Source organism: Schistocerca piceifrons, chromosome 1 (assembly GCF_021461385.2).
Source record: "Schistocerca piceifrons isolate TAMUIC-IGC-003096 chromosome 1, iqSchPice1.1, whole genome shotgun sequence".
Classification (NCBI taxonomy): Eukaryota; Metazoa; Arthropoda; class Insecta; order Orthoptera; family Acrididae; genus Schistocerca; species Schistocerca piceifrons.
Window position 1 is genome coordinate 1,089,677,354 of NC_060138.1, and position 144,179 is coordinate 1,089,821,532.

The 144,179-nt window shown below is 39.8% G+C and overlaps 2 protein-coding genes across 6 annotated transcripts; one reads left to right on the forward strand and one right to left on the reverse strand.

The window, feature by feature from the left end:
* Positions 1-252: 252 nt before the first annotated feature.
* Positions 253-58,706, reverse strand: LOC124774961 (importin subunit alpha-7). 3 transcript variants are annotated; one of them, XM_047249689.1, is made up of 9 exons: positions 58,418-58,706; positions 57,797-57,973; positions 45,151-45,366; positions 39,508-39,728; positions 38,748-39,011; positions 18,738-18,942; positions 10,991-11,134; positions 6,838-6,997; positions 253-3,142 (listed from the first exon to the last, which is right to left on the reverse strand). In XM_047249689.1, exons 2-9 carry the CDS (start codon positions 57,971-57,973, stop codon positions 2,952-2,954), a joined length of 1,578 nt encoding a protein of 525 aa, XP_047105645.1. In that variant the 5' UTR covers positions 58,418-58,706; the 3' UTR covers positions 253-2,951. The 3 variants fall into 3 exon arrangements, with proteins under 3 accessions (XP_047105645.1, XP_047105663.1, XP_047105651.1); XM_047249707.1 differs by lacking the exon at positions 58,418-58,706 and adding an exon at positions 58,125-58,255; XM_047249695.1 differs by lacking the exon at positions 58,418-58,706 and adding an exon at positions 58,076-58,207.
* On the forward strand, positions 58,477-98,241 carry LOC124774976 (protein MIX23). 3 transcript variants are annotated; one of them, XM_047249727.1, is made up of 5 exons: positions 58,542-58,601; positions 83,060-83,188; positions 84,173-84,298; positions 84,376-84,522; positions 97,228-98,241. In XM_047249727.1, exons 3-5 carry the CDS (start codon positions 84,188-84,190, stop codon positions 97,339-97,341), a joined length of 372 nt encoding a protein of 123 aa, XP_047105683.1. In that variant the 5' UTR covers positions 58,542-58,601; positions 83,060-83,188; positions 84,173-84,187; the 3' UTR covers positions 97,342-98,241. The 3 variants fall into 3 exon arrangements, with proteins under 3 accessions (XP_047105675.1, XP_047105683.1, XP_047105691.1); XM_047249719.1 differs by lacking the exon at positions 83,060-83,188 and having other exon boundaries at positions 58,477-58,601; positions 97,228-98,240; XM_047249735.1 differs by lacking the exons at positions 58,542-58,601; positions 83,060-83,188 and adding an exon at positions 83,391-84,029.
* The last annotated feature ends 45,938 nt before the right edge of the window (positions 98,242-144,179 follow it).

Consider the following 144,179-nt stretch of genomic DNA (forward strand, 5'->3'; position numbering starts at 1 on the left):
TTCAAGAAATTAATCCGGTGCTAATAAAAAGAAGCAGAATAGATTTATAGCTTTTGCACAATGGGAAAGGAACTATCAGTTTACTTGCTTAGCAAACATACTTCCCAAATATTCTAACTACTGAAATCTCGTTAGCTTCTCCATGGAACAAACATAATATTTGATAAAAAAAACTTGTAACCTACTCCTTACCTTACATCGTCCTCATGGTTTAACAGAATACAAGCAGTTAAATTATTAAAACTATATCAATACAGTTTCAAATTTATTTCAAGCAACACAGTTCTCATTTTTATACACTTTTCCTTCTTCGCCAACTATATATTGTAACATCATCAGTATTAATATCAGTACCAGTCAAACAAAGGAGAATATTAAATATAATACATTTTTCTTACAAAGGGTTTTTATTAAATTTATAATTCAGTATGAGGTGGAAAGTTGACTAGCTCTGTTTTCAAGGCAGTTATGGAACATAAAACATGATTCACACACCCACTTTTTGCTTTCGACAGTTCATGTTTTGGCAGTCGTTTTTAGTCAAGAGTATTTGGGGGAGACCCCTACGCAGTCTTATCACATTCCATACCAATATCAGTCTGTACTTCTCAGCAAACATTCTAGAAGACCAAATTAATGAATTTCTTGTCATCTCGTTTTTCTTCCACATTTTTGATCTGCAAAAATTTACAAAGAGTTGGCATTTGTTTTATACTGATTGCTTTTTATGGAAAATACTGCCTTTATTTGAATGGATTTCTGTTACCTTTACAAAATATTCAACAAAAGTATTGCATACATAGTGTGCAAAGGCTCTCTTCTTCAACAAAGAAAAATCTGTGGGTTTTACAGAGACACTCTTGACTACAAATAAAATATACAGCACGAGTTCTCTGAAAACTTCATTTCATTTCAACAAATATGACATGCATTCTTACGTGGTAGCCATAACGTATCAGCTGCAACACATTTCAACAATGTATTACAAATGAATTAGAAACACAATTGTTTCTACCTCCTACTTTCAACACATTCTCTACAATTGGCTAAAAATACATGCTACCAGCCAAAGTAAAGAGAAACATGTCTCAAGTCTTAACACAATAAATATTCCATAAATAACATGACATCCCCTACTGGATGTGTCAGAGGGCACAATGTCAGAATACAAAACACTGAAATGACTGGGTGGTGCCACCAAATTCAAACAGCACTATAACATATCTTCCAGCTTTTCTATAACAGTGGACATCTTATATCAGATTATTTATCCTATTTACATTTTTAAAAATCCACTGAGAGCACCAAGCATTATCAATGTAATTTACACGAAATAATTTCTGTTGCTGATTGAACAATCTAATTCAGTTGCTCAATGCACAGTTCTTATTTTGATCACTTACAAAGTATTACAATATTGTAATTGTAAACATTTAAGGATCTAATGATGATGTCCTTTAAGTCATCACTTTTCACTTAACTTTTTCTGTAAGTCCAGTCAAATTTATTTCACTGTCATCTAACTATGGTCAGTCATCACGTCGTCATTTGTAATGCAAAGAATTATTAATTTTACGCATTTTTCATAGCTTCACCAAGTTTTACCATTAAAGACAGGCACAACATTGAATGCCTTTTAGAACCAAATTTACTTTGCGCAAAATGTTAACAATTCTTGGCGAGCAGGTAACAAAGTGGGGGCATGAACTACAAGGTTATCAGTAAAGAAACTGAGAATGTTGTTCATTACAGCTTCTGTATGAGAAATTAAAGAAACTATACAATTCAAAAAGTGAAAAGTTATCAGTTTCCACAATGTTTATGTTTCCTGTATTTTTCATGGCATGTCAAAAGAAAATGAAAAAGTAAACAGTGTACATCATTTATTATACATAACGTAGCATTCAGTGGAAAAATACTGGAACAACACAGACGTACTCTGAGGGATTCTGTTAATAAAGGTAGATATACAGATGCAAAGTAACAGGACTGGGAGTGGAACAGAAAGTAGTAGTGTGCGTTTTGAAAGGCATGAATGAAGCGAGGAAAAAATTATCATTTGCACTGACAGACTTTGTTGTGGGTTGTCAAAGCTTTTACAGCGTTCTTTACAGTAATTTCTATAGCATGTCGGGACAATATGAAACACTGTATCAGCATTTAAACACCCCAAATATTTATGAATTACCTCTGCATAACAACAAAATATGCCTGATATCAGTTCCTCTCCTTTTCATTAGAGAGATACTCTTTCAAGCTACAAACCAATTGAATACACACACATTCAAGAGGCCAGAAATGTCACAGCAAATTTTCACATTACAATATCATAAACTGCTGTATTTAGTTACACCTGCACAATGCTCTACACATGCAAGATATATTACAAACATTATTTAATTAAGAAAGTACTTCCACATAGCATTCATCTTTTAGGGTCCAGGCAAAAGAAACTGCATTATCCAGGCAGAGGAATGGAACAGAAATCTACCGTCAACTGTGAAAGCTAGACACAATTACTTCAAGTAACACAAAAGTGTGTCTTGCAAGTGGCAACTATTACTCTGCTCCTGAACATCACAGATTCTTACACCCAGGATTCAGTGACCCTGTTATGAACTTGGACCCACAAATATTCATTTTTGTTGTATTAATTCTATGATGTTTCACAACCGGAGAACAGGAGTTTTCAGTTCTGCAGAATAATAAACAGCAGCACACAAGGCATGAACTGAGACATTGTTGCAGAAAGAATATTAATTTTGTATTTCTTTTCTTCTCTGCACATCATTAGTTAGTGTTCTTATTTTCCGTGTTCCTTTTAAATGATCACAAAATTGCTCCATTTCTTTAAAATTTACAATTTTTGCCAGTTCAGTTCACTTCAATAAGAACGAAAATAAACTCCGAACTACTCACGAGGCGACTCTTGTGGCCCATCATCCAGAGTTTCAGAAATTGAAGCCACCCATTGGAACGCTCTGGTCAGCATTGAACTGATACTGTTGTGCCTCTGCATCGACTGCTGGAGCAACTCTCGCATCCTCCTCCTCACTTCCAAAGTAGTGCTCAATTATGTCAAATGCTTTTTGATAGATGTCCATATTTTCATGTGACTGCAAGAATTCTATCTTATCCAGACCTGAAACAATAATGAAGTAAAATATTTTCAGAAGTATGTATAATTGGGTTGGACATTTTTTCACTGGTCAAAAAGATTTCCAGTTCTTGCATCCTGCACAAGGAGCAGCATTCCAGAACATGCTGTTACTAATAGCAAGAATTTATGATGTAAACACCAGAGACACAAACATTACAAATTATCTTTGTACGACTATATTTGAGAACCAGCCATAAGTTATTTTTGTGTGTGTGTGTGTGTGTGTGTGTGTGTGTGAGAGAGAGAGAGAGAGAGAGAGAGAGAGAGAGAGAGAGAGAGAAGAGGTAAGAAACAAATTTAATAACTAAAATAACAAACTTCTTGGCAGATTAAATTAATGTGATAAAGCAGGACTAGGACCAGGACATTTAAAAACAGCGCACTCTACTGCTGAGTGTGCACTTGTGTTAACAACTGAACAAAATGTTCAGTATCTAAAATTGTGTGGGAAAAAAGGGTAATAAATTTTAACATACAAAACCATTTCAAATTATGAAAACACTTTGTTATTGTACTTTAGCACACTTTCCAGAGCCCTGTAATCGTGACAGATCATATTAATGGAAATGAAAGGATGCAAATGAAGAGAAGATGAAACTGTCTCCAAATAAATCACTGTGTACCAATGTACCAAATAATTCAGACTTATTAAAAAATTTAAACTGTGAGGAAAACTGCCTCAAGCCATCCTCTTTGTATTTCAAGGTCATTGCTCTTACAAAATAAACTGTTAACATCCATTTCACTACAAAAAGGTGGATGGTTGGAGCAGGTGAAAATTTCATAACAGTAACTGAACTCATGTAGGTAACAGAGTTGGAACTACTGACTGTCATGATGTCAGAGGCTATAACCAGGAGCAAAATTATGACTAGCTACTGATACTAGCATTAGCCACTTTACTTTTGTCAAATATTGAGTGATGATAATGGGCTTCAGGTCTCATCACTGGAATGTCATTTCAACAACACGACAAAGTGTATTCACTGTCTGGTGCCCCAAAGCTAAAATTTATTTTTGGCCAGATCGCTTCCTGAGGCCTGAGGAAATCAGCCCTGGGCACACGCTGTGGTTGATGTGTGCACTCTCACGGAGTGCTGCATTGAGGAGAGGTATCGTTGTCGGCCGGTGATGGCTGTCACAAGTCGGTGTTCCAGAACATCCCAAAGGTGTTCTACAGGATTCAGGGATGTTTTTGTCATGTAACCACTCTGCCACAGGCCGTGCATTATGAACAGGGGCTCGATTGTGTTGAAAGATGCAATCACCTTCCCCGAATTGCTCGTCAACAGTGGAAAGCATGAAGGTGCTTAAAACATCAATGTAGGCCTATGATGTGATAGTGCCACACAAAACAACAAGGGGTGGAAGCCCCCTCCATGAAAAACATGACCACACCATAAAACCGCTGCTTCTGATCACCAGGCATTTGCATACCCACACCCTGCCATCGGACCACCACATTGTGTACCACGATTTGTCACTCCACATGATGTTTTTCCACTGTTCAATCATCCAATGTTTATGCTCCTTACACCAAGTGAGGTGTCATTTGGCATTTACCGGGTTGATGGGTGGCTTATGAGCAGCCGCTCAACCATGAAATCGAAGTTTTCTCACCTCCCGCCTAACTGTCTTAGTATTTGCAGTGGATCCCGATGCAGTTCAGAATTCCTGTGTGATGGTCTGGATAGATGTCTGCCTATTACACATAACGACCCTCTTCAACTGCCGGCGGTCTCTGTCAGTCAACAGACAAGGTTGGCCCGTACATGTCCTTTCACGTTTACACTTCACCATCACATTGGAAACAGTCGGCTAGGGATGTTTAGGAGTGCGGAAATCTCGCGTACAGACATATGACACAAGTGACACCCAATCACCTGACCACATTTGAAATCCATGAGTTCCGCGGAGCACCCCATTCTGCTCTCTCATGATGTCTAATGAATACTGAGGTTGCTGATATTGAGTACCTGGCAGTAGGTGGCAGCACAATGCACCCAATATGAAAAACGTATATTTTTGGGGGGGGTCCGGATACTTTTGATCACATAGTGTATGTTCACTGACTGGCTAACACAACTGCCGGTGTTTCAGATTTTCCACCACACTGCACAGAAGAAGTGTCAAATTCAAATTACAATCTTGTCACTAAAATTTACATTCCCTTGCAGCACTAATCCATATCCTAGAGTGTTCAGGTGCCTTCCTCATATACATTGCACAAGTATTGTTCTATTAATTGCTAATATACAATCAACTTGCTGTTTAAAACTGTATAAAGAAGTAGTATATGGACATAAGAAAACTAATAGCAAACAAAAATACTTCAGATGACAATAAAGAAGACTAATGTCAAATGACAAAAACATTGGTGAAATACATGTTGATTTGAAGCCAGTGAAGAATACAGAAGTGAAGTAGCACTGGGAGCCTTATTACCAATTAAAGAAACGCAAACAAGTATCAAATCCAAACTGTGTATTCAGGGTAGCTGGAAAACATTCTTGAAAGAAACAGTATCACTGCAATTGTAACAGCTGCAACATACACGTAGCATAGAACTGATCCGAAGTATCCCATAATAAAGATGCTATCCTGTTGCGTACACCAATTCTCATTCAGAAAGCACTCTCAGGAAAAATGTGGAACATTATTTTAAAACAAGACTGGTGTATCAAAAACAAAAGTATGGGCAACATCACCACGGACCAATATCGCTTAGCAGACCATAGTTAACATTTAACGGTTCACTTGAATGTGAAGCAAACTGATCACTGGAAGTTCCCATCATAAAATCAACTAAATAAATACTATTAATATAGGAGATTATTACCCTTCTCCTCGAATTAAATGTGACTTTCATTGGCACAAATGCTTATCATCAATTATGGCTCTAGGATCTGCCACCAGATCCGGTTATTTTGTTAATCCTACAATAAATCCTTGCTTTCACATAGTGAATGTTCATTACTGCTGGCAATCAGAAGCTGTTGCTACTTGTCAGCAGAAAGCAACAGTTGCCTTGTGGGAATACTGTGGGATACTGAAAACATTATCCAGCAGCAGATCTGAGAGCCATATACTGAATATATCTGCTGAGAATACCTGAAGAGTCACAAGAAACGCTTATGTTTTTGCAACTGACTTATCTGCAGATTAATCAAGATTCTTTCTGGCCAATTAATCCGTGCACTATTCTATCCTCCTTATACAATTGTTTCTTTTGTTAAGTTATTTACATATGAATGATTATAATGTTACCACACAATTTTTTGCTTTCTTTGGGATAACTGTTTCGTATTCATGTGAAAGTTAAGTTTGATACTTTTACTTGTTATATATGACTACTGCTATCTTTTCATACGAGTGAATGTAACTTTTTTTGCAGTGTCTATAGAACACACTTACAGCTAGAGAAAACAGTGACAGATAGAAGTTTGCCCATAATTGCCAGCAAACTCCAGGTATTTTTAGTACAATGATACACAAAAATTCTCAGCCATACTAATTCACATGGAATTATACAAATTATGTATGATTAGGCAACAAAGCATTTTTCATTCGCAAGAAAAGTAATTCTAAATGCACTGTAGAGCATTTAATTTTACTGAAGTGTCATCACACAATACATTTGGGAGGAATTTTTGTAAATTTCCACAAAAAATATTTACCATAGCATTCTTCAATAAGCACTGCATACGGATTGATGCCTCCATGTGTCTTGGCATCTTGGTCACCTAGCCTGAGTATGTTTTCCAGACCATTCAGTGCCACCTGGACAATCTTGGCATCCATCACCGTCAATAGGTCACACAACGGATGTATGCACCCCTGAAACAAGAATCATTTTAATGGGTCTACCCCTGTTGAAATCATTAGATAAACACAAATTTACAAGGACAAAGAGCAGCTGGCCAATACAAGGAGACAGAGAGAGCACTGCCAATACACACGTGTAAAAACAGAGGAAACTACACACAACAAAAAAAGTTTTGCATCACCACAATTCCCAGAATTCCTGGAGATAGACGTTGACTGTGTATATTGTATCACAGACACAAACCCTTTGGCTGTTCAGAGATTTCCACGAAACCCGCCCAAAGATGTAAACAACCAAGCATGAGCAGTGCGTATTAGACGGAGGGGGTCCGACAACTGATCAGTTCCAGTCACTCCACTAGGAAGGAGGTACACTGCTCGTCTTGTCTGTAGTTCAACCATGCCTAGACAGTCAATACCGCGGTTCGATTGCATCCGCATTGTTACTTTGTTCCAGAAAAGGCTCTCAACAAGGGAACTGTCCAGGTGTCTCTGAGAGAACTAAAGTGATGTTCGAACATGGAGGAACTACAGAGACACAGGAACTATCGATGACATGCCTCACTCAGGCCGCTCAAGGGCTGCTACTGGAGTGGATGACGCAACCTACAGATTATGGCTCAGAGGTACCCTGACAGCAATGCCACCAGGTTGAATAATGCTGTTCATGCAGCCACAGGACAATGTGTTAGTAATAGGCTGCATGATGCGCAACTTCACTCCCGACGTCCATGGCGAGTTTCATCTTTGCAACCGCGACACCATGCAGCACAGTACCGATGGGCCCAACAACATGCCGAATGGACCGCTCAGGATTGGCATCACGTTCGCTTCACCGATCAGTGTTGCATATGCCTTCAACTGGACAATCGGAGACGTGTTTGGAGGCAACCCGTTCAAGCTGAACACCTTAGACACACTGTCCTGTGAGAGCAGCAAGGTGGAGGTTCCCTGCTGTTTTGGGGTGGCATTATGTGGGGCCGACGTACGCTGCTGGTGGTCATGGAAGGTGCCGTAACGGCTGTACGATAGGTGAATGCCATCCTCCAACCAATAGTGCAACCAAATCGGCAGCATATTGGCGAGGCATTTGTCTTCATGGATGACAATTCGCACCCCCACTGTGAATGACTACGTTCAGGATAACAACATCGCTTGACAAGAGTGGCCAGCATGTTCTCCAGACATGAACCGTGTTGAACATGCCTGGGATAGATTGAAAAGGGCTGTTTATGGATGACGTGATCCACTGACCACTGACGGATCTACGCCGAATTGCCGTTGAGGAGTGGGACAATCTGGACCAACAGTGCCTTGATGAACTTGTGCATAGTATAACATGACGAATACAGGCATGCATCAATGCAAGAGGATGTGCTACTGGGTATGAGGTACTAGTGTGTACAGAAATCTGGACCACCACCTCTGAAGGTCTCGCTGTATGGTGGTACAACATACAATATGTGGTTTTCATGATTAATAAAAAGAGCAGAAATGATGTTTATGTTGCTCTCTATTCCAATTTTCTGTACAGGTTCCAGAACTCTAGGAACCAAGGTGATGCAAAACTCTCAAGGAGGATAGGATAGGATTTGGAAGGCTGGGAAAAATAGGCAGCTCGATCAATGCCCATGCTGAGAGACCCGCTCATTGTGAAGGTGAACGGAGACGTGAACAATGTAAGGTTGTTCTTACAAGTTGTCTGAACATCAAAGTGTGCATAAGAGCCTAAGAGACAAAAGTGTGGGTGAGTAATGAGAATAAATGAAACCGCGTCTGCTTAAATGGGTTGTAGTGCTGCAGGAAGTAGTTCTCTATCAGCACAGTCTTGAAATGATCCATCTGTGGATGATAAGAGTGTTTCCTGAAATAGTAGTTGACAGCACGAGGTCCAAGATTTAATTTAACTGTTAATCAGACATTCAGTTAAATGCAGTGGCATATAGTATTCTGTGAAGTTTAATTACAGAGGAGAAGGCAATGAGTAGCAATGAAATGGTTATCATCCATCAGAAACCTCATGTGACACAGTGAAAGTCAATTTCCCGATCTATACTGCATCCTGCTTTAAGATGAGATAAAGAAAATATCTACAAGACAACATCCAACTAGAGTATAATTGCTGGGAAGGTATTGGTGAGAGAAGATCAAAGGTAGTACATTAGTAGGTGCTGTGTTAGCTTCAGTACAGAGATGACAGACAGAGAGGAGTAAAGATGTGTTAAGAGGAAGATATGAGAAGGTAAGAATATTATGGTTAAGACACAAGAAGAAATCAAACAAGGAGATCAGGGGGTGGGGGTGGGGGTGGGGGAATCAACAAAAGCAGCAGCTGCTACCTTCACAATTCTCTATTATTCAAATCTCGTATAGCACTCAGAAAGAATAAACACCTATATCTTTCCGTACGAGCTCTGATTTCCCTTATTTTATCATGGTGATCGTTCCGCCCTATGTAGGTCGGTGTCAACAAAATATTTTTGCATTCGGAGGAGAAATTTGGTGATTGGAATTTCGTGAGAAGATTCAGTCGCAACGAAAAACGCCTTTCTTTTAATGATTTCCAGCCCAAATCCCGTATCATTTCTGTGACACTCTCTCCCATATTTCGCGATAATACAAAACGCGCTGCCTTTCTTTGAACTTTTGCGATGTGTTCCGTCAGTCCTACCTGGTAAGGATCCCACACCACGCAGCAGTATTCTAAAAGTGGATGGACAAGCGTAGTGTACGCAGTCTCCTTAGTAGGTCTGTTACATTTTCTAAGTGTCCTGCCAATAAAACGCAGCCTTTGGTTAGCCTTCCCAACATTTTCTGTGTGTTCTTTCCAATTTAAGTTGCTCGTAATTATAATACCTAGGTATTTAGTGGAATTCACGGCTTTTAGATTAGACTGATTTATTGTGTAACCGAAGTTTAATGAGTTCCTTTTAGTACTCATGTGGATGACCTCGCACTTTTTGTTATTTAGGGTCAACTGCCACTTTTCGCACCATTCAGATATTTTTTCTAAATTGTTTTGCATTTTTTTTGTAATCTTCTGACTACTTTATTAGTCGATAAATGACAGCGTAATCTGCAAACAACCAAAGACGGCTGCTCAGATTGTCTCCCAAATCGTTCATATAGATAAGGAACAGCAAAGGGCCTATAACACTGCCTTGGGGAACGCCTGAAATCACTTCTGATTTATTCGATGACTTTCTGTCAATTATTATGAACTGTGACCTCTTTGACAGGAAATCGCAAATCCAGTCACATAACTGAGACGATATTCCATAAGAACGCAATTTTACTATGATCCGCTTGTGTGGTACAGTGCCAAAAGCCTTCCGGAAATCCAGGAATACAGACTCAATCTGAAATCCCTTGTCAACAGCACTCAGCATTTCATGTGAATGAAGAGCTAGTTGTGTTTCACAGGAACGATGTTTTCTAAGCCCATGTTGACTGTGTGTCAATAGACCGTTTCCTTCGAGGTAATTCATAATGTTCGAACACAATACATGTTCTAAAATCCTGCTGCATATCGATGTTAACGATATGGGCCTGTAATTTAGTGGATTAATCAATGATGGTGGATATAACAAGGGCTCTGCTTAGAATGTCATTAAGCAAAAAGTGTGCAGGTGCTAACTGCAGTACATCATAAAGGAAAGCAACGTATTTGGCATTTACACACTACTTAGGTGAAACAGCACGGTCTTCTACAGTGACATAAATAAAATACCATACATGCTGCTGAATCAGATGGTAAAAAGTAATAAATTATTGCTTCTATTGCGGCAGTAATGCTGAAGTGATTTCACCATTACCAGCACTGGAACTCAAACCTTGTCTAAGTGATCCTGTCTGGCATAAAGTCAAAGAGCCTCAGCAATAATTACTGTGATGAACAAGCCACAAACAGTATGAAAAAGTCACAGGTAACAATATAATTTAAACCCACAGTAACATGTCACATTAAATCACTGAAGTACTGAATGAACAACTGATTAGCCTTACCTGATCTACAAGATAACGTATCTGATCTGGAGTACCCCCAGACGTAGCATTAGTGATGGCCCAAGCTGCTTCTTTTCGAGTTTTGAATTCGGCTTTTCCCAGGATATCAATGAGAACAGGAAATATGTTGGCATCAATGACAGCCTGTAAACATATGGAGAAAGTGTGATGCAGTTAGGACAGTGATCAGACAATGATAAATTCCCACAATTGATCAAAAACAATTACATCAAAATTCCATGACCCATGCCTTAAGCTATAGCAAGTAATAATACTGTGCAAGAATCAGTAAATCAAATACACCTATATGCTTATTTATTTCAAACAATGGAAAATCCATCATGGAATGTAGCAATATTATGAAAAGGAAAGTTGTTACCACATAGCAGAGATGAGTGGCAGATAGGCACAACAAAAAGACTGTCATAAAAAGCTTTTGGCCAGTAACACCTTCGTGAAAAATAGACAACACAACACAACACAACACAACTCGCACACGCAAATGCAACTCGCACACGCAAATGCAACTCGCACACGCAAATGCAACTCGCACACGCAAATGCAACTCGCACACGCAAATGCAACTCGCACACGCAAATGCAACTCGCACACGCAAATGCAACTCGCACACGCAAATGCAACTCGCACACGCAAATGCAACTCGCACACGCAAATGCAACTCGCACACGCAAATGCAACTCGCACACGCAAATGCAACTCGCACACGCAAATGCAACTCGCACACGCAAATGCAACTCGCACACGCAAATGCAACTCGCACACGCAAATGCAACTCGCACACGCAAATGCAACTCGCACACGCAAATGCAACTCGCACACGCAAATGCAACTCGCACACGCAAATGCAACTCGCACACGCAAATGCAACTCGCACACGCAAATGCAACTCGCACACGCAAATGCAACTCGCACACGCAAATGCAACTCGCACACGCAAATGCAACTCGCACACGCAAATGCAACTCGCACACGCAAATGCAACTCGCACACGCAAATGCAACTCGCACACGCAAATGCAACTCGCACACGCAAATGCAGTCTCAGGAAACTGCAAGCAGCTGGACCAGCGCATGATGGGAGTGGCGATTAGGTGGGGGTAAGGAGGAGGCTGGGGAGGGGAGGGACAGTACGGTATGGGTGGCAGACAGTGACGTGCTGCTGGGGAGCACGCGGGAATGATGTGGAGACGGGTAGGGCCGCTAAGTGGAGTCGGGAGGTTAGACGGAGGGCAGGGAAGTGGCGGTGGTGGTGGTGGTGGGGGGGGGGGGGTGGGGGGGGGTGTAGTGGAAATTGAGAGATGTAAAAAAAACTGCATGCGGCTGTGGAATGTAGGCTGTGTAGTGGTGGAATGGGAACAGAGACAGGGCTGGATGGGAGAGGACAGGTGCTGCTGCTCGCAGTGTAGCTTCAGTTGCCTGAGACTGCAGTTGTGTGCGAGAGTTGCGTTTGAGTGTGTGTGTATGTATGTACGTGTCTGTAGTCTACTTTTGACGAAGACCTTACTGGCCAAAAGATTTAATTGTGACAGTCTTTGCGCTGTATTTATTTATTTCATTTTTAATCCATTAGAAAAAAGTGTCAATGGTGCAAGTTCATATGAGATTATACAACATATGCAGAACTTAATTAAAAAAAAAAAATAGATTAATACAAATCAAGATGGGTGGATTAGTTAAACAAGCACACTCATTATGCAAATGGTTTGTCATGTTTTTAAAGTGACTTAAGCATGTTACAATTTGCATAACACAATGACATAGACTTAATGTATGTACATACGTGTACACGTGGCAATTTTGTAAATTAGAGCAACTACTATATACACAAATTAACTTGACACTCTGCACAGTGGCTGATGGGAGCGACCATAAGTAATATATGCATTTAGGGTCGCTCCCATCAGCCAGCATGCTGAGTGTCAATTTAGTTTGTGTGTATATTAACACATGGAAAGCTCCACCAAATATACTGAGATAGGGGACAAAGGGCACTGTGAAGCTAGCTAAGGAATAGCAGTTTAAACATGCCTATAAGTAGTATCCTCTGCTGTACTGAACAATTCACTTAGTTTTTGCCTCTGCCTACTGTCTTTAAGGTAATCATGTCACACAAGATGTGTTACTAAATACTGACAGATCTTCAAAAGATCAACAGATCATTTAAATGTGAGTATTCACAGTCATCTCAGTGCTGAAGTTGTACTGGAAGATGAAGCCCTATTCCATAATCTTCAGGTCACCCACATCTCTATTTCTGATGGGAACATCTGAAGAAACTTATTCGTAAGAACATGGTGGCGCAACTACAAAATGGTAACAAACTTGAGGGTATCCAAAACACACAGCTCAATATGAGCTTTAGCTTTTCTCCAAATGTTGTGTGTCTAGAGTGGACATTATTTAAAGCAACTATTGAGTTACAAAATAATACGTTGTTACACCTGAGTTACAAGATTAAATAATAAATTAAAGTGCACTGTAACATAAATATGCATATGAAAAGCACATATTTTTATTCAACCACACAAGTCAGCAATTTACTTTTATGAAGAATTACTGTTATCCCTAAAGTGTAATTGTTCAGCTCCGATGTTGACAACTGTAAGTAGGATGTAGTGCAGAGCACGCTTTCTGAGGGAAGCAGAGAAGCAACTTGGATGAATGAAATTCTGCTTATGTCTCATAGCACTGGAGCTACACAGTCATTGTCCCCTGTACGAAAGTAGAAGTGGCACATGGAAGTACAGTTTCAATTACGATACTAACTTATTGCTGCAATTATGTATCAGTTCTCAAAAGCGGCTTTCAGCAAAACTTAATTATTTTTCTTGCTACACTCTACATTTTAACCAATCTTCACTCAGGGGAGAGAGAGCTCCTGCAATGGGAGCAGAACAGCTGTATCACAAATGATGAAATGAAAAGACCCTACAGAACAACACAATGTTCACTACATATTTTAATGACTGCTTTAAGGCTAAAAACAATACCGTTAGTGTTAGATATGTAATACTGGTAGCAGCTGGACACTAAACATCAACAATACAAAGTCTTCAGACTGTTACACAATCACAACTAGAGAGACCAGTACGAAGAAAATGTTCGACTAGTAGTACGTGCCTTGGATGGTGGAATGCCAAATGATTTATATTTTCAAAATGTTTTCCAATTATCACATATTGGATGCATGTTTAGTGATTTTTAGCATAACTTACTGAAACTTTTTCCACTATGGATATATTCCATTAAGGAAATGGCAGCAAGAGACAGGAAAGGACACCAGGTCCACTCAGTGTGTACGCCTGGCGCCGCATCAAACATGTTGAAGAGGCTATTCCAAGAGCCAATGAGGAAACAGGGTGCAATGAACTGCAGATTGTGGCGCACTTTGGAACAAATGATGCCTGTCATCCGGGCTCCAACATCATTCTTGGGCCATTCCAGTGAGAAAGTTGAGAAGACCAGCCTTGTGCATGGAGTTTCAACAAAGCTAACAATTTGTAGCATTGTCCCCAGAACTGATTGTGGCCATTTGATTCTCAGTCAAGTAGGAGGACTGAGTTAGAGACTTCGAAGGTTCTGTGACAAGCTAGGCTGCGACGTCCTGGATTTGTGCCAAAGGGATGAGAACTGTAGGGTCCCCCTAAATAGATGCGCACTACACATCAGAGGCTGCTACTCAGGTAGATGACTGTGTGTGTGGTGCACAAAAAGTTTTTTTTAGATTAGGCAACTCTCCATCCAATCCAGATAACAATAGCTGTAGGAAACAAAGAAGTATCTGTGCAAGATCAAAAGAAATGCCTGCCACAAGTGAGAGTATTAAAATCCTAATGGTAAACTGCCAAAGCAATTGCAACAAAGAGTCTCAAAGTTTGCACTGCTCATGAAAAGCAGTTAAACTTACATAATACTAAATACAGAATGCTGTTTGAAACCTGAAATTGGTAGCTGTGAGATTTTGGAGGAAAATATAAGTGTATATTGAAAGGATAGACAAATGGGAAATGGAAGTGGTCTATTTGTCGCAGTACACAAGAAACTCAAATCCGCCAAGATAGAAATTGAAGTTGCATTTGAGATTGTCTGGGCACAACTCTGTAACAGGAGTGGGCATAAAATGATAATTGGTCCTTCTATTGGCCAGAAAACTCATCTCCTGATGTAATTGAAAACTTAAGAGGAAACCACAGTTTACTTAACTTTAAACTTTCAGCACAGGTCAGGAGCATGTATAGGAACTCTAGCTGAAGTTTAGAAGAATACTTGACCACACAATGGATAGATATATACGAGTAGAACAGTTCATAATGGGAGGGATTCTCCTTGGCATACAGTCACAGTAAAGAAACTTCTAAAGAAACAGAGATTACTGCGAAACAGGTATAAAACAAAGCGTAGGGCTATAGATAGATGCTGAATCAAATGCCTTTGGTTGTCAAGAGAGCAATGCACCTTCAATGACTACCATAGCAGAATACTGTCAAATGACATTTCACAAAACCCAAAGAAATTCTGATCGTATTTAAAATCTGCTGGAGGCACCAAAGTTAGTGTCCAGTATCTAGCGAATGGGCGAACTGAAATTGAGCATAGCAAATCAAAAGCTGAAATGCTTAACTCCATTTTCAAATGTTCCTTTACAAAGCAAAAGTCATGACAACTGCCCCAATTTAATCCACATATCACTGAAAAGATGAATGAAATAAATATTAGTGTCAGCGGTGTTGAGAAATGGCTGAAATTGTTAAAACTGAACAAAGCACTAGGTCCCAATGAAATTCCTGTCAGATTCTATGCCGTATTTCTGGCTGAGTAAGCCTCTCTTGTAACTATAATCCACTGTGGATCCTTTGAACAAAAACTGTGCCCAGTTCTTGGAAAAAGGCACAGGTCACACCCGGCTACAAGAACAGTAGTAGAAGTTATCCACAAAACTAACATCCAATATTCTTGACATCGATTTGTTGGACAATCTTAGAACATATTATGAGCTCAAACACACTGAGATTAGGCAACTCCACCAAATGACCACCTCAGTGCCAACCAGCATGGATTTCGAAAACATCGATCATGTGAAACCCAACTCTCACTTTTCTCACATGACATGCTGAAAGCTTTGGATCAAGGCAACCGGGCAGATGCAGTGTTTCTTGGTTTCTGAAAAGCATTTGGCTAAGTACTGCACCTACGCTTATTGTCGAAAGTATGATCATACGGTCTATCAAGTGAAATTTGTGAGTGGACTGAGGACTTTTTGGTAGGCACAACACAGCATTTTATCTTGGATGTAGAACTGTCAGTTAAAAGTAATTTCAGGTTTGCCTCAGGGAAGTGTGTTGGGACACTTGCTGTTCATGTTGTATATTAACGACCTTGCAAACAATATTAACAGTAAAATCAGGCCTTTTAAAGATGATGCAGCTATCTACAATAAAGTACTATTTGAGAAAAACTGTATAAATATTAAGTCAGATTTTGATACAGTTGTGATGTGATACAGAGCTGGCAAATTGCTCCAAATGTTCAGAAAACTAAAACTGTGCACTTAAAAAAACAACACATAGTATACTATGATTATAATATCAATGAGTCACTGTTGGAATTGTCCAACTCATACAAATACCTGGGTAACACTTGTAGCGATATGAAATGGAATGATCACCCAGGTTCAGTTGTGGGTAAAGCAAGTGTAGACTTCAGTTTATGAGCAGAATACTGGTGAAGTGAAATCAGTCTACAAAAAGAGACTGTTTACAAATCAGTCATGTGATCCATCCTAGAATACTGTTAAAGTACGTGGGGCCCACACCGTATAGGACTAACAGGGAATATTGAATGTATACAGAGAAGGGCAGCACGAATGGTCACAGGTTTGTTTAATCCGTGGGAGAGTGTCACATTGGAGGAACGCAACTGACAAGATCTTGAAGACTGACATACTATCCCGAGAAAGTCTACTAACAAGGTTTTACAAACAAGCTTTGAATAATGAATCTACAAATAAACTACAACCCCTTATGTATTGCTCACACAGTGATAGTGAGGATAAGATTAGAATAATTACTGCACGCACAGTGGCATTCAAACAACCATTCTTCGTATGCTCCATATGCAAATGGAACTGGAAGAAACTCTAATAACTGGTACAATGGGACGTACCCTCTGCCATGCACCTCACGGTGGTTTGTAGAGTACAGGTGCAGATGTAAATTGATATTAATGTCACTTGAGCACATGGAACAAAATATTAACACTCCAGCTTTCTGTAATCCTATAGTTCAAGGAAATTCTGCAACATATGCTTATTACTTATTAAAATCACAATTTAAACCAAATCATTCAGAATTTCACAACACTTTCACATGTAGCACACAAAGCAACACTTCCACAACCCAAAGAGTACACTTGCTGTTAGACTTTAAAGGTACAAAATATTTTTTATTAGTCGTGTTCCGTAGTTTTAATAAACTGTAGAAATGACATCATGTAGCACCTTAAACTGATATTTTATTTAATCTTTGTTGTGCAACCAGTTTCAGTCAAAGTCCTTCATCCAGCACCTGTTGTACACATGATCATGGAGACATGAAACTTTCAGGTGAAAAGGTTGTATGAAAATTTTAGTAAAAATAAAGGCAGTACTTACATATATTTGTTAACAGCAAGAGTTACACATAAACACTAAAAATACTAAACTATTTGTAAATATTATATTTTGACTTTTTTTATGTATTTATGTATTCTAAATGTTGACTAAAATATTTAAGTCTTGCTTGTATTTTTACTACAATTTCCAAACATCCTCATCACCTGAAATTTTCCTGTATCCATGAAGTGTGTACAACAGGTACTACACAATGCTCTTTTACAGAAACCAGTCACACAATAAAGATTAATTTAAACAGTGGCTTAAGATGTTACATTATGTCATTTCTACATTTGAGGTAACACTTACAACTGTTAAGAGATACAACTGAAATCCCATTTGTCTATAGGATACAAAACTAACAAACATGGATATTTAAGAGCCATAGAATAAGGCTGCTTATTCACAGATTTTTAAATCTGTACATAATACGGAAAATTTGGGAAGTACATTGGGACTGCCACTGACTCTAGAGCACTGAAGTTCATTATAATTTTAACATTGACAACAAATATTTTTACCAATAATATAATAAACAAGATGCAATTCCAGCATAGATGCTCACACACTGTTCCCAACCTCAAACCATTCTATATGGCATTCCTCATTTTATTTTCTACAGCTTTACAAAATCACTTTGCATATCCCAGACAAATTAAGTAAGAGTAATGTTTATCTTAATATGCTCACTGAAGCAACAGTGATTTCTTCACATAGATAACAGAAACTATCCTTAAATAAAGTACTCCACGTCTGCAAAATGGCAAAAAAAGTAGAATAGTTTCATAGATACTATTCACACGAAACTTACATTTACAGCCACTCTCTGTATCACACCTTTTTATTGTGACATAAAATGTAGATGAAATACTTTAAGAAAATTTCAGAACACAGTGGAACGGTCATGTTAGTAGTATTTAGTAAATTATGAAAGGGGTTATTTTCCTTTGAATGTAAGCATCTAATTTACTAATTTATTCAGTGCATCATGAAGTAACATGCACAAAATTGAAAAGAAAAATTGCCTTACAGACTTCACTTATATAAGCTGTATTTGACAAAAATTTGAATCAGTAACCTGTATTTGTTGCCGATTTCCTGCAGTTATGTTGGAAATGGTCCAGCATGCCTCTTTCCTGATAGATTCCTTTTGTGATGCAAGCAGATGTAGAAGGCAAGGGAGGGCCGAGCAGTTAAGGATCACCTGCGTCTGAACATCGTCACCCGTGACAATGTTGCCCACGGCACGCAGTGCGGCAGACACAACATTGTGCTGATTGTGCCTGCAAGTTTTCCACAGAAGTAAGTGCATTACACATATAGTAACATATGTTCAACATCTCAATGGATAAACACAGTTTTACCTTTATATTAAAAATGAAACTAGTTTCAACTTGCTAGTCCAGAGCAATTTATTAACTATCATTTGTTTTTGTCTCAAAAGGAAAAGAGTAAATGCAAAATCTTACTGAAGAGCCAACATAGGCAAACAATAATTTAATGCTTAACCATACAACAGATTTAATTTTTCTTTTTCTTGAAGCTTCCAGACAGACTACAGCTTTGTGCCATACAAAGACTTGAACATACAAATTTGCCTTTTGTGGTTGTTCTTAATGATTGAGCTACCCTTTCATGCTCCATGGTCCAGATCAAAGTCTGAATCTACGAGTAATCCCCCTAACTTTGCAAGCTTATTTCCCATTTTCCTCAAATTTTGAAAATGAAACATTTGCTCACAAGACCTCATAGATATATACACTGCAGGTTTCCAGTTTCAATTGTGACCATGTTATCCTACAGAGCAACAAGCTTTACCCACAGGTCAACCAGAATTTTAATGTAAAATAACGTAGATTCTCCTCATGCTGCACCCCTGACTAAAGATCAAGAAAGTTTGGCTAATGTCAAGCTACGCAGTCTCTACGACTTGTCTCTTACCTGAACAAGCTGCTGCACCCTGAATCCCAATGTGAATGATTGCCACAGAATTTAAAACTTCCCTTTTCACCGTTGCATCACTTCTCCCACTTTTATAAAGCTCTTCAAAAAATTTGTTTCGATAATAGCCAGAAAGTACATTAGAAAACTAGAAATAAGAAAATTTGTACACATCCCAGTTGTTCTAGAATACTGGTGCAATGGTATTCATCCCAATAAATCAGAAAAAAATTTTGCAGTGAGCTCAAAAAGGATATCAGTCTGTTGTGACCTACTAATTGAGGATGCTTCTATCTTTGGTGATGCAAAACGTTGCAAATATCACGTTACGTGCGCTCCAGAAACAGCACTAAACCAAGTTTGCTCTTAATTATCTGACTTAGCTTCACTGTAGACTGATACATCTTTTTAGTATGTGCCAGAAGCAACAAGAAATCATTTGTACAAGAAAGATGAGGAAAGAGCTTGTAATAACTTCCAAGTACTTGCCCTACTTAATACAACTTGTAAACAGTGTGCCAGAATTATCAACAGCAGATTCGAGTCAATAGCTGGATATTTGCTTGCAGAAGAACCAATTGTTTTTAGACAATGGTGACAACAACTACTGACACTATTTTTACTTTATAAGTCGTGGAAAGACTTCTGCTTAATCAAGAAACACACTTACTATTTGTTTTCGTATGTCCATCCTTCTGATTGAAGGTTTGAGAAACTTTGGCTGTTCACTTACATAAAACGGAACACCTACAGCCGTTCACTTATGCAATAAAACAGAACACCTACAGCTGTCCTTTCTATGTTATTTATTATACGGCTATCAGTTTCAGTGATTCAATACACCATCTTCAGGCCATAACTGATGCTGAGGGGTGAACTCCAATCATATACACGATTCTATCAGTGGCCAACACCTACGAACTGGTTCCCATAGACTGTTACAATGATGATGTGTCTCCAACCATCAACTACCAACTGTTGGAATATTATGAAGTACTGTACAGAGCATATTCTTTATTTCTTTTATCACCAATTCAGAACATGCACAAGAACTCATTATGTGTGTCCAATACAGGTGTAAAAGTGATAGATCCAGGCCCATCAAAAAATGGCTGTAATTTATATCCACACCTATTAATCATCTAGGGGCAGTGTGGGGATCATTCTTTTTCAGGAATTTGCTCACTTAGCTCTTCAAACCATGGCAGCCCCTGAAGTGAAACATAATGTGGTTCAACTTGGTGAAGCTGTTTAAATCCAATGCTGTCCTAAGCATGTCAACAAAGTGTTTTCTACTGGAATGGGGGTTCATTGAATCGGGTCTGACTGAAATTACTAATTAAACTATACTCTTGGCTAAGAAATCTGTGCTGCATTCTAACTTCAGCAATACTCTTACCGCTACTAAGTTAGTGGCCATTCATTCTGGTTGACTACTGGTCGGTTGTCATATCAATGTAAAACACTGCAGTGGCTGCAGCAGAGCTGGTATATAACATGGCTGCTTTCACAGGTAGCCCAGCCTTTGATGGGGTAGGATAAGCCTGTGATGGGATTGGAGTAGGTGGTGCTGGTTGGGAGGCTAGGCATGCCAGGTTTTGTAACTGGGTCTTCCACAAGGGTATGATCCCTGTGGCAGGGGATTCAGGGTGGGAGTGGCACAGGGATGGACTAGGATGGTGGGCGGCAGAACACCACTTTGGGAAGGGGTGGAAGTATCTTGGGTAGGATGTCCCTCATTTCAGGGCAAGGTGAAGGACACGGTTCAGTCGTTCCAGTCCCAAGTGGTATTGGTATTCTTGGGATGGATGTGAGGATCAGGTGTGTGTGGGGATACGGCACAGGAGATCTGTCTGTGCATTAGGTCTGGGAGGGGGGTATTGCCTGTCTACGAAGGCTGTTGTAAGGCCTTCCGTAAACTGGGCGAGGGAGTCCTCATCACTGCAGATGCATTTGCCACAGGTGGCCAGGCTGTATGGGAGGAATATTTTGGTGTGGAAGGTTGTGGCAGCTGTCAAAGTGCAAGTCAGGGAGTTGCTTGTAATGAAAAGTTATAAAATGTAGGTTTTGGGTAAATTTCAGTATCTCAAATTATTTCTGGTGTAGACCTGAAACTTGTATAGCAATAAACTACTGTCAATCTGAAAGGCTACATAATGACTTTATTAATCCACAGTTTGTTGTGTCATTTATACAGTCTGGAAAGTTAAACACGCATGAGTAGGCCTGGAGCGTTCAAGGACTGGGATGAGAGCTGGTAACTTCTCGGCATGGGAACGCATTCTGTAGGACACTGGGCTACTGTGATAGCAAGAAGAATCTTACAGATTCCTAATCATCAATGCATGTCACTACGTCACAATATGTATTAAAAATGAAGTTTTAAAGTAAACAGGGGGTACGGCAGAAAAACAATGCTTTATGCCAATAATCTTACACTGATTTCTAAGGTAAATGATATGCACACAGCTGTTCATAAATGGCATAAATTGTGTTACAAATATTACCTCAAAATTTAAGTGCAGACAACTAACAGCACGGCTTTTACAAGTAAAAACCAACTCAGACTAAAATTGTTATTAACAATAAAATAATAGAATAAGACAAACTCTTCAAATTTCTGTGCTATTATATTAACATACAAAACATGCAAAATAATGTAAATAAGTTTAGAAATATTTATAGACAGCAGATAGCTGAAAAATAAAACTCTTGAATACACAGATTAAAGTTTTACGAGATGGTTGCACTAGGAAAACTATTAAATGGAAAAGAATACTGGGTAGTAAACAAGAAGTAGGAAATGCATATCCAGTGTTCAGAGATAAGGTTTCCAAGTATTGTCAAGAGATGTGAAAGGACAGATAGAATCAGAATGGTTGACGCATGATAAAGAAAAGAAGGTTAACTGAACATTAAAAAGGAATGGATCCTGAAAGATTACCTACAAAAATAAGGAAAGACAAACCAAAAAGAAATCAAGATTCTGGAAGCTTGGAACTGTAATAGGCAATAAATGGCTTAACATGGAAAGTGAAGAAAAAGAAGAAGAATAATGTGGCTTAGCACCTCTAAATTGCACCTATTTAGATGGGACATTACAGCAGTGATTAGACGTGTAGTACGAGTCATGCGCAGGACAGGTGACATCAGATTGCACGAGTGTATGCTGTTTCTACGTGAACTGATAGAGGTCACTAGCTGACGGACACTGTTTGCGCTGAGGTCAAAATACTGTCAGTTTTATTTCAGGTTCTGTTTGTTTAATTTTCTAATTGTTTATTAATTACAACTATAATTGTGTTTAGTTGTGAGAGTGAATGAAGGTTTGAATGCGAAATACTACACAGTGAAGTAATTGCTCACATGAAGAATGTTCGAAAATGACGCGTGTTACTCATTTGTACCGGGAAATTTGTTATAAAATATTTAGTCAGTTTATAGTACTGGATAAATGAGATTATGATTTCAGAAAAGTAGTTTTATTAAAAGGGAATTAATTTTATATTTGTGGGTTTTCAAAATTTATTTATGTTAATTTACTGCTCTGGTTCTGTTTAAATGCGTGATATTGAGCAGGCTTGATGCTGCTTTCTGATTGGCTGTGATGTTTCTCTGGCAATAAAAAATTAGCATATTTGTGCATTTTTTTTGGAGTAGAGAGATAAATAGAGTCGGGGCTTGGATCTCATAGGGATCAGACCAATTGAGATGTGCTCCGCTGAAAATAATTAATATTGAGATATTTTGGTACCAGAATGTTTGAAAGTGTCGTAAAGTGTGGAAGAGACTTTGATTTAATGCAAGGGTGAAATACTGAATTTTTTGTGATATTTAAAATACATAAATTCCGAATGGCATGTTGCTTACTTGCAAATGTGAACATTGTGTTATGAGAGATTGTTTATAACAACATTTGAGCGAGCTATTCTAACAGAAACAATTTGGGAAGTGTCATTGATAATTGCCATAAACTGGCTACAGTTATGAATTATGTTTGCATGTGGACTTGTGAAAAAGCAAGGTGGGATAATTTTACTTCCCCTTTTGTTTTGCATCTGTCTCCTTAAAATTCATTTTTTCACTTTTAACTCATAACCATTAATGCACGTGAATATAATCTGCCTTTCCATAAAAGTTTTAAAGAATACTACACCAGGTCTAATTTTGGGCTTAGTTGTGTGTGTGTAATTGATTTTCTAATTTACTTCAACTATTCCTAGTTAGTATCTTTTGTTATAGGGTGAAATCAGTAATTCTTTTGTAACTTAAATTCTATTGTTGACTTATAAACAAATATAAATTCTGTAATAATTGTAAACACTTGGAAGACAAAATGCTAGTAATCTTACAGTGTCTATTTAGCTCTATTTAAAAACATGTTAGCTAAGCCAGCCCTTCATTAATTCCAAAGGAATTAACAGCTTTGTTAAAAGTATTGTTTGCATGACTATATTTGTTAAGTTCACAATTTAAACAAATAATTCGGCCTAACTCTTGTAGTAAACGAAACTGTTAAAAAGACAGAAATTTTTTTCGATGTAGTCAGTTAATTTAATGAGTTAGGTTTTAATTGTAATTTCTGTAAATTTAACTTCAAACAACATGTAGTTTCGGCCCCTATTATTGTGAGGATATATAAGGGCCCGATTTTTGGTCACGAGACAAGTCAGTCCTTGGCCGAGTTTCAGACAAGAAACCTGTGTTGGTTAGAACATCAACAATGCTTCAACTTACCTGTGAAATAAGTGTTACACAATTAGGCAGCGTGTTGAAACAATGACAGTGTGTGTTCCATACACGCCTGATTATTCCAAAAGAACTGTGAATTATATGGTTATGTTTTTACTACTCACAGATATTCAACAGTAAACTATTGTAGCAGTATTTGGATGTTCACCTGAAAACTATTAATGAGGCTTATCAAGAATTAAATAATAGTGCACTGGCCATATTAAATGTGTATATGGGGGAGGGGGGGGGGGGTTGTGAAAAGAAAAGAAGTAAACAATTGTGGAACGCAAATGTGCACTTGTCACCTACATCATTTACAGCACACAGTACTGCAGTTTCACCCCATATTTTTCAGCCAGTATGTTGACACAGAGGACAAAAAACAAAGAAATAAAGAAGGTGAACCACCACATGTGGTGCCCTGACATGAGGAATATTGTACGCAGCCGCAATAAACAAGGACTCACGAATTTTGAGCAGTGAATATAACAGCGGTTCACAGTGCAGTGGTGCAACAGCCAATCAACGCATGGGTTTCATTGTCACAGTATGACAGCTACCAATCAGTGAGCGGGATCTATGAAGGCAGCCTTTTAGTACAGGAGCAGCCGATCAGCACACAGGTGAACACAGCTGAGCAGAGATAAACAAGATGCGTTGCTGAGAGAATTACTATTTGCTGCAGCCGTGCAGATCCAGATGACAACAGGAACTGCAGCAGTAGCAGGGCAGCAGAAGAAGAGTGAATGAGAATAAGGTAATTTCATAGCAAAGGCTGTTTCATATTAAGTTTTACATAATGAGTGGCCTTAACGAACAAGACAGTGTGACTGAGGACAAATCTGTAGAGGTTAAGTTATTAAATGAGCAGAAGGACGTAAGTGCGACGGGTTCTGAAGATGAATGTAACCTTGAAAGATGGAGACGAAAGTGCTATTGTAAAGAGCAAAGTGGACGAAAACAGTACTAAAGTGGATGAGGTCATTAAAGTTAAAAAGTTAAGGAGGAGGAACCTAGTAGTGAAAGTAGGCAAGGGCAAAAGTTCATGGCGGACGGAAATTTGGAAGCGACATTAAGGCAAATTTTTAGTAGTATGAGTAGGAAAGAAGACATTAGTAGTATGAAAAATGACGTTAGTATTATGAAAAAAAAAAAAAAAAAAAAAAAAAAAAAAAAAGACATTAGTAGTATGGAAAAAAAAAGACATTAGCAGTATGGATAAGAAAATTGATAGCATTAGAACTGACATGGTTAACTTAAAGGATGAACCTGAAGAAAGAAATTAAAAAGGAGATTAAGGTAGTCAGCTCTAATCTTTCAGAATTAAATAAGAAGGTTGAAGCAAAAGCTAAAGATTGTGATGGAAAGATAAATGCAGTAGTATAAACAGAGTGTATACGTGGACAAATAAAAAAAATTCCCAGATTTCCCGGTTAAAAATACACTTTCTCCCGGGTGAAAACATACTTTTTCCCTGTTAACTGACAGTAAATTTTCTCTCAGAACTTTGTAAGTCTTTTGAATGATTATGGTTTTATACGCGGGAGTAGAATTTCCCGGCGCTTTATAAAACTAAACACAGGGGAAAAAACGCGTTTTGGAAAGATCTTTGATGTGCAGCAACATGTACGCTGCATATTTTTTTTTTTTTTTTTTGCATTACGAAAGTATAAATTCGAATTCCACCAAACACCGCATGTTACTTTCCGAAGCATTGAAATCGAGATTGCAATGCGCTTTTGTAAGCCAGTCATAGCTCTTGTCAAGTGATCTAGCCAGCCGATGATAGCGGGTATTCAGAGCTTAGGACACGTCAGCCAATAGCAACATCACTGTCAAGTAGTGCGAATGCACAAACAGAGAAAGTTAATGGTTTAAATTAATATACATAGTGTTTCTACACGAAACGCAAAGTTTTCACGTATAATATTGGTCTGTAAGATTAATATGCTGCAAGAGAAGCTAAGCTTTCACATACAATGTTGGTCCTTCACGCGTGTATTACAATTTAAGATATATCACACAAATGAGATCGTAAAATTTTTAATAATGACTTAAATGTCTGATCTTCTGGTCTCTAAATTCATCTAAATCGCTCGTCATCAAAGAGTTGATTTTTAAATGAGAGTCAAATGCTCTGTGATTTAAGAAATTCATCGTACATTATCACCCATAGCTCCGCTGTAACTGCCAGAATGGTACTTTGATGGTAACGCTTTCCAAACCACCATTCGGAATATTCTCCCGGGACCTGTTAGAAATAGGTTCGCTTCCGCAGTTACCAGAGAGTGCCAGATGACAGGCGTCACCGCGATTGCGCAGTTACGATGTCTTAGGGAGCCCGTATGTTTGTACGTGTAAAACATTAAAAGATCGAACATTATGTCATAGAAGAAACAAGACATCAGAGGATACTCCAAGAGCATCGGAATTTCGAGACCCATACTAAAATGTGCACATTTAAAGTGCACATTTGGATGTCCATATTCCCAGTTAAGTAGGTTGACGGCCTTTTTGTAAAGACAGAATGTAATTCACGAAGTACCAGTATAAAACACCTATCAGGCCTACTACAAGCAAAAAGCCTTACGTTAGGAAATAGTTTCACACTTCATTCATACGCTCCAGTTTCTCAAGAATGAGATCGAAAAGTAGTAGTACGAAATTTTTATACAAATTTGGAATCGTCATATTGTTCCATAATTTATGTGATGTCCCCATTTCTTCTCCTTCCTCGTTCTAACAAACAGTCTTATTATCACTAATTCTGTAACTATTCCTGCCAATGTCAAAGCTTATTCGCAGGTTAACTCCACTAACTCTGCCAGAATCACCGGTTTAGTTATCCCGTGATTATTCTCCGGTTAGGCGTTGCTACATGTTCGTACAACGCGTTTTCCGCGCTTCTTCCAGAATAGAATTTAAAGCGACTTCTAGCCGGGGACTGCACAACTAGCCCTTACTAGTACAGCGATCTGGCCAAAAATTTTCTGTCAAAATTTCATTTTCTTAGATACACCGAGAAGGTAATACGTAATCTTTCTTACCTGTTATTTGTTTATTTCCACTCCTGCAGTCTGAATCTATGGATTTAGATAGTAATTATAACAATGCTCATCATTCGCAAACCCAATCAACCACACAATCAGACAGCAGTTGGCATTCATCTGTTCGGCCTTACTCCGCTCAGCTCGTATAGCCCCTTTTGTCTGTAGGAAAGTTTGTTTCTACATGCAATGAGGATTCCCCTGACAGAGACATCATGTACACTATGCACGCATTCACAAATCAACTTACGATTCATTCAGAAATCAACTTAGACTGTTTTCAAAAATGTTCAAAAACCGACAGGGGTGCGTTTCAAAGTCATGTGAATAATCTGGTTATAATAGAGGGAAACATTCCACGTAGGAAATATATATCTAAAAACAAAAAGATGATGTGACTTACCAAATGAAAGTGCTGGCAGGTCGACAGACACACAAACAAACACAAACATACACACAAAATTCAAGCTTTTGCAACAAACTGTTGCCTCACCAGGAAAGAGGGAAGGAGAGGGAAAGACAAAAGGATGTGGGTTTTAAGGGAGAGGGTAAGGAGTCATTCCAATCCCGTGAGCGGAAAGACTTACCTTAGGGGGAAAAAAGGACGGGTATACACTCGCGCACACACACACATATCCATCCACACATATACAGACACAAGCAGACATATTTAAAGACAAAGAGTTTGGGCAGAGATGTCAGTCGAGGCAGAAGTGCAGAGGCAAAGATGTTGTTGAATGACAGGTGAGGTATGAGTGGCGGCAACTTGAAATTAGCGGAGATTGAGGCCTGGTGGATAACGGGAAGAGAGGATATATTGAAGAGCAAGTTCCCATCTCCGGAGTTCGGATTGGTTGGTGTTAGTGGGAAGTATCCAGATAACCCGGACGGTGTAACACTGTGCCAAGATGTGCTGGCCGTGCACCAAGGCATGTTTAGCCACAGGGTGATCCTCATTACCAACAAACACTGTCTGCCTGTGTCCATTCATGCGAATGGACAGTTTGTTGCTGGTCATTCCCACATAGAATGCGTCACAGTGTAGGCAGGTCAGTTGGTAGATCACGTGGGTGCTTTCACACGTGGCTCTGCCTTTGATCGTGTACACCTTCCGGGTTACAGGACTGGACTAGGTGGTGGTGGGAGGGTGTATGGGACAGGTTTTGCACCGGGGGCGGTTACAAGGGTAGGAGCCAGAGGGTAGGGAAGGTGGTTTGGGGATTTCATAGGGATGAACTAAGAGGTTACGAAGGTTAGGTGGACGGCGGAAAGACACTCTTGGTGGAGTGGGGAGGATTTCATGAAGGATGGATCTCATTTCTGGGTAGGATTTGAGGAAGTCGTATCCCTGCTGGAGAGCCACATTCAGAATCTGATCCAGTCCCGGAAAGTATCCTGTCACAAGTGGGGCACTTTTGTGGTTCTTCTGTGGGAGGTTCTGGGTATGAGAGGATGAGGAAGTGGCTCTGGTTATTTGCTTCTGTACCAGGTCGGGAGGGTAGTTGCGGGATGCGAAAGCTGTTGTCAGGTTGTTGGTGTAATGCTTCAGGGATTCCGGACTGGAGCAGATTCGTTTGCCACGAAGACCTAGGCTGTAGGGAAGGGACCGTTTGATGTGGAATGGGTGGCAGCTGTCGTAATGGAGGTACTGCTGCTTGTTGGTGGGTTTGATGTGGACGGACGTGTGAAGCTGGCCATTGGACAGCTGGAGGTCAACATCAAGGAAAGTGGCATGGGATTTGGAGTAGGACCAGGTGAATCTGATGGAACCAAAGGAGTTGAGGTTGGAGAGGAAATTCTGGAGTTCTTCTTCACTGTGAGTCCAGATCATGAAGATGTCATCAATAAATCTGTACCAAACTTGGGGTAGGCAGGCCTGGGTAACCAAGAAGGCTTCCTCTAAGCGACCCATGAATAGGTTGGTGTACGAAGGGGCCATCCTGGTACCCATGGCTGTTCCCTTTAATTGTTGGTATGTCTGGCCTTCAAAAGTGAAGAAGTTGTGGGTCAGGATGAAGCTGGCTAAGGTAATGAGGAAAGAGGTTTTAGGTAGGGTGGCAGGTGATCGGCGTGAAAGGAAGTGCTCCATCGCAGCGAGGCCCTGGACGTGCGGGATATTTGTGTATAAGGAAGTGGCATCAATGGTTACAAGGATGGTTTCTGGGGGTAACGGATTGGGTAAGGATTCCAGGCGTTCGAGAAAGTGGTTGGTGTCTTTGATGAAGGATGGGAGACTGCACGTAATGGGTTGAAGGTGTTGATCTACGTAGGCAGAGATACGTTCTGTGGGAGCTTGGTAACCAGCTACAATGGGGCGGCCGGGATGATTGGGTTTGTGAATTTTAGGAAGAAGGTAGGGGTGTGGGGTGTCGGGGGGGTCAGGAGGTTGATGGAGTCAGGTGAAAGGTTTTGTAGGGGGCCTAAGGTTCTGAGGATTCCTTGAAGCTCCGCCTGGTTGTTTCATACATGAAAGCAGCTGTTATTGAACTAGAAACAGTGGATTTTATAGCAGCTAGTTTATAGCAGCTATAAAATCCACCATTTCTAGTTCAATAACAGCTGCTTTCACGTATTAAACAACCATTTCGGCTAGTTCTAATAACTTTTACTTTATTTCCACTTCCGTTTTTCGCACATCACTGATCATTTTTAGCCACTCCCCACAGGTTTTAACATCATTATTTACAATTGTTAGCCCCATTTTCGTAATCTTTCACCACAACACCACTCCTTTTAATACATTTACACGTTTTTTCGAAATTTTCCCGAATTTCTCCGTCCTTTAACGTGTTTTAGCGGCAACACAACCACCTAACCTTCATGCACATCGCTGTCTACCAACCCAAGTTCACCACAGGATCAACTTAACCAACACTTTTTCGCCTTTTTTCATACCAGATCTCCAGTTATTTTCTAGTTCAACCTTATCTCTCCCCATATATTTTTATTTTCATTTTCATTTCAGCCTCATGTTACACTTTCCACCTTCTAATACCATGTCACCCTCACAACACCTCCACAACGACCCCATTAAGTTTCATTTACATTCCCTCCGCAAACTGTCTGACATTTGGCATAAGCCCCAAAGGCCTCACACTTAAAGTTCCCATCTCTGGCTGCAACCCTTCTTTCCATCAGTCCCTATACCAGTTCCAAACTGAACAATCCATTGCCCTCACCCACCTAATCCTTCACCTACACATCAACTCAGCCAATGAACACACCCGTCAACTCCTATCCTTAATAAAAGTCCTCAATCTTTCCTCTCCCACATCCACACCGGCTATTCAGAGCATCCTCCTACAGGCCAACCACAAATTAGAGCAGCATGCCACCCTTCACCTCAAAAAACTATCCAATCTCTTGGTTTCCCACCTCCGGAAAGGCAACTCACTCACCCTTCACAACCTTTCCAGCAAACCTCAACCACCTCTCATTGCACACAAACCCAGTCTCTCCCACCTACTCAGTCTCCCACTTCCAGCTCCACTCCCTCCAAAATCTCAAAATTCCAAGCAACACAATCTGGCACCACAACACCCTAATTCAGTAAATAACCTTTCCTCCAAACCTCTCTCCGAATCCGAAACCTCTGTCCTATCCAAAGGCCTCACCTTCAGCCCCACTCCCAGATTCAACCAAACAGCCCTCGTCAAAGATTTACTGTCCTACACCCGTACACTTCCTCAAAATCACCCCCTCCAAACCTTCCAGGAATTTCTGACTTCCAGCCTTGCCTCTCAATCCTTCTCAAAAAACCTTAATCCTACTCCCAACATCACCACTGCTGAAGCCCAGGCTATCCGTGATCTGAAGGCTGACCGGTCCATCTTCATTCTTCCGGCAGACAAGGGTTCCACAACTGTGGTACTTGATCGTCGGGAGTATGTGGCTGAGGGACTGCGTCAGCTTTCGGACAACACCACATACAAAGTTTGCCAAGGTAATCCCATTCCTGATGTCCAGGCGGAGCTTCAAGGAATCCTCAGAACCTTAGGCCCCCTACAAAACCTTTCACCTGACTCCATCAACCTCCTGACCCCACCGACACCCCACACCCCTACCTTCTACCTTCTTCCTAAAATTCACAAACCCCAAAAGTGCCCCACTTGTGACAGGATACTTTCCGGGACTGGATCAGATTCTGAATGTGGCTCTCCAGCAGGGATACGACTTCCTCAAATCCTGCCCAGAAATGAGATCCATCCTTCATGAAATCCTCCCCACTCCACCAAGAGTGTCTTTCCGCCGTCCACCTAACCTTCGTAACCTCTTAGTTCATCCCTATGAAATCCCCAAACCACCTTCCCTACCCTCTGGCTCCTACCCTTGTAACCGCCCCCGGTGCAAAACCTGTCCCATGCACCCTCCCACCACCACCTACTCCAGTCCTGTAACCCGGAAGGTGTACACGATCAAAGGCAGAGCCACGTGTGAAAGCACCCACGTGATCTACCAACTGACCTGCCTACACTGTGACGCATTCTATGTGGGAATGACCAGCAACAAACTGTCCATTCGCATGAATGGACACAGGCAGACAGTGTTTGTTGGTAATGAGGATCACCCTGTGGCTAAACATGCCTTGGTGCACGGCCAGCACATCTTGGCACAGTGTTACACCGTCCGGGTTATCTGGATACTTCCCACTAACACCAACCAATCCGAACTCCGGAGATGGGAACTTGCTCTTCAATATATCCTCTCTTCCCATTATCCACCAGGCCTCAATCTCCGCTAATTTCAAGTTGCCGCCACTCATACCTCACCTGTCATTCAACAACATCTTTGCCTCTGCACTTCTGCCTCGACTGACATCTCTGCCCAAACTCTTTGTCTTTAAATATGTCTGCTTGTGTCTGTATATGTGTGGATGGATATGTGTGTGTGTGCGCGAGTGTATACCCGTCCTTTAAGGTAAGTCTTTCCGCTTCCCGGGATTGGAATGACTCCTTACCCTCTCCCTTAAAACCCACATCCTTTTGTCTTTCCCTCTCCTTCCCTCTTTCCTGGTGAGGCAACAGTTTGTTGCAAAAGCTTGAATTTTGTGTGTATGTTTGTGTTTGTTTGTGTGTCTGTCGACCTGCCAGCACTTTCATTTGGTAAGTCACATCATCTTTGTTTTTAGATATTCATATGAATAATCGATAGACTAACGTGCCCTGGATGCTAGTCGCTTTGTGAAGCAAGGCTTTTTCCCTCAATAGCATGAATTTTCCCCCCCACCCCCCTCCTAGAACTGGGCCTGATGCACATGCAATAATCTGTCAGCTTGGGCGCTCCAGTAAAATTTTTCCCGGTAGCATCTAGCTGCTTGCTGCGATTGCTTGCACAGCCAACAGCCATATTTCTGTAGCTATAAGCGGGAGAAGGTACCACTCAACTGTGCATGCGCATGATCCCGCAAGTAGCTGCTAAAACGAATATAATGTAAACAGTTGTGACGTCACGCTCATCAAAGGCAATTTGTTGTTACGGAACATTGCATAGACTTCCTAAAGCCTTTGACACATTTTGCTGTTGGAAGACGCTTGTATAAGCACTGTGTTTTGTTGCTGTATATGGTGCATTTCCTTTGCAGTTTAAGTTTTTATTTTCGTTTTTTCTCTTGTTCACGTTTTATTGTTGCAGTATTATTCTGTAATATCGGTATACAGTAATATCCTTTGTTAGAGTATCGGTTCTTGCCAGTCAAAATTACAAAAATTTAACTGAGAATAAAAACAATTAAAACTTCTCGGAAGTTTTTCCCGGTTTTCTCCCGGATGAAAAAATTCCCGGGTCTTTCCTGGATCTCCCAGGTCGTATACACCCTGATATAACACTGATGAGAAATTAACATTGATGAGTAGTAAATGTGTAGAAGAGAGAAAGAAGCTTTGTGATGACTGTAGTAGGAGGGTATGTAAAATTGAAGTCAAAGCTGCCACGATATTTTGTGCTGAAAACAGAGTTAAACCTGAGAACCAAATAGATCAGATTAAAAATGATTTTGAAACTGAGGTAGAAACCAATGGTGTAGTAGTGGCAGAGGAAAAACTGGTAAAAGTAAATAAAAATGTAAAATCAAAAGTGACTGAAATAGAGAAAACAGTGGAAGAGGTACAAAATCTAAAGCACAGAGAAAGTGAAAGTGTGTCTGATTTTAAAAGCAGTTGTAATGATGATAGCAATGACGAATCCAGTAGTGATGAGAATGATGTACAATATAGCCCCGATTTTGCGTGACCTCGATTTAGCGTAAACCCACATTTAACAGAAGAAATTTAAGGCCCGAAAATTATTCCACAAGTGCAATGCCATTTTATATTTGATTTAATGTAATTCACATTACGGCAAAACCCACATTTAGTGTCAGGAATATTAAATATTGAAAACAATACAATAGTGGCTTTTGCGGCCCGCATGCAAGCCACACTTTTTTCCGGTTTTCGAAATCTATAAAACCACCTGCAGTTTACATCTGGGTGCAATTGCGGCCTTTATTGCTGCTTTTTGCTGCTAGAAGCTGCCACAGAAGCTGTTGTGCTAGTTTTGAGTAATGAATGTTAGGTATTTTTTATCATGGGCGAATTCAGCAATTTTTCAAATATTCATAGCAATTAAAAAAACTCTTTACATATACACCATCAAAATGGATGTTTTGAAGAAACTTCACAAGCGTGGCTTTACATTTCGACAACTCCAGCTAATGAGAACAGTGCTCGCAAAAACATTTGTTTCAGTCCGCTTTTGAACTTCGGTAAGACATGGAGACAGCAAAAGTAACAACTTTCAGCTTGTTCCAGCAACAGAAAAGCATTTTCTGGACCAAAACATGGCTGCCACTATGAGTTGGAAGTCATAGTGAACCATTTTGTGAGAAAGTAGTAACTGTGCTTACCTGTAACTGCAGAAATAATTCAAGTAAAAGCACATCAGAAAATCCAGGATTTTAAAGGGAGCCACAATTGGGCCTGAAAAATACGGGGAAAAACTCGTCGCATTTCAGCGCTACATCATCAAACTGCACACCAGGAATTCATGCTGGCTTGTACAGCTGATTGCCATAAACTGCCACCATTCATTTCACACAGAAGACTTTACTGATGTCTGAAGTGCCTCCTAAAGATGTTACTGTACATGCTAACAAAATTGGCTGGTTCACGGAGGACACATTTTAGAGTGAATCAGACTTGTCTCGCAACATTGTCCTGGTACCTTGCTAGGTTTGCCATGCATGCTTGTATTAGATTTGTATGCAGGTCACTGTACACTAGCTGTGAAAAATAAATTAGCAGAGGGTAAAACGGACTTAGTTGTAATTCCAGAATGGATGGTGTCCTGCCTGCATCCATTAAATGTTTGTTTAAACAAATCTTTTATGGACAAGCAGAAAAATATGTATACACAGTGCTAAACGAAAGAAGATAGACAATTAACGCCTATAGCACATATAAAGTGTGCAAGCTCGTTTCAAGTGTGCGTGTGCATTAGTCAATCTTGGAAATGTGTATCAAGTGAAATTGTTCATCACGCATTTAAAAAATACTGTATTTCTAATGCACTTGATGGCACAGAGAATGATGCTTTGTATTAAAGTAGCGACAAGGGGTTGCTAGCGTTAATAATAAAACATTAAAAATCATGACTGTGTTCCGGTATGCAGTGCAGCAAGCTTGCCTGTGACGTCACTGCTCACAGCTCACGTGCGTGTAGGTATGGAATAACTGTATTTCGATAGATATTGTAAATTTTCACTGTTGTCAGTGTTTTGCGATGTAATCGTAATTTTAAGTGTCCCATATCCCTGACAGGTAGGGCCACTTAATACATTATGCATCATATGATGAGCCATATCTTTCACTTTTAAGTGTGGCTTGAAATCGGGGTAAAATTTATTTACTTAATCCCCCCCCCCCCCCCCCCGAATCTCTTTACTGGGGTGCGGCTCGCATTCGAGGTCAGCTAGCAACCAGGTAAATACAGTAACTATAGTACACTCCAGCATTTATATTGGATACGATTGATCATCTTCCATATCGATTCCTCGCTACATGTACGAACAAGCTCAAACTTAGCTGGCCGCAGCCAAAGGCTAACAATGTACAGCGTGCTAACACTCATGCCACTTTGCATGCTTACACGCGGCACAAGCTCTGTCCAAGTTTGTACGTTCGTAGCAGCATTACAGTATAGTGTCAGTTTACGCAAGTTTGCATCAGTTCGTGTATTGCATGGAGAATCCAGCTGTATATCAGTTTGCTCACTCACATTCGTTGCTGTAGTGCAGTAGACTATGGCAGCAAAAAGAAAAACTCTATCTGTCACGGAGAAAATGAACTTGATTCGGGAACTGGAGACTAACACAAATGTGCCCGGTAAGTGAAATGGCTCAACGCCTGGGACTTGCACAGTCTTTATTGTCAAGAGTATCTTCAATATTCAATATATCAATAAGGAGAAGATTCTGGATCAAGAAACACAGTGCAGTTCAAAAGCAGAGAAAAAATGTTAAAAAGTCGCCGTACGAAGAAATGGAATCGAAGCTAATGGAGTGCTTCAATGGAGCACATGCTGAAAATGGGGCATTGATAAAAATGAAAGCATCTAGGATATCAGAGAAACTTGGGCTAACAGAATTCAAAGCTTCGAATGGTTGGCTGGATAGGCTCAAAAAAACACTATGGAATTATTTGCAGAGCAGTATGTGGAGAGAGTGCTGCAGTTAGTGATGAAAGTGTTGAACACTTGAATGAAGAGGTGCTGCCACCCCTCTTTGAAGGTTTCGATCTCGAGATGTGTACAATGTAGATGAAAAAGGTCTGTTTTGGCAACGCATGCCCTCTAAAACCTTAAGTGTTAAAGGAGAAGCATGCCATGGAGGAAGAATGAGCAAGCAGAGAATTACTGTTCTCTTATGCAGCAATGCAGATGGCAGCGACAAGCTGGATCCCATAGTAATTGGAAAGTCCCACAAACCATGTTGCTTCAAGAACAGTGCTACGCTGTCATGTAAGTATTAACCGACAAAAGTGCTTGGATGCCTGCGGAATTGTTCAAAAAGTTCTTGCAAGCTTTTCATGCATGAATGGGTGCTAGAAGCACGAAGGTTGTTCTCTTTATGGACAAATGTCCTGCTCATCCAACAGACTTAGGATTTCTGCAGAATGTGAAAGTGCATTTCTTTCCTGCAAATTGCACTAGCTGACTCCAGCCCATGGATCTCGGGATTATTCATAGCCTCAAAAGCAAGTATTGGAAAGCTCTTGTCTTTAAGGCACTTGCCTTTATTGATAGAAATGAACTGTTTAAACTGAACATCCTGCAAATGGAAATTAAGGAAACCATCTAAAATTGCTTTCATAAGGCTGGATTTAATGAAATGAGCACTCACAACACAGACGGTGATGAATCAGTAGTGGACATGCGTGATTGGATGCAGGTATCTAACAATTTACCAATCACTTTTGATGAATTTGTGGCTTGTGATGATGATGCCATCACTACATGCATCCGAGATGTTGAGGAAATCTGCGAAGATGAAGTAAAGCAGAATGATGATATCGAAGAAGACGATGATGTTAGGGATGAAGAAATGCAAACACCGTCATTCAGTGAAGCTATTGCCAACATAGACATTATCCAGAGATTTGTCACAGCATTTAAAGTGGACAACCCTGTTATAGACAAGAGTAAATCAATTGGAAATAGACTTTTGAACCTAAAATCCAACAGTGCTAAAAAGCAGACTACCATTTTTTATTACAGGTATTTCAAAAAACGAGGCATTGTAAATATGTGTTGTACATAGGAAAAGTAACTCGATTTATTATATTACTGTAATTGTGTAAGTATTTTGTGGATGTTTTCATTTTGTAGTGTCCTGGGAAACTACGATCTTTGACTACTGTATTAGTGCTACAAAAAAAGTTGTAATTACAGTATAGTGTGTAGGGTAGGTATCTCCTTGTTTTATTGTTGTTATAGTGTAAATTATGTGTGTCGGTGCAATTCATGTCAATACAGTCAAAGAGTTTTGGAAAAGGTTTGCTTTCTATGATTAATAAGGTTTTGTTGTATGAAGAAGATCACTTGGTACGTAAAAAGAAGGTATGGTACCCTATAATAACAGCAAGTGTATACGAGATACATATTAAATGTTTACTGGACAGTGGTAGTGATTTGAATGGTATTTCACAGGCATTTTTTGAATCTATTAATAACACAGAGGGTATAGTAGTGATGCATGTTTCTGGAATAAAAATTATCGGTGCTACTGGTAAGCTACCATAGAGTGTGAAACAAGAGGTGCCATTAACTGTGAAATTGGAAGGACAGCTGTTGGAGTGCAGTTTCTTGGTCATTCAAAATCTTGGAATTGATGTAATATTTGGGACTAATTTCTTGTGCAATTAGCAAGTAGGAGGTTCAATATTCTGTGTTGGATTTATTACGTGCCGATAATGCTTACCCTAGCTGTCTGTCTCATTTTTCATGTTTCCTGAGGCAGTCAAACTCTTCTCCTATACTATCTGTAGTTCATAAGTGAATCAGAAAAATTCTTTCTTTGACTGTCATGTGATTTTGTACAGTAGAGTTCGTTAGTATAGAAATGTTTTAGAAAAAGTTTCTCATAGTGTTAGTTATAAGAAATGAAATCGTAAGGGGCGGAAGAAAGTAAACTGGTACAATGGTTAAAGAATTTCTGTCAAACAGGAAGGTAAGGTAAACAGAAATAAAAGGTGTCTGCATATGTTGAGGAGAAGGTGCAGCTTATCTGAAAACATTACCATCTGACCTAATCAGCTCATTGGTGTAGCAGCAGAGGCAATATCCAGTAAAAACAAATCTTACATACTAGATCTTAATATTAATTATGGTATAATAGAAGTTTTTGAGTTCAGTGCAGTCAGTATGTGTATATAACTATCTACCCATAGGGTACAGCCTTTTCTAAGAGTAAGGAATTACAACTTTAGATGTAGTTGCCTGGAGTAATGTGTGTGGAAAGAGGAAGCAAGATTTGTACATACAGACTTTTCAGGACTTTGTACAGTTTAGAGTAAGGCTTGGTAGTGACTGGTGCGTACGAGTTTATTGTAACAGAGTGAAATATTACACACATAAATACTTTTATGTAACTATTCCTTCCTCCGACAAAACAATTTTAGTAAAGCTTGTAGTCAGGATTGTAAAGAGCTGTTTTTTCTATAGCTTTTTACGCCTGATAACTGCATGTCAGTAACAAAGTAGGCGTGCATGTTAGAGGAGATTTACCATGAGGTGAGTGGAACTTTATACACTGTGCAATGCACTGTGCCACTGCAAGAAGAAGAAGAAGAAGAAGAAGAAGAAGAAGAAGAAATGTTAAAATTAGTACTCACATCAATAATTCCACTAGTCTGCGGCAGACACCAGCATCGATTACAGCCTGAATCTTATCATTAGGTCCATCTGACAGGTAGGAAAGTGCCCAGCAGGCATCAGCCAGAACATCACCATCAGAATGAAACAGTAAACGTGCCAGGATGGGCAGGCATGGGCTAACTTTAGCAAAGTCTGGTGGTGGATTCTTGCCACGGCAAAGATTAGACAGGGCCCACACAGCATTTCTTGTCATAGATAGTCGACAGGATTTACTCAAAAGCCTGAAAAAGAAGATGGCGTAACTTTTTATTTGCATCTACACATACTAATCCCACAAGTAAACTGAAATGGAGACAGGCTCTGAAGCAGATAACCGTGCAAGCACCACACACACACACACACACACACACACACACACACACACACACACACACACACACGGATACATAGTACCTGCTTCTAACTTTCTCTCACATGCTGATGTAATAGTTGTTACAATTCCTTCAGTTTGCTCTCAATAAAAACAGTAACGGCTGCCTTAGGCATACTAACACATAAAAGGAGAAGCAAGCTATAAGGATTTAAGACAATTTAAATATTTTGAACACTTGTCCCTCTAGGCTCTAAAATGCAAAGGTATCTCTGATGCTCAACCCTAATGACAAATGCTCATTCCAGTAAACGTAAAATTAGTAAAAGCAACAAAGTTTTCAAAACTTAATTCCAGTACTCACAGTCATATAAACCTGCTAATTCTCCCTGCATTTGTATACTTACTGCAACAGTGGAACTAGAATGCCAGAGTCCAGCACATGGTCACGGCACTCAGGAGAATCGCCAGCAATGTTACCCAGGGCCCAAACTGCCTGCTCTTGGACATCCTCGTATTCAGAACCGAGCAGTTGAATGAATATGGGAACTGCACCAGCTTCAATGACCATCTGTGTCTGTGCGGAAGTTCCTGAAGCAATATTCGTCAGTGCCCATGCTGCCTCAAACTGCAACAGAAGATATTACAATATTCTCAGCAGTGGGCAATGTGGCCTCCTCCATCCTTGCAAGTGTATGCAGAGATGTGCTTCAGCAGGGTAGGAGCAGAGGGGGCAGATGGGGTAGGGAAGATAAATCAAAAAATAAGGCTATGGCTTTTAGAACATTTTCAAAATGACAATTAATCCAAGTTTCAATGAGATGATTTACTCTTTCACTTGTCAACATTTGTGCAAATACACTGTGGAATCCAAATGAAATTCTTAGATAAGGATCTAGGTGTTTTTTACTTTTTAACTTGAGCAAGCAGTAAAGGAAACAAAAGAAAAATTCGGAGTTGGAATTAAAATCCATGGAGAAGATATAAAAACTTTGAGGTTCGCTGATGACATTGTAATTCTGTCAGAGACAGCAAAGGACCTGAAAGAGCAGCTGAACGGAATGAACAGTCTTGAAAGGAAGATATAAGATGAACATCAACGAAAGCAAAACGAGGATAATGCAATGTAGTCGAATTAAATCAGGTGATGCTGAGGGAATTAGATTAGGAAATGAGATGCTTAAAGTAGTAAATGAGTTTTGCTATTTGGGGAGCAAAATAACTGATGATGGTCAAAGTAGAGAGGATATAAAATGCCGACTGGCAAAGAAAGCGTTTCTGAATAAGAGAAATTTGTTAACATCGAGTATAGATTTAAGTGTCAGGAAGTCGTTTCTGAAAGTATCTGTATGGAGTGTAGCCATGTATGGAAGTGAAACATGGACAATAAATAATTTAGACAAGAAGAGAATAGAAGCTTTCGAAATGTGGTGCTACAGAAGAATGCTGAAGATTAGATGGGTAGATCACATAACTAATGAGGAGGTATTGAATAGAATTGGAGAGAAGAGAAATTTGTGGCACAATTTGACTAGAAGAAGGGATCGGGTGGTAGGGCATAATAATAATAATAATAATAATAATAATAATAATAATAAAGATTTTATTGTCTTTAGGTCATTACATCAATTGACAACATCAAATGAAGATACAATTTATAATACAATGTGATAAGGTATTGACTACTGAAATATTTTAGCTTAAATTACAATAAATGTACAGTGGGTCATCTGTTGGATTACTGCATTTTACAGTTGAAGAATTCATTGATATCATAGAACGGGTGGGCAACAAACCATTCATGCAGTCTTTCTTTGAATGTATGTTCAGGAAGATCCTGTATAGCATGTGGCAACTTATTAAATAGTTTATGCCCTGTGACTTCATAGCTATTTATTGATTTTGATAATCTGTGGTAAGGCATGTATATGTGTTTGATGCTTCTTGTGTTGTAACAATGTACATTTTCTCTACGTTTCACATCTTGTAGGTTCTTCTCCGTAAAGATTAAGACATTGTATATATAGAGGTTTATTACAGTCATAATTTTTTGTTTAGTAAATAAGGGTTTGCAGTGAGCCTTATGTGAAGCATTTGTAATTATCCTAATTGCTTTCTTCTGCAATAATAGGATGTCATGTATATGACTACAGTTACCCCACAAGATAATGCCATAGGATATTATACTTTGGAAAAATGCAAAATAAGATGATCTGATGTATGTTTCAGGTACACAATTTCTGAGTTGTCTTAATAAATAAATTACTCTAGATAGCTTACTACTAATATAGTTTACATGTTGGCCCCAGGATAACTTTTCGTCTAAATAAACTCCCAGGAATTTAACAGAACTAGGGTCATCAGATAGTGGCTTGTCTCTTAGAGTGAAGATTATCTGCTGAGTTTTATTTTCATTTAGCAGGAAACCATTTGCTCTGAACCAATATGCTGTGTGAGTGTATTTTCAGCACAGGTTTTAAGATAATTAAGATTGTTACTGCTATGAAGAAAAGTAATGTCATCTGCATACAATACAGTGGTGGATCTAATAAACAAGGGAAGGTCATTGATCATTATCAGAAACAGGAAGGGGCCTAGTACAGATCCCTGAAGCACACCTACTTTAACATTTTCTATGTTTGACATATCCTTACCAACACAAACTACCTGTTTACGGTTGTTGAGATAAGCTTTTAATAGTCAGAGACTGTTTCCTTTGATACCGCAGAATTCTAGTTTCTCTGGTAGTGGCGTGTGCTCAACAGTCGAAGGCCTTGCTTAGGTCACAGAATGAGATCTGAGCATAGCCTTTGTTCTCAAAAACTTTGAGGATGTAACTGACTACCGTGTTGATTGCATCAATGGTCGACAGATTCTTCCTAAACCTGTATTGTGTAGAATTAATTATTCCTAGATTCTCACAGTGAGAGATAATTGTTGGTACATGATGCATTCTATTACCTTGGAGAATGCAGGTACTATTGAAATAGGCCTGTAACTAGATGGAGAGTCTTTATCTCCCTTTTTGTATTCTGAGGCATCAAGGGACCACCAATTTAGTATTAGAGGGCAGCGTGGAGGGTAAAAATCATAGAGGGAGACCAAGAGATGAATACACTAAACAGATTCAGAAGGATGTAGATTGCAGTAGGTACTGGGACATGAAGAAGATTGCACAGGATAGAGTAGCATGGAGAGCTGCATCAAACCAGTCTCTGGGCTGAAGACCACAACAACAACAACAACAACAACAACAACAACAACAACTACAACTTCAAAGAGAGAATGACATTTTCACAATAGGGAGAGTTGTTTCAGCAGTGTCTAGTGGCTACAAAACTATGGAAAGATGGCATTTCTATGACTGCAAAACCAAACTATTTTACTTTTTTCCCCCCTGAAACAAGCAAACAAATAACACCAATATTCATACACAACTTACATAGCTTCACAATATCATACACTGACACTCTAAATATGTGTGTACATACTGAAACTCACTAGAGTGTCTGTAAAGTGATTTACATGAAAAGGATTAATATGGCATTCTTCATTCATCTTGTCTAAATCTACATAAATACTCCGCATGCTACTATGTGGTGTATGGTGTAGGGAAAAACAACAGTCAATATGCTTTCATACAAGTCCTGATTTCTCTTATCCTTAAGTGAGATGGAAGTTCTGCAGCCTGTTACAAAGCCCTATTCTCTAAACTTTTTCAACTGTTGTTTGCAAAAAAACTTCACTCCAGAAATTCTCGCTCAGGTTCATGGAGCATTTCACTAATGCTTGCGTGTTAATAGAACTTATCAATAACAAATCTAGCAGCATCTCTCTGAATGGCTTCAATCTCTTCCTTTAATCCGATCTGGCAGGGTCCCAAACACTAGAGCGGCACTCAAGAATAGATCATACTAATGTTCTGTAGGTGGTCTCTCTCATAGATGACCTACACTTTGTTACAATCCTCCCAGTGAACCAAAGTTGACCATTAACCTTCCCTACAACCGACCTTACAAGCTCATTCCATTTCATCTCATTTTGCAATGTTGCATTTACATATTTAATCAACATGACTGCATCAAGCAACGTACCACTAATAATATATTCAAACATTACACAATTCTTTTTCCTACTCATCTGCATTAACTTACATTTTTCAGTGTTTAGGGCAAGCTGCCATTCATGAAACCAATAGAAATTCTACTCAAGTCATCCTGTACATTCTTACAGTCACTCAAATATGACATTTTCCAGTGAACTACAGCATCATCAGCAAACAGTCTCATCATATGAGTCAGATGGCTTAGGTGTGATAGTGCAAGTGTCATCACACTACCCTGGGGCACTCCTGACAGTACCTTGGATTTCAACAAACACACTCTGTCCAGGAAAGTGTACTGGCTCCTATTTCTCTGGATAATCATAAACTGCAGAATAACTAAGGAGTGTCTGCCAATTAGGTGTAACTATCAATTGTTCATCATTGAAAACTATGCAAAGTATGTTAGTAAGTGTAGCGTGGTGTTATATACCATTCCATAAGAGTGAATCTTATCCCTACATGTTCTTATTGATGAATAATACTAGGTAATGAATGCCATAAAACAAATTCTTATACAGGAGAGGAAATATGTTGTGTGGATTTGTTATGTTATTTGCATATGGAGAACCATGCTGAATGTCAGCCGAAGTCTTCAAGACAGGACTTCGTGAGAGGAAGTACCTGTGTTGATGACAATATAATGCTAACAATGGTTATGAGGGAACTGTTAATGAAATGTCATTTCTGATTTCATTGCCCCTTGCACAAACTTGCAAATAGAGGCTTCATGCTGGGCATTCTGAACTGATGTGTAATGTTACCTAAAGGTTATTGTACACTTTGTGGACAATACAGGAACACAAGAGGTGTCTGTGTATTTATTCAAGAAAGGAAGAAGTTGCAATATTGAATTTTCTTTTAGCAAGCAGAGAGCAAGGAGGGAATGGGGTTCTTCATTGCTGTATTCAAGGCAATCAATGCTCAAGAAAGTAAGAGATCAAGAAAAATCATATTAAATCTGCATCAGATAATTCACAGCTAACCCAAATAAAACACAACAGCAGATGCAGTCACTTTTAGGTTACACCTACTATCACTGTGTTAAAAAAGTAAGCCGGCCGTGGTGGCCGAGCGGCTCTAGGCGCTTCAGTCCGGAACCACGCAGCTGCTACGGTCGTAGGTTCAAATCCTGTCTTGGGCATGGATGTGTGTGATGTCCTTAGGTTAATTAGGTTTAAGTAGTTCTAAGTCTAGGGGACTGATGACCTAAGATGTTCAGCCCCTTAGTGCTTAGAGCCATTTGAACCATTTTTAATAAGTAACAAATCACAATGATTTATTAACACTGTATTACATGTTATGTCTCATCAACAGGTATTTGTTATTCTACTGCATTTTATTTCTCCCCCTCCAGTGATTGCAAGAGTCTAACAACAGCTGGATAACTGTCTTCCCATTTCTAATATCAACTTCATGCAGATGGACTGTGATGAAATTTAATATTGTGTGACTTTCAGTTACAATTTTATCAAATGTCTTGAAATCTTTTGCTATTAATTTAACTCAACCCAGAGCAATTTCAGCAACTATTCCCACTTCGCAGATCAGTTCCACTGTGAAGTAAGCTCTTTCATAGCACAACTATAATTATTTAATAGCAACAGCTGAATGTAGCAGCAGCCTCTGATGTCTTATCCTAATTTTCACACTAAAGATGTAGACAGAAGACTATTAGTATTGCAACATGTATTTTATATTTGATGGGAAATAAGCTGAGACAATGAAGGAAAGATTGTACACAAATAATTTAATAAGAATCATGTATAGTATCAACTTATGGTATATATAAATGTGCCCTGGCACTCAAATCCTTTGCAGTACCTACTGTAAAAATTTAGCAGGAATGATTACATAAATGTCTGCATCTGCACTGTACATGACCTCATATAATTATTAATGTTATCATTTAAGTCCTTAGAAACTTATCAAGCAATTTTCTGCTTACCTGAAGTGTGCAGTTTGTGTTATTCTGCAGAAATTCAACAAATCTTGGTACTATTCCAGTCTGTATAACCTCGTCAATGGGGGGATTTGGCTCACGCGACAGTAACTTCCGAAATCTCTGTGTTGCCATCAGCTGGTCATCAACATTTGTACTATATAGTGCCTGCACCATTGCCTGTGTTATTCCAGGTGCACTCATAAGAGAATGTATGTCATCCTGTAACAAAGACGTTACATCAATTGGTTGTCTGCTACACCTATAAATGCACCTTACCTGTGATAATTTGTCGAGATCTAACTGGGTGTCAGTGCAACACGCTACATCAAGGACCTTAACTGGCATTTATTAATCTGTCTGTCAAGTTCTGGGACAGAATGACTATCTAATCTGTTGAAAAAAAATTAAAAACAGACATCACCCACTCCTACAAATTATCTGATTATCTACATTCAAGGACTGAAAATTCCTGTTAACTCTATGGTATGCAGAAAAATTCATTCGAATGCTGCATGATAACCAGTGGTGTGTTGTTACAGATGTAAATAACTATTTTCTTTGAAAAATAACAATGTACTCAATGTGAATATTAAGCTACTAATATAAGATAGACAGAGGCCATTTAGTAAACTGAATACACAGCAATTTGTTTCAAATAGTGGCTTTCCTCTAAATTACTATGTTACAATTAGTTGGTGTAGCACAAATAATATTAAGCATAATAAATTATTTTCCAGCACAACCACATCAATTTAAAATGAATTGACAGGTCTCGGCTGGTATTTGTCATCCTCAGATCATAAAACACATATTATTGTTCAATCCCACCACTGCAGAAACCACATTTTCAATCAATTGCTGTGCATCTCCAGCTCTTCTGCAACATACCTCTTTCTAAAATAATAAGCATCATGATACTTTGTTATTAATCCAGTACACAGGTTAAGTTTCTATGAATTTCTTCTTTTGTTAGTGTATACATTGGTTTCACATCCAAGAAGATTCCTCTTGATGGGATCTATAAAATAGAAGTGATGGATCCTCATGGTCTGTGTATAAATACCACATTCACCTAACTTGGAGATCTACCATTCACTACCAATCCTCCATTACTCCTGAATGTATTGCAACTCCATATTTGCTCAATTTTACCATTCGTGAATTTTTTTGTTTCTGACACAGACTCATCTTCATCTCCCCCTCTCCCTATATCCTTGATTTTTTTAAATTTGATATTCCATTATAATATGGAAAAATCATGTATCATAACCGCTTGATAGAACAAAACTGTGATTCCAAAGATTGCAATTCCTTCTGAGCACCAGTAATGTCTTCTCATGAAAGAAGGAAATACCGATTGTTCTGGAAACTGTTTTATGTGCGGGAGCAAATATATGGTTGTAATGTTCTCAAGTAGGACATCATTAGTTCAAAATTTTTTACTGCCATAGTGGGAAGTGATACAGCAATAGTAAGACATTAAAATACAATGAAGATCAAAAGTATTGAATAGGTTATTTACAGAGTTTATACAAAATGTGGAAGGCAGAAGGGAAATAAATCTGGAAGGCTTAAATGCAATTCCAATGTGAAACAATATACACAAAACGAGGACAGACAATAATTCACCTGCAATGTGTGGCACTCCCGCAAACTTCAACATCTAACAAATGCACAGCTGCACTGATTTTCAGCTCTATTATGTCCACTGAACAAACACCATCGCACATTCAAACAGGGAGCAAAATGCTCACCTCTGCAACTGCTCTGTGTGCAGATCTGTGTGGTGCGCACTACACATTGTTAACTAGCATGCAAGTGGTCATCTACCCCCAAGATGAAGACAGATGACCACTTTATTACAAATATTTTCCATACTTCGAGTGTTAAATGGTGGTTTTCAAATAACCACAATAATTTCTGTGCCTTGTCGTGCTGTGAAGTTCCACAGGCAGAGTTTCATGTAGGACAATGACTTCTGTAGTCCATATCATGGAGAATATTGTGGATGCTATGGGTATTCAATTAGCTGCTATGTGAATTGTCTGCTTTTACTGCAACCTGTGATAGTTGACAATGTCCCTTTAAAAAACACATCATCAGCCACTCCAGCTACTTCTTTACTCAAACTGAGACACTCAATGTACACTGTCGACACGTACGTCTACAAGGTCTGATAACATCCCAGCTATGTGATATGACTCACCACTACATTTCGCATGGCAATAACAATACTTTCTCTTCAACAGAGAACGTATGTGTAATTCAACGGCTCAATTATGTACTTCATAAGAGGAGCAGTTAATCATGAGATGACCATTGTTAATTACCACAAAATAAGTAAGTGCTGTCCAGTATTCTGCATGTTAAGCTGTCAACGACAATGAAAACACACTGGCAAAGATTGGTAACGCACAGTACCTAACCAAAGTACACTCTCCAGCACAACAGCTGATAGCTTTAAAAGTTACTTCACTGCGAAGGCAATTCTGACCCCTCCCCTCCCCTCCCCACCCAAAGCACTGCAGTACTACACATATGAAAACTTGCTCTGTAACATGTGCTCATTTAGCCCACTTCAATTTAAAATAATTTGTGTAACTCAAATTTTCTTCCTTTTCATTGTGTCCACAACATGTACGCTTTCTGTCTCCTCTTCATCTCCTTATCTCTTACCCTCAAGACTTATTCTCACCACTCCTAGCTGCTTCTTCCTTTGTGTTAGTCTTATCTTCTGCCTCTTACAGTTAAGAAATAATGTGTTCTTCCCTTGTACTATTGAGTAATAATTATTGCATAATACTTCCTAATTAATTTACATTTTTAATCAAACATAGGATTTATCTCATACCATAAGTAAAATGTTTGTTCTTCCAATTTTTATAAAATGAGGACTGTTACGTACATGTCAGAAAAGGTTTTGTCCAACTTTCAGTTTCACAAATCCTTTTGGGGGTGTTGAAACGTAACAGCCCATTGAGACCTATTTAAAATGAACATTTCCCAGTCTAATTCAGGATCGCAAATGTAAACAAAATATGTAACTCATCTAGAAAAACTTATAACTGAGAAAACAACTGTTTAATCTATTTCAGTTCAAAGTGTAGAAGCTCTGTAAATGAAGGGAATAATTCCCGTGACTGGAGTCTCCAGTAATTAATAGAAAATATACATGTATTATTGTAATTTCTTATTTGAGAGTTTATTCTCAAAAGAAATAACAAACATGTAATAATACCATAGTGTTCTTACTGTTCTGAGCAGACATACATTTATATATGTATTTTGATATGAATATAATAGAGGGAAACATTCCACGTGGGAAAAATATATCTAAAAACAAAGATGATACAACTTACCAAACGAAAGCGTTGGTATGTCGATAGACACACAAACAAACACACACATTTTATGTTTGTTTGTCTGTCTATCGACATACCAATGTTTTCGTTTGGTAAGTTGCATCATCTTTGTTTTTAGATATATTTTTCCCACGTGGAATGTTTAGACATATATGTCTACCTGTGTCTGTATATGTGCAGATGGATGTGTGTGTGCGCGCGAGTGTATACCTGTCCTTTTTTCCCCCTAAGGTAAGTCTTTCCGCTCCCAGGATTGGAACGACTCCTTACCCTCTCCCTTAAAACCAACATCCTTTCGTCTTTCCCACTCCTTCCCTCTTTCCTGATGAAGCAACCAGAGGTTGCAAAAGCTTGAATATGTGTGTGTGTGTGTGTGTGTGTGTGTGTGTGTGTGTGTGTGTATCAACATACCAGCACTTTCTCGTTTGGTAAGTAAAAGCATCTTTGGTTTTTTATTTTTCCCACGTGGAATGTTTCCCTCTGTATGAATTTTAATTGTTAATTAATCAAATGTTCATCTTAAACAATGCCGAGGATTGTTTGGGGTTGTTAAGAAAGTATAAAGGGTGGCTGCCATGTTGGCAGAGTGAGTCAGTCTGGTTTTAGTTTTTGAGCAGCGAGCATGTAGCTGCTCTTTTTGTATTGTCAGTATTGTTTGCCTTTGTAATAATGCTTTAACTATGTTTTGAAAGTATAATAAATGTATTTAAAATAACATAATGCAAGATGATTTTTAATTTTAACTTTTCTGAAGTTGGAATTTTACAGTAACTGTCTCCAGGACTTATGCTGCAACATATTGCCTGATACGATGAGTAAAACAACCCCTAAGAATGTTATAAAAGGAACATGTCAAAGATCTTAGAAATTTTTGTTTGTTGAAAATACTTTACTTGAAAGTAGTCTCCCTTATGTATGCAAAGCTCTTCAGCTGTATTTGACTGCACCACTTACTTCTGCTATGGCAGAAATATCATATTTAAATTGAAATTAATAAGCATATCTTCAAAACTATGTTTGAAGTACTTTAGCAGTACTAAGAAATGTTTGAGAACTGGAAAAATATGTTTGCTTGAACTGATGGTATTCTTTGTTCTATGAGGAACACATCAACTGGTGAGTTTATTTCACTATTACCTTGAATTACGGTATGTGAATGTTTCATGTTTTCATATCAAACAATGGAAACTCCAGGTTGGAATATCGACAATGTAGGACAAGACAGATTGCTACTTACCATAAAGATGGCACGTTAAGTTACAGACAGGTACATTTAGAAGACTCTTACAAGTAAGCTTTTGACCACAGCCTTTGTCAGAAAAAGCAGCTTTCACAGGTAGCCCAATCCGAGACAAGACTGGAATAGGAAGTGCTGCGTGGACGGATTGGGTAGGTCTTGTACCTGGGTTTTCCACAGGGATCTGATCCTTGTGGCACGTGGTTGGGACTGGGAGTGGCAGAGTGATGGACTAGGATGTTGTGGAGGTTGGGTAGGCAATGGACAACCACTTTAGAACAGTTGGGAATGACTTCTGGTAGGATGTCCCTCATTTCAGGGCATGATGATAGATAATCAAAGCCATGGAGAAGGATGTGATTCAGTTGTTTCAGTCCAGGGGAGTATTGGATGAAATAGGGGGTGCTCCTTTGTGACTGGTTCTTGGTGATGGTGGGAGGATTGGAGGTGTGGGAAATGGCACAGGAGATCTGTTTGTGGACAGGAGGAGGAGGAGGAGATTAGTGTTTAATGTTCTGTTAACAATTAGGTCATCAGAGGCAAAGCACAAGCTCAGATGAGGGAAGGATTGGGAGGAAAATCAGCCCTGCCCTTTCAAAGGAACCATCCCGACATTTGCCTGAAGCAATTTAGGGAAATCACAGGAAACCTAAACCAGGATGGCCGGTTGCAGGTTTGAACCGTTGTCATCCCGAATGCGAGCCCAGTGTGCTAACAACTGTGCCACCTTGCTTGCTGTTTGTCTGTGGACTAGGTCTGGGGAATAGTGCCTGTCTGTGTATGCCTTGGTAAGACCCTCACCATGACTGGGCAAGGGAGTTCTTGGCACTGCAGGTACTCCATCCCCATGTGGGCAGGTTGTATGGGAGTGATTTTTTGGTGTGAAAGGGATGGCAGCTATCAAAATACCGATGCTACTGATGGTTTTAATGTGGACAGAGGTGTGGATGGAACCATCAGAGGAAGAGGTCAACATCTGGGAAGGTGGCATGCTGGGTTGACAAGGACCATGTGAAGCAGATGGGAGAAATAGTGTTATGGTTGTGAAGGAATGAAGATGGGTGTCTTGGCCATGAGTTCAAATCATGAAGACATCACAATGAACATGAACAAGACTGGGTGTATGGCATTTTGGGAGTCTAGGGAAGTCTCCTGTAGATGGTCCATAAACAGTTCGGCATTGGAGGGTGCCATGTGGATGCCCATGGCTGTGCCGAATATTTGTTTGTGTGTTTTCCATCAAAGGAAAAGTAGTTGTGGGTTAAGATAAAGTTAGTTAGGTGTATGAGGAATGAGATAGTGAGTTTGGATTCTGAAGAATGTTGGTAAAGGTAATATTCAATTGTAGTAAGAACATGGGCATAAGGGATGGAGTATGGGGAGGTGGTGTCAACAGTGGTAGGTAGGAATCGAGGAGATAAAGGGGTGGGGATGGTGGAGAACCTGTGAAGGAAGTGCTTGGTATCTTTGATGTGGAGGCTAGATTACAGGCAATAGGTTAGATGTATTAGTTAATGGGGACCGAAATTCTTTCAGTGGGGGCACAATAACCAGCCACAATGGGGGCCAGGATTGTTGGGGTTTGTGGATTTTGGAGAGCCTGTAGAAGGTGGATCTGCCGGGTATCATACAGGTGAGGAGGGAAACGGATTCAGGGAAGAGGTTCTGGGAAACGCCTAAGACTTTTAGCGGGGACTGGAGGTTGTGTTGGACTTCTGGGGTGGGATCATTCTGGCAGAGCTCATAGCAGGAGGAATCAGATAATCGGCTTAGGCCTTCCGCCAGGTAGTCACTGTGATTCATAACAATAGTGGTGGCACCGTTGTCAGCATGACAGGATGACTACAGCATGACAGGATGACTACGTCAGAATTTTGAATATAAATCTCTCAGTGTCAGAATTTGTTTTCAGTTTGTGTATAGTTATTCTTTCTTCTGTGGAAAGACTAGTGAGGCCAAGTTGGAGGTGAGGAATTCCTGGAAGGTGAACAGCGGGTGGTTAGGAGGGAGGGACAGAGGGAGGATCATGGTTGGATGGTGGTATAAACTGGGAGAGGCAGGCTCCGGTGTTTGATTTAGGGTGGCTCTGGTTGGAGGGATTTGCAACAAAGAAGTGTTTACTTTGCAGGCATCAGAAGAAGGAGAGTAGGTCTCTGACAAGTCCAGCTTGGTTAAATTTGGATGTAGGCCTAAAGGTGATGCCTTTGCATAGGACAAACTTCTGTGGAGGCTGGGTTTTGGTGGAAAGGACTGTTTCGGCTTTGGATTTGGTAGAGTATTGGTAGAGAGTTTTGGGGGATGTAGCAAGTTTAAAAGTCAGCTAGGCAGGATTTAGCTGCTACATGGGGTGCACAAGGAGGAACACTGTAGGTACGATAGGGGTTGGATAGTGGTGCCCTGAGGCGGCAACAGGATGCCAGCAGGTTGGGTAACTTATGGAGGTGGTGCCTGGAATGCTCCTCCATATGCTGGAAAGCAAGGGTTTAAATTTCAGAGATGTAATGTATGTAGCAGAGATTGCACAGTAGCAGTATCTTGCAGAGGGAGGAGAGGTGGTTCTGGGATACCTATGCCTTGGAGATGTGTTTTTGCAGTACAAGGTTTGTGAGGGCCAGTGACTGGCAGAATCTGAAAAGATGAAGGTCACTATGAAATGAGGGGTGGGACCCAGTGAAAGGAATTTTTATGGTTAAGGCATTGGGGGTGGGAATTCCAAGCTTTAGGCAGAATTTAAAAAATAGGATGTGGGATTGGGTTTTAACCAGGGAAAGGGATACTTTCTGAACTGGTGTAGAAAGAAGGAGCAGGGGTCCACTGCAGCAAGGTTGGCGTAAAGGAAATGGGAATGATGTACAAATGGGCAAAATAAGATGTTGATGGTTGTGAGAGGAGCTGGATAAGAGAAAAGATGCTTAAAAATACCTAAAGACACACAAAAACATGCACAGATACGCCAAAACACACCCAGATACGTAAAAATACCATGTGAAACCACATAAAAATACCTTAAAAATATACAGAAATGTGGGTGCAAAGGAACAGATGAGGTATGGGACTGTGTGTGTTGCAATAAGAGAAAAGAGGGGGAAGGGAGTGGGTTTGGTTGAGGATCACACGTTCGTATGGTATGGGCAGCTGTGAACTACTTGAGAATGAGGGATGAAGTGAGATCAATAGGAATAAATGTAATTATCGGGGGGAAGAAACTGGGACACCAGATGCAGCATCAACAATCCGTACGTCCATGAAGTCGTGTATTGTGCGCGAACTATTGTTGATGGAGTGTGGCTCGGGCTTTGATCACCTTATCATCATGCCCTGAAATCCTACAGAAGATCTTTCCCACCCCTCCTAACGTGGTGTTCCATCACCTGCAACATCCTAGTCCATTCATATGCCACTCCCAATCCAAACCACTTGCCACAAGGGTCATATCCATGTGAAAGAATCAAGTACAAGACCTAACTGGCCATCCACCCAGTTCTTCCTATTCCAGTCCTGTCACAGGACTATCATACCCCATCAGAAGCTAGGCGACATATGAAAGAAGCCATGTCATATATCAACTCTGCTGCAATCACTGCACAGCTTTTTATACTGGTATGACCACAAACCAGCTGTCCACCTGGATGAACAACCACTGCCAAACTGTGGCCATTAGCAAAATAAACCACCCTGTGGCACAACATGAGCTGAAAATAAAATGCCTTATTTGAATGGCTGCTTCACTCCAAGCCATTTGGACCTTCACCTCCACTACCAGCTTTTCTGAAATGCACAGATGGGAGTTACCCTTACGACACATTTTCCATGCCTGTAATTACTCTGGCCTCAACCTATAGTAACATACTGTAGTAATCTTCTTGAACTGGACTTCTGTCTTATCACTGCTCAACATTCCAATGTACTGCACAGACACGAACTGATTGTTCCAGAAGAACTGACAGGCACACAGCACTTTGGATATAATTCACAGAATTTACAGAATCTAATTTCTGATTCATTGTGGTCTCAGTGCGTGATAAATGATTCTTAAGGCTGCTAAGTAAGAGTTGTTCCTGCTTCTTCATCTTCTGTCCTTCAATTCTAACACAAACATGAACACGAACTTTGATCCCAAGACACATCCTGCTATATTCATCATTTTATTTGGTCTGAAATCTTTTTTCCTTATTTTCTTCTGGGCAGTGTAAAAATTTCTCTTTCTTTCTTTCTCCTAACTTTCTGTCAATCTTCACCATATTTACTGGGACATTAAATGTGGATGCTGTTTTTCGCACTATCTGTTCATTTAAATTTGATACACGCAACATCTAGTTGTTCCAACATATAGTCAAAATCAAGGCAGCTTTAGCATACATGGCTTGTACTTGATCGCATCACTTCATCCAGATCAGGGGTACTCAACCTTCTTAGGCTTAAGATCTACTACATGCAGTTTAGTCCATTTGGAGGTCTACTGATTTAAAAATTTGTAATTGGTTAAGCATGAAACAACACTGTAGCCAAAATTAATCATTTTAATTATATAAAAACATTAAGGCAATTCTCTCTCCATCAACAGTTGTAAACTTAATACTCAATTTTCAAGACATTACCCATGTGAAAAAATTACAATATACAGCATCATAAATGGTTAAAAAAGTTTCGTGAGACTCTAGGCTTTGCATATCATTGCCAAGTTTATTATAATCTGGTAGATAATTTGTCAGAACCAACCTTACGTAGTCTGAAATATGAGGATCAGTTAGTTTATTTCTGCACTTAGATTTCACAATGTTCATTATTAAACCAAAAATGATTAAACATATGATGACACTTTTACAATGTTACGGTAGGTCTTCACACTCACTAATTTCCAAAAGTTATCTTCATTGTATTTCACTTTGTGGAAATGTCATTTTGAAATCCAATGATTTTCTGTTCAAGTTCAGTCCTAGTACAAGAGAAAAGAGCACTCATTTTACTTTAAATATATTCAACATCCAGCTTTTGTAAAAGTTGAGCTATGAATGCTAGAACAGAACTGCCTTCAAAACTGAAAATCAGTTTTGAAACTCTGTCTTCTTTGCAGCTTCTTGATCCAGTGATGCTTGTTGACATTTCTGACTATTTGAGGATAGTGTTTCACATTTAATATCTGTAACTGTGCTGTCCAAAGGTCAAGTCTTGCAGCAAACCCTGAGCACTCTCCCTGCTCACTGCAGCCTCCACTCACAATGCACCAACTTCCAGTACGCAAGCAGTAACTTCACCAGGCAGGGAGGGAAGATGGTTGTTGGCATGAGTATTAAGGGTGGTGAAAAGCATATGAAGATGAAAGAGGTGAGACAAGTGTTGTCAGAGTTACTCCCTGCAAATCCGTGTGAAATGCTAATTGTCAACAAACTGGTATTTTACAAAAACAGCTTATTTAAACACATTTCTGACAAAGGATTTGAAAGATTGACTTGTAAAACCATGGTAATTGACCAGTTGATTGCAATCGATAAGTTGAGCATCCCTGATCTAAATCAAAACAACAGTGATCTGAATTTTGTTACTGACAACAGCTTGTTCAGAGGATCTTCCGCTTTGCATAACCACACAAATCTCCACTGCTAAGATTCGGAATGTGTGTGCAATTCCTACCTGAAGTTTCTAATGTTTGACACGCAAAACACACACAAATGACCACTGTCTGCACACTGAGCCTCAGATACAAGTGTGTGTGTGTTAAAAGAAGGTCTTTTGGCTGCATACTTAAATGTCTAGAAGTCTTCTTGTTCTGCCTGTCTCTGACTCAATGTCTCCTCTATATGGTGAGCAGCAATCTATCCTTGTCATAATACCGTCATTATTCCATCCCGGATTTTCCACTGTTTCTAATAGAGATGTAGCAGATTCCCCATCATCTTAAAGGCACCTGCAAGTCTGAGGGGCTGTGTGCAGTGAAAAGAGTAAAGAGATTCAATGAATAATGTGTTATTTTTCCATGTTAAAAGGTGTACAACTTTGCTTCCGCCGTTTGCCGATAGGTGGCGACAACGGTAAGTTGCGGACGTAAGAAACAGATCGCAGACGTCAGGCAGTTAGCTTGGACTCTGTCAACATAACCCCATTCAAACATTAATTGATTTGTGTCTGCATCATAAAGTTGTTCTTGATTGAAAATGTAAGTTTACGAGCCTAATTCTCATCATTTAAGGGAGGTGTTACTATTTCGTTTAAATATAAAGAAAACAGCAGCTGAGTCCCAGAGAATGCTCTCACGTATGTATGGTAAGGAAGCTATTAGTGAAAGAACGTGTCACGAGTGGTTTCAATGCTTCAAGAACAGTGATTTTACCGCTGTAGACCGGCATAGTGGTGGAAGAGAGAATGTTTTCGAAGATGCAGAATTGGAGACATTGCTGAGTGAAGACTCGCGTCAAACTCAAGAAGAAATGGCACAATTAGTGGGAGTGACACAGCAAGCCATTTCAAAACATCTCAAGGCTATGGGCATGATTCAGAAAGAAGGAACTTGGGTCCTGTTTGAGCTGAAACCAAGAGACGTTAAACAGCGTTTGTGAACAGTTGCTTCAGAGGCAAAAACGGAAGAGATTTCTGCATCGCATTGAGACCGTGGACAAAAAATGGGTTCATTATGATAGCCCTAAATGCAAAAATTCATGGGGATATCCTGGCCATGCTTCCATGTCAACGGCCAAACCAAATATTCACAGCTCCAAGATCATGCTCCGCATTTGGTGGGACCAGCTCGGCGTCATGTACTATGAGCTGTTAAAATCAAGTGAAACAATCGGAGGTGCTCGTTATCGAACACAATTAATGCGTTAGAGGAGAGAATTAAAAGACAAATGGCCGCAATACATTGGGAGGCACGATAAAGTGATTTTGTAGCACGACAACGCTCGACCCTATGTTGCAAAAGGGGTCAAAACATACTTGGAAACGTTAAAATGGGAAGTCCTACCCCACCTGCCGTATTCTCCAGACATTGCTCCCTCTGACTATCACCTGTTTAGATCAATGACACATGGCCTGGCTGACCAACACTTCCGATCTCATGAAGTCACAAATTGGATAGATTCGTGGATTGTTTCAAAAGATGAACAATTTTTTCGACGCAGGATTCATACACTGCCTGAAAGATGGGAGAAAGTAGTGGCTAGCGATGGAAAACACTTTGAATGATACATGTGTAACTAATTTGTTTCATTAAAGCCTCAAATGTTGGGAAAAAACAGTGGAAGCAAAGTTTTACACCTTGTACTCAGCAAACTTATTCCAAATATGTAAAAACATTAAGAACTGTACATTAGGTATAACTGGCTGAGGCAGGCCCCTATAGATGAGTCTGCATATATTGATCACTGGCAGTCACAGTGGGCTGGACGCAGCAGCTTCAGGCATCTACCTCATCCAACAGTGTATCGTGATTCTGTAAACAACTCTGTGGTGATACCTCGGTGTTGTCACAGCTCCACAAATGGCTGCCATTTTCACCTGTAGCAGCTTGCACTTTGCAGTTAAAAGTTGTCAACAACACTGCAAGCCATCCTGTTCTTACGCCATTTTGACTACAGTGCACTTACTAAGATACAGGGGTCGGATTTGGGAGGATGGAGGTTCATGCTCTGTCTGGCAAGCCTGGTTTAGGTGGAGGTTCATGCTCTGTCTAACAAGGCCGGTTTAGGTTTTCACTACAGCCAAGCCCTGTGTTTGTAAATTTGTATGTCAACATAAATTACTCTTGTTTTACTTGAATTTAATCAAGAGATGCTATATCATTGCAAAATGACCCTTGAACAACTAAGTTATTGAAATTGAAACGAGGCTTGTGGTTCACCACCTAGAAAATATATGTGGGTGATGACTGAGGTTTTAAGTCTTACAATGTTTTGCACATGCTGGTCTTCTTGCAACCAGAGGTTCTGGGAAGTTTCATAAAGAGAAACTATCGTCTCAAAAATATTGAACAACGACGTCAGAAAATATATAGGCCTAAATAAACTATAACAAACCATGTACAGATTATAAATGACCATCAAAGCAAGAAACTTACCTGCATACCGCCTTCTTCGTCAGCAAGTGCTGGCATAAGCACATTGCGCCTTTTGAATAATTGTTGTTCACGTTTTTGTTTCCGCAACTGAACACCTTCCTCTTCTCTTCGACGCCGTAATTCTTGGGAATCCAATCCCACATTTTTGTAGCGATATTTGTGAGTAGGCCCCGACATCTATAAAAAGACCGATGTTATGGTTAGAACCAACTTCGGAAAAAGTTTCAATGAGAATGCTTTTTATCCCACAGCATCCGACTCATCTATTAATACTTTAACCTCTCAACAAAATGTGACTGTCAAGTTGTTAAAAGGCTTGATGACTCACGAGGTCAACAGTCACTTATTGATTTTTATCGACAGAAATATTCACAGTTGCCTGAACCACGATAATTCAATATTCATCAGGTAAACAGTACTACTGCTACTACGACACTGATTAACGTGCTGCAGCAGTTTCTGCAAAATGGTTTTGTCACTCGCGTACAGCTGACATTCACACTGTCCACAGGCTTAAAATTACACGCAATTTCACACAATTTCCTATTTTTTCCCTAAGTTCAGCAGTCTCCTTAATACTTGCACAACGTTAAGAGAATCTTGTTAGACTCCAATATTTACCTTTTATCGTGTTACTAAGCGAGATTTATAAGAAGAATATATCATAGAAAATTTCTTCCGCAGCTTTCAACTTCAAGGCCCTTCGCTTCCAGGGGCTCATGGGTATTCTCTTTCGGTGTACGAGATTTAAGTAAAAATGGCAGCCTCCTCTACCGTAGAATGTGGCGATTTTCTAGAATTCCAGGTAAAATATAGATATGTTTGCAGTGACTGTAGGTAACGCGGTAGTTGAAGGTAAAATAGGCGCTTTTCTTTGAGACAAGCACTTTATATTGTTACAGTTTCTTAGTTACACGGACCGGAATACATAACCTACAAAGACAAGCTACCAAAGAGCTTATCACTTTGTACTTTGTAGCCTGTGTAGGCGGCGCGTGAATATGATGTGGAAGTACTCCGGTGTTTCTACTATGTTGTGCTTGACTAAAGGCCTTGATAAGCATATAGAATTGAAAAACAATAAGTGAATCACATAAGAATTTTAAAATAAATGACAAAAACGTAAAACAAATAGGTGTTTTGTTTACTCAGCCACTGTAGTGGTATTCGTGTCTAAAGTCCACTGTATGGTACCCAGGTCCAAATTCCGGCCCAGTTAAAATGTCTTGAAAAAGCAAAAATGCACCACCTGTTCGTCGTAGCATTATCCATAAAAAAATGTTTTTTTCCGGGTAACATAAATATGTTTTCCCATTGTACATCGTCTTCGTTGTCTCAAAGCATTTACACGCAGATTTATATAATAGATATTTAAGGTACTGCTCCATATACGATATGTTTCCACCCTTAAATGTAGAGCTTCACGTTCAGTTTGGGAAAGATGTTAGATGTTTACGAAATTTATCCCCTGCAGTATGTGACGAGATGACTGCTCCTTGTTTATAGGTTGGTGGAGAGCAAAAACTTTGGTATTTTTATTGCAGCCTGTTCCAGTTTTTGTTTTACGGTGTCATGTGCCCACTGCCATTGCATAATTTAAGTTTGAAGACAGCATTCGCTATGGAGATTGTTTGCAATTCAAATTACCCTTGAAACAGAAATAATCTAAAGAGAAAGTACTTATTCTCAGGATGAGAAATGTGTTGCAGATAGACACACAAAGAGTAAAAGAGACACACTGCATAACTTTTGGAAGTAATAGTTATTTCGTCAGGAAGCTCTACCCTTGTTCTCACTAAATGTGGGTCCCTCACACCCTGAGGCTTGGATGACCTGATCCTTTTTAACTTTTCCGAAAATGTCCCCCTCTCTCCTCCCTGAAAAAGGACCATTAGTTCTGGAAGATAGGTGGATGTATAAGAAACTTATTTCACCTATATTTTGGTGATATTCCAGCTTTGCAAAACTACATTACATGTATTTTTGCTTGATGCTCCAAAGAAGGTATCTCAAACAGAATGACCTCCATGCCAACCAGCTTGGCTCCAAAAACATTGGTGATGCAAAACCCAGATCGCATTATCTCACATAACATATGGAAAGCCAAGGATCATGGCAGTTAGGTAGATTCAATATTTTTTGGATAAAGTGAAAAGCATTTGATTCAGTTTCACAACAATTAATAATGAAAGTACAATCAAACAACAATCTGTTGAGATCGCCGCAAAAGCCTGAAAAATTACAGTCAAAAGGGCTATCAAATGAAATTTGTGACTAGATTGAGAATTTTGTGGTAAGGAGGACACAGCATGTTATCTTGGATGAAGAATCACTAACAGATGTAGAATTGATCACACTGTTCATATTGTGTATTAATGACATCACAGACAATATTAATAGTAACCTCGAAACGTTTTGCAGTTGATGAAGTTATCTACACCGAAGTTATGTCTATAATAAAAAATGAAAATACATAGTATATATGATAATAATATCAGTAAGTCACATTTAGAATCAGTATTATTATTCAAATACCTGTGTATATGAAACAACTTGCAGGAATAAATGATAAGATAGGCTCAGTTCTAGATGAATCAGTTGTCAGACTTCCGTTCATTAGTAGGATAGTGGGAGAATGTGATCAGTTTGGAAAGGAGGTCACTTACAAAATCTCGTGTGATTCAGTCTTGAATAATGCTCAAATCTATGGGGTCCACATCAGATAATACTAACAGGACATTGAATGTACACAAAGAAGGGCAACACAAAAGGTTTGTTTGACACATGGGAGGATGTCGCAGAGATACAGAAAAACCTGAAATGACAGACACTTGAGGAGAGATGCAAACTACACTGCAAAAGCTTGTGTACAAAGTCAAAGAACCAGCTTTAAGTGAAGAATATAGGAATACGCTATAACCCTATACATATATCACTCCTGTATACAGGTGAAGACCACATCAAGGCATTTCAGCAATCATCTATCCCACGTCCAGTATGTGAATGGAACACAAAGAAGCCCTAATAAGTGGTCTAGTGGAAAGTACACTCTGTTGTGCAATTACAGTGGTTTACAGAGTGTAGGTATAAATGTAGAAATGTGTGTCAGTGCAGTTGTGTGAGCCTCAGCTGGTGCACATTTAAACATTTGAAGCCTGAAACAAAAAACAAGTAATTAGTGTCATTCATCAAGCACATATATAGGACAATGGGCTAATTACTTCTGTAATGATTGGCTCATGTAGTTTGGAAGAAAAACTAAGCTTGTATATTTAAGAAGCATATTGAGAACTCTTAAATTGTATGAACTGCATTAAAAAAGTAATGCACCATGTGCATATCTGCAAACGTGTGGGGTTAAATTTACTGTTAAGACAAAGAAACTAACTAAAATAAAGCCAGTTTGTTTGAATGTGCCATCTGTGAAATTAAAGTTTGCTGCTATGTAACATTCAGTCCCAAGTTGCTCCACTTGTAACATTTATGGATCCTCCTCGACCTACTGCCCACAAGGTAGGTGGGACAAGGCACTCGAGCCTGTCTCATTCTCTGATGATGGCCCTCCTTAGTTCATCCAATGTGTGAAGAGGTTACCTGTGACAATGCTTGCAAGCATCAACTGATCTCAGTTGTGCTCAATCATCTTCGTGTCAGCAAATACCACAAGCCATTCCATTTGGGTTTTTCCTAACAACCTGGCACCATTGATTCAGATTCCAATCCAGATATTCCCTTGCCCACAATCTACACATGTAATTATGCTGCCGAATTGTTCTGTTGTTCATAATGTATGCCTGGAGAACAAATTGATAGTGGAGGTGGTTGTCTACTGGTTGGGTCAACAAAGCCCTTCCAGTTGACTCCAAAAAGGTAACGTGCAGTTCTGCTTTCTCTCTCTTCTGACTGGTTTAATGCGATCCTCCACAAATTCCTTTCTTATGCCAACATATTCATCTCTAGAGTAGCACTTGCAACCTACATCTTCAACTATTTGCTGGATGTATTCCAATCTCTGTCTTCCTACACAGCTTTTACCCGGTACAGCTGCCTCTAGCACCATAAAAGTTATTTCATGATGTCATTAACAGGTGTCCTATCATTCTGCCCCTTCTTCCCTTGGAAGGGTTTTCCATATATTTCTTTCCATGTCGATTCTTCAGAGAACCTCCACATTCTGTACTTTTTCAGTCCACTTAATTTTCAATATTCTTCTGTTTCACTACCAGACAATGCTGTGCTCCAGTCTCAGAAATTTTTTCCTAAAATTAAGGCCTATTTTTGATACTAGGAGGCTTCCTTTGGCCAGGTATGCATTTATGGCCATTACTAGTCTGCTATTTACGACCTCCTTGTGCCACCTGTTGTGGGCTATTTTGTTCCCTTGGTAGCAGAGTTCCTTAACTTCATCTACTTTGTGATCAGTAATTATGATTTTAAGGTTCTTATTGTTCTCACTCATGCTACTTCACATTACCTTTGTCTTTCTTCAATGTACTCTCAATATGTAAGCTGTACTCATTAGACAGTTCATTCCATTCAGCAAATCATGTAATTCTTCTTCACTTTCACTGAGGATAGTAGTGTCATCAGAAAGTCTTGTCATTGATATCCTGTCACCATCAATTTCAATTCCACTCTCGAACCTTTCTTTTATCTTCGTTATTTCTTCTTTGATGTATCGGTTGACTACTTCCCTGTCTTACAGCCTTTTAATATGAGCATTTCGTTATTGTTCTTCTACTCTTATTGCCCCTCTTGGCTCTTGTAGGTATTGTGTATTGCCCATGTTTCATTGTAGGTTATCCTTATTTTTCTCAAAATTTCAAAAATCTGCCATCATTTAACATTGTTGAAAGCTTTTTCCAGGTCAACCAATCTACACCTCTACCCTGCAAACTGTCGTGAAATGCATGGCAGAGGGTATGTCCCATTGAATCAGTTATTAGGGTTTCTTCCCATTCTGTTCACATATGGAGCATGGGAAGAATGATTTTTCAAATGCCTCTGTGCATACAGTGATTATTCTAACCTTATCCTCATGATTCCTGTGTTAGGACTATATAGGGGGTTGTAGTATATTCATAGAGTCATCATGTGAAGCTTGTTCTTGAAACTTTGTTAAAAGACATTCTCGGGATAGTTTACATCTATCTTCAAGAGTCGTCCAGTTCAGTTCATTCAATATCTCTGTGACTCTCCCAAACATAAAAAGGAACCTGTGACCATTTGTGCTGCCCTTCTCTGTACAGGGTATTTCAAAATGAATATATGGGTTTTATGGCTTTGTATCACATATTACATTCACCTTACAATTATAAATAATACAGCAGAGTCCCACTAATCCGAACCCCAGTAATCGGAACTTTCAGTAAATCTGAACATGAAAAATGTTAGTCTAAGTATTGAAAACTGTGCAGTAAATTGCTGTACACACACAGTATTTTAATTTACACTGTACAGTAAACATGTATTACAAAAGTTGTCAAGAAAACATTTGGTTTAAACAATGCATAACAATGAAAGAAATGCTGTCAAACTTACTAAAATACAGCGGACATTTTCTCCCTACTTTTTAGATGACAAAAACTGTCATTGTTTTTTGGCTTAATGAAGACAGTCTATTATATGTCGCATAGTTGCACCATTGTCTCATAAACATCAAATCAGCAGGTGAAGCAGTGGGCTGTTGCTCCAAATAACATAATGTGAGGTTAAGGGCTTCAGCTGCGTCACTGTGTGGCACCAGCTCTCCTTTGTCGCTTTCTGGCTCATTGTCACTTCTGTCACAGCAGTCCACTTCTTCCTGGTCTTGAGCCACAGCAGCAACTAAATCAGCATCAGTAATGCTCTGCACACATGACCCATCCACTGCAATCCACTCATCTACGTCTCCTGCACTAGCTTCTTCACATCCAGGGTTTATCTGTATCATTTGTAGTAGATTTTCCTCTTCATTTTCACCTAGGTTGTCCTGAAATTCAAGAGATGTCCACAGTTTTCTCCACGATTTTCTCAGAGTTTTTTCTGAAATATTCTGCCATGCCTCAGCAGCCCAATAAACAACATCCTTCACATGGGTCTTTTTTATTTTGCCCTCTAAAGGAATGCTATCATCTTGGATCAGCATTCTTAAGAATTGTTTTCTGTAAATCAGTTTTAATTTTGCAGTACGCCCTGGTCCATCGGCTGTAGAAGTGGTGTAACTTTATCACAATTTCTCCATCGCATAATTGCTCACTGCTGGGGTGAGACGGCGCGTTATCAATCAAAAGTATTCCACAGGGAGACAAATGATTTTCCATAGAAAACCATTGAACAGGCGGAACAAACTGGCCATGAAACCATTCTTTGAACAGCTTACCATCCATCCATGCTTTTTTCTGGTTGCAATAATACACTCCTGGAAATTGAAATAAGAACACCGTGAATTCATTGTCCCAGGAAGGGGAAACTTTATTGACACATTCCTGGGGTCAGATACATCACATGATCACACTGACAGAACCACAGGCACATAGACACAGGCAACAGAGCATGCACAATGTCAGCACTAGTACAGTGTATATCCACCTTTCGCAGCAACGCAGGCTGCTATTCTCCCATGGAGACGATCGTATGGATGCTGGATGTAGTCCTGTGGAACGGCTTGCCATGCCATTTCCACCTGGCGCCTCAGTTGGACCAGCGTTCGTGCTGGACGTGCAGACCGCGTGAGACGACGCTTCATCCAGTCCCAAACACGCTCAATGGGGGACAGATCCGAAGATCTTGCTGGCCAGGGTAGTTGACTTCCACCTTCTAGAGCACGTTGGGTGGCACGGAATACATGCGGACGTGCATTGTCCTGTTGGAACAGCAAGTTCCCTTGCCGGTCTAGGAATGGTAGAACGATGGGTTCGATGACGGTTTGGATGTAGCGTGCACTATTCAGTGTCCCCTCGACGATCACCAGTGGTGTACGGCCAGTGTAGGAGATCGCTCCTCACACCATGATGCCGGGTGTTGGCCCTGTGTGCCTCAGTCGTATGCAGTCCTGATTGTGGCGCTAACCTGCACGGCGCCAAACATGCATACGACCATCATTGGCACCAAGGCAGTAGCGACTCTCATCGCTGAAGACGACACGTCTCCAAACATGCATACGACCATCATTGGCACCAAGGCAGTAGCGACTCTCATCGCTGAAGACGACACGTCTCCATTCGTCCCTCCATTCACGCCTGTCGCGATACCACTGGAGGCGGGCTGCACGATGTTGGGGCGTGAGCGGAAGACGGCCTAACGGTGTGCGGGACCGTAGCCCAGCTTCATGGAGACGGTTGTGAATGGTCCTCGCCGATACCCCAGGAGCAACAGTGTCCCTAATTTGCTGGGAAGTGGCGGTGCGGTCCCCTACGGCACTGCGTAGGATCCTACGGTCTTGGCGTGCATCCGTGCATCGCTGCGGTCCGGTCCCAGGTCGACGGGCACGTGCACCTTCCGCCGACCACTGGCGACAACATCGATGTACTGTGGAGATCTCACGCCCCACGTGTTGAGCAATTCGGTGGTACGTCCACCCGGCCTCCCGCATGCCCACTATACGCCCTCGCTCAAAGTCCGTCAACTGCACATACGGTTCACGTCCACGCTGTCGCGGCATGCTACCAGTGTTAAAGACTGCAATGGAGCTCCGTATGCCACGGCAAACTGGCTGACACTGACGGCGGCGGTGCACAAATGCTGCGCAGCTAGCGCCATTCGACGGCCAACACCGCGGTTCCTGGTGTGTCCGCTGTGCCGTGCGTGTGATCATTGCTTGTACAGCCCTCTCGTAGTGTCCGGAGCAAGTATGGTGGGTCTGACACACCGGTGTCAATGTGTTCTTTTTTCCATTTCCAGGAGTGTATATGGGCAGGGACTTCACGTTGCAGTTCTTAAAAGCTCTGGGCCTAGCAGATTTGCTGATCAGCATTAAAGGCAGCTTGTGATTACCAGCAGCATTGCTGCACGCTAATAAAGTCACATGATCTTTGCACATTTTAAAACCAGGAGAATGGTCTTCTGCTTTTGATGCCAGGCTTTTTGTGGCAATGCCTTAAAATTAAGGCCAATCATGTCAGCGTTATAAATTTGTTGGGGAAAATACTTTCCCTCTTTTATCATTTTTTCTAACTCACCCAAGTATTCCTTTGCTGCATCACGGTCAGAAGAAAGCTTCTCTCCAGTAATTGTTAGCTGACGGATTCCATGACGTTTTTCGAATCTGTCCGACCAACCCATACTTGCACTAAAAGACTCATCACCGTTCATTAACTTTTTCAGGTAAATAGCCTTCTCCTGAACCAGTGCTCCACTCAAAGGAGTTCCCCTTTCTCTTTCTTGCATAAACCAAAGGAAAAGAGCTTCATCCACTTTATTGTACTGGGACTGTTTCAAAGTCTGCCAACTTTCGAGTGTTTTTCATGAAGGCATTGCACAGGACTGTTGAAGTTTCACTCAGTTCTTCTTCCAATCACAAATGGTTTACCAACACCCAGTTCCGTTGCCCGTTTAGATACATTCTCACCATTGTCTATCCGCTTCAAAACATTCAGCTTTTCTTTGAGAGTTAATGTTGCATGTTTCCATTTACTCATGATGAAAATACGTACACCACTACACCTGAACGAATGCATTACAACTGTTACACATGCCAGCGATTGGTAACTAACCTACCAAGCACTTTGCTAGCCAAGTGGCAGTGCACTGACCACAGACACTACAAAGGTCTCAACAGTGCACAACAACAAGGGCAGGTAGTGAGGGTGAGCCATTGTTCCCACACTTGTTTCCAATTGTTACCATGGTGTACCTACTTATTTGCTTGGTATACTTCATCCTAGAAACTCGTCACTGTAATTCCTGCTAATCTGAACAAATTGGTAATCCAAACAAGCTCCAGTCCCATTAGTTTGGATTAATGACACTCTACTGTACACCAAATGAAAGAGAAACACAAACAGTTTTTCTTACAGTTATTTGGTGTGAACACAGACCACACATCAAGTTGATGGGTGAGTTGTTCTGGAACTGTGATCAGTGTGTCGGGAGTAACTGTTGCAGTAACACTGTTTCTAAAGTCGGGTAGTTCAGCTGGTATCAGAGGCACATACACATGATTGTGTCAGATTGTGTGTGAACATGGAGGTCGTGCATAAAATGCTGTGTCATCCGGCCCCTTGCACCCAATCAACTGGTCGGATACAGTGTCATTTAACTGGTCGTCTACTGAGTTCCATCTTGCTCCCAAATAAAGATGTGTTTTTCACCTTCTTCCCATTGAGGCAAGGGTTGTAGCTGTAGCACATCAAGATAAGAAACAACAGTTACTGTTAATTCACTGAAAAAGATAGGCCCATAAACTTTCCGTGGGGATATTTCTTGAGGCTATGTGTGAAAGACCCGCACCCATTCAGCATGGTTTTCAGTCACTCTTTTTCATTCTATACTCTTCCCATTGCACACAGGTATGCAAACAAAACTGTTTGAGTTGCTCTTTCATTTGTTGTATTATTTGCAAAGCCTTAAAACCAGTATTTTCATTTTGAAATACCCTGTATATGTTCAATATCCCCTGTTAGTCCTATTTGGAATGTATGCCAGATACTTGAGCAGTATTGTAGGATGACTCACACGAGTGATTTGTAAGCAATGTCCTTTGTAGATTGTTTGCACTTGCCCAGTGTTCTACCAATAAAACAAAGTCTTCCACCTGCTTTACTCACAACTGAGCCTATGTGATCATTAATTTCATATCCCTACTAAGTTTTACACTCAGATATTTGTATCAATTGGCCGATTCCAGCAGTGACTCATTGATAGTATAGTCATAGGCTACTGTGTTTTATCGAGTGCACAGCTTTACATTTCTGAATATTTAAGCAGGTTACCAATCTTTACACCACTTGGAAATCTTATCAAGACATGACTGAATAATTATGCAGCTTTTTCAGAGACTACTTCATTGTAGGTAACTGCATCATTTGCAAAAAGTCTGGGATTACTATTAATATTGTCATTAATATACAACATGAACAGCAACGGTCCCAAAACACCTCTCTGGTGTCCTTGACCTTCACTAAAATCAAACTTGTCATCACATAATAGATCCTCAGTTTTCTTTTCCAGTCTTCTGTACATTATTCTTGTCAGCAACTTGGCTTAATGAGCTGTTAAACTGACTGTACAATAATTCTTGCACTTGTCGGCTTTTTATCGGCTCTTGCAGTCTTCAGAATTGTGTAGATGATGTTTTTCCAAAAGTCGGGTGGTATATCATCAGACTCACACATTCTACAAACTGACTTGGATAGTTGTTTTGTTGCCACTTCCCCCAATGATTTTAGAAATTCTGACGGAATTTTATCTATCCCTTCTGCCTTATTCAATCTTAAGTCTTCCAAAGCTCTTTTAAATTCTGACTCTGATACTGGATCCCATATCTCTTCTATATAAGTTCCTGTTTCTTCTTCTATCATGTCAACACACATCTTCAACCTCATAGAGGTCTTCAATGTACTCTTTCTGCCTATCTGCTCTCTGCTCTGCCTTTAACAGTGGAATTCCCATTGCACTCTTAACCTTGCTTTTAGTTTCACTGAAAGTTGTTTTGATTTTTCTATATGCGGTGTCAGTCCTTCCGAGAATAATTTCTTTTTTGATATTTTTCATGCAGCCATTTCACCTTAGTTTCCCTGCACTTCCAATTTATTTCATTCCTAAGTAACTTGTATTTCTGAATTTCCCCGAACATTTTTGTACTTCCTTCTTTCATCAATCAACTGAAGTATATCTATCTTCTTTTACCCATGGTCTCTTTGCAGTTACCTTCTTCATACCTATGTTATTTTTTTTTCAACTTCTGTGATTGTCTTTTTTCTTTATGTCCATTTCTGAAACTTTCTGGAAGACCAAATCTGTGTGCCAGACCAAGACTCAAAGTGAGACCTCTACCTTTCATGGACAAGTGCTCTACCAACAGAGCTACCCAAGCACAACTCACAACATGTTCCCATAGCTTTACTTCTGCCAATATCTCATCTCCTACTGTCTTAACTCACTTGGTAGAGCACTTGTCTGCGGAAGGCAAACATATTGAGTTTGAGTCTCGGTCTGAAACACAGTTCTCTGCCAGGAAGTTTCGTTATATCCATTCCTCTTCAAATGAATTGCCTACTGAGTTATTCCTTAGTGCAGCATAGTATCTTAAACTTTAGTCTGCTCTTCATTACTACTAAATGGTGATCTGAGTCTATATCTGTTCATGGGTATGCCTTACAATCCAGTATCTGTTTTCAGGATCTCTACCTGTCTATGATCTAAACTAACTGAAATCTCTCCCTATCTCCCAGCCTTTTCCAAGTATAACTCCTCCTCTTGTAATTCTTGAACTGAGTATTCACCACTACTAGCTGAAATTTATTGCAGAACTCAATTAGTCTTTCTCCTCTCTAATTCTCAGTACCAAGCCCATAGTCTCTCGTAATACTTTCTTCTACTCCTTCCACTACAACTGTATTCCAATCTCCCATGACAATCAGATTTCCATCTCCCTTTAACTACTGAATTACCCATTCAGTATCCTCATATACTTTCTCTATCTCTTCATCTTCAGTCTGCGATGTTGTCAGTGTTGCTTTGCTATCAACTCTGATTAGAATAACAGTATCACTGAATTGTTCACAGTAAGTCACTGTCTGCCCTACCTTCCCATTCATAATGAATCCTACTCCCATTATACCATTTTCTGCTGCTGTTGATAGTATCCTGTAATCATCGATCAGGAAGCATTGTCTTCTTTCCATTTCCCTTTGTTAACCCCTATTATATATATATTGAGTCGTAGCATTTTCTGTATCAGATTTTCTGGCTTCCTTACCATGTTCAAACTTATGACATTCCACACCTTGACTCAGAGAACATTATCCTTTTGATGGTTAGTTACCTTCCTCTTGGCAATCCCTTACGAGAGATACAAATGGGGGCTAGTTCAGAATCTTTTGCCAATGGAGAGATCATCATGACTTTTTTTCAACTACATGCCCCATGTCCTCTGGATACACATTATCTGTCTCTAATGCAGTGGTTTCCATTGCATTCTGCATCCTCATTCTGTTTACCATTGCTGATTCTTCCGCCTTCAGGAACAGTCTCCCACCCCAAGGGCAAGACCGTGCCCTTAACCTCTGTTCGGTCCTCAGCCCTCTTTGACAAGGCTATTGGCTGAATGAAGATGACTTCTTATGCCAGAAGTGTTCGGCCGCCATTGCTGATGCTTTTTATTCACAATTTAAGGGATGGCAGGCTTCAAACCAGGACCAAGGACGTTTTGATTACTAATCAAAGACATACCCCTACACCACTGGTGCACCTATGAATCAGACGTAGGCGCCAATCATCGGTGTTGTTGACTACGGTTGATGTCTTTGAACAGATCTTCAATTTTTTTCACGTCTCATGATAGCAGCTGAATGTTTGAATGATGTCTGTGTTATGTTCACCAATTTGGTGGGCTACTTCTTTCACTCACAAACCATCATGCCATAAAGTGACAATGTATACACTGTCTAAGCTTGAAATGTCAATTCAAGGCAAGTTGACAAACTGAAAACTTTTCACAAACCACATTCTCTCTTTCATGACTACAGACACAGTATTGCACCACGAATGTGGCATTTATGTCCATTACACAGGTAGTGATTTCATGTGGGCAAAAGAGGATTAGGACAGCAAAAAACAGAAAATTATGAGGTTGGTGCAGAACTTTTTTTGAGCAGTTTATAATGCTCTTGGCCACATATGCCATACATAATTTATATACTTGTGTGTGTCATTTGTCCACCTTTTGATAACAGTATAGGAAAAATTAGTACAGACATGAATAAAAATTTATAAAAAAAGCAATAGCCAAGAGGTATTTCTATTTAAACATTGTAAGGGTTGAAAGATTATGTACAACCAACAGTTGAATACAAGACTCATTCTTCATTTTCCACAAAAGGAATTGGTTGTATGTACATGCATCTGAAATCTATGTAAACAACTACAGTTTCCCGTGCTCTTCATTTCCACTGACTCACATTTCCCAGTTGTATTTACACACTTCATGTCATCAGTAGAAGGAAAGATTTGCAGAAGCTTAAAAAAAAAGAAAAAGAAATATTATTTTACCTTGTCATATTCTTTAAACATTCTTGTTATCTACTTCACTGGCTTTTTCATAAGTATTCTCTACTACCACAAAAGCCAGTTGAGATTGCACATGATCTTAATTTATCTTGCAAGTTGATATCATTTTTATGTTTTATACTGAGGGTGAGCCATGTACCTAATATACACCAATGTTTTCTAAGATTTTTTTGCAATTTAAGATAATTATCAGCACTGTCAACATGGTGATAGTGACCATGATGTTTGAGATCGTTTGCAGTTAAAACATAATCTTTTAGCTATTGGAGTCCAATTTATCTGGCAGGATGTAGGGGAGGGGGTTCCATGCTAAGTCATACCATGTTTTTCTGATACTATGGCATCATCATTGTCTTAAGTCAGAAAATAGCACATCATATTATAAAAAACTTACAATGACAGAGCAGCGATAAAATATGTTTGGATCGTAAAAATAAGCTTGTGTTTTCTTCCATGCGGATAGTTAGATGTGGAGAAAACTCTAAGTACTAGTGTAGTTTGATGAAGATGTTTGTACAACTGCTAACATACGAATAGTACTGGCATATATAATATCTGTAATTCTTACTGGTTTTTACTGACTATGTACCTAGTCAATTTCCTATACACTTAATTGTTAAAGTCTCCAATTATAAATTTCTGCATATACGCACACCTGCTGCCGTGTCTATACCAATACATTTCGTAAAAAATGGTGGAATTACCAAAGTTAGGATCTGTCTGTCAGTTTTGGCATGTGACCTAGTCAAGATGGCAGACATCTGAACTTCAAACATACTAAATATGGTGACCACTACCTCACACATTTCACCTGCTAACATACACTATAAAAAGTAACCATCAGGACAATCACAGGTGAGGCCAAATTAATCCATTACAGTAACAATCAAAACACCACTCCAAACAAATATTCACCCAAGAGTAAAGTACACAAAATCATCAACACCCAACCCAAAATTGGAAAAAGCATAACATTGGTACTGTACATTTTGATTGACCTATATAGTTGCAAAGAAGGCAACATACCAGGAACCCACATACAACTCGAAAACCCGATACCGTAAATTTTGCTTTACCTATGCAACTCAAACGAAGACAGCAATACCAGCATCCCAGGCACAGTTCAAAAGCCCGGTACCGCAAATTTCACTTGCCCTATATTGCTCAAACGGAACCCACAATTCTAAGATCCCCCAATTAGGAGAACTAAGTATTATCAAAACCTCCTTGCCGCAGTGGTAACACCAGTTCCTGTCAGATCACTGAAGTTAAACACTGCTGGGCTGGGCTAGCACTTGGATGGGTGACCATCTAGTCTGCCGAGTGCTTGGCAAGCGGGGTGCACTCAGCCCATGTGAGGCAAACTGAGGAGCCAGTAACTATCAGCATTAAGATAACTCACTGACAAGCCAACAGAAACAAACTCCCAAAACACTGAGTAACACACATCACAAAGTCCAATGCCACACTAACTTCATTCACAAACAATTGAAAAACATAAACATCCCACACACTCTGCAAACACAATCCATTTCCAACACACCATGTCTCAACATCGTCACACAAAACAACACAGTTAACTGATGAGTCAAAGCCGATGGGTGTTATCCCGCTTTTCAGTTGACTCTTAATTACTGTAGTATACATTAACTTTATAGTGCTGTGAATTTGAGGAGTATTTTTATTTGAAAATTTTAGAGTGAGTTTTGATTATATGACTTTCCCATGTCTATACTCACCTACCATAACCCAAAGAAGTCAGTTACTGTATTTTGAGAACTTTCCAGTTGCTCATATACAGGCCCTAATCAGAATTTTTACATTTTATTGTTGTGCTTTGTGTTTAGGTTATTGATTCGTGATGATTTTAATTCAAGTATCTAACAGATGTTAGACTGAAATGGTCTATAGACGTTACTGGCTCTTTGTGATTGAGTACCAATCATAATTATCTTTACTCAGTTAGGTCCTAGAGGTACATAATGTAACATGATACATAATGTAACATGAAGCTAAATAAACATATACCTAATCTGTTGTAAACAGTGTGTCTGATTTCAGAATAAAATTTTCACTCTGCAGCAGAGTGTGCACTGATATGAAACTTCCTGGCAGGTTAAAACCGTGTGCCAGACCGAGACTCGAACTCGGGACCTTTGCCTTCCGCAGGCAAGTGCTCTACCATCTGAGAGCATGACTCATGACCCATCCTCACAGCTTCAATTCTACCAGTACCTCATCTCCTACCTCCCAAATTTCACAGATGCTCTTCTGCGAACCTTGCAGAACTAGCACTCCTGGTAGAAAGGATATTGCGGAGACATGGCTTAGTTACAGCCTGGGGGATGTTTCCAGAATGAAATTTTCACTTTGCAGTGGAGTGTGCACTGATATGAAACTTCCTGGTAGATTAAAACTGTGTGCTGGACCGAGACTCAAACTCAGGACCTTTGCCTTTTGTGGGCAAGTGCTCTACTATCTGAGCTACCCAAGCACGACTCATGAGCCGTCCTCACAGCTTTCGGCCAGAAGGCCTTCTTGTGAAATGTACAGTATAAACACAAACATTCACGCAAATACAGCTCACACTCTCATGACCACTGTCTCTAGCTGCCAAAATGTTGGCAATTTTGAAGTTCACAGTAAGGTAATCATTGATATTAACATTCAACGTATTTATGAATAAACTTTAAATTAAAATAAAAAGTAAATGAAAGATTACATTGTTACTGGTATCATTGTCTCTTCAGAAAAGCATATTAATTCTGTAAAATATTCCAATTTAGTAATGACACAAAAATACTTCCATACATACTATAATACATTGTTTTTTTTTCTTCTTAAGTTGAGAAGATGTTCTCATATTCTACCTGAAACTGATAACTCTGAAAATAAATGTGAAATATTGCTATAATGAGATTTATGAAAGGTAGACATGAAGGATGAAATTATTTCTGTTAAGAGGAATGAGAAAGTTATAAGTACAGTCCATTTGTAACAAATACAAGGGTTGACTGAAAGGTAATGCCTCCACATTCGTAACTCTTCAATTGTTGGCAACGTTGGTTTGCGGCAGGTACTGGTTGTTCTGTAGCCTCTTCTCTGCAGCTCCAGTTGGTGGGAAGCCTTAGCATTGAATGGTTGTATTGTTGCAGTGTAAAGTATGGAACCATGCACAGGCGGTCGGTCAGTGCGATTTAAGCTACATGCAGTCATTGAATTCTTGACAGCAGAAGGTATCACCCCAAAGGAGATTCATCAGAGAATGAGAGCAGTTTATGGTGACTGTGTTGATGTGAGTACTGTGCATCATTGGGCGAGTAAGTTTAAAGATATTGAGGCAGGAACGTCTAACCTGCGTGACAAACAAATAGATGGACGTCCTGTGACAGCCACCACCGAGTTTCACAAACAAAATGTTGACAGATTGATTCACGACAATTGTCGTATCGCTCAGAGAGAAATTGCAAGCACAATCGGCATTTCACAAGAACGTGTCACATTATTGGGACACATTATCGGAAGATCTGTGCACGGTGCGTACCCCGGATGCTGACTCCTGAAATGAAAACACACAGACTTGAAATTTGCCAGGAACTCCTCTCGCATTATGAGAATGAAGATGATGCCTTTCTCCATTCAATTGTGACAGGAGACAAAATGAGGGTACACCATTATGACCTGGAGATGAAAAGTCAGTCTATGGATTATCAACACAAAGACTTGCCCCAGAAAAATAAATTCAAGATGCAGCCCTCAGTTGGAAAAATTATGGCCACAATGTTCTGGGATGCAGATGGTGTTATCCAAGTTGATTTCCTTGATCGTGGAACAACAATAAATTCAGAGCATTACATCACAACGCTGTGAACTCTGAAACAATGGCTAACGAGGGTCCAAAAGGAAAAGGGAAATGTTTTCCTGCAGCACGACAATGCCAAACCACACACTTCGTGTGCCACCAAAGCAGAACTTCAGAGACCGCCTCTCATCATCATACGGCATCCTCCACACAGTCCAGATTTAGCCCCGACTGATTTCCATCTGTTCCCAATAATGAAAGACAATCTTTGGGGACATCATTACGCTTCTGATGAAGACGTTGAGAGAACTGTGAGACTTTGGTTGCGGAAACGGATTGTTGACTTCTTCTGTGACTGCTTCAGAAAACTTGTTCATTGTTGGCAGAAATGTATCCAATTGGCTGGTGATTATGCGGAAAAGTGAATATTGATAATTAAAAATCACATTCGAAGGATTATTTGTGCATTTGATTTATTAAAATATTCCCATCCAAACCCATTTAACGAAAGTGAAGGCATTACTTTTCATTCCACCCTCATACGTTGATAGAAGTTGTGACTACATATACTACAAATTGCAGTCATAACAATAATTGTAACTATTACTTCATAAAACAATTACCAAGTGTTTGCAGGGAGTAAAGGTTGTGACAAAGCAGGTGGATTCCATGTAGCTGGTAATTATCCACCCCCACCCCCCCCAATTTTTCTTTTTTTTTTTTTTTGCAAATATCATTGATATGATAATTTATATGGCACATGCACAATACTAAAAACTGTGAATATTAATCAGAGCTTAGCTAATGTAACTTTATTGTCCATTATATTCTTTTGATTAATTAGAACTCATAAGTGTGATTAGTTTACCTGAAAAGTGAACACTAGAAATACCAGTAATTTCAAACTTAGTTATTATTTGTTCATATGCCAACAAATGCCTGTTTGCTAACTTCCTGACAATGTAGATGAAAAAGCCACGTAAAGAATGGTAGCATTTATACATCTTTGGAAATACGTTAGCAACTTTTGCACTCATTTAATTCTGGAGTAATTAGCATTCACAGTTAAAACATTGTTATTGAAACAGAATAAGATATTTTAGAAAAATAGACAGCGTAATTCTATAGTCATTATTGCTGTATCTAAAAGTTCAAATTCAGAAGAGTCTCCCTCCACTGTTCAGTTAATCAGATGCATAAATGTTTAATTGTAATTTGTAAAAGCCAGTGAATGACAATAGATAAATGTAGCTCTAATTATTGTAATTTTTTAAAAGAGAAGCTGCTGGAAGCCATTTTAGTCAACCTGTGGAAGATTATGAAATGTGCAAGGTCTGTCTCCACTGATATGGAAAATGTACCAAAGATGCTTTGGCATCAGTTACAAGTCAGGAAATGTATTTTATTTTATATAAATTCTGTATTTGAGAATTTTGTTAGTGACTGTTTTAAATGGTTAGTTGGACGTTGAATGCGTAATAGTATCACGGACTGTGCCAAACGTCAACAATGCTTCTGTGATAATAGAATCAGACTGTGAACTGTGTTACTTCCAAATTATACTTAAAGTGCACTTCATTTTCATATTGAAATTACGGTTATACTTCAAGAACAGTGAGTTAAGAAGTTTAATCAGCAACTGTGTTAACTATCTGTTTGTCACGTGTAACCTTTTGTGTCTCTTCAATGTTAGATTACTGCTCTCGTGAACAATCCCTTTATAGGACATTGACTGAGTGTAGTATGTAGCTAATCATTTATCTGTGCATAAATTATGTTAGATGAGACTTGATCTGACCATGAACAGTATTTAATTCAGCAATCAAAGAGCAAGTAAAATATTTGATTTCCAAATCCTGTGTGGACCACAATATTCGTAGTACACTGTCTCTACCACCAATTTCCAGCCAGATTCAATGGAGGTACTGCTACTGAGGGAATTTTTTGCACTGGTAAATATGGCTGAGCTTTAAGACAACAAATCACTGTATAGCTGAGAGGGCAATAGGCACATAAACTCCCTCTGAAACAAAGAAAACTATCAGGGCTCTCAAAGGGGAACATTCTCCTGAGGTACAGCACCAAGTCATTTGAGCTTGCTTACTGCATTGTAGCCTTGTTCTCCCACCATAATTTTTAACTCCTGCATGTTCCTACACTATCAGATTAATTATCCCTTGATGGCTTAGGATATTTGCTATCAACAAATCACTTCTTGTAGCCAATTGTATGCTGAAGCTCTTTTCACGTCAATTTGATTTATTTCCTCCTCATTAGTTATCTGATTTGTGCATCTAATATAAAGTACTTTTCTGCAACCACTTGTCAAAAGCTCTCTTCTCATCTGTACTATTTATCGCCACATTTCACTTCCACATAAGGCTATGCCGCACCCATATACTTCCAGAAAAGAGTCCTCAACACTAAAACTTAAATTAGATGTTACATATTTTGATTACTCTGAAAAGCTTTTCTTGCCATTGCCAGTGTTCATTTTATGTTCTCTTTACTTCTGCCCTCAATTATTTTGCTACTCAAATAGCAAAACTCGTCTACTACCTTTACTTTCTCATTTATGAATTGAATTCCTTCATCACTACCTGACTTAATATGACTACACTCTATTCCCCTGTTTTGCTTTTATTGGTGTTTCTTTTGCATCTCATCTAGAGACTAGCCATTCGAATCAGCTGATCTCCCAAGGCTTTTCCGGTTTCTGTATAGAATGACAGTGTCATTGGCAAATCATAGTTTTCTTTTTTTTAATGTAATTAATTTTTTTGAGGAAAATGCAAAGCAGGAAAGTCTAGAAGGCAAATGCAGAACTGCAGAAGTATGTTTGGCTATAGGATTTTGATTACAGAAAAATCAAAGAAAACTCTGGGAAACAGAGAAGCAACTGTATGGCCGTCAAGAGTGCAGATAGCAATCCAATATTAAGGAAAAATAGAAAACTGGAAGGTGAAAGTAATATGTAGAATGTTCATATACACAAAAGAAAATTTAAGACATTAGTGTGGAAAGGGAAGACACTTGGTGTAGATGACCATGTCTCAGAATTTTTAAGATATTTGGAGGAGTCAACCACACCAAAACTGATTTGTTTATTGCTTTTGCAAAATGAATCTGTAGTCTCCGTATGTATTGCAGGTTGTAAATGCATACTGCAATCATAGCAATAATTGAAACAATGAGTTGATAAAACCATTTCAAAGTATTGCAAGGAGTAAATTGAGTGCGTGATACACACATAAAAAAGACTGAAAGCAGAAAGCTTATGGTCAAAGTATACAGACTCTGCAAACCTCTGTGAAGGGCGAGGCAGTGTGTACTTACATTGTATCATATGTTAAGGTTTCTTCTTGTTCCAATGATGTATAGAGCAAGGGGAGGATAACTGCTTAAAACCCTCTTTGCTTCCTGTAATTAATGTAATCTTGTCTTTGAGGTCTCTGCAGAAATGATACACTATGTGATCAAAAGTATCCAGACACCCAAAAAAACATACATTTTTCATGTTAGGTGCATTGTGCTGTTACTTACTGCCAGGTACTCCATATCAGCAGTATCAGTAGTCATTAGATATCGTGAGAGAGCAGAATAGGGTGCTCCGCAGAACTCACGGACTTCGAATGTCGTCAGGTGATTGGGTGTAACTTGTGACATACATCTGTATGTGAGATTTCCACACTGCTAAACATCCCTAGGTCCGCGGTTTCCGATGTGCTAGTGAAATGGAAATGTGAAGGGACACATACAGCACAAAACCATACAGGCTGACCTTGTCTGTTGCCTCACAGAGACCACCGACTGATGAAGAGGGCCGTAATGTGCAATAGGCAGACATCTGTCCAGGCCATCACATAGGAATTCCAAACTGCATCAGCATCCACTGCAAGCACTATGACAGCTAGGTGGGAGGTGAGAAAATTTGGATTTCATGGTCAAGCGGCTACTCAGAAGCCACACATCACACCAGTAAATGCCAAACGATGCCTCACTTGGTGTAAGGAGTATGAACACTGGATGACTGAACAGTGGAAAAACGTTGTGTGGAGTGATGAATCATGGTACACAGTGTGGCAATGCGATGGCAGGGCATGGGTATGGCGAATGCTCAGTGAACGTTATCTGCCAGCATGTGTAGTGCCAACAGTAAAATTCGGAGGTGGTGGTGTTATGGTGTGGTCATGTTTATCATGGATGGACCTTGCACCCATTGTTGTTTAGTGTGGCACTTTCCAATCAAAGGCCTACACTGATGTTTTAAGCACCTTCATGCTTTCCACTGTTGAAGAGCAATTTGGGGATGGCGATTGCATCTTTCAACACAATCGAGCACCTGTTCACAATGCATGGTCTGTGGCGGAGTAGTTACACGACAATAATATCCCTGTAATGGACTGGCTTGCACAGAGTCCTTACCTGAATCCCATAGAACACCTTTGGGATGTTTTGGAACGCCAACTTCATGCCAGGCCTCCCTGACCAACACCAGTACCTCCCCTCAGTGCAACACTCCATGAAGAATGGGCTGTCATTCCCCAAGAAACCCTCCAGCACCTGATTGAACGTATACCTGCAAGAGTAGAAGCTGTCATCAAGGCTAAGGGTGGACCAACACCATATTGAATTCCGGCATTACCGATGGAGAACGCTACGAACTTGTTAGTCATTTTCAGCTAGGTGTCCAGATACTTTTGATCACACAGTGTATATATGGGGCTGAAGTACATTTAATGTGATATGGTTCTTGAAAATTTATAAGTAGCATTTTGTGGAACGATAGGAGTCTGTAGCAGCCAGGACCACTGCTTCTCACTGTACTGTGGTACCACGAGCGAATATTTTTATTGCGCTGTCAGATATTTTGATGCCACCTGTGAGAGGCACTGTGTTTCACAGCAATATTATGCTCACAAATACTTATTAGTTAGAGGTAGGAATAATACTACCATAAGGTGGAATTTCTCAAAGTTGTGTTCTCCATTGACAAGCTCTTCCTTCCTGAAAACTGAATAAAGTTTGAAAATTTCTCATGTACGCCAGACACCTTGACTATGACATGCACGGTAATTGATCAGATAGCTTAGGTTTCATGGCTTATCTGACACTGGTGACCCTGGCATGATTTGAACACACAATAGCACTGAAAGGATAAGATTGTAACATAACATTATCATTGACTGAACATGCACCTTCAGTCTCTTGGCTCTCTGTGCACTTACCATCCTTCTAGCCACGTAATCTGGCATTGTGGTTCGACCAAGTGGAAGCCAGTTTCCTCTACATGGGCATTACAGCAGATTTCACCAAATTCATGATCGTGGTAAGCTGGGTGGAACATAAATATGCCGTGGAGATTGAAGATGTAATCATTGCTCTGCTTATGAAAAAATGGAGACAGAACTGTGTCTTAGGACGTCTGCATCGCAAGAGGAATTAATCAGATAAGTTTTAACACAAGAAGAAGTTGGTGGCAGGAAACTGTCACAATATTCTAGACATTTACGGAGTAAAGATGACATTAGTATCAACCCTGATAGTCTTCTGCATACATTGTGGAGTAGTTGTCAGCCACTTCAAGTGAAGGCTATTATAGTGACACAAACCGACATGGCTTAGGCACAGTGGCTGAATAGGCTCATAAAATATTCAGCACAATCACGCATGTGTCGGTAAATTCAGTCACAGTGCCATGCAACAGCTTGTCAATGCCCCTGGTTTCACACACCATTCATGACGCAGCCAAGGTTGATTTGTTGACTAAACAGATTGGTGAACTGTTGACTAAGCAGGATCGCAGCAAGGACAGTGAACATACTACAAGAAATCTAGAAGTCACTCTACAACTGCCTCTTCAGCATCTGGTACAAGTGAAACCTCTGTCTGTTGGTACTATAAAAGATTTGGAGACTAGGCGCATAAATGTACTAGGCCTTGCATCCATCCAAAGGCCAGCAGAAATCGGACGTAGCCACATCAGCTGATTGCCAGGCTGCATTGCAGTGCCTTCTCAAAAAGGACTGCAAGTCCGATTGAAAATATATAGTAGACATTGGATCAAACCTATGCATATTTCCACACATGCTGTTACACAACAGGCAACCAGCGACCACCTTCTGCCTGACAACAGCTAATAATTCTACCAAACCAATGTATGGTACACTGCGGATCAAGGGGATCTTGGATTTTGGCGTGAACTGGCATGGGACTTGACAGTTGTAGCTGTGTGAGAACCCATTAATGGGGGGAGAAGTTTTCAGCGTAGTGTCAACTGTTAGACATGGCAAACACTCAGCTGGTTGATGGCATTACCGGCTTAACAATCTCAGTTTTCATATGAAATGCAGTAGCATACACTGGGTGTCCTGTTGACTCTAATGTTTATCCGCAGACCGTCTGGCCATAGCAAAAGCTGAGTTCAACAGCATGTTTCAGGACTGTGTTATGTGCCAGTCGAGCAGCAGTCCTTGATTGTCCCCATTTTGCTTAGTGCTTAAGAAGTGTGGTGCTTGGCACCCGTGCGCAGTTATCGAACCCTCAGTACCAGAACTGTGCTGAAACGATACCCCGTACCCTTAGTATGAGATTTTAACTACATGCCAAGTGGTATGACTTTATTTGGTGTTCTAGACTGCACCAAGGTGTACACTCAGATTCTAGTGTCGGTGGCAGACATACTGAAGATGGCCATAATCACTCCGTTTGGTTTATTCGAGAGTCATTTTGTGATATTTTGCCTCCGAAACTCTGCACAAACTTGGCAAAGGTTTATAGATTCAACATGGTCTCCCCTTTTCCTTTGTGTATTTTGATGGTATCCTGTTTTTTTTCTGCCTTGCCAGAACAGCATTGGCTGCTTCTGACTGGTATTTAAATGTTTAGAACAGTATGACATAGTTTTAAACACCATTAAATGCATTTTTGGCCGGACACAGATTAACTTCCTGGGCTGTAAGATCTCATCATGACGTTCACAGAAAGTTGAAGCCATCTTATAAATTCCACCAAGAACCTTTAAAGAACTGCATATCTTCCTCAGTCTGCTTAACTTTTGTCACCGACATTTGCCACATGTGGTTGAGTTGCAAGAACCGGCAATAGCAGCACTAACTGGCCCAAAGAGCTAAGGTAACTTGCCAGTTCCCTGGACGAATAGCTTGGACCGTAGGCCTGATGCTCATGAATGGCAACATCCTGATGCAAGGATGGGCTCAGAGGTATAGAGAGTATTTTTGCATCAAAGTCTTTTTGCTAGGACAAAAATTTCCATAAGGTTTAATGCACATCTGCTAATATGTTACTCATTATCAACATTGAGTTACACCATTAATTGATCCCAGCAGTTTTTGTTTGATCTCCTCTTGAGGATCTGAAAATACTTGTTCCTGATTTATTTTATATAAATAATATTTGTGAAATCTGCTGTTGTTTTTTCCCTACTAAAATTTCTTAGCTCTCAACAAACCTGCTAACAAGGCCATCAATTGCCACTCTTAGTGACTCTTGGTAAAAATGTCAAATTAATTTCTTTTTTACATTTGTAGACTTTTGTGGACAGAGACAATTATAATAAAACTCTTCTGTGTTGTAGACTAAATTATTTTATTATTGATAAATTTGTATCATCTTGTGATGCACACAAGGATGAATACTGGAAAAAATACAGTTTACAAGTGATGTCAAATAGAAAGTCGTGAGAACTGGCACTTTGTTCTGTACAGTAACTTTACACACCATATGTGGTGATGACACAAACTTGTTGCTCTGGTGTATTGAGAGTGTGGTGGAGCTGATGTTTCTTTTATGTGAGACAGTAAGCCATGTGCTGGTGTGAACCGATAGCTGTGACATCAGTATCTGAACTGGAGGAAGTGTTTTCTTTGAAGAATATGACACAATCTAAAACCGAGAAGAATTTGTGGTAACCAACTTTTGATTGAAATTAACTAAATTTTTCATTGATGCTTGGCAGAACACAATAATAATATTAAAAAGGAAAACACTTCATAATGTTCTGAAAATTATTACAGAACATTAGAAAGTGTTTTCCATTTTAATACAATTTTGGATTATTTGTTCAGGAAGAACACCTGAATAAAATTTTGCTGAGACCTAATTCACCATCAAATATCTAGTCAAAATCTACTGTCATGAACTCAAGTCAGTTCCACCAATTCATTGATTGTTTTGCAATGATAAGATGTGACCCTATTATGTGATGTATTGACCATTATCATTTGTTCTAGAAGCTGGGCATCATAGTGCAAAGAAATATCTACCTTTGAGATGCAGTCATTTTTATATTGACAATACTCTGGAGACCAGTTATTGTTGTGGTGCAACTTAGTTGCAGTTGGACTCCCAGCCAGGATGGAGTGAGTCAAGTTTGGATAATGCATTTGTCAACAGTGCTCAGTAGCCATCTCAATGGTTTTATAGCTTGTCTGTGCCACGCTTGGTCATTGCTTAAGTTTCAGTGCGGAAGCGACCGGTAGCAAATTGTGGCATGTAAACCGAAATGCTGATTGTTATCAAAATATTAATGTTTAGTGAGTATTTGAATATACTATAATTCATAACGCCTTAACAATCGATGTTCTCACTTGAAACAATTATAATATCCCTGGAGGAATTATTTCATGAGGTAAGCTGTACAGAAAGTTTGTTGGAAAAGTAAGAAGAGACTGTGACTTAATATAGTGGGCCTGGAGGAATACCAACAGGGTTATAGTGTGTCACTTAATCAGCAAACAACCTTGCAGTGATGGTAACTCTGGTTCCTGTCAGATCACTGAAATTAAGTGGTTAGTACTGCAGTGGATGACCATCTGGATCTGCTGAGTGCTGTTGGCAAGTGGGGTGCACTCAGCGCACATGAAACCAATTGAGGAGCTACTTGACAGAGAAGTAGCAGCTCCAGTCACAAAAACTGACACCAGCTAGGAGAGTGGTGTGCTGACCACATGCCCCTCCATAGCCTCATCTATGATGCCTGTCAGCTGAGAGTGACATGGCAGTCGATCAGTAACACTGGGCCTTCCAAGATCTGTTCGGACACAGTTTACTTTAGTTTTTATGTTACTTAATAAAGTTAAATGGGTCCTACAATAAAGGCATAGGAATTCTGTCAAGACAATACTTGGAAATCTGATCTAAAACTACAAGAGGATGAAACTGCTGCACTTCTGACCACAGATAAAAAAAATCATTACACTGGTGGGTTGCTCTATAGATAATTTTATGACTGCACTTTAACATAGTTCCTTAGAGGAGAAACGTCTCTTATTGCTTATAGAAAAAAATAACCAAATTGATCATAATCATAGCTGCAGAATGAGTGTATTTCTTTTTAATTTCAGGATGCGTTGAAGAAAATGAGGACTGTTGATGACAAAATTGTGTATATGCTGAATACATCTATACCAACAGAATCATTTAAAGGGCAAGTTGATCCAACAGCGACATGCAAACAGCTTTATGAAGAGGTATGATTTATTTGTACTTTTTAGTTACTGCTGTTGCATAAAGTGCTTGCTTATAGCATGCATATTTTTCATTCCAGCTGAAATCCAGTTATGATACAAGAGAAGCAGCCATTAAAAAATGTATTACTTTAACTGCAGAGCGAGTCAAAGAGCTGAAGGTTCAAAGGGAAAGTAGAGTCGATGATATAAGCCTCCTGAAGAATCTACGCAAAGAACAAACAAAGGTAAAAAACCAAAAATTGAATGTTCATTTACTTTTTTTTACAGTACTGCATGATTTTGCTGTATAACTGAACAAAATAAAGACTCTCACCTGCATTCATTTATTCATTTCCTAAAGCTACCTTGTTATTCCATCCATATTGTTCTTGCCATTTTCTTCAAATTCACATTTCTGTTTCCTCTAATTGGGTTCTTTCTTGTTTCCGATATGTCCAGCTTTCAAATCCACAGACAAGTGTACTCCGCACAAATGATTTTGTGGATTTCTGCATTGATGTGTTTTCCTAGTAAAAATGTTTTTCTTTCCCACAAATTCTTGTTTTTCTAATGATATTCTTTACTTCTGTTAAACAAGTGTTGTCTTATGTAATTATGTTGCTGAGGTAGCAGAACAACTTTACTTGATTGACTTTAGTGATATTAGTTTTCCTCACATTGTTAATCCCTTTAATATTTTTCCCCTAGTTGTCATTACTTAAGATTTTTCCCTGTTTACCTGCTACATGTGATTCACTTCCATATCTGAATGTGAAACCAACTATGTCAACAGCAGTCTGATGCAGTATTTCTTTTTTCAGTGGGTTTTAATGTTTTCAGATTTTGTATAGCTTCTCTGTCGTACATATTAGAGTTGGCAAGAAAATCAATTTATGGCATAACATGAGTAAAAGAAGTGACCGGTTGATAGAACACATTCTGAGACATCAGGGAATCACCAATTTAGCATTGGAGGGTTGGAGGGAAGTGTGGTGTGTAAAAATTGTAGAAGGAGACCAAGAGACAAATACAGTAGTAGCATGGAAAGCTTTATCAAAGAAGTCTTCAGACTGAAAACCACAGCAACATGAAGACAAAAGACAGCATTAAGTTGCCTCTTCCTTGATTTTAGCCTTCCTTTCTGACCTCTTCATATTAATTTTTGCTTTCTTATTGTAGTACAGTTCATAAATTATTATTCTTTACTCCCAGTGCAACCCTATTATTTTCATCAGTATTGCACCATCATTGTCAGTTGCAACTTAGTTGTGAGTATGCACTGTGTTTCCAGTGGCTGAACAGACCAATCCTGGCATAAAACATGTGTCCACACAAATTGCACTGAACATTTGGAGGAGGGCGGGGTTGTAACTGACGGAGCTTTCTTGCTTGTTGCTTGGCCTCTTTGTGCCTGTGACATTCTCCTTCAATCAATTGACAGTGGTGGACCTGCAGCATCCCTCCACAGTTAAGTGGTCCACAGCACAATCTTCCCCTGTTTGTTTGTTTATGCCAGTCATCTTTATGATGTGTTTTAGTTAGTCCTTAAAGCTCTTGAGAGGGACTCTGTGAGGTCTACTGCCAGAGCAGAGTTCACAATAAAGGATTTGGTGGGGAAGCCTAATACCACATTGTGATGAAAATGGCCTAACCATCTCAGTTGAGTGGGGAAGCCTCGTACCACCCTTGTGATGAAAAAGACATAACCATCTCAATTTGCTGTGATGTGCTTCCTTGAGAACTGCAATGTAGGTCACATGGTCCTCTCACTTAATGTTCAAGATGTATCTAATTTTTTGTTGGTGCAAGTGCTCAAGTTTCTTGATATCGAAGCAATAGATTGTCCAAGTTTCACAGCTGTACAGGAGCATACAAACGACAACAGCTCTGTACATTGTGAGTTTGTATTGAATCATAAATTTAATGAAAGTTGTTAACATAAGATAAATATGGTTATTAAATGAGGCTATTAGAGGTGAGCAGACAAACACACACACACACACACACACACACACACACACACACACACACACACACACACATATCACAAATATTTGTACACACATTTTATCCGTATGTCTAGCAAATTTTGTCCTGCAGCTACATATGGGTTGCGAGGAAACTTGTAATTCTGCCAGTAACTGAGATGAGAAAGTCTCTTCGGGTTTGCTGCCAGATCCTAAAATCAACTTGACTCAATATTTTGGTGATCCAACTGGTCGCCATCTTCAGGAGAATGGTGCTTCTGCTGATGAACCCTGCTGAGAACTGACGCCAGGTTGCAAATAAACATCCTATATAGGCCACCATTCAGTACACGGTGCATGTGCTGCCCATCACGGTTGTTGCCCTCCAAGACTGGGAGGTAGCACCACCCTTAGTAGAACATTGCCTCGGCCACTGCAGGATAACATCTCTTCCTCAGAGAGAGCAGCCATTCGTTCCCTTAGGAATGATGATGAAGTAGTAGTTTTATCAGCTGACTAGGGGAATGCCGCAGTAGTAATGATGTGGGATGATTATGTCCTAAAAATGGATTTACTACTCAACGCCTCGGCGTACAGAAGACTATCTAGTGACCCCACATAAAGGATTAAGCGCAAGACACTTTCACTGTTGGAAAAGAGTTTGTTGTCGCAAGATTTACATAAGAAACTTCATCCTGGTGCTGCTGTTCCGCCTAGGTTGTGTGGTTTGCCTAATTTGCGTAAGGAAGGGATCCTCTATGCCCTATTTTTAGTAATTTGGTTGCACCCACTTATAACCTGGCAAAGTATGTGTCATCTGTTCTCAGTCCATATGTTGGCAAGTGTGAACACCATATCTCCAATTCGGTGGAATTTATTCGACAACTGAAATCTCTGAGGCTGAGTCCTTCAGATCTATTAGTGAGTTTTGATGTGGTATCTTTGTTTACAGGAATCCCTAGGGAAGAGTCCCTTAGTTTGATTAGTGAAAAACTGGAGGAAGAGTTGTTGAAGGTTTGTCGTCATGTACAGACATCCATGTGTTTTTTATTTAATGGCAACATTTTTGAACAGAATGATGGAGTGGCTATGGGTAGTCCTTTATCACCCATAGTTGCCAATTTATTTATGGAGGACTTTAAGGATATGGCACCAGAGGACTTCGGCTTTGCAGCCAATGTGCTTCTGGAGATATGTGGATGATACCTTTTCTGTCTGGCCGTATGGACCTGATGCTCTTAATAGATTTTTGGACCACTTTAACTGTCTTCATCCCCACATTAAATTTACCATGGAGGTTGAAAGTGATGGGATGCTTCCATTTATAGAAGTTATGGTTTATAAAAAGCCAGATATTACTTTGGGACACAGTATTCACCGAAAGCCAACTCACACAGATGGGTATCTGCATTCTAAGAGTTGTCATCCACCATACCAATGCAGTGGTGTCCTTAGGACTTTGGTACACAGAGCATATGCCATTTCCTACGCGGACAGCTTAACCCAAGAACTTGTGCATCTGATGGCTGTTTTTAAGGAAAATGGATACTCCGAGAAGCAGATTCTTCATTCTATGGAGTTTGGACAATCACTGGAGGTGCATGAAGAGGAACATAGATCGGTGGCCTTTCTTCCTTATGCTGGAGGCATATCGTTTAAGATTGGATGAATTTTAAGGAATTTTAACATTAAGAGTGTGTTCCATCCACCTTCTAAGATTAGGGCACTACTCGGCTCTGTGAAAGATGATTTGGGGCTCAGGAAACCTGGTGTATACAAAATTCTGTGTCAGTGTGGGAAGGCTTACATTGGCCGTTCAATTTGTACAGTTCATGACAGGTGTGTGGAACATTGCCGTCATACGAGGCTACAACAGCTGGAAAAGTCAGCAGTAGTAGAACACTACTTAAATGAGGCGCACGGTATGAAATTTGATGAAACTGTGGTAGTTGCCAACATTTCCGGTTTTTGGAACAGTATGTATAAAGAGACAATTGAAATTATGTTGGTGGATAATTTAATTAACAGAGACAGTGAGTTTCCTCTTAGCAGGATGTGGAATCCTGTACTACAATGCATCAAAATTGAATGTTCTTCAGTGCGACCCTAAGTGCGATGTATCATTGCCGCCAAAGTTCTACTAAGGGCAGTGCCACCTCTCAGACTTGGAGGGCAGCAACCGTGATGGGCAGCGCATGTGCCATATACTGAACGGTGGCCTATATAGGATGTTGATTTGCAGCCTGGTGTCAATTCTCAGTGGGATTCATCAGCAGAAACAGCATTCTCCTGAAAATGGCAACCAGTTGGATAGCTGAAATATCGAGTCAAGTTGATTTTAGGATCCAGCAGCAAACCCAAATAAAACATAAATAAATAAATAAAAATTTAAAAAAATGTTATTGCATGTCTAGAACTAAAAATTTCAGTAAAATTAATATTAGCACTATTCATGTGTGTGTATATATTTTGTAATCTGACTTGTTCCACATCATATCGATAAAATAATTGTGAAAATGATCTACGGAACATGACATAACTAAACTAAACTTTCAAGACTTATTACATTGGGAAAGCCTACGAAATCACAACTGTTTAAAGAGGAAGGACTGTTACTGGGAACTGTCTGACTCTCCACTATATTATATCATGTGACTCTAGAGAGGGCATTAAGTAATTCTGTGGTTTTGGGACATGTGACATGATCTTTCACCCCAACGTGCTAGTAATAGTGGGGGTACCTTACTCCATAGCATTTTTTTATACAACCCGACCATAGGGGCGGTAGGGATGTCTTACAGTCACAGTAAATATTTTTAGACAGCATATGACACATGTGCTGATTTTGGTAGAAATTCCTTCAGGCACTGCAGAGATTTGGTGACTTGTCACTGTCTTTGCACCCTGGCCCTACCCCAAATTCTAGGTGTGAAACACGATCAGACTGTCACCAATAAGCCTAGCAACTCCAAAAACTATGGATTTGATAATAACATCAGTTGTTGTTGAATGTTTTTACATGTCACATCTTCTCACCCCCACCCACATCTGCAGAAGTGGTTGGGGCACAGTACCCTCACAGTATTTTTATATCAGTAATAAGTCACATATATACAAAATTTGATGGAAATTGCTCCAGATGTTTCTGAGTGAAATTCCTACCAACACCAGCTTTTCTGAATGGTGGAGGTGGGAACTCGCGCTGTGATATATCCTACATTCCCGTAACCCCCTGGCCTCAATCTCTATTAGTCACTGTCCTTCACTCACCTATCCCCTCCAGCACTTCACGGTCTTCTGTTCCATCAATGCACCCACAGTCTCTTTACTTCTCTCCTTTCCTGCTCCCTTCCGCCCCCGTCTAACCTCCTGACTGCACCTATATGCCCTACACTATCCTCACCATGTCCCTGTATGCTCCCACAAACAGCACTTTATCGTCTCCTCACACCTATGCTGCTATCCCTCCCCCTCCCTGCTGCAGCCTCCTCCTTTCCCCCATCAGCCAGATTGCTTCTCCCATTATGCACTGTTGCTCGCAATCCGGCATTGGTGGCCAGAGATAGTGGTCATGTGTGTGTGATTGTGCTTGGGTGAATGTGCATGTTTTATCTCCTACAGGAGAAGGCTTTTTGGCCAAAATCTCACTTGTTTAGCGGTCTTCTTTCTGTGCCTGTCTGTGACTCAACATATTCACTATATGGCGAGTAGCAATCTATTCTCTTCATAATATTTCATTATTCCATCTTGGATTTTCCATTGTTTGAGTGAGGTTTCTATGTCACCACCTTTTTCACCTCCACCCCTTTGGATGGTAGGTGGAAAACTTCACAGGCAAACACACTACATACAACTCACCAAACTTTCGTCATAACTGGGTTACTTATACAGGAAGCATATACGGTAAACAAACAAAGAAATATTCATTGTTATATATTAGATATAAAAAAAAATGTTGTGACAGAAGATGTATTATATAGAGTACTAATTGCTACAATTTATTTTTGACATCATTTTCTGTAATTGTCTCCACTTGTCTTTCTCATTTACAGCACTATATTATAACAAATGACAAATTTTACAACAATGGTGGTGTCAGATCTCATGCCAAGAGCGCAATGCAGTGGCCATTTCTAAAAACTTAAATGTTGGCCCTCATTTTCATGTTCTGTTGTAGTCTTCCTCTCTTTTCTTCCACTTATAGTCTGTTTTTCACTCCATTATGGCAGCAGGAATTTAGTATTAATAACATATATTTCTTACACCATAGGTTTTGTTCTGTTATCAGGGCATTTTGTTGTTTTGTAGCTTTACACTCATAAATACTTAGGATAATGCACAACATATGAAAACAAAATTCTGTATTTTGAATTTGAATTAATAGGGGAGTGGCACTGGATTTCTGTTGTATAGCTTCTAAGTAATGATGGTACAACTGCTTTTCCTTTTGAGTCAACATTGAAAACCTGTTGTTTTTAAACTTTTAAACATGTTCTTTACTTTTTTAAATTGAATTTATTGGCATTTAGCTTATACCATACAGCCAACTCATACTTACATATAATATGCAGATAGTGTTGAAAAAATTATAAAATCAAATGTTTTATAATGTTAAAACATTTAATATAATGTTATGTAAATGTAATGTAAACAAATAATATAATGTTATATAACTTTATATATGTTTGACATTACATCATTCATTGGAGGTGATCTGAAGGTTATATTAGTCTTGAAGAATCAAGTTTGCCAAGATTGCTAATAACTCTTTATTACTATTACTGGTTTCAACAGATCTACACTATCATTATTGTATCTTCTAATGTTACTAGCTGTATGTGCTTTTTATAGCTCTGAAAGTCACATAGTGATGATGCATCAAATTGTAATAAAAAGTGGCATTTAACAAACAAAATACAACACAATTAAAACATACAATGTGTTATGCTTATGTCCCAGTATACACCACCTATATTGTGTACAGTTTGATGCAACATCACTATATGTGGTCACCTTTGGCAACAGTGAATCTGTACATCACATTGAAAAGTTTGTGATCCTGTGGTACTAACAAAGTAATCATGCAGGCTAACAACAGACAACCCCAAGCTTCATAAGTCCTTCTAAAAAGATTGGAGTATTTCCATGTAGCCTGGGGTGCCCTAAGGAAAGGTGATTTGCATCTTCTTCTTCTCCACAATGGCAGAAAGGTGTCTCTACAGTGGGTATGAAGATGTTTAGGAAAATCTGTGATTAAATTTGAGTGGGCTATGAGAGAGGTGAGGTGCCTAGGCATTCAGTTCGTATGAGGTTTCATGGACTAGGGGACTGACAGGTGAATTGTTTTGTACTTCTTGCATTTGTGCCATGTTAGATGTGTATAGGACTTACTGGTAATCCATACTTCGTATAGCAGTCTAGATGGTATGCCTTGACACAGCATAAGTGGTCCCCAGCTTCATTGCCAGTGATCCCACTGTTAGTAAATTGAATAGCTCAGGCTTCTGCAAATGTGGTATGCAATGTGCACCTCTGACAGATTCAATGGTTTTGGAACTGCCAGTGTATGTGCATACTGTCTCATGCACAAAGGGGCAGTAAGAGTTCTAGTGATCCAGAAGTGTCCAGTTAAGCACTCTATGGTAAGGTCCGAGGCAATCAATTTCATATTCGTATTGATACCTTTTAAGAAGAACTTTGGCGCAAAGATACTGCCAGCATAAGTAGATTGGAGGTACATGTCTAGAGGTGGACTGCATTGCTTCCAAACATTCTGTTGTTGCTGTTGTGGTCTTCAGTCCTGAGACTGGTTTGATGCAGCTCTCCATGCTACTCTATCCTGTGCAATCTTTTTCATCTCCCAGTACCTACTGCAACCTACATCCTTCTGAATCTGCTTAGTGTATTCATCTCTTGGTCTCCCTCTACGATTTTTACCCTCCACGCTGCCCTCCAATACTAAATTGGTGATCCCTTCATGCCTCAGAACATGTCCTACCAACCGATCCCTTCTTCTGGTCAAGTTGTGCCACAAACTTCTCTTCTCCCCAATCCTATTCAATACTTCCTCATTAGTTATGTGATCTACCCATCTAATCTTCAGCATTCTTCTGTAGCACCACATTTCGAAAGCTTCTATTCTCTTCTTGTCCAAACTATTTATCGTCCATGTTTCACTTCCATACATGGCTACACTCCATACGAATACTTTCAGAAATGACTTCCTGACACTTAAATCTATACTCGATGTTAACAAATTTCTCTTCTCCAGAAACGCTTTCCTTGCCATTGCCAGCCTACATTTTATATCCTCTCTACTTCGACCATCATCAGTTATTTTGCTCCCCAAATAGCAAAACTCCTTTACTACTTTAAGTGCCTCATTTCCTAATCTAATTCCCTCAGCATCACCCGACTTAATTAGACTACATTCCATTATCCTTGTTTTGCTTTTGTTGATGTTCATCTTATATCCTCCTTTCAAGACACTGTCCATTCCATTCAACTGCTCTTCCAAGTCCTTTGCTGTCTCTGACAGAATTACAATGTCATCGGCGAACCTCAAAGTTTTTATTTCTTCTCCATGAATTTTAATACCTACTCTGAATTTTTCTTTTGTTTCCTTTACTGCTTGCTCAATATACAGATTGAACAACATCGGGGAGAGGCTACAACCCTGTCTTACTCCCTTCCCAACCACTGCTTCCCTTTCATGTCCCTCGACTCTTATAACTGCCATCTGGTTTCTGTACAAATTGTAAATAGCCTTTCGCTCCCTGTATTTTACCCCTGCCACCTTTAGAATTTGAAAGAGAGTATTCCAGTCAACATTGTCAAAAGCTTTCTCTAAGTCTACAAATGCTAGAAACGTAGGTTTGCCTTTCCTTAATCTTTCTTCTAAGATAAGTCGTAAGGTCAGTATTGCCTCACGTGTTCCAGTGTTTCTACGGAATCCAAACTGATCTTCCCCGAGGTTGGCTTCTACTAGTTTTTCCATTCGTCTGTAAAGAATTCGTGTTAGTATTTTGCAGCTGTGACTTATTAAGCTGATAGTTCGGTAATTTTCACATCTGTCAACACCTGCTTTCTTTGGGATTGGAATTATTATATTCTTCTTGAAGTCTGAGGGTATTTCGCCTGTTTCATACATCTTGCTCACCAGATGGTAGAGTTTTGTCAGGACTGGCTCTCCCACGGCCGTCAGTAGTTCCAATGGAATATTGTCTACTCCGGGGGCCTTGTTTCGACTCAGGTCTTTCAGTGCTCTGTCAAACTCTTCACACAGTATCATATCTCCCATTTCATCTTCATCTACATCCTCTTCCATTTCCATAATATTGTCCTCAAGTACATCGCCCTTGTATAGACCCTCTATATACTCCTTCCACCTTTCTGCTTTCCCTTCTTTGCTTAGAACTGGGTTTCCATCTGAGCTCTTGATATTCATACAAGTCGTTCTCTTATCTCCAAAGGTCTCTTTAATTTTCCTGTAGGCGGTATCTATCTTACCCCTAGTGAGATAGGCCTCTACATCCTTACATTTGTCCTCTAGCCATCCCTGCTTAGCCATTTTGCACTTCCTGTCGATCTCATTTTTGAGACGTTTGTATTCCTTTTTGCCTGTTTCACTTACTGCATTTTTATATTTTCTCCTTTCATCAATTAAATTCAATATTTCTTCTGTTACCCAAGGATTTCTACTAGCCCTAGTCTTTTTACCTACTTGATCCTCTGCTGCCTTCACTACTTCATCCCTCAAAGCTACCCATTCTTCTTCTACTATATTTATTTCCCCCATTCCTGTCAATTGCTCCCTTATGCTCTCCCTGAATCTCTGTACAACCTCTGGTTCTTTTAGTTTATCCAGGTCCCATCTCCTTAAATTCCCACCTTTTTGCAGTTTCTTCAGTTTTAATCTACAGGTCATAACCAATAGATTGTGGTCAGAGTCCACATCTGCCCCTGGAAATGTCTTACAATTTAAAACCTGGTTCCTAAATCTCTGTCTTACCATTATATAATCTATCTGATACCTTTTAGTATCTCCAGGGTTCTTCCATGTATACAACCTTCTTTCATGATTCTTAAACCAAGTGTTAGTTATGATTATGTTGTGCTCTGTGCAAAATTCGACCAGGCGGCTTCCTCTTTCATTTCTGTCCCCCAATCCATATTCACCTACTACGTTTCCTTCTCTCCCTTTTCCTACACTCGAATTCCAGTCACCCATGACTATTAAATTTTCGTCTCCCTTCACAATCTGAATAATTTCTTTTATTTCATCATACATTTCTTCAATTTCTTCGTCATCTGCAGAGCTAGTTGGCATATAAACTTGTACTACTGTAGTAGGCGTGGGCTTCGTATCTATCTTGGCCACAATAATGCGTTCACTATGCTGTTTGTAGTAGCTTACCCGCATTCCTATTTTCCTATTCATTATTAAACCTACTCCTGCATTACCCCTATTTGATTTTGTGTTTATAACCCTGTAGTCACCTGACCAGAAGTCTTGTTCCTCCTGCCACCGAACTTCACTAATTCCCACTATATCTAACTTCAACCTATCCATTTCCCTTTTTAAATTTTCTAACCTACCTGCCCGATTAAGGGATCTGACATTCCACGCTCCGATCCGTAGAACGCCAGTTTTCTTTCTCCTGATAACGACATCCTCTTGAGTAGTCCCCACCCGGAGATCCGAATGGGGGACTATTTTACCTCCGGAATATTTTACCCAAGAGGACGCCATCATCATGTAATCATACAGTAAAGCTGCATGCCCTCGGAAAAAATTACGGCTGTAGTTTCCCCTTGCTTTCAGCCGTTCGCAGTACCAGCACAGCAAGGCTGTTTTGGTTATTGTTACAAGGCCAGATCAGTCAATCATCCAGACTGTTGCCCTTGCAACTACTGAAAAGGCTGCTGCCCCTCTTCAGGAACCACACGTTTGTCTGGCCTCTCAACAGATACCCCTCCGTTGTGGTTGCACCTACGGTACGGCTATCTGTATCGCTGAGGCACGCAAGCCTCCCCACCAACGGCAAGGTCCATGGTTCATGGGGGGCCAAACATTCTCTCGGCACTTTATATTGGCATTTATTAAATCTATTGTGGTAACTGTCAGGTGCAGATCCATAACATCCACTTGCACAATCAATGATTCGACATATCATTGTACAGTAAAGTGTTAGTGCTGTACTGACATCCTAGCCCCACCCAAATCCTGTCATTGCTTTGATTATGTTGACAGATATCTCACATTTCTTAGCCACATATTTTCAGTGCACATTCCAGGTTGGCTTATGGTCAATGAAGAATCCCAGATATTTGACTACCATCTTTGAAGGGAAGTGGTGTGGGCCTAGGGCTTTTACCTGAGGCAGGTTCACTCTGTGCCCCGAAAACAATAGTACATTTTATTTATCCAGTCCATTTCTTATGAACCACTGCCAAAGCTTGAACTTAGCGGTTGTCAGTTGTATCTTGCTGTTTTCTGGGGATGTACTTTCCATGTAAATACATATATCATCTGTGTATTGCAAAACTGTCACTTTCTCCAGAAATGTCCTTTGTAGATAAATGTTGGCGGACACATTAAAGTTGCAGAAATTGAAAACAATATGGGCCACACAAAAAAGTTGAATTTGGATGAAGAGGATAACATCTGACCTTTATATACAAATATATAAGTTTATTAACACCATGCACAAACAACACTTGAAATTTTATGGACATATTAGTAGAATGGACTACTGTTGTTGTTGTGGTCTTCAGTCCTGAGACTGGTTTGATGCAGATCTCCATGCTACTCTATCCTGTGCAAGCTTCTTCATCTCCCAGTACCTACTGCAGCTTACATCCTGCTGAACCTGCTTAGTGTACTCATCTCTTGGTCTCCCTCTACGATTTTTACCTCCACGCTGCCCTCCAGTACTAAATTGGTGATCCCTTGATGCTTCAGAACATGTCCTACCAACCGATCCCTTCTTCTAGTCAAGTTGTGCCACAAACTTCTCTTCTCCCCAATTCTATTCAGTACCTCCTCATTAGTTATGTGATCTACCCATCTAATCTTCAGCATTCTTCTGTAGCACCACATTTTGAAAGCTTCTATTCTCTTCTTGTCCAAACTATTTGTCGTCCAACTATAGAATCACTAAAAGGTCACTGAAAATTATTAATTCAAAGGAGGTGAAAAATTGGTTGGTTTGGAAACACTAGAGAAGATTTACAAGACATGAGCATCACAGATGCAAACACAATAAATTCTCTAGCCTTTGGAACATAATAAGCAAAGATTCATGGAGAAGTATAAATAGTAGTCTAGCTAGAAATAGTCAGAAGAACTGAAGTAAAAAGCAGTGAGTTCATGAAGAGATTTTGACAGTATAAGAAGACGGAAAACATCAAGCCAACTACCAAGTTCAAACACATTCCTTAAATGGCCAAAACAAATAATGTAGAATAAGATTAGATAATTATATTTTAGCAATCTGTCTTCAATATGACACTCAGAACACTATTGTATGAGGCATAGCATTTTATTGCAGATTATGTGAATCTGGATAAGAAAGTCTTTCACCCATTAAATACTTTGTGATTATATTGATTCAGATTGGTAAATCTTTATTGGCACACACTCTGTATTTGTCATGCTCTGCTAGCTCCCATGATCCATTGTACTTCTCCCAATTAATGTTCTCTAGTCTCTAATAGCATTTGCTCTGATACTTTACATATCTACTCCTGAACATGAATCAGTGAAAATATGTGACATGTACAGATTTCTCTCGAAATAAGAGTTATTGACAAACTTTAGGCAGTTTGTACAATGACTTTACAGTAAGCATAAACATAAAAAATCACCCACATTTTAATGACAGTATAGAGCATGTTATACACAAAATCAAAAAAAGATTATGTTTCATCTGAATGTGATACTTTGTTTTTATGTTAGAATGTGTAATTTTTCTTTTACAGCTGAGATTGCTTCAGTCAGAACTGAATGTGGAAGAAGTGGTGAAAGAGAGAAGCACAAAAGTGTACTATGAACGATGTCGACCGTTTTTCAAACCAGCAGACATTGAATTATGATGAACAGGCATTACTATCTTCTAGTCATGTGCCTGGTAGTAGAGTATGAATTCTGTGAGAAGGAAAAGGGCACTTGTGGATTGATATTCAGTTTGTATCAAGAGTGTGAAGTGGACTGCTTAGAACAGGGTGATTACATGCACTTTTTTAAAGGAAATTTTTGAGGAAGAAGAAGAGTGTCTTTCATTACATAGAAGAGTGAATCGTCTGTTTATTTACCTGCAATATTTTGATAAACAGTTGTATTACAACATGGTCACTAATGTTCATTTGTTGTTATTCAACATTTTGATAAAAGATTATATTACAAGGTTGTTGCTAGTGTTCATTTGATTTAATTATGCAGACTTGCCCAGGTAGCAGTGAATGGAATTATATTTTCCTTAAAATAAAATGAGTCTTTGATACCAACAGATACATTTATAATGAATCAATTTTCGTGTGGTAAACATTTTTCTGCTTGAATTAAAAGCAGAATTTGACTTACGTATAAAAAAAAAAAAAAACATTTGCAGAAGTACTGTTAACCAAATTTTCATTAGAAAAAAATATGCCAAATATAAATTTTTTTAAAGTGTGAAGACTGATAAAATGTGCTCAGTGCAATTGTATGATCGCTAGCCATGTATATTATTTATATATGTTAGTCATATGTAGAATCACAATTTTGCCTCTTTTGTCAGCAGTCAGTTTTGAAGTCCATGAAATTAAACAAAACTGTACTTGCATTTGTGGTCACTTTAATGTTCAAGTATGTAGTTAACATTAGACCTTGCTGATTTCCACAAAGCCCTTGACAGAAGCTGAATAATGTTTTTATGTTATATACTTTATACTTTATTTGTACAAATGTTGCTTTTGTATAACACCATTTTCCATCCACAAAGAAAATAAATTTCATGATATTCATCAAGAAAAAGTATGTCCATCTGGAACTTGTTGATAATAATGTCTTTTTTGCTTTGGGGCAGTTTTAGCAGTTATTTGCAAGAGTTAATTGCTGTTTGTTGCTGGTCGTAATATATAGCTACAACAATGTGTAACTAAAAATGTAAATGTAACGTACATATCTGAGACACTTATACATGGTTACATTTATGTTACACAAATAATAGTGAGTATAAAAACATTGCACACATTTATAAATGTATTTACATGGATATTCTGCAAACTGTTGAAAAGTGCATAGCAGGGGGTTTTTCCCAATGCACCACATATTAGTGTGTCTTCTCATTGCATTCACATATGGAGTACGGAAAGAATGAGTTTAAATTCTTCTGTATGCAGTGTAATTAGTCTAATTCTGACTTCACAGTCCCTAAGGGAATGTTACATAGCAGGCTCTATCTGTAATAGATTCCTCACTTAATACTAAAGCCTTTGCAGAATAGTTGGCACCCATCATCGAACATCTGCCAGTACAGGCTTTTCCATAACATTCTACATCTGTACTCTGCAAACCAATATGAAGTGCATGGCAGAGGGTATGTCCCATTGTACCAGTTATTAGGGTTTCTTCCTGTTCCATTCACTTATGGAGTGCAGAACAAGTGATTGTTTGAATATCTCTATGTGGGCTGTAATTATTCTAATCTTATTCTCACAATCCTTGTGTGAGCAATACGTAGGGGCTTGTTAGTATATTCCTAAAATCATCATTTAAAGCTGGTTCTTGAAACTTTGCTAGCAGACTTTCTTGGGATAGTTGACATCTTATCTTTAAGAATCTGCCTGTTCAATTTCTTCAGTATCTCTGTGACACTTTCCCATGGATCAAACAAACCTGTGGGCATCTGTGCTACCCTTCTTTGTACACATTCAGCATCTCCTGGTGATGCTATTTAGTACCAGTTTCACACACGTGAGCAATATTCTAGGTTGCTTTGCAAGAGTTTTTTTGCAACCTGTCTCCTTTGTAGACTGATTGCATTTGTCCAGCATCCTACCAGCAAACTGAAGTCTGCCAGATGCTTTACCCATGGTTGAACTTGTATTCCATTTCATATCCCACAAACTGTTAGGTCCTGGTCTTTATATATTTTGACTGATTCCATTGATCTTACAGTCATAGAATTCTACTTTTCTGTATTTTTTAGGAGCACAGTTTTACGTTTCTGAACATTTAAAGCACACTATCAGTCTTGTGTCAACTTCTGATGAGATTTTATGCAGCTATTTTCAGATAGTAGTTAATAATAGATAATCGCATCAGGTGTGAAAAGTCAGAGGTCATTGTTGATATCGTCTGCCAATTCAGTAATACACAGCATGAAGATCAAGGATCCCAACACACTTCCCGGGGGCACACCTCAAGCTTTATCTATGTCTGTCGATGACACTCTGTCCGATATAGCATGCTATGTCATTCCTACCGTGAAATTGTCAATCCAGTCACATATTTCATTTGACACCCCTTACGATCATAGTTTCATTAAAAACTGTTGGTGTGGTGCTGAGTCAAATGCTTTTCGGTAGTCATGAAATAATGCATTCACCTGATTTTTTATGCATGGTTTTCCAAATGTCTTGTAAGAAGAATTACTGCTAGTTGAAATGGAGATAGTCATTCTGTTCAAGATATATGGTTATGTTTAAACTCAGAAAATGTTCGAAGATTCTACTATGGATGGATTTGGTAACTCTGGGCATTAGTTTTGTGCATCAGTTCTGCTATCCTTCTTACAGACAGTTTGACCTGTGCTTTCCTCCAACCACTAGACACAGATTATGTGTAAATGATGAGAGATACATCCATTACACAATTGTAAGATGACACTATTCAATTCCACACAGCCAAAATTAAGGTCTTAATATACACAATAATTAAGGATGAAATTCCAATTCAGAAAATATTTGTGCCTCTGCTGTAGTTGCTGTAACACTTGTAAAACAAGATATTACAATGATAGCATCACTGTAAATACTTAGAGAACATTAGTGACTCAACTCGATTATAACACTTCCAAAACAGAATTTTGCAGTTATACCATTGCTATAAATACCTATAGAGCACTATCGGTACTACTCGATTGTGAAGATAAAACACAAAAATACAATATCTCTTTCTCTCCCCCCCCTCCCTCCCTCACCCCCCTCTCCCCCCCTCCCCCCCCCTCCCCCCCCCCCCCCCTCCTCTAAAATACCCATACTTAAGGTTCATGGGGGTAATCCATATCATAAGTTCCACTGAACTAGCTCTGCTCGGTATGACTAAATATGAATATATAATTAAGATTGATAGGTGTATTTTTTAACAACTTTTGGCAGTTCCAAAGAAGAAAAGTTGTACAGATAAGCCATCATCACCATATTTGTACTGTTTTTTTACTCATATTTGATTTTCAAGCTGAATGCTTATCTGTCCTTGTATTAATTTTCTTCAGCTTAATTTTCCACCCAGAATAGAACAAAAATATGATATTGAGGCCCATGTGGTTAAAAAGTAGCTCATCAAGTACCTACCAAACTAATTTCAGAAAAAGGTAGTCATGACCAGAACAGATTTTCACTATGATCCACCTTTCTGACACGGATGAGTATCTCACTAGGGAAAGACCACTGTAACTGGTATTAATTTTGACAGGCTGTCAAGAAATATTAGCTTGTAAAGTTGGATCTGATCCCAGAGAAATGGAGTGTACTTCAATCACAGATACACAAAAGAGTGTTAGGCAATATGCTCAAGAAATACTGGCAATATGTCAAAGCTGGAATCTAGTAAGAGCTAGACCCTTAAATCAGATGACTTGTTAAGTGTACATAGAGCCTCATTAAAAATGACTTTTTAAGGGATAATCTCTGCACTACGCACAAAAAATAGAAATTGTTAAGAACAAGGTAACAGTGGTTTATAGTATTATTAAGCATGAAACTAATAAACTATGTAATGGAAATGATATTTTTCTCTTTGGTGACAGTAGGTTTAAGACAGATATTACATTCAAATAATTGGCCACCAAATTCAAAGAATTCTTTGTGACAGTAGCTGAAAACACAGGGATAAAACAAACGGACCACTGGAAGCAGATCTATTTGATTTTTTCTGGGCAGTAATTGCATATTCCACAAGAAGACATGAGTTTTGTCATTAGAGCTTTTTAAGATATCACAGAATTCATCAGAAGAATATGGAAAGGATAGATTGCCACTCACCACATAGAGGAGGCAATGAGTTACTGACAGGCTTAATTAAAAGGAATGCTAGAAATATTTTAGCTCTTCCAAGGAAAATTGCCAAACAGCTGTACATTTTGAGAAGTTATTTTATTCAAACAACCAGTTTTGGCATCTCAATAATGGCATCTTCAGTCCCCTATACACTTCTTATACAGACAGTCAGATACATCTGTATCTGGATACTGTGAATTCATTTTTCAAGTGTTTCCTTAAAAGACTTGCAGCTGTTGTCAAGTCTTCAAGGGAAACACTTGAAAAATGAATTCACAGTCTCCAGGTATCGCCATTATGTTGTTATTCTATCCTGGACTTTCCATTGTTTGATTTTGTATAACAGCTTTCCTTTCATCTCACAACCCAGTGCTGTTTCCTTTGCTATTATTCTCTGTCACATTACATTACTTAGTATTCATCCTTTTCATTCCCTATTGCCTGTGCAGACTTTATGTGCAGTGTCTCATGTCCTACATGCCTCTCATCAATATAATTATTCCTGGGCCTTCAAACTGATCACAGTAACTCCCTTCTAACAATGGAAAATCCAGGATGGATTAATGACAAAACTGTGAAACAGACAGATTGGTACTCACCTTATTGTGGAAATGTGGAGTTGCAGACAGGCACAACAAAAAGACTGCTAAACAGTAAGCTTTCGGACAAAAAGCCTTCATCTCAATTATACAAAACACACACACACACACACACACACATTCATGCAAATGCAGTGTGTGTGTGTGTGTGTTTGTGTGTGTGTTTTGTATAATTCAGAAGAAGGCTTATTGGCAGAAAGCATACTGTTTAGCAGTCTTTTTGTTGTGCCTGTCTGCGACTCAACATTTGCACTATATGCTGGGTAGCAATCTATGCTTTTCATAATATTGTCCTACCTCCCTTGTAACTCGCATATTTTCCTGTGCCACACATATTGCATTGAACCACATACCTATGAGCTGCCTCCTCCTCTCTTCCCTTATTCAGGTACACAGCTTACTCACGTCACCTAACCCAATTACACCTGCTGCACCCATTCACACACACCCACCTACTAACTTGCAACCTACTCTGTTACAATATTTTTATTTATTTTTTTCACGTTGCCCTCATCCCATTTTCATGTTGATTTTATTTAGTTTTAATTTTTTTCTGTAGGCCCCACTTACTCAGATTTTACACATTTTCACTACATTTAATCCATTTTGTCCTTTTTGTGATTTTCCCATGTACTTTTATATAATTTTACATATTTTACGTGATTGTTGTCCTCCAATATGAATCCTTCCATCTGTGCGAAAACAGAAACATTTCCCTAATCCCTAGCCAAAAGCCAGTCCCATGCACTGTTCCTGTGTTCTAGCATAATTTATGAAAGCCCCCCAAATGGCCAGACCATCAAATTATCCCGTTGCGACACCTCCTTCCACAACGACCTCTATCTGTTGAGATTCTGTCAGTTCATAGCCCACACCAATGTAGTCTTGCAAAACAAAATCAGTCAGGCCCAAAACTCCATTCATAAAATTCTCCTGCTCTGTAATCCTGAACTCCTGCATTCCGTCTTCCAGACTGAAACACTTGCTCTCCAGGCACTAAAGCATCATGCACAATGCCACCTAAAATACTGTGCAACCTGTGTACCTCATACTACCACCTTGGAACACCACTATCCACCACCACCGCAAGAGCCCACATCAAAGCTACCCCGCATTCCATCATAGCTGCCAAACTCTGCCTTGCTGACCTACTACATTTACGACACCCTCAGAAATTCTCTCACACCACCCTACAGAACCAAGGCCTAAACAGACCTGCAACACAGTCATGAACCTGTCCTCCAAAAACCTCAGTCCAGTTGAAGTATCAGCCCTTTCCAAAGACCTTACCTTTTGCTCTACTCTCAAATTCAGTCATGCTTGGCTTGTTAAAGACCTCTCCTTTTCACAATCCCTACAATGGAAACACATTTTTGCCATTAATCCTAAGAATAAGACTCAATCCAAAACCAATATTGAGCACTACCCACTCAGTTTATTCCTCCATCCAATTGTGCTCCAATTCCACTGCCCCCAGATCACCTCCTCTTAACTTTCTAGAATTTCCTAACCTCAAACCTTACCTCTTTGTCTTTCCCCAAATCCCTCAACATGCAAACTAACATCACAACTGCAGAAAGAATTGCAGTCCTTCTAAAACTGATCTTAACCTTTCAATCCTACTTGCCAACAAAGGTTCTCTCACTATGATTATGAACTGCAGGGATTATTTAGCAGACGGACTCCCTCAGCTGTCAGATACGTCCACCATCAAGCCTTGCCACAGTTATGCTGGTACTGAAATCTACCAGGATCTCCAGTCCCTGCTCACTTCATAAAATCTCACCTCTGAGTCTATCTCTCTTCTTACTGCCATCACTCCCTGCACTCCTGCCTTCTACAGGCTGCCTAATGTTTTGTAATACCCAACCATCCTGGACACCCCATTGTGGCCCATTATTGTGCACTCATAGAATCTCTGCCCTTGTAGACCAACACCTTCAGCCCATTATCAATAACCTGCCCTCCTATAAAAAGACCCCAATGATTTCCACAGTTTGTGTTGCTTTACCACCAGGCGCCTGCTCATCATTGTCGATGCCACCTCTGCACCAACATCACCAATGCCCATGGCCTTGCTGCTATTGGACACTACTTTTCCCAATGCCCGCCTGACTTCAAACCTACAATCTCCTTCCGATCACAATGACCAACTAAATTGTCACCTGTAATTACTTTTCCTTTGAAGGCTTCACATAGAAACAAATCCACAGCACAGCAATAGGCATCTGCATGGCGCCATCCTATGCTAAGCTATTCATTGACCATCTAGAGGAATCCTTCATAACCACCCAGAATCTAAACCCCTGATCAAAATTTCCCTCCCAACCATGTCCAGAAACAGATCTCCCTTGCCTTGTATCACCAGTCACGTGCCACTGCTCATGTCCTCACTGTCCGGCCACAAAGGAGCACTCCTCTCATGAGTCAATTATGTCCAGGACTGTAGAAACCGAATCACATTCCCTGCCATGGTTTTGACTCTATCTCATCCTGCTCTGAAATTAGAAATATCATCCCCATCCCTCCTCTCCCACAGTTGTATTCTGCCACTCACTCAACTTGTGAAATATCCTTGTTCGTCCCTACACCCAAATCCTTTACTTCTTGGCTCATATCCCTGCAGCGGATCCAAATGCAAGACCTGTCTCATATGTCCTCCTACTACCAGATACTTCAGGTGTGTCAGAGGCATCTCCTACCCCATCACAGGCAAGCACATCTTTGAAAGCAGCCATGTGACCTACCAACTTTGGTGCAACCACTGTGCTTGACAACTAACAAGCTGTCTGTCAGATGGATGACCAGTGCCAAACTGTGGCCAAGAGACAGCTGGACCACCCAGTTGCTGAACATACCACCCAACACAACACGCTTCACTTTAATGACTGCTTCACAGCTTGTGCCATTGGAATTCTACCCACCAACACCAGCTTACCTGAATTGTACAGATGGGAACTCACTTTACAACATATCCTTCACTCTCATAACCCACCTGGCCTCAGCCTTTGCTTGTCCTTATCCTTCTGTCTGCTCCCACTGCAGTACTACGCCGGCCTCTGATCCTGCCAGTCCACCTACATAGTTTTTTCCTCTTCTCTAACTCTCTTTCTCTCTCTCTCTCTCTCTCTCTCTCTCTCTCATCACACCCTTCAGCCTCCTGATTCTCCACCTAGCAGTCCTATCAGGTCTCTACCACTGCCCCGCATGGCCCCCACAGGCAGCACTAGCATCTTACCCCCACCCTACGCTGCTATCCCTCCCCTTCCTCATCCAGTGCCTCCTCCTTATTCCCACTACTCACCTCAACTAGACCACTGCTCATGTCAGATGCAGTCGCAGTAAAGCCATAGTGCCTAGAGACAGTGGCCATGTCTATGTGAGTTGTTGTGTGGATGTTTATGTGTTTTCTACTTCTGAATAAGGACGTCTGAAAGCTAAAATATTTCTAACATTCCTTTTCATGCATTGTGCTTGTCTGTGACCCAGTGCCTCTCCTATGTGGTGACAGTAATCTACTCTTTCCATATTGTTTTTATTATCTCCTGAACTTTCCATTTTCTTTTATGCATACAAAAATCAATAGGTCACTGAAAAGCATGATGGTGCTTCAAGCAACGTACTGATCTCCGGATGCATCAAAAGTGGAGGATGTAACATTACATCAATGGAAGCCAATCATGAAGGGAGAACATCTCAACTTCATGGCATTGCTAGTGCAGAAGGGAGCACAAAACTTGAGGACAGGACATCCAGCAGAGGTCAGTCAGCTGGTTGAGGAGTCAGTCAGAGGAGTTTAATCTGCTAGCACAGAAGGGAGCACAAAACTTGAGGACAGGACATCCAGCAGAGGTCAGTCAGCTGGTTGAGGAGTCAGATGAGTTTAGTCCACTCAGCTCATTTCAGTCTAACCAACCAGCAGAATTGAGATCTGGAACTATGATCAGTTAAGTTGATATGGATACTATATGTAAAGGGTTTCTGTTATGTAATCTGTGCAGACAGAAATGAAAAATATTTTGCAACATTATTTGTGTGCTGTCTGTCTTTCTCTCATGCCACACCCTTCAGTCATTGCCTACCATGGTAAATGGCAATGTTGAGATAATCACCATACTGGGCCACTGTTTTGCTTTTGACTTTCCCTAGCAAAAGGTATAATGTTCAGAAAACTATTGCTGTCAGTTCTTAACATAATATTTGTCGAGCATTGTTGGAAAGAAGGGTGCTGTCAGCCCTTGTGAGGCCAATTGAGGAGTTACCTGATTGAGAAATAGTGGCTTTGGCCAGAAGAGTGGTGTGCTGACCATATACCCCTCTATACATGCAGCCAATGATGCCTACCAGCTGAGGATGACACAGCAGTCAGTTGGTATCATTGGGCCTTCCAAGGCCTGTTCAGATGGGGAGAGTCTTTTTTTTTTGCTTTAAGTCATCCATAATAAACACTGTAATGGCTAAGTATCTGCACCCTACCTGAACTAAAAAGAAAATTAATGCTAATTGTTCTACAAGCTCTGAGAAGTGTCTATTATGTACAGATGTGGCAGAATGATGCAATTTACTAGATCATCACATGGCACACTGCCCATGACTCATGCAATTTTTATGTGTGCATCACTATAATTTTTCATTTTGTATGGGGGTTTCAGTGAACACACAGAATGGTGACTGACAATCAACCATCTCTGTGTAAGGCCTCGGTCAGGACAGCCAGTTCCTGTAACTGAAACCTGAAAATCATAGTATCTCTTAAGTCAATTATTCCCCTTGTCATCTTCCAACCCTCAGTAAATTGAGCAGAGATTCTATCAAACCAAGTCTAGCCCTCGTCTCATGGTGATCAACCTCCTGAGTCCCTTGGCATGAACATATGTTGGTCAGTCTCAGGCAATACCCCCACTTGGAATTCAACAATAAGTCAGATGTATTTCCTGAAGGACTGAAATATGCAGTACTATAACCCCCTCCCACCACTTTTTTAAGTGAAGATAAACAAGAGACTTTTATAAGGGGCGGTGAAATGAAAATGAGGCAGTCGGAGAAAAAGTAAGTAAACTTTTCATAATTTCAAAAGTAATCACCATAATTATCAATACATTTATCCCACCGTGAGACAAAAAGGTCAATGCCTTCATGGAAAAATGTTTGCGGTTGCCTACGGAATCGTGGCTGTACTCAGGCGTGCACCCCTTCATCCAAAAACAAATCAACAGCCGTGAATGTCATTCTGCAAGGTTGCAAAAACTTGCAAATCAGAAGTGGGGAAATCAGGACTGTATGAAGGGCAAATGTTGTTTTGACTACACTGCAGAAGTTTCACTAATAATAATAATAATAATAAAGATTTTATTGTCTTTAGGCCATTACAGCAATTGACAACGTCAAATGAAGTTACAATTTATAATACAGTGTGATAAGGTATTGACTACTGAAATATTTTAGCTTGTATTACAATCAATGTACAGTGGGTCATCTGTTAGATTACTGCATTTTACAGTTGAAGAATTCATTGATATCATAGAATGGGTGGGCAATAAACCATTCATGCAGTCTTTCTTTGAATGTATGTTCAGGAAGATCCTGTATGGCATGTGGCAGCTTATTAAATAGCTTGTGCCCTGTGACTTCATAGCTATTTATTGATTTTGATAGTCTGTGGTAAGGCGTGTATATGTGTTTGATGCTTCTTGTGTTGTAACAATGTACATTTTCTCTACGTTTCACATCTTGTAGGTTCTTCTTCGTAAAGATTAAGACATTGTATATATAGAGGTTTATTACAGTCATAATTTTTTGTTTAGTAAATAAGGGTTTGCAGTGAGCCTTATGTGAAGAATTTGTAATTATCCTAATGGCTTTCTTCTGCAATAATAGGATGTCATGTATATGACTACAGTTACCCCACAAGATAATGCCATAGGATATTATACTCTGGAAAAATGCAAAATAAGATGATCTGATGTATGTTTCAGGTACACAATTTCTGAGTTGTCTTAATAAATAAATTACTCTAGATAGCTTACTACTAATATAGTTTACATGTTGGCCCCAGGATAACTTTTCGTCTAAATAAACTCCCAGGAATTTAACAGAACTAGGGTCATCAGATAGTGGCTTGTCTCTTAGAGTGAAGATTATCTGCTGAGTTTTATTTTCATTTAGCAGAAAACTATTTGCTCTGAACCAATATGCTGCATGAGTGAGTGTATTTTCAGCACAGGTTTTAAGATCATTAAGACTGTTACTGCTATGGAGAAAAGTCGTATCATCTGCATACAATACAGTGGTGGATCTAATAAACGAGGGGAGGTCATTGATCATTATCAGAAACAGGAAGGGCCCCAGTACAGATCCCTGAGGCACACCTACTCTAACATTTTCTATGTTTGACATTTCCTTACCAACACAAACTACCTGTTTACGGTTGTTGAGATAAGCTTTTAATAGTCTGAGACTGTTTTCTTTGATGCCGTAGAATTCTAGTTTCTCTAGTAGTGGCATGTGCTCAACACAGTCGAAGGCCTTGCTTAGGTCACAGAATGAGACCTGAGCAAAGCCTTTGTTCTCAAAAACTTTGAGGATGTAACTGACTACCGTGTTGATTGCATCAATGGTTGACAGATTCTTCCTAAACCCGTATTGTGTAGCATTAATTATTCCTAGATTCTCAAAGTGAGATGATAATTGTTGGTACATGATGCATTCTATTACCTTGGAGAATGTGGGTACTATTGAAATAGGCCTGTAGCTAGATGGAGAGTCTTTATCTCCCTTTTTGTATACTGGGACGATCCTAGACAGTTTTAACTCATCAGGAAAATATCCCTCAAGTAAGCACTTGTTTATACAATGGGTTAAGGGGTAGAGAATGCAGTCACACACTTTTTTTAGCAGGTTGGATGATATGCCATATATATCTAAGCTATCAGATGATTTCAGTTGTTTTATGACCCCTTGTACATATCTAGGCGATACTTCGGAGAAGGTTACCATGCTTGTATTTAGTGACTGTCTACCCCAATTTTGGGAGAGTAACTCTGATGGACTAATGTCTGGTTTGATAATTGCGTCTTCTATTTCTTTCACTGAATTAATAAAAAACTCATTGAGTGTTTGTGGTGGGATATTAATTTTGTCTTTTTTAGTATCTCTGGCAGCACTGTTAATTACTTTCCACGCAGTTTTGCATTTATTGGTGGAATTATGTATGCTGTTGGCATTGTAGGTTTTTTTGGCTTGCAGGATGGCTTTTTTGTATTCATTCCTGCATTCCACATAGGCTGATTTGGCACAGTCAGACTTCATACTATTGTATATATTGTACAGTAACAAAACTTGTTTCTTTAGATCTGTCAGCTGTTTAGTGTACCATATATTTTGTCTGTTTTGAGATCTGGATTTGTGGCTGCTGTCCATTATTTTTATTTTCTTTATGGGAATACTATGGTTAAATAGGGTCAAGAATGCATTAAAAAATCTATCAAATATTATTTTGGCTGGCAGATCATTACTTGATGTGTAATGTCCATCAACACTACAATGGCCAAACCAGTCTCTGTCAGCAAGGGAATTACGAAATGTTTTAATTTTATCCTCAGTAATGGGTCTGGTAATCACAACTGTTGGGACAGGTCTGTTTGCATTGCACCTATTGAGGGGAATTTTACTTGCATAATTTAGAGATACGGAGTCATGGTCAGAGAATGGGAACACTACAACTTCGCATGTGTTTTCAGTGGTCTTGAAGTTTACAAAGATGTTATCTAAACATGCTTTGTTTCTTGTGGGCCTGTTATTAACATGATGTAAATTGTATTGTCTTAGCAAGTTTTCCAGATCTGCAACACTACCCTTACATTTAGTAACATCAAAATCAGCATTCAAATCACCTCCTATTGCAATATCATAATGTAGCCATTTAATATTACTTAATTCACTCAATAGCATGTCCATTTTTTCTAAAAATATGTTAATGCTTCCCTTTGGTGATCTGTACATGGATACTACTATTAGCTTATGACTATTAATGATTATACCCGTAACTTCAAAGTGCTGTTCATCACACAAGGAATTTAGGTCTAGTTTGGTTATTGTACAATTGAGTGACTGGTTGGAATAAATTGCCACACCACCTCTAATGTGCTTTTTCCTACAGTAGCTATTTACTATACTAAAATTGTCAAGTTTGGCAACTGCAAGTTCATTCTCATTAGCCCAGTGTTCACTCAGACAAAAAATATCAAACTGGTTATCAAGTCCAAACTCATTTATGATAAGTTCTTTATCTTTCAGTCCTTGAACGTTAAGGTAACATATTTTAAGATCCATGCTCTTATTGCTAACACACTGAACACTATGGTGATTGGTTTTCAAACGTTTTTCAGGGCTTATCTTTTGGATTTCTGCCTCTTGTTGCCTTTTACTAAAAAATTGTTCACTTGGAGTGGTAGCACATCTACTGTTGTATACCTACTCTTCCCTCCTTGTGATGATATTGTAGATGAAGCTGCTACTAGAGGAGTTGATGTAACTGCTGTTATGGTGTCTGGAGGCACTGTTGTGGCACCTGGTGACTGAGGAGATAAGGTGGTTGCTTCTTCTTCTCCTGCTGTTGAATCTTGCTGGTGAAGTGTGATTGGTACTGCTGCTGCTGCTGCTGCTGTAGGCATTGTTGTGGCAACTGGTGACAGTGGAGATTTGGATGTTGCTTCATCTTCTGCTGCTGTTGAATCCTGTTGATGAAGTGTGGTAGGTATTGCTGCTGCAGCATTTGTTATGTGTGTAGGTACAATTGCTGCTTCCACTTCTACTTCTACTGCTGCAATAGAAGTAAACATTTCTTCAGGTTCTGCTTGCGTCAAGCAAGGAACTGGAAGAGCAGCAATTACTTCTTGGTTGTCAGATGCTTTCAGTATCATGCTGATGTTTTGGCACAGAATCTTCTTGCCTCTGTTATTAAGGTGCATGCCATGTCTCGTGTAACAGTCTCTTTGCAAGGAGTCCATACTTATAAAATATGCATTTTGGTAGGCCCTGCAAATCTTTGAGTATTGCCTGTTTGCTTTTATGATTTCCACGTTCACACATGACCATTCCGAAAGGTCATGCCTATGTGGAATTCCGACTACAAAAACTGATTTCTCTCCTGTTGAATTTAGTATTGCTTTAAGGTTTCGTGTTGCACTGTGGAGGTCGTTTTTATATACATTATTGGCTCCTGCTATGACGACAATATGACGATCATTTTCAGTTTCTATGTTTCTAACGAGTTCTTGGATGGGTGCACCTGGTTTGACAATACTAGTTGCTTGTATACAATGACTGTAACGTAGTATTTTTGCGATCTCACGTCCATGGCTATCAGAGAATATTTTCACTTTGAGTTTGTCTTCACGTTTATTGCGGAAGTTTCTGCTCATGTGCTTGTCACTATATAGATTCGGCGTGTTGTTGTCGTCACAGTTTTCCGTGGATTCCACATTTATATCTGAATCTAGTGCATGAAAACGGTTTTTTGTTACCACAGTAATTCTACAGTCACTGAATTTCACACGACCAACCCTTTTTGGCCTAGTAAACATATGTTGCCTTGTTGTTTCTGCCTTTAGGCCTATATCCACTTCAGAGCACTCGTTTATTGTAGGTAGGACACTGAAACTGCTTTTATTGCCGCGGTTCGTTCCATTCGTTGTATTTATCACCTTTTCGCTTCTTTCTTCCGTGATCATGCTAGTCCTGTGCTCCCAGTTCCGTGTTTTACTTGCTTTGGCGATCGGGATATTACGCGCCTTTTTCAGTTCGGCATTTTCATTTTCTAAATGCGCAATGTCCCGCCTTAGTACATCTACAATTAATTGCAGGCTTGATACACGTTCATTTAGCTTCACTATTTCACTGTTATAATTTATGTATGTTCCGTTTTTCACCACACAACTATAACTTTTGTTCACTTTCTCACTATAAACAACTGTACCGGACGCCATGTTCACTGCCCTGGAAGCTCTTACACATCTTCCATAAAGACCCAATCTTTCCCCATACGATTTCCATATTTTTGGAGCCCTAAAGAAAGACATTTGTGCTCATCAGTTTGCTTCAGACAAAGCCTGGGTACAATTGTGGTTCCATAGGCAAACACAAGTGTTTTTCACTGGAGGTAGTTGACAGTCTTGTCTCATCGTGGGATAAATAAACTGATAGTTATGGCGATTACTTTTGAAATAATAAACAGTTTACTTAATGTTTTCCCATTCATCTCATTTTCGTTTGACTGCCCCTTATAGTTATGACTCAATCACTTCTTCCACTTTTTTCCCAAAGAGGGATCAATTGGCATACACTGTATGAGGCTCATTGTGTTAAGTTCCTGAACATCGGAAATGGACAATAAACTGAGGTGGACCAGCATATGGATCAGTCAACCAAAATGCTTAGTTCTACCTTCTGACCCTTAGAAATCTCTCTCATTGTGCTGAACTGCAAACAGGACTAGAAGCATACTTTTACTCAATATTGTAATGGCATAATCTTCTGGGACAATGCAGCTAATATCAAAAACGATTTATTTTACAGATGCATTCCATAAGAAAATAACTGAACTTCTTAAAGAAGTCTTTTTCAGGGAGTTAGGAATTCTCACACTCAAATGCCAGTACATATACAATGATGAGCCAAAACATTATGACCACTGCTCATAATGATGTTGAATATCTGCTGGTGGTGTTGCAGGCATGTGACACAGTAAGGGAAGAATGTAAATGGAAGAGAGACGAATGGTGTTGCAGGCATGTGACACAGAAAGGGAAGAATGTAAATGGAAGAGAGACGAATGGCCAGTCATTATAGCGAAGATACAGGTGCAAATGCGGAAATTCACTGATATAAGCAGTTTTGACAAAGGGCACATGTTTGTGGCGAAGTGACCGGAAACAAGAATCTCTGAAACAGTGAAGCTGGTCGCCTGTGGACGTACAACTATCATGAGCATCTATAGAAAGTGGCTGAAGGATGGTGAAATAACGAGTAGGCCATATGCTACTGATGAACATGTCTCACCACGAAATCTAGAGGTGGGGGGGTTGCCCCTGTGTAATCTAGAACAAGTAGTGATCTGTGGCAGAAATGATGACGGAGCACAATGCTGGTGCAAGCACAAGTTTTTCAGAGCACACCACGGAGCTCTATATCACGTGATCCCTACGTGTTTCTGTATTGACCCAATGACATCGTTAGTTATTGCATTAGGCACAGCATTACTGAATTTTCGCTGTGGAACAATAGATAGCTGTCGTCTGTTGAATGAACCACATTTCTTGTTACACCTGTCAATGGTTGGGTTCTTACACGCCGACATCCATGTGAATAGCTGCATGTAACATGAATCGCACCACAGATGAAGGCCAGTAAGGGCAGAATCATGTTATGGGGTACATTGAGTTGAGCTTCCATGGGTTGCGTGCTGATAATTGACGGCAGTGTGACAGGAGTGAACTTCAGGAACAATACTGCGGACCACCTGCATCATTTCACGTTTCAAGTCTCCCCCTACAGTGATGACATCTTCCGGCAGGATAACTGTCCATGCTGCAAGATCAGAATCATGCTACAGTGGCTTCAGGGGCATTATAATGAAGTAGTATTGATGTCTTGGCCAGCAAATGTACCTGATTTGTACCCATTGGAACACCTATCGGGCACCAGCTGCATGTCTGTAAACCACCATCTGTAATTTGTGGGAATTGGTTGACCTTTGTGTACAAGTCTGGTGCCACATACTTCTGCTTTACTTTGTTGGAAAGTGGAACAACATCCTATTAAGCAGGTGGTAATAATTTTTTTTATGCTCTTAACGCGTATGCTGCCAGATATGATCGTCTTACACTGCAAGATATTTCAGCGATCCATCTGGCCACCATCTTCAGGTGTGATCACTGAGTACACAACCATGCTGAACTTGATGAACATCAGAAATGGTGGCTCCTTTATACCCTGGGTCCACGCCACTGCGCCTGCACGAGAAGCTGAAGAGCTGCCCCCAGCAAAGCGAAGAATTGCAGCGCCGCCGGCAGTAGAACCTGTCGACAGTGATAAGTCACAAATTAAGATGTAGCGGGTCAAAAACCAGACTGTTGTTGTTTCATGTCAGATAAAATAGGGTTCCATGTATTGCTTTATCTCTATTAATAATGTCATCAGATAATCGTATTTTGATGGATTCCTTGAGAACACAATCCCAGTGATGAGAAGCCAGAGCAATAATTTGTGTCTCTTTAAATGACATGGTATGCCCTTCATTGATACAATGTTCAGCAATGGCAGAGTTTCCAGGCTGAAGCAAATGTATGTGATGCTGATGTTCCACACATCGGTCATGAACAGTGCGAATAATCTGTCCAATGCCTTTCCACAATGACAGGGAATTTTATAAACTCCAGGCTTTCTCAATCCCAAATCATCTTTAACAGATCCAAACTGGGTACTAGTCTTGGACAAAGGCAAAAGAACACTTTTAACAGCATACTTCCTGAGAATTCTAGAAATTTTTGACGAAATACTTCCAGCGAAGGGTAGAAAAGCAACTGATTTACTAGTATCCGGCACTGGTTCACTTGATGGTCCAAATTGAAAAGCATGAGTAATTTGATGATCAGTGTATCTGTTGAACTTGAAGACAGCCTTAAGATGATCCAGTTCCTGTGTCAAAGTTTTGGGATTAGAAATGGCATAAGCTCTCTTGACCAATGTACGGAGAACTCACATGCGCTGGTGTAGTGGATGACAGCTTGTAGAATGAATATAGTGGTCCGTTGGTGTGGGTTTATAGTATATGCTATGTCCCCAGAACAACCAAAAAAGGTAATTTGACATTTTTTTCAATTTCCATTGAAAATTTGATGTGTGGATGAAGACAGTTAAAATGATCTAAAAACCAGTTAAGAGCTTCCATTCCATGTGGCCAAATAATGAAAGTATCATCCACATATCTCCAAAAACATGTAGGTTGAAGAGAAGAAGTCCTGAGTGTGATATCTAAAAATCTTCCATAAATAGGGGAAAGTGGACTCCCCATAGCCACACCATCAGTTTGTTCAAAAAATACATCATTAAATAAAAAATATGTCGATGTCAACATGTGGCGACACAGCTCCATAGATTCATCATCCGAAAGTTGACCAATTAACAACAAGGGCTCTTCCACAGGTACCTGGGTGAAAAGAGAAACCACATCAAAACTAACTAAAAAATCAGATGTTCCAACGCATAAAGACTTCAACCATTGGATAAAATCAGTCGAGTTGGACAAATGATGCTCACATTTCCCAATGTCTTCACTGCATGATATTTTGGATCCATCTGGCTGACATCTTCAGGTGCAATCGCTGAGTACACAACCACGCCAACATGGAACACTATTCTATCTGATATAAAACAACAATTGTCTGGTTTTCAACCCACTACATCTTAATTTGCAATTTATCACTTTTGCCAGTTTCTACTGCCGGCGGCGCTGCAATTCTTCACTTCACAGGGGGCAGCTCTTCCTCTTATCACGCAGGCCAGTAGCCTGGATCAGGGGTATAAAGGAGCTGCCGTTTCTGATGTTCATCCAATTCGGCGTGGTTGTGTACTCAGCGACTGCACCTGAAGATGGCGGCCAGATGGATCGCCGAAAGATCGTGAGGTGAAGACAATCATATCCGGCAGCATACCCGTGAAGAGCATAAATATATAAGATGCAGGGAAAATCTACAGGATCACATCAGAAACCTCTACTAATTCTTGTTAAGAGGTTTGATAAATTTCACTAAAGAAGAAAGGGAAGTTGCTGAGTTCACTTGTATTTTTATTGAGCTGCCATGATGAAGGTTATGTTCTCAAATTTGCTAAATTTTCTCACTTTATTGATACTAAAATTCGAAAAGGATCAAGAAACATGTTAGTTTGGCATTAGTATGGGAAAGAATTTGTTTCACACATCAACAATTGGATTTGATATCTAAAGAATTGTATTTCTTGCATTTAGAACTTTCTTCTTGTCTGTCTTCTGCATCCTGGGCATATTCGGATTCCACTTAGAAGAATACTTTTAAGAAACAATCTTTCAAATTTCTTCGATTTCGCCAACAACCATCCACATCTAATGACATTACTCATCGTCAGACTATTATTAATTTAACCGACAAGAAATTGGATGTTGCTACTTGGTCAGTTTTGGAAAATGGTATGAACTTTATTCGTACACTAATGAACCTGCCTACCATTGGTTCCATTAGTGCTGTTGAACAGGCCATTGCTCGCTTTCCGGAAGATTTGGCAGAGGAAATTAGACAGGAAATTTCTTATCATCTTCGTCATGCACTGCCACCACAGAGTAACATTTCTTCCAGTGAAAGGAAGGCCATTCGGTCATTGAGGTAAGATAAGGATCTTTTAGTTCTTCCTGCTGATATAGGTAGGGCTACTGTTCTTTTGTCTCGTGAAGTATATTTGGCTAAAATGGCCTGTTTATTGGATGATTCTGCTCACCGTAAACTTCAGAGCGATCCTACAGACCGGATCAAGTGGAAGACCATTTGATTATTAAGAGGAGCTCCCTGCCAAAGCACACCATCAATAAACTTCATCCAGGGGCAGCAGTACCACCCAGGTTGTATGGTTTTCCGAGGGTGTGTAAACCTGGAACTCCTCTTTGTCCTATCGTTAGTAATGTGGGCGCTCCTATGTATAATTTAGCTAATAGTTAGTTTTGATGCTGTTTCTCTTTCACCCAGGTACCTTTGGATGAGTCCTTGTTGTTAATTGGTCAACTTTTGGATGATAAATCTGCAGAGCTGTGTTGCCATATGTTGACATTGACATATTTTTTATATAATGGCGTATTTTTTGATCAAATTGATGGTGTGGCTATGGGGAGTCCACTTTCTCCTATTGTCACCAATCTTTTTATGGAAGATTTTGAAGATATCACACTCAGGACTTCTTCTCTTCAACCTACATATTTTTGGAGATATGTGGATGATATTTTCATTATTTGGCCACATGGAATGGAAGCTCTTGATCGGTTTTTAGATCATTTTAACTGTCTTCACCCACACATCAAATTTTCAATGGAAATTGAAAAAAATGTCAAATTACCTTTTTTGGTTGTTCTGGGGACATAGCATATACTATAAACCCACACCAACGGACCACTATATTCATTCTACAAGCTGTCATCCACTACACCAGCGCATGTGAGTTCTACGCACACTGGTCAAGAGAGCTTATGCCATTTCTAATCCCAAAACTTTGACACAGGAACTGGATCATCTTAAGGCTGTCTTCAAGTTCAACAGATACACTGATCATCAAATTACTCATGCTTTTCAATTTGGACCATCAAGTGAACCAGTGCCGGATACTAGTAAATCAGTTGCTTTTCTACCCTTCGCTGGAAGTATTTCGTCAAAAATTTCTAGAATTCTCAGGAAGTATGCTGTTAAAATTGTTCTTTTGCCTTTATCCAAGACTAGTACCCAGTTTGGATCTGTTAAAGATGATTTGGGATTGAGAAAGCCTGGAGTTTATAAAATTCCCTGTCATTGTGGAAAGGCATTGGACAGATTATTCGCACTGTTCATGACCGATGTGTGGAACATCAGCGTCACATACATTTGCTTCAGCCTGGAAACTCTGCCATTGCTGAACATTGTCTCAATGAAGGGCATACCATGTCATTTAAAGAGACACAAATTATTGCTCTGGCTTCTCATCACTGGGATTGTGTTCTCAAGGAATCCATCAAAATATGATTATCTGATGACATTATTAATAGAGATAAAGCAATACATGGAACCCTATTTTATCTGATATGAAACAACAATGGTCTGCAGAATGAGATTTTCACTCTGCAGTGGAGTGTGCGCTGGTATGAAACTTCCTGGCAGATTAAAACTGTGTGCTGGACCGAGACTCAAACTCGGGAACTTCGCCTTTCGCGGGCAAGTGCTCTACCAACTGAGCTACCCAACCACAACTCACGCCCCGTCCTCACAGCTTTACTTCTGCCAGTACCTTGTCTCCTACCTTCCAAACTTTACAGAAGCTCTCCTGCAAACCTTGCAGAAGGTAGGAGACGAGGTACTGGCAGAAGTAAAGCTGTGAGGACAGGGAGTGAGTCACGCTTGGGTAGCTCAGTCGGTAGAGCACTTGCCTGCGAAAGGCAAAGTTCCCGAGTTCAAGTCTCGGTCCGGCACACAGTTTTAATCTGCCAGGAAGTTTCAACAATGGTCTGGTTTTTGACCCACTACATCTTAATTTGTGACTTATCACTTTCACCAGTTTCTACCGCCGGCGGCACTGCAATTCTTCGCTTTGCTGGGGGCAGCTCTTCAGCTTCTCATGCAGGCGCAGTGGCCTGGACCCAGGGTATAAAGGAGCTGCCATTTCTGATGTTCATCCAGTTTGGCATGGTTGTGTACTCAGCAATCACACCTGAAGATGGCAGCCAGATGGATCGCCAAAATATCATGCAGTGAAGACGATCATATCTGGCAGCATACCCGTGAAGAGCATAAATATATATGATGCCGGGAAAATCTGTGGAATCAATTGGTCATAAAGTTTTGGCTCATCACTGTACTCCCTAATGGTATATATGGTTAATTGTATAAGAAAGCTTTTAACAATATTGACTAGAGGGGTGGTGTTGTGGTTTTCAAAGACTGATTTGATCCATTCTGCTCTATTCTGTACGAGCTTCTTCATCTCTGAGTAACTATTGCAACCTACATCCTTCTGAATCTGCTTACTGTACTCACCTCTTGGTGTCTCTCTCTATGGTTTTGACCCACCACTACTAAACTGGTGGTCCTTTGATGTCTCAGAATGTGTCCTATCAATTGATCCCTTCTTTTAGTCAAGCTGAGTCACAAGTTTCTTGTCTCCCCATTTCCATTCAGTATCTCCCCCTTCCCTTCCCCCCACCCCAATTAGTTATGCAATCTACCCATCTAATTATCTAATTTCCAGATCTTCAGCATTCTTCTGTAGCACCACAATTCAGAAGCTCCTATTTTCTTCTTGTCTAAAATTTTTGTCATGCATGTTCCACATCCATGCCTGGCTACACTCCACACAAATATCTTCAGAAAAGACTTCCTAACACTTAAATTTATATTAGATGCTAACAAATTTCCCTTTTTCAGAAACACTTTCCTTGCCGTTGCCAGTTGCAGTCTATTTCAGCCATCATCAGTTATTTTGCTACCCAAACTGCAAAACTTGTCTACTACTTTTGATGTCTTGTTCCCTAATCTAATTCTCTCAGCATGACCTGATTTAATTCGACTACATTCCATTATCATTGTTTTGCTTTAGTTGATGTTCATCATATATCCTCCTTTCAAGACACTGTCCATTCTGTTCAGCTGCTCTTCCTGGTCCCTTCCTGTCTCTGACAGAATTACAATGTCATTGGCAAACCTCAAAGTTTTTATTTCTTCTCTCTGAACTTTAATTTCTACCCTGACTTTTTCTTTGATTTCCTTTACTGCTTGCTCAATGTCCAGGTTGAACAACCCTTGAGATATGCTACAACCCTGTCACACTCACTTCTCAACCTCTGCTCGTCTTTCATGTCCCTTGGCTCTTATAACTGCATTGACTGGAATACACTCTTTTAAATTTTGAAGGTAGGAAGAATAAAATATAGGGAATGGAACATTATCTGCAATTTATACAGAAACCAGACTGCAACTATGACTCAAAGGACATGGTAAGAAAGCAATAGTGAGACAGAGCTGTAGCCTACAAACAATGCCATTCAGTGTGTACTTTGAACAAACACTAAAGGAAACCAAGGGGAAAATTGGAAATGGAATTAAAGTTTAGCAGGAAGAAATTAAAACTTGGCTGTCAGCATCATAATTCTGTCAGAGACAACAAAGAATTTGGAAGAGCAATAGAACAAAATGGATAGTGTCTTGAAACGAGGATAAAATTAATGTCAACAAAAGTAAAATAAAGATAACAAAATGTGTTCACATTAAATTAGGTAGTGCTGAAAGAATTAAATTAAGAAGTGAAACACCAAAACTAATAGACAACTTTTGTTATTTGGTCAGCAAAATAACCAATGAAGGTCAAAGTAGAGAGGATATAAATGGCAGCTGAGAATAAATAAATAAAATCATTTCCAAATAAAAGAAATTTGCTAACATTGAATATAAATATAAGTGTTATCAAGTCTTTTCTGTAGGTATTTGGTGTGTAGCCTCATATGGAAGTGAAATGTGAGTGATAAACAGCTCATACTTGAAAGAATAGAAGATTCTGAAATGTGATGCTAAAGAAGAACGTTAAAGATTAGATGGATAGACTGAATAGCTAACAAGGAGGTACTGAAACAAACTTGCGAAAAAATGTGGTGCAACTTGACTAAAAGAAGGGACCAATTGATAGAAAATATCCACAGGCATTAGGAATCATCAGTTTGGTAATGGACGGAGCAGCAACAGCAGTAAGAGTATATCTATGAGGCTATGACAAATTTATAAATACACAGCCATAGTACTGATTTCCATAGAGACATTTCATCCCTGTCTAGAGTTCAGAAGGGTGTTTTGTATTCTGGAGAAAAAGTTTGCTGCCAGTAATTAGGCACAAAATTGGAATACCTAAATATTCAAAAATAAAGTGAGGTTATCTGACATACTTCTACACTTTATCAGAATATTTGGACATAGAGATGCAAATTTTGGTTAACATTACTGCTCATAATAAACAAGTTTTAAATATTACAGAAATGAGACAACTAATAGAATCCTCTGAAGTCACTGAGATTACATAAATGCTTTGTGTGAAATAGTAGATAAAAACAGCAGTTGCCTAGTTTAAGTGGAAGACCTGTGGCTACATAGTATCATTAGTTACAACACTTAGGGAAAGTAATCTAGCAGTAATTCCCACAATAAACAATGTGAGTGGATTAACACTAGTTAGGGTTGTTAGCCAGTAAAATTCAGTAGAGTACACAGGCTACTTCTGCCTGTTAATGTATAAGTTAAGTTGACTTGCTCCACATTCTTCATGGCTGTCCTTCATTACATCATGAATGAATGAGCCAGAATCAGTATGCATAGCAGCTCAGTCTGAAATGTTGAAGCAATTGAAAGTTTAAAAAACATTACACAAAAAATATGATAATGTATAGAACACATAAAAATGTGAAAAAGTAATTAGGGTAACGGAAGAAAGGAACAGAGTGGCTGATAGACAGTGGGCAAAGGATAGGCGAAATGGCAAAGAAGGCGCAATGGTGGTGGGAAAGCAGAATTAGCAAGTACAGGGAAGATACAGCAGTAGAAATTATCTATATGTAAACCTATAATAATCTGCAAACCACCGTGAGCTGCATGGCAGAGGATACATCCCATTGTACCAGTTATTAGGATTTATTCCTATTCCATTCACATATAGAGCACAGGGAGAATGATTGTTTGAATGCCTCTGTGCATGCAGTGATTATTCTGATTTTATCCTCATGATCCATATGTGAGTGATATGTAGGGGATTGTAGTATATTCCTAGAATCATCATTAAAATTGGTTCTTGAAACTTTGTAAACAGACTTACTTGGGATAGTTTAGGTCCATCTTCAAGAGTCTTTCAGCTCAGTTCCCGTGGGTTAAACAAACCTGTGACCATTCATGCTGCCCTTCTCGGTATATGTTCAATATCCCCTGTTAGTCCTATCTAGTACAGGTCTCACACAGTGGAGCAATATTCTAGGATAGGTCATAAGAGTGATTTTTAAGCAATCTCCTTGGTAGGCTAATTGCAGTTCCCCAGTATCCTACCAATAAATTGAAGTCTACCACCGCTTAACCCCACAATGGAGCCTATGTGATCATTCCATTTCAAATCCCTGCAAAGTGTTACACCCAGGTATTTTTGTGAGCTGGCCAATTCCAGCAGTGACTCATTGACATTATATCATAGGATACTACATTTTGGTTTTGTGAAGTGCAAAATTTTACATTTCTGGACATTTAAAGCAAGTTGCTGATCTTTGCACATCTTTAAAATCTTATCTGACTGAATATTTATGCAGCTTCTCTCAGACAGTACTTCATTTTAGATAACAGCATCATTGCAAAAAGCCTGATTTTACTATTAATGTTGTCTCCATGGTCGTTAATATACAACATGAACAGCAAGGGTCCCAACGCACCTCCATGGGTACACCTGAAGTTACTTCTACATCTGACATTTACTTCCATCAAAGATAACATGCTGTGCTCTCCCTCCAAAAAAGTTACTTCTACATCTGACATTTACTTCCATCAAAGATAACATGCTGTGCTCTCCCTCCAAAAAAGTCCTCAATCCAGTCACAAATTTCATTTGATACCCCATACGATCGAACTTTTGACAATAAGTGTAGCTGTAGTGCTGAGTCAAATGCTTTTTGGAAATCAAGAAGTACTACATCTACCTGCTTGCCTTGATCAAAAGCTTTCGTATTTCATGTGAAAAAAGAGTAATTTGGGTTTCATACGATCGAAGTTTTGACAATAAGCATAGCTGTAGTGCTGAGTCAAATGCTTTTTGAAAATCAAGAAGTACTACATCTACCTGCTTGCCTTGATCAAAAGCTTTTGTATTTCATGTGAAAAAAGAGTAAGTTGGGTTTCATGTGATTGATGTTTTCTTAATCCATGCTGGTTGGTATTGAGGTCACTTTGTTCAAGATACCTAATTATGATTGAGTTCAGACTACGTTCTAAGATTCTACAACAAATCAGTGTCAAGGATATTGGACAATAGTTGTGTAGATTAATTCTTCCCCCCTTCTTGTAGACGGGTGCGAGCTGTGCTTTCTTCCAAGAACTGGGCATTGTTTTCTGCTCAAGGGGTCTACAATAAATTATAGTCAGAAGAGGGGCTAATTCAGCCACAAATTCAGTGTAGAATATGACAGAGATTCCATCGAGTCCTGGAGCTTTGTTCAATTTTAATGATTTCAGTTTTTTTCTCAATACCACTGAAACTAATACTTATTTCCTTCATCTTTTTGGTGGTATGAGGACTAAATTTGGGCAAATTTTTGTGGTTTTTCTTTTTAAAGGACTATCTGACAATGGAGTTACGGATTTCAGCTTTTGCTTTGGTACCTTCAGTTTCAATTCCAGTCTCATTCACTAGGGATTGGACACTAACTTTTGTGCCACTAACAGCCTTCACATATGACCAGAATTTCTTTGGGTTCTGTAAAATATCATTTGACAACATTCTGCTACGTTAGTCACTGAAAGTTTCTCACATTGCTCTCTTGACCGCCAAATACATTTCACTCAGTGTCTTTCTGTCAATAGCCTTACAGTTTGTTTTACACCTATTATGCAGTAATCTTCGTTTCCTTAGAAGTTTCTTTACAGAGACTCTATATTATAGAGGTTCCCTCCATTATGGACTCTGCTATTGGGTATTGTCATAGTGTCCCCTTGTTGTCAGAGGGCCCGCAGAACTGACTTGCAAGATGGGTTGCCGACCCCTTTTCAGAAGTGTGGAGTGAAACATCGCCAGCAGACAGAAATAATAACAGACTTTCCGAATAAAAACGGAACTACTTCGCCAGACAACATGAGACAGTGTTCCACCAATTAAAACTCATATGACTAATGTAGCACTCCACCGACCTGGCTTTATAACCATGCCTAGACTGTCAGACCAGCAGTGTTTACCAGCTGCTAGGAACAGCTCTGCGCAGTACTTACGCCAGCCCTCGCCTTGTATTAACTCGTCATAGTCTTGTAGTAGCATGTTGTATTTGGTAAAGTAGTTTTGGTCAGTATTCTCTTCTGCAGTGTCACCACCATTTAAGATAGGAAAGTTCAATTCGGTGCAATATTTCTGAGTGCACAAGCTACAGCTAGGTGCAGGCCTGTTGACAGTAAGATATGCTGGCCAGTGGTTAAGAAGTAGAATGTAGGCCACAGGGCCGTAGAACTGCTGAAAAGAGTAAACACAGCAGTTTGCATGGCGGAAGTTACAGACAGAAGGGGCCCACTGGCACAACCTATGTGTTATGAGTACATGACTCGGAGTGGCGCGTTAGCAAAACAGAGGTGCACAGCCACGTGTAAATAGGTGCCAGTTTTCTAACGAGGGGGATTCAAGTGTGGCAGCTCTCCTGGACGGCAGCGTGTGTTACACCACCGGCTACACGCAGCAGCAGATGGGGCGCCAACATTCCAGTCCACAGCGGGTCACTTGTCCGACCCTCTGAGGCCAACATGGGGTCCGTAGCCAGCCAGTGGCAGGCCACTCAACTACTCACTACCATGGGCAGTCTTTTTGGTTACCAACATACGTCAGAGGCATCCTGAGGCGAGGACCGCAGATTTGGCTGTCGGATCGCAGGAGATTGCTGTTGCCACGATCTTAACCACGGTTGTGAAGAAACTTGCAGCGGGCCACCATGCAGCTCCCAACAAGCGGCACTGAGGCAACGGGGATGAAGGCTGGTGAGTCGGCTGCTGGCACATCCTGACATCATCAAAACTTTGCGGCTGTACAAAGCCAGCACGCTGCAGTATGCACAGATCACCGAGGTAGCCTTTCCACACCAAGCTGTTTTGCAGACAGTGAAGTGGCGTCCTCAGCATCGCAGGACCCTGTGATGTAGACAGAGCGGCATGCAGCACTGTAGCTGAGAACAAAAAAACACTTGAAGATCATGGCCGTGTTTTAATACAGCGCATCCTGACAGTTTCCATCCATGTCCTACATTCCTCCACCGCATGCCAACATTTAAATTTGGCAGTGATGTCTACACTTTCATTGTCTTGTTTCCTTACCTGTTTTGCTACCACAGAGTTGTGGCTTTTTTCTGTTTGTTCTGCATTTAAAACTTAGTGTATGCCAAGAAGGTGTCTTTTCTTTAATTGTAATAAAGTGTGATCAAATTGACTATAAGTTCTTTCCTGCCGACTGCATGACACTACAGGTATTTGTGACAAGGATAAAACTTTCATTATCAAAGGGAATGGCCTCCTCAGAGGAGCTTCTTCAGTCCTTGGTGGAAACTCTACAGCAGATTCAGGCAATGCTCACACATTCAGAAATTTGCTCTCACTCGCCAGGTTGCAAGAAGTAGCCCATAGGGTCAATTCCATCGCAGGTAAATTGAACACATTGCACGTATCTCCACCGATGCTTCCAGCTTTCGATAGGTCTGTCAAACCATGGTCAAATTATGTTGAACAGTTGGAACAACATTTACTGGCACATGGAATCTATCTACGATGAAAATTGAAGTTGGGCTTTTATTTTTTTTTAGCAACAGTCGGTCCACAGGTGCATCATTTAATTCAACAGTTGAACCCTGAGCTGTCCCCTCGAGATCTCTCACTTACTCACATTAAGGTCTGCCTTTTTGAGTACTTTGATGCACAAGTACACATCACCTCCACTTGTCAGACTTTCTTTTCTTGTCGAAAGACTCCAGGTCAGACTTATCGGGAGTGGATTACGATGCTCCAGGGACTCTCCTGCAACTGTAAATTCGGTGCACCAACGTTGTCAGCAAGCAGTCTTATGCCTCTTTGTTGATTCACAATATGGTGGTGTTTCACGCACCCAACGATGGTCTTCAGGTCGATATTTCGAAGCTGCAGGACCCGTCCCTCGACAACTGTCTGCCGATCATTTGTGCGTGTTCAACAGTCTCACTTACTACAACCACCATGTCTTGACGCAGCCGTTTTTGTGGTTCGCTAGTTGCCTAGTTGATCCATTGGCCCTCTCTGTGACAGGAAGTCTTTCACCCAGCTTCCATCCTGTCTGGTCTGTTTCCGGACTCACCAATGGTCAGAGCACCCCCACCAGCGAGCAAGATGCACGGCTTGCAGCCAAGCGAGCCATATCGCCGTGGTGTGTCAGGCTTTGCAGAAACATTGCGTCAATGCCACACTTCCTATGGACGCACAGGCTCATCATGAATTGTCACCCCAGGACCTGGAAGCCTCACTTCCATTGACAGCCAATTATTCTCCATCATTCCCCAGTCGGGTGCCCGTTTTCTCATTACCTTGGAGGTGGTGCATATTCGTCTTCCAAATTGACACAGCATCATCCGTTTCTATTGTGGATGGTGCCACATACCAACATTAGGGCTCACCGGCTTTATCCCCATACACTCACACCTTGTGCAATTTCAGAGATCACTCTATATCTGTCGATGGCGTATTTTCCCCACAAATCTCTTAAAAATGTCATTCCTTCACCGCTAAGTTTTTGGTGGTCAGATCCCCTGGCGCTCCTAATCTTCTGGGTGTGGACATTTTTGGTCATCTGGGTTTATCAGTGCAGTACGCGATACAGGTGGTGTCGATTCCCCCATCGGATACCTTCATCGTGCCGTTGTTCTCATCCTCCACACCAATGGTGAAGGGTTGCACCACGCATGTTCAGCTTCTTCCCTCTGCTGTTCCTCGTATTTTTTAAGGCCTGCCTCATCCCCTTTGCTCTGCAGGACAGGCTACAGGTAGAACTTTGCCGCTTCCAGGAGGAAGGCAACCTTTCTCCCATCACGCACAGTTGCTGGGTGACGTCTATGGTGATAGTCGAGAAGCCAAATGGTGCTTTATGCATCTGTGGCTATTTTAAGGTCACGGTCAATTCTCAATCCTTCATCAATACCTATCCTGTTCCACTGGTGGATGACATACTCACACGTCTTGCGGGCTCGACCATTTTCACCAAAATTGATTTGTGTGATGCTTATTTGCAGCTACTGTTGGATGAAGAATCACAGCAGATCCTAGTCAACAATACCCGGTGTGGCCTTTTCCAGTTTCTGCCTCCCGTTTGGCATTGCCAGTGTCCCCACCATTTTTCAACATTATTTGGAATGCCTCACAAGCCAGGTGCCTAGGGTGCCCAATTATCTGGACGACGTCATCGTCGGTGGCTCGTCTGCGGTGGACCTCGTGGACAAGCTGGATCGGCTGTTTCAGGCTTTTTCCGAGGCTAACCTTCATTGCCATAAAGAAAAGTGTGACTTTTTTGTGCAAGAGGTCAGTTATCTCGGGTTCCCGATTGATGCCCGCAGCCTACACACCTCTAAAGAGTATGTCAAGGTGATTCAAAACCTGCCTCCTCCCACCAATGTGAAGCAATTGCAATCCATCCTTGGTGAAATCAACTATTATCGGCATCTTATACCCCACGCCACTGAGATTTTGCCACATTGACTGGTTTATTGTGCAAGGGTGCGCGTTGGGTATGCGACACAGCATGTGAGCAGGCTTTCACACATCTCAAGTCAGCTCTCTCCCACACTCCTTGTCTGGCCACTTACGATCTTTCCCTGCTCCTCATCGTCGCTGCCAGTGCCTTGGACTATGGCCTGGGAATTGTCCTTTCACAAGTGGTCGACGGTGTTGAGAGGCTGGTGGTTTTCACATCCAGAAGATTGACCAATGCTCAAACCAAATATAGTGAAATTGAAAAGGAAGCTTTGCCACTGGTTTTCACCCTGATGAAATTCTCTGATTTCATGTATGGTCATCATTTCATGCTGCAGACCGATCACAAACGTTTGGTTTCTCTGTTTCATCCAGGTGCTGCAGTGCTCACTCAGACGACATGTCGCCTCCAGCGTTGGGAGCTCTTCCTGGTGATGATCGACTATGATATTGTCTACCGCACCTCTGAACGGCACACAAACACAGATTTTCTGTCCCAGCTGCCTGCTGGGGTGGACCATGTAATTCACTTTGACTTACAGGATGATAAGGATTAAATCTGTGACACTTGCTAATCAAACTTTGAACATTTTTGTAATTAGGTGAGAGTGTCTTGTTTTTTCAACTACGTAAGGTCTGCAATAGCTACTAATACAAATTGTGTAGAGTTATCATTAGCTAACAGTATCAATATTACAGGCAAGCATTAGCGTGTATAACAGGTGTGTCTTCTGTGCCACCTGTGTTTATGGCTTTCTGATTGTTTAACAAACAAAGGGAAGAGTGGGATACTTACTGCAGGTGCATATGCAAAAGGCCATGTTATTGTCGAGATGTCTTGAACCATATCATCTAATGCAGTAACAAGAACCATTTAGAAATCCAGTGGCACTTGAGTTCCCTACAATATTTTCTTCACTGCAAGAAAATTTTTCAATGAAGAAACATTATTGCAGCCTTGTTAGAATTCTGGCAAAGGCAAAAGGGCCACAATCAATCTTGTGCAGACTGGGTCACCAACATGCATGGATTAAATAGGAACTGCAGTTTCAAATACTTGTGTGGGCAGAACTTCACAGACAGTCTAATGAAGTATGTTATGTGACTCTTACACTGAACCTACAATGAGAAACCAAATGCTGCCGGAATTGGATCTTTCTCTAATGGAAGTAATAGAATATCTCAAGCCTATGAAACTGCCAGTGCAGCTTAGATTTTGTTTTAGATGGAAGAAGATGTTGTAACAGTCAGTTCTCTGACATCGGTAGCGCAGGACATTCTACCGTATCTTCCTTCGCCGTTGGCGTTGTCGTGGTTACCGTGAGACACCGTTATACCAAGAGGAAAGGCGCGTCGATCTTAGAGCATGAGATGTGATGACCTTAAGCCATTGACAACACACAACGGTCACGGTAGCACCTGATTCCAGAATAGCTGCAGTAGTTAAGATCTACGAACTATCCCCTGTTGACCAGGTCCCCAAAACTTAACTTGTAACGAGATCCCTTCAAAGCAAATTGTCATAACTATCGACTATAAAGGCTTTGTACAACGAGAATAAATGTTACGGTTTATGGAATAATAACAGATACGACCAAACTGTCTTGTCTCTTCTGCTTTATTTAACATAACTTCGTTCACAGTTTCATTTCGCATTCACCACTCATTCACCGAAACCTTTGATGAACAGTTTTGGTTGCTTAACACCAACAGTCAATGATAATGATACAGCTTTCCTCCTTTTTATAAATTGAAGCCCGCTCTCCGTGATATAATAAAAAAAAACCGGTCTCAATACCGTGTCCCTCGTGAGATGCGTATAGACTTATCCTGGAATTGACCGCCCTGTAGGTGTACTCAGTTTAATGACCACACTTCACTGTCCGCTATTTCGCGTAACTGAATGTCCATTTGTTAGTCTGATTATACACTGTAGCTATTTAAAATTCGCCCCTATATTTTTCACAACGCACAATTAGCACTTCGTTACTGGTTTTCTTTTTTTTCTTCCTAAGAGTAAACGAAAAAAAAAGACGCCTTATCATCGGCTTAGTCGATATAAAGCAAAACACCTTAATATGCCCAATTTTACCTCTTCTTATAGGATCGGCTACCTTACTCATTAATTTATTACATATTATTTCCAATAACGCTAAACAGGTATCGCCGTTATATTTTAATTGTATTCAAAAGCATGTTACTACTATTATGACCGACCAAATCGTAACAAATCGCGCGGCGTGCGTTTTTAACGATAACTTTGCGCTATTCAAGTTCCGTTACAGCTGTCTTGACTCGTAATGTTACACGGCCCCCCAGACTGTGATGTCTTGAAGAGGGTTCCAGACAGAACAGGCTTATTTTTTTTGTGTAGTGTGACAGAAGAGGGTATTTGTTTCGGCGAATACACTCACTCTCAGATTCACTCAACAAGTCAGTACGTACATTCTACAATATTTAAGTTGAGTTAATGGGCCTAGACAAAATGCCCTTAACTAAATTCCACATTTGTTTATAGGTTGTCTTAGAAACACTTCGCACTAATCACTTCATATTCACACCACATTTTTTTTCTTGGATGAAGCCCTCAGTTCTTCAACCGACTGTGCAAGGCAGGGATCACAGCCGGGTTCGACGATTGGCATCCTAGGCCAAAACGCTTATCAGGCCACTTGTTTAACCAGAGAGGATTTGGTCCTTTTCTTTTCCTCTTAATTCCACTTTCAAATCATCCATCCTCGTCGTTCAGTGAGAGGATAAATCGTATTTCAGCGTCATCATTGTTGCTGATACCAAGAAGGTATCTCATGGAAATCATCGGTACATTCTTTAATTTTCTTTGTAAGTTAGTTTATCCATTGGTGCTTTTATTTAGTCCACTGAGTGTAGTCTTGGTATCATTCAGTGTTTCTTGAATCTATATTTTGCTCATTATTGATAATACTTCTTCAGGTCTATGTGAGGGAACAAGCCTTTAATTACATCAGTATCACAATCTGCCAGGAGGTAGCTCCCTTCATGAGGTATTTTCATTATTTTGTATGGACCTGTGTATAAATATTGCCATTTCTTATTCAGTCTTTTCCTGGTTGATGCTTTTGGGCGATTTCTCAATAAAATTTCTTCCCCTACATCATATGTGACTACTTTCTTCACATTTTTATCAAAACGGGTTTTTCTCAATTGTGCTTGATGCTTCAGGTTTTCGTAGACCTTCTTCACCATATCTTCTTTCTTGGTAATCTTTTGTTCTATTGCAGGTAATTTCTTCATCCATTCTGGCACAATACTTTCACCAAATACTATTTGGTTAGGTGAATAACCTGTCGATAAGTGTGGTAAGTCACTATACACTTTCTCAAATTCATAAATCCAATCGATCCATTTATAATGTTGTTTGGGTATGTACGTCCGTAAAAATCGGTTCAACTCTCGGAAGATTCTTTCAACCGGATTTCCACAAGGGTAAAATCTTGAGATGTAAATGTGCTGGATTCCTTGTTCTTTCATAGTGTCTCTCCATACTTTGCTTGTATAATAAGCAGCGTTGTCTGTCAAGATCATTATAGGTTTGCCAAGCTCAGTTATATAGTTGTTGATAAATTTGCGTAACATGGGTCGAACGTGGAGATTTTTCAAAGGATATAATTTCACATATTTTGAAAAGAGATCATAGAAAGCCAATACATATTTGAACCGTCCACGTGTCATGGGACATGGCCCACAGACGTCACATGACACCAACATTAAAGGTTGTTGTGGGATGATAGGATGTAATTCTATCTTCCGACAATAGTTTATGGGTTTCGGCTTCTGACATATTTTGCACTTCTTAATAATATTTGTAGCTATACGTCCCAAATTTGGATGGTAGCAGTATTGTGCTATTTTGGCTGTACATTTAGCGGCACCAAAATGACCCCAATTCAAGTGAGTGTACCATACTAGTGATTCTAAATATTTATTTGGAACACAAACTTTCCAAAAATCTTCTTCATCCTTCCTCCAATACAATATTCCGGATTTTAATTGATACTGTTCTTGAGAGTGACTTAGCGTTTTGCTTTCAACAGCCTGCCTAATGGCTTTCCACAACTTATCATCTTCTTGCAGTTGTGGAAGACTTCGAGATAGCTGTGAAATCTGCCTCTCACAATATTGCCTTGATAAATTCATGACTTTAAAGTCAATAGTCCGTTCTTCACACTCGTCAGCATTCTTTCTTTTCGGTAATCTTGAAAGAGCATCGGCTATGATGTTGTCTTTCCCTCTGATGTATTTGAGCATAATATCATATTCTTGCAGTAGCAAGGCCCACCGGGTTAAACGTGAATGGAACATCCTTCCTGTTAAAATAAAAGATAAAGCTTTGTGGTCGCAGAATACAATGATCTTCTTTCCATATACAAAATAGCGAAACTTTCTAAGTGACCAGACCACGGCCAGTACTTCCAATTCAGTAGTACAATATGCACGTTCACAGCTAGAGAATGTTCTGCTGGCAAACCCAATTATCTTGATGGTACTGATATCTTCTGGATTGTCCATCTGGAAAAGAGTGGCACCCAATCCTGTTTCAGAAGCATCCGCAGCAATATAAAAATCTTGATCAAGTCTCGGATGATGTAACAGTGGAGCATTAGTCAAAGCATTGCGGATGTTATCAAAAGCTTGCGTGCATTCGGAATTCCACTCCCACATGACATTTTTTCTTAACAGCCGTAACAAACAGTCTTGGCTTCCTAACTGATTGGGTAAAAATCGTCAAAAAAATGAAACTAAGCCGATAAATGACTTTAATTCCGTTCTATTCTTTGGATAAGCACATCTGTTTATCGCATCCATCTTTTTAGGATTTGGTTTTATCCCTTCAGGAGTGATTATATGTCCAAGAAATTTCAATTGGTTATGAGCAAACTTGGATTTTCTCAAATTTACAGTAACTCCGTATTCCAAAAATTTCGCAAAAACTCTTCTTAATAAGTCCAAATGTTCCTCCCAAGTTTCAGAAGCAATTAGCAAATCATCCACATATAAAGTAACTTCATTCAAAAGGTCTCTGCCCAGTACGGTATCTAATGCTGATATGAAAACACCACCGCTTATTTTCAACCCAAATGGCATGACAGTAAACTGGTAACTTCGGCCCAGAAAAATGAATGCAGTATATTTTCTAGATTCTTTCGATATTCTAGTTTGCCAATATGAACTACGCATATCCAAAGAAGTTAAGAAGCGGGCACCATAAAACTTTTGTATTAACTCTTCTAGGTTCTCCGGTCGCGTTTGTACAGGTATAATGATCTTATTGATCTCTCTGGCATCCAACACCAATCTGATGTCACCATTGGGTTTAATTACCGCCACAAGAGGGTTACAATATTCAGAATCTGAGGGCTCAATAATACCCCATTCTAACATTTTATTGATTTCCTTTCTGACTACTTCTTTCTTTGTCCATGGGATAGAATAGGAAGTACGACAAAAGGGTTTATGTGCATACGTCTTTATATGGTATTCAAAGTCTTTTATTATACCCGGACGTTTACTAAAAATTGACTGATATGCTTCCAACAAGTAGTACAGTTTATCCCTTTGGATAACAGATAAATATTCTGATTCTAACACCTTTTCCTGCAATGACATTTTATCCATCATTTCTTCAGACTTTTCAATAAGGCATATATCATACACATTTTCATCATCAATACTGACATATTTTACCATTAGATTCATACACAATTGATTTGGCATAACTCGGCCCTTTCTCAGGGTGGTTGTCAAAACATTACCATTTGAATTAAATATACATTCACCTTTCTCTAAATTAATGATTGCACCGGTCTCACATAAAAAATCCAAACCCCAGATACATGGTACTGTCATTTTAGGAACAACCAGGAATGTACTTTCTATTTGAGCCCCCTGTGTTGTAACGTCAACACGTACCTGTTTCACAACTTTTTGCATTTTTGCGCTGAACGCACCAGACACGGTACATCCTGTGATAGGAAAAGTGGGCATTTTTACCCCTCGGCTTATCTGTTTTAAACAGTCCAACGTCATGACACTAATAGTTGCTCCAGTATCAATTATTATTTCAACATCAACATTATTTATACTTGGAATTATTGCCTGTAAAATTTGTCCACATTTATTAGAAACTTCAGGTTTTTCTTCAATTAACTCATTCCTTATATCCTGATCATTATTGTACCTTAATACTCTCAGTTCAAATTGATGCCTGCCTTCCTTCTCCTTTCCAGTCATCCTAGGAAGGCAGTTGGTGACTGGTATTAGTTTAATCTATGTTGTTGAGTCATCGGGATGGGGGTTCATGAACTTCCACAATCCGTACAGTATGATCCGAGTTATGGTATTCACCCCGTCGCACATTGGAGGCTCCTTCGCACATTGGTATAACTCCTTGTGCTGGATGAGGACTCGAGGCATTTGTTCCATCCTGCCGATGAACATTATGCTTCGAATTATCTTCCCAAGGTCGAATGCAATTGGGTTCATCACTTGGGTACCTGTTACTCTTATTAATATCACTACTATGCACATTCACGTCACCATATCGAGGTTTACCTCTAGCACAGTAAGTATCTCTTCTATATTTATTACAATCATTGTTTTTATTGCAACCATAGGATGAAGATTGTCCACGCTCCTGTGATGCGGGTTTGACCTGGTTTTCGGTATTATTATTATCATACGTTAAATTATTATTATATATAAAACCAAAGATGAGGTGACTTACTGAACAAAAGCGCTGGCAGGTCGATAGACACACAAACAAACACAAACATACACACAAAATTCAAGCTTTCGCAACAAACTGTTGCCTCATCAGGAAAGAGGGAAGGAGAGGGAAAGACGAAAGGAAGTGGGTTTTAAGGGTGAGGGTAAGGAGTCATTCCAATCCCGGGAGCGGAAAGACTTACCTTAGGGGGAAAAAAGGACAGGTATACACTCGCTGTGTCTGCATGTGTCTGCATGTGTGGACGAACATGTGCGTGTGCGCGCGCGAGTGCACACCTGTCCCTCCCCCCCCCCAAGGCAAGTCCCCCCGCTCCCGGGACTGGAATGACTCCCCACCCTCACCCCCAAAACCCACCTCCTTTCGTCCCTCCCTCTCCCTCCCTCCCTCCTGATGAGGCAACAGCCCGTTGCGAAAGCCTGAATTGTGCGTGTATGTTTGTGTGTCTGTCGCCCCGCCAGCACCCCCATCCGGCAAGTCACATCATCTTTGTTTTTTTTTGGTCTTTAAATATGTCTGCTTGTGTCTGTATGTGTGGATGGATATGTGCGTGTGTGCGAGTGTATACCTGTCCTTTTTTCCCCCTAAGGATTGGAATGACTCCTTACCCTCTCCCTTAAAACCCACTTCCTTTCGTCTTCCCCTCTCCTTCCCTCTTTCCTGATGAGGCAACAGTTTGTTGCGAAAGCTTGAATTTTGTGTGTATGTTTGTGTTTGTTTATGTGTCTATCGACCTGCCAGCGCTTTTGTTCGGTAAGTCACCTCATCTTTGTTTTTATATATAATTTTTCCCACGTGGAATGTTTCCTTCCATTATATTGATATCATTAATTTGAATCCAACAATTACGTTTGTTATTGTCACTGTTGCATTTCGAAATCTTTTCTGTCGTCTTATTTTCCTCTTTCTGTTTTTGCCAGTAGTTTCACTTTGTATTCACCTTCTCCTTTTTACCGTAATCTGCTATACTATTTTATCCCGCCTTATATACTCAATAATACGTAACCCACTTCCAAACCATAACCAAAAAAATATTTTTTTTTTTGCCGCTTTCAGCACTACCGCCGCTATAATATCCACCGTTTCTAGTTCACAAACAGCTCCTTTCACCTTTTAAACAACCATTTCGGCCAGTTCTAATAACTTTCGCTTTATTTCCATTTCCGTTTTTCCCACATCACTGATCATTTTTAGCCGCTTCCCACGGGTTTTAACGCCATTATTTCTTCGTCAAACAATTGTTAGCCTCATTTTCATAATCTGCCACCACAATACCACTCCTTTTAATATACTACACGCAGTTTTTTCGAAATTTTCCCGAATTTCTCCGTCCTTTAACGTGTTTTGGCGGCAACACAACCACCTAACCTTTATGCACATCGTTGTCTACCAACCCAAGTCCAACATAGTCCAGCTGTAACCAACACCTTTTCGCCTTTTTTCATTCCAGATCTCCAGTTTCTTTCCGGTTCACCTTTATCTCTCCCCATATATTTTTATTTTCATTTTCATTTCACCTCATGTTACACTTTCCACCTTCTAATACCATGTCACCCTCACAACACCCCCACAATGACCCCATTAAGTTTTATTTACATTCCCTCCGCAAACATGCCTTCGCGGTCTTTAAATATGTCTGCTTGTGTCTGTATGTGTGGATGGATATGTGCGTGTGTGCGAGTGTATACCTGTCCTTTTTTCCCCCTAAGGTAAGTCTTTCCGCTCCCGGGATTGGAATGACTCCTTACCCTCTCCCTTAAAACCCACTTCCTTTCGTCTTCCCCTCTCCTTCCCTCTTTCCTGATGAGGCAACAGTTTGTTGCGAAAGCTTGAAATTTGTGTGTATGTTTGTGTGTCTATCGACCTGCCAGCGCTTTTGTTCGGTAAGTCACCTCATCTTTGTTTTTATACATAATTTTTCCCACGTGGAATGTTTCCTTCCATTATATATATATATATATATATATATATATATATATATATAGGAAGGAAACATTCCACGTGGGAAAAATTATATATAAAAACAAAGATATATATATATATATATATATAGGAAGGAAACATTCCACGTGGGAAAAATTATATATAAAACCAAAGATGAGGTGACCCACCGAACAAAAGTGCTGGCAGGTCGACAGACACACAAACAAACACAAACATACACACAAAACTCAAGCTTTCGCAACAAACCGTTGCCCCATCAGGAAAGAGGGAAGGAGAGGGGAAGACGAAAGAAAGCGGGTTCCAAGGGAGAGGGCAAGGAGTCATTCCAATCCCGGGAGCGGAAAGACCCACCCTAGGGGGAAAAAAGGACAGGTACACACTCGCACACACGCACATATCCATCCACACACACAGACACAAGCAGACATATTTAAAGACAAAGAGTTTGGGCAGAGATGTCAGTCGAGGCAGAAGTGTAGAGGCAAAAAAGTTGTTGAAAGACAGGTGAGGTATGAGTGGCGGCAACTTGAAATTAGCGGAGATTGAGGCCTGGCGGATGACGAGAAGAGAGGATATACTGAAGGGCAAGTTCCCATCTCCGGAGTTTGGATAGGTTGGTGTTGGTGGGAAGTATCCAGATAACCCGGACGGTGTAACACTGAGCCAAGATGTGCTGGCTGTGCACCAAGGCATGTTTAGCCACAGGGTGATCCTCATTACCAACAAACACTGTCTGCCTGTGTCCATTCATGCGAATGGACAGTTTGTTGCTGGTCATTCCCACATAGAATGCATCACAGTGTAGGCAGGTCAGTTGGTAAATCACGTGGGTGCTTTCACACGTGGCTCTGCCTCTGATCGTGTACACCTTCCGGGTTACAGGACTGGAGTAGGTGGTGGTGGGAGGGTGCATGGGGCAGGTTTTGCATCGGGGGCGGTTACAAGGATAGGAGCCAGAGGGTAGGGAAGGTGGTTTGGGGATTTCATAGGGATGAACTAACAGGTTACGAAGGTTAGGTGGACGGCGGAAAGACACTCTTGGCGGAGTGGGGAGGATTTCATGAAGGATGGATCTCATTTCAGGGCAGGATTTGAGGAAATCGTATCCCTGCTGGAGAGCCACATTCAGAGTCTGGTCCAGTCCCGGAAAGTATCCTGTCACAAGTGGGGCACTTTTGTGGTTCTTCTGTGGGGGTGGGGAGTCATTCCAGTCCCGGGAGCGGGGGGACTTGCCTTGGGGGGGGGGGGGGGGGGGGGAGGGACAGGTGTGCACTCGCGCGCGCACACGCACATGTCCGTCCACACATGCAGACACAAGCAGACATATGTCTGCTTGTGTCTGCATGTGTGGATGGATATGTGTGTGTGTGCGAGTGTATACCTGTCCTTTTTTCCCCCTAAGGTAAGTCTTTCCGCTCCCGGGATTGGAATGACTCCTTACCCTCACCCTTAAAACCCACTTCCTTTCGTCTTTCCCTCTCCTTCCCTCTTTCCTGATGAGGCAACAGTTTGTTGTGAAAGCTTGAATTTTGTGTGTATGTTTGTGTTTGTTTGTGTGTCTATCGACCTGCCAGCGCTTTTGTTCAGTAAGTCACCTCATCTTTGGTTTTATATATAATTTTTCCCACGTGGAATGTTTCCTTCCATTATATTGAAATTATTATTATAATTATTCGTATTACTATGAGTGTGAGTCGACATTTGATTACTACTCATTTGTCTTGCATCTTCCATAATCATATCTATAGAGTCAATCACCGACAAGAATTGTTCTACGTCGTGGTCAGGAACATTTATTAACTTTTCACGTATATTTATGGGCAACCTTCCCTTCAAAATTCTGATCACTTCCTTGTGAGAAATTGGATCACTCCAATAACGTGTCTTATTTATGTCCTTTTCAAAATATTGCCTTAAAGTACTCCTTTTACTGTTAAAATACTCAGGTTGGTAAACCTCTTTTCTTAATTTCTGTTGTTTACTCGACGACCAGTATTTAGCCAAAAAAAGTTGTTTAAACTCAGCGCAAGTATGGCAACTTTCACTTACTTCGGCGGCCCATAATGCGGCTTCTCCTGTAATTTTGGATACTATAAATTGAAGTCGGTCGTGTTCTGACCAGCTACGCGGAAATATTCTTTTGAAATTATTGATAAAGATTTTCGGATGCAGGTTGTTCTTTTCAGTGGAGAATGTTGGGAATTGTCTACTTTTAAAAATGCTGTTCTCCACCTTTAAAGAAGACAAATATCCTCGCTGACCAAAAGAATCATCATCTTTACCAACCGAATCATCAACTTCCCAATGCAAATTTTCACCACAATTGTACTTCGTATTATCACATGTTCGGTTGTTTTTCGACCTATTCTCCGAACGTTCGTCCTCTGTCAACAAATTTTGTGATGACTTTCGTTCTAACTCCGCCAATTTATGATTGGTTTCCTTTTGCCATTTAGGTTGAAGAGCTTAATTAATTCATCATTTCTACTTAGGTGCTCATTGATATTAATTAATTCATCATTTATACTTAGGTGCTCATTGATATTTTCATTTGGCTGGGATCCAATAGTAGTCTTAACCTTGTCTACAATTTCATTTCCTTTTATTTCTATCCATTCAGATAGTTCTTCGTCAAGTCTTTTAGTTTGATCTACTAAATACTTGTCAATCCCCTTACGAGCATCAGACTCAAACTCGACTATTTGTTTCGAAAGCTCTTCTATCTGTGCGCTAGCATTGAAACAGCTGCTTTCACACTTAACCATCCTATTGGACAGGCCATCATAACTCTTCGAAACTACCTCATATTTCTTTTCTACATCATGAAGTTTTCCCATTAAATTATTATATTGCCTTTCTAAGGTGTTAGAAAACTCTACATCTAGTTCTCCAAATTTCGCATTTAATTGAGTCTCCCAGTCCGCCTTTAATTCTTTCTTAGTATTTTCCAGTTTATAATCAAAGGTGTTCAGTTTGCTTTCCAAAGAATCTATTTTAACTTCTAATGAACCAAATTTGGCCTCAAATTTTTCATTTAACTTTTGATTGTCCTCTTTTAATTGCTTATTATCTTTTTCTAGTGAACCAAGTCTTCCATTCATTACACCCATTTGAGTATTTATTGATACCAGCATATCAAACATTTTTTGATTAATATTTCCATTTTGAGGATCAACTTGCCGATCTACTTCCGAAACCTCAAGATCTTTATGTTCTCCCATGCTGCTTACCTTACTTATCATTGTATTTGAATCTCCTAACGGCTCTAAATCAATAACTGTATTATTATCTGTACATGTCTCCTGTCCCACATTGAGCTCATGGGATGCATCATCCCTTTCCTCTTCACTTTCCTCTCTCTCTCTACTCATTACTCTACTCAACTGCACATTATCATGTATTCTTTTAGTTCGTTTTGACATGATTATTCACTACCAAGACATACACTTATTTTCACTATGTATATATATATATATATTTATCTACCGAAATCACAAGTCTCAACTTCCCTTTTTTTTATAATTATACAGTTATTTTGATCATACCTGGTAGTATCGCTCACTTTTAGCGATTATTGAAGAATACCTCTTTCATTGGACAGACTCACTGGCTGCTACAATATTTTCCAACTCTAGGGTTCGTGAATCCGGATGACACTCGACTCGATGCAGCAATGCTCCTCGATCGAGCCGCACGTTGTGGCGCCACTTCTACCATATCTTCCTTCGCCGTCGGCGTTGTCGTGGTTACCGTGAGACACCGTTATACCAAGAGGAAAGGCGCGCCGATCTTAGAGCATGAGATATGATGACCTTAAGCCATTGACAACACACAACGGTCACGGTAGCACCTGATTCCAGAATAGCTGCAGTAGTTAAGATCTACGAACTATCCCCTGTTGACCAGGTCCCCAAAACTTAACTCGTAACGAGATCCCTTCAAAGCAAATTGTCATAACGATCGTCTATAAAGGCTTCGTACAACGAGAATAAATGTTACGGTTTATGGAATAATAACAGATACGACCAAACTGTCTTGTCTCTTCTGCTTTATTTAACATAACTTCGTTCACAGTTTCATTTCGCATTCACCACTCATTCACCGAAACCCTTTGATGAACAGTTTTGGTTGCTTAACACCAACAGTCAATTATAATGATACAGCTTTTCTCCTTTTTATAAATTGAAGCCCACTCTCCGTGATATAATAAAAAAAAACCAGTCTCAATACCGCGTCCCTCGTGAGATGCGTATAGACTTATCCTGGAATTGACCGCCCTGTAGGTGTACTCAATTTAATGACCACACTTCACTGTCCGCTATTTCGCGTAACTGAATGTCCATTTGTTAGTCTGATTATACACTGTAGCTATTTAAAATTCGCCCCTATATTTTTCACAACGCACAATTAGCACTTCGTTACTGGTTTTCTTTTTTTTCTTCCTAAGAGTAAACGAAAAAAAAAGACGCCTTATCATCGGCTTAGTCGATATAAAGCAAAACACCTTAATATGCCCAATTTTAGCTCTTCTTATAGGATCGGCTACCTTACTCATTAATTTATTACATATTATTTCCAATAACGCTAAACAGGTATAGCCGTTATATTTTAATTGTATTCAAAAGCATGTTACTACTATTATGACCGACCAAATCGTAACAAATCGCACGGCATGCGTTTTTAACGATAACTTTGCACTATTCAAGTTCCGTTACAGCTGTCTTGACTCGTAATGTTACAACATCTCACCATCTCTGGTAGGTCTGTAATCCGACTTACAGCCCAGAGGATCACTTGAGTGGCAGTGTCACGCCTTGACTTGAATATCGCTTCCTTCACCATGCAATGTGTACCCTCATTGTCGCATAACCTGCCACAGATGTGGCAAGAAGGGTTGGCTGGAAGAGGTATGTTGTAGTAGTTCTGATGCAAATACACCCCAACCTGTGGAAGTGAACCAAGTGACTGACAAATTTACAGAAATGTAGATTTATCAGAATGCAGTCCAGCAAAGTTTTACTCACTTACAACCAAGTTACTTGCCCAGTAAATTTTCTTGTGGTAGGTGACCCCATAGTGGATAATGTTTTATGGATGGACTTTTTCCATGCTTTTGGCTTTATGGTTGATGAAAGACACCTTGTAATCTGAAAAATCCTGTTCTGCCCTAAATACTCTCTGTGATAGATATACTCAAATCTTCTTACCTGGATTAGCAAAGGCAACCTGTTTCGAAACTCATATTACTCATTTTGTTGATGTGTGTACAAGTCAGACTCAGGTTGTCATTGTCTGAACTCTGATATTGCATGAACTAGATTTGGATTTTGTTGCTTATTCTAAGATAAACTGTACTTTTCTTGCAGTGTTCTGTACAGATCTCAATCTATCTAATAAACTGGAATCATCCTTTAATTTGTTTTGTTTGTAACACACCTTTACAAAACTGTTTCTTAGCTATCTAGAAATTTTTAACTCCATTTACTTGGTGTCTGGGCACAGAGTTTTTAAGTGTGTGCGCATTGGAGGGGGGTGGGGTGGGGATGGCAAGGAGGAGGTGAGGGGGGTGTTTCCTATTTAATTTTCTTTAGAGTACTAGGTGCCTCATGACATTTGTTGATTTACCACAGAAGATTATGTATAATTATGACTTGTTGCATAACCATGCAATTCTCTTATATACTGGATCAATGGAACACAAATTAATAAATAAAAAATAACAAACTGTAACAAATAACTGACAGAAAGTAACAATGATAAGTTATTTTTCTGGTGTACTTTGTGGCACTTGACAAAATATACATTGCAAGTGCTAAGCTATTTAATTTATTTGATAAGTAGTCCATGTGTATCTTCCAGTTTATTTTTTGCATAGATTTAGGCCTAAGATCTTTACATTGTTTGCCTCTGTGATCTGATCATTCCGAGTTATTTTTATGTATTTCCATCCTAGTGATTTGGATCATCTGGCTTCTAGTTACATTTAGATTTAGTTCATTTTGACTGAACCAGGCTTCAACTTTTTAAGGTATCCTAATTTGGACTGAACAGTAGCCCACACTGCCTTTGTCCTAGTTCTGTGTTGAAGGCTGAAGATACAATTTGGCAACTTTTTAGTAGCCAATACGAAATTCTTGTATTCAGCTTTCTAGAATTTAAAATACATAACAAAATCAGAATATTTGTTTGATTTTTGATAGATGTTTGTAAAGACCACATTTCTCAATTTCCTAAAGTTGCTTCAGATGTTCTCATATAGCTGAATGAGTAGTGTGGTAATTTGCAAGACAATGACATGAAGCTATCTTGGATCAAATTTGTGCATCAGATTAACAACCATTGACCTTAATACATCAGCCAGAGAGTGTCATTTTTAGGCAGTTTCCCACATTTTCCTAGGAAAATGCAAAGCTTGCCCCTTATCTCCCCACTACAAACACATCACATCCACTGTTAAAATTAAGAAACACATAACAAAGGTTCATTCATATGTATAGTTTACATTACGTCCCTTCCATCTTAAGGTAAATTTCAGTGTGGAAATACAAATTGTACCCAATCACAGAAATTACAAAATTCAAAATGAGTAAATGCCTATCAGGTGCTTTTTGAATATGCTACAGTCACCTTATACTATAATAGTATCAGGACAACTAGAAGAGTTCTCGGTACAGTAATGAATTATTACATTTTTAGATCTATGATGCACATGGGATTAATGTTACATAGGTGATCCGGAGCGGATTCAACCTATCTTTCTCAACTGTAAATCTAAGTCAGTGAGAATATGATGTACACGAACGTTACCAAAGAATGGAGTGCATGAGAATTTTGTATCCTGTCTCCTCCAAAGTTGGAATATGACTGCTTGACAAATAGATAAATATGGTCATTCCATTAAGTGGCCAATAACATTAACTAACTATTAATTATTTGACTGTTGTGACTGAATGAAATTATATTACATCTGATGTAATAAAATAGTATAGGATCGGATGAATTTCCACTCTTCAGAGGAGTATGCACTGATTTGAAACTTTCCGGTGGAATAAAACTTTGTGCCAGACCAGGACTCGAACCTGGGACTTTTGTCTTTCTATTGCCTGAGATATCCAAGCATGATTCAAAACTCATACTCACAGCTCTGTTTCCACTAGACATCTCTCCTACTATACAAATGTCACAAAAAATTCTCCTTTGCTACCTTCCATAACTATCACTAGAAGAAAATAGGATATTGCAGAGAAATGGTTCACATACAGCCTAGGAGATTATTTCCAGAATGAATTTTCACTCTGCAGCATAGTATATGCTGATTCAAAACTTCCTAGCAGAGCAACACTGTGCGTCAGACCATTACTCGAACCTGGCACCTTGGCCTTCCAAGGAAAAATGCTCTACCAGTTGAGCTACCTAAGTATGGCTCCTGACCTGCCCTCACATCTTCACTTTCACCAGTACCTCTCCCATATCTCCTAAACTTCATATAATATCTCCTGTATACCTTGTGGGACCAGCATTCCTGGAAGAAAGGAGAGAGTTACCGGCAGAAGTAGAGAAGTGAGAGCAGGTCATGAAGCATGCTTGGGCATCTCAGTCAGCAGGGCACTTGACAATGAAATGAAATGAAATGATCGTATGGCATTGTTGGCCGGGAGGCCTCATGAGGGGAAGTTCGGCCACCGTATTACAAGTCCTTTTTAGTTGATGCCACTTCGGTGACTTGCGAGTCAATGATGATGAAATGATGAAGAACACACAACACCCAGTCATCACGAGGCAGAGAAAATCCCTGACCCCACCGGGAATCGAACCCGGGACCCCGTGCGCGGGAAGCAAGAACGCTACCGCAATACCATGAGTTGCGGACACTGAATGGCACAGTTTCAATCTGTCAGAATACGATCTTTCCACATTCTCATTTCTAGCATATTACATTTAATTGTACTGATATTATTGTCAATATTTATAAGTATTGACCATCTTCATTTATACACTACAAGCCACTGTACAATGTATGATGGGGAATACTTTGTAACTGTATTAATCTCTCCCTGTCCTGTTCAAATAGCACATGGACAGAGGGATAAACTGCTATCTGTATGTGCCCTGATCTTCCTTATTTTGTGA

Coding starts and splice junctions, on each gene's coding strand:
- LOC124774961 (XM_047249689.1), bottom strand. CDS start 57,973: ATGTCGGGGCCTACTCACAAATATCGCTACAAAAATGTGGGATTGGAT. Junction 39,729..45,150: donor ACACAAACTGCACACTTCAG/GTAAGCAGAAAA, acceptor CTTCTGTTGCAG/TTTGAGGCAGCATGGGCACT. Junction 3,143..6,837: donor GCTTATTGAAGAATGCTATG/GTAAATATTTTT, acceptor TTATTGTTTCAG/GTCTGGATAAGATAGAATTC.
- LOC124774976 (XM_047249719.1), top strand. CDS start 58,554: ATGGCAGCCTCCTCTACCGTAGAATGTGGCGATTTTCTAGAATTCCAG. Junction 58,602..84,172: donor GCGATTTTCTAGAATTCCAG/GTAAAATATAGA, acceptor TTTTAATTTCAG/GATGCGTTGAAGAAAATGAG. Junction 84,299..84,375: donor GCAAACAGCTTTATGAAGAG/GTATGATTTATT, acceptor TTTTCATTCCAG/CTGAAATCCAGTTATGATAC.